General features: G+C 34.9%; 1 pseudogene; it reads right to left on the reverse strand.

Moving 5' to 3' along the window:
* Positions 1 to 46,837: 46,837 nt before the first annotated feature.
* On the reverse strand, positions 46,838 to 48,142 carry LOC123925188 (annotated as a pseudogene).
* Between the last annotated feature and the right edge of the window lie 96,037 nt (positions 48,143 to 144,179).

Below are 144,179 nucleotides of genomic sequence, written 5' to 3' on the forward strand. Positions count from 1 at the left end.
AGTTCCTCATTTTTGTCCAATAACTAACAGTTGTTCTGATAAGGACGTGACTATTTTCTTTCTGTTTAAATCACAACTTAAGGGTGCCTGGGTGGCTCAGTAGGTTAAAGCCTCTGCCTTCGGCTCAGGTCATGATCTCAATGCCCTGGGATTGAGCCCCACATCAGGCTCTCTGCTCAGCAGGGAGCCTGCTTCCTCCTCTCTCTCTGCCTGCTTCTCTGCCTACTTGTGATCTCTGTCTGTCAAATAAATAAATAAAATCTTTTTTAAAAAAAAATAAATAAATAAATCACAACTTAAGATTAATTTCTTTGCAACATTTTCTTAGAGTGAGACACTTTTCTCTGTCTAATTATCTGCCCTAAAATAAATCTTGATGGTAACAATGCTGTTGTAGTCAGCTTTTATCTCTTACCATGTGTCATATTCAACATAAGCAAACTGCAATGGTTGTTTAATAACTTAATGTTAAAAGTCAAGACTGGAGTTGAAGGAGAAACATAAAAAGTTCCAAAAATTTCGAGGATTTTAGGGGTTTTCCTCTTACCAGCTTTAAAATCCCTCAAAACTTTAGCAAAAATCTGTCTAGTGTATCTTTATATTTATGTGTAATAGAAAGGTCGGAGATGAGTTATTTGATTCCTAACAATAAATGTTCATCGAAAATTCTGATTTGCTTAGAAAGAGTTACCTACAAATTTGATGTAGTTTAATATGTTTTCTCTATTTTCTTTTCTAGTAATAACTGAAATAACTTTTTCACAAGAATAATTTATTCTTTTACATTAAACCTCTTACACTGGAAGGGAATAATTAATTTCAAAACTATTTTACTCTACTATGTGAACCACGCAACATTTATGAAAACTAAAAATTATCTGCCTTTATATTACCATAACATAAGTGAGTGAATTTTGTAACTCAAACTATCTTGGCAGTGCCGTAAACATAATTTAAGATATCCAGTATTCTAAGGAAGAGTCTATAAGATTTCAGATCAAATGGTTTATGACAAGAGAGCCACAGTTTGTAAGAGATCAAATAAATAATATTTTCTCATGATCATAATGTGGTAGCGCAATATTTCCTCAGTAGATATATCTACAGTGTGTATAGTTTGCCACATATATCATTAACATTTTAATGAGAAATATGAGAAACATCTCATATTTCTTATACTGATTAATTCATATTTTAATCTCATTTTGAAGGTTCACTTTAACGCTCACTATAATCTAAATCTTAAATTGACTCCCCCATTATAATCTCCCATTCAGTTCTTTATTTTCTTTTAGATTTTATATGATTTGAATTGTCCTCATATTTAAATAATTTTTAGCATGCTTCCCTACCAATATAGTATAAGTTTCATAAAGTTGAGACTATGTATATCTATCACCATGTGTTAGAATCTCAAAATTACTTGAAATATGAATGAATATCTAAATAACTTTATTTCTTCATTATTTCCTTTCTTTTTTTAAATTCACTATTCAGTTAGGATTTTCAGGGTTTAATTATTTTCTCTCAACATGATGAACGATGTTATGAGATAAATGAATTTTTACATTTGCATATTTGTTTTGTTTTGCTTGTTTTCTCATTTGTTAAGTGTTGCAGATGTGTTTTTGTGTGGCACCAAATTAATTTGCATGAAGTTGCTATATTAAATCACATCCATATGCTATAATAAAAAATTGCAGTTAATTTATCCTTTGTTGATAAATTTTAAAAAAAGACATTAGTTATAAACAAAGCAAATTTGCATTGCCTCATTAGTGCACAAGGAAAAAAATGTTTTGACCATTTGAGAATTTTTTTTAAAATTGTAAAAATTTACTTAATGAAGACATATCATTTTGTCATGTCTTTTTCTTGTCTATAATTATTTTTCCCAAAATTGTTCCATTTAAGATTTATGTTGGACCTATTCTAAAATCATAAAATCCAGATATATCATGGCCTATTGAATATAATTGTCACAGGAATGAAGGGAGAATCTTACCCTCTGTATACATTTGTATAAAGCAAATTTGATACAAACTAACTTACATAATACTTTAAGTGTCCCCACCACACACATTCCCATGTAAACACGCACACACGACAAATGAAAATAAAATCTGAAGGAGAAAATTAACTGTACAACAAAAGAAATCAGAACTATTTAGTCTTCATTTATCATTGTATCTGAAAATATCTAATACTATTTTAATCTTGTCTTTATGAAGTCCATTAAGGACAATGATAGAAGGAAGGAAAGATGGAGGGAGTAGAGAGGAATAAAAAAAAAGAGAGAAACATAGTCACAGAGAGAGGAAAAGTAGATAAAGCGGACAATCCAATATCTAAAGACATTGCTTATTGGTAACACAGATTTCCAGACATTTTGCAGAAACATTGACTACCTCTGTTCTAGACTGTTTTTAAAGTTGTTTGTCTAGTAATCAGCCTAGGAAGATAGAAACTGTCTCCCTTTGGAGCAGACATGCTTACTACTTTTTATTTTTTAAAAATTTGAGTTTCCTAAACTAAGGATGCTTTCATGTAATGCAAACTATTCCATTTTCCCACATCCATTGGAGCCCATCTGAATTACTCCCATAGACTTTATTGACAAAGGGGGCTGAAGAAGTACCCTGATGCTCATGCTCCTTGCACTGCCATGAGCAATAAAGTTCTTTGTCTCTGACTCATATCTCATGTTCTGCCAGCATCTTTAAAATTGGCTTGTAAGTAAAACAAAATTACACAACTTTCACGGTTCTTGACAACTTTAGCAGTGGTAATGGAATGCTGAGATCACACACACACACACACACATACATACATATGTATTTTCTGGAAAAGTAAAAATATAGGCTTTTATAGGTTGATTAATAGAATTTGAAGTAATTTCATGGAAACTCGTAGTGGATGTCTTGTCCAAAATGTTATGGTCTACTGAGTAATAAGTAGTCTTCTGCTTTATTTCCTGTAAGTGTAGACAAATTTGGAATGAGATCAGACTCTGTATACTGAACAGTAAGTTCAAAGACAGGTGATCAAACGGTGTCTTAATTATTGGTAATATTTCTCTGGGATTAGTTTTTTCTGATTGGACAGTCAGCCTCAGGTCCACCCTGTTGTAACAACTAATATTAATTAGCACCCTGAGTAGACCAAAGGATGCAACCCATTTCAGACAATAATTATAGGTTCATCTATAGCATGGAATCACTGGATAACTATGGGGTTGGGTGGGAAGCTATCTGGAGGTATTAACAACGTGTTTTCCATGAGAGATGCAGGAATTAGGGTTATCTCTTATGGTTTTTATTAGAATTAGCATTAAGGTTATGGAAAATGGCTATCAAAACATGATCTAAACTGTCTGATTGTTGAATGACATACTCTACTTTTAAATATAAGGCTCCTGAAAAACATCTGAGGAACTATGACATAGAATATTGTTTGAGAGGAAAATATAGGAGTGGCTCTATAAGACAAAGTATTAGCAATGGCTTCCCTCTCTAGTATCTGCTGGGGTCTAGAGGATTTGTTCATCAGATGCCAGTGTTGCTATCCCTCCACTGCCATGAAATTAGCAATTTGTTAAAAAAAAAAAGTAAAGGCATATTTTTTTTAAGAAAATAGATGATGCTTATACCGTAAGATTTAGTGGGGAAAAAATGACACATAACCATTTACGGAGAACATGTATTCCCTGAGCCCAATTGCATTTAAATGCATGTGACTAAAAAAAAAATGGGAAAAATATATTTTTATTTTTTGGTTTATCTTTGAGCTGTGGGATTATATGTGACTCATATTTTGTTCATTTAAAACTTTATTTTTATTTAATTCTTCATTTTCTTTTTTTCCATTTTATTTTATTTTATTTCTTTTCAGTGTTCCAAAATTCATTGTTTATGTACCACACCCAGTGCTCCATGCAATATGTGCCCTCCATAATACCCACCACCAGGATTACCTAACCCTCTCATCCCCCTCCCCTCCAAAACTCTCAGTTTGTTTTCCAGAGTCCACAGTCTCTCATGGTTTGTCTCCCCCTCCAATTTTCCCCAGTTCACTTTTCCTCTCCATCTGCCAGTGTCCTCTGTGTTATTCCTTACGCTCCACAAGTAAGTGAAACCATATGATAATTGACTCTTTCTGCTTAACTTATTTCACTCAGCATAATCTCTTCCAGTCTGTCTATGTTGATAAAAAAGTTGGGTATTCATCCTTTCTGATAGAGGCATAATACTCCATTGTATATATGGACCATATCTTCTTTATCCATTCATCTGTTGAAGGGCATCTTGGTTCTTCCCACAGTTTGGCGACTGTGGCCATTGCTACTATGAACATTGGGGTACTTTTCACCTTTTTACCTTCTTTTCACTACATCTGTATCTTTGGGGTAAATACCCCAGTAGTTTAATTTCAAGGTCATAGGGTAGCTCTATTTTTAATTACTTAAGGAGTCTCCACACTGTTTTCCAAAGTGGCTGCACCAACTTGCATTCCGACCAATAGTGTAAGAGGGTTCCCCTTTCCCCACAACCTCTCCACCACTTGTTGTTTTCTGTCTTGTTGATTTTGGCCATTCTAACTGGTGTAAAGTGGTATGTCAATGTGATTTTGATTTGAATCTCCCTGATTCGAATTAAAAATTTGATCATCAAATGATGATGAACATTTTTTCATGTGTCTGTTAGCCATTTGTATGTCTTCTTTGGAGAAGTGTCTGTTGTTGTCTTCTGCCCATTTTTTTGACATGATTATGTTTTGTGTGTGTTGAGTTTGAGGAGTTCTTTATAGATCTTGGATATCAGCCCTTTGTTTGTAGTGTCTTTTGCGAATATCTTCTCCCATTCCATGGGTTGCCTCTTTGTTTCATTGACTCTTTCCTTTGCTCTGCAGAAGCTTTTAATCTTGATGAAGTCAAGATCTCTTTGATCTTGATGAAGTCCCAAATGAATGATAAAGTCACTTTTGCTTTTGTTTCCTTTGCTTTTGGAGACATATCTTGAAAGAAGTTGCTTGCTGTGGCCAGTGTTGAAGAGGTTACTGCCTATGTTCTCCTCTAGGATTTTGATAGATTCCTGCCTCACATTGAGGTCTTGTATTCATTTCAAGTTTATCTTTGTGTATGGTGTAAGAGAATGGTTGAGTTTCATTCTTCTACACGTAGCTGTCCAATTTTCCCAGCACCATCTATTGAAGAGACTGTCTTTTTCCCACTGTATAGTTTTTCCTGCTTTGTCGAAGATTATTTGACCATAGAGTTCAGGGTCCATATCCAGCCTCTCTACTCTGTTCCACTGGTCTGCGTGTCTGTTTTTGTGTGAGTACCATGCTGTCTTGGTGATCACAGCTTTTCAGTAAAGCTTGAAATCAGGCAACATGATGCCCCCAGTTTTGTTTTTCTTTTTCAACATTTCCTTAGCAATTAGGAGTCTCTTCTGGTTCCATACAAATTTTAGGATTGTTTGTTCCAGCTGTTTGAAAAATGCTGGTGGAATTTTGATCAGGACGGCATTGAAAGTATAGATTGCTCTAGGCAGTATAGACATTTTAACAATGTTTATTCTTCGATTCATGAGCATGAATGCTCTTCCATCTTTTTGTGTCTTCTTCAGATTTTTTCATGAGTGTTCTGAGTTCCTCGAGTACAGATCCTTTACCTCTTTGACTAGGTTTATTCCCAGGTATCTTATAGTTCTTGGTGCTATAGTAAATGGAATCAGTTCTCTAACAATTGTAAATATTTATGCCCCCAATACGGGAGAAGCCAACTACAAAAGACAACTCTTAATCAAGATAAAGTGTCATATTGATATGAGTACATTAATAATAGGGAATCTTAACATGCCACTCTCAGTAATAACCAAACCATCCAAGCATAAAATCAATAAAGAAACAAGAGCATTGAATGACACATTGGACCAGATGGACCTCATAGATATATACAGAACATTCCACCCTAAAACAACAGAATACCCATTCTTCTCAAGCACACATGGAACTTTCTCCAGAATAGACCACATACTGGGTCACAAATCGGGGCTCAACTGATACCAAAAGATTGAGTTTATTCCATGCATATTCTCAGACCACAGTGCTTTGAAACTGGAACTCAACCACAAGAAAAAGTTTGGAAGGAATTCAAACACTTGGAAGCTAAAGACCACCCTGCTTAAGAATGTTTGGATCAACCAGGAAATCAAAGAAGAACTTAAACAATTCATGGAAACCAATGAGAATGAAGATACTTTGGTACAAACCTATGGGATACAGAAAAGGTGCTCCTAAAGAGGAAATACATAGCCATCCAAGCCTCCCTCAAAAAAATTGAAAAATCCAGAATACATCAGCTCTCTTTACACCTTCAAGAACTGGAGAATCAACAACAAATTAAGCCAACCCCACACACAAGAAGGGAAATAATCAAGTTTAGAGCAGAGATTAATGGATAGAAACTGGAGATAGAGTAGAACACATCAATGAAACTAGAAGCTGTTTTTTTTGTTTTTGTTTTTGTTTTTGGGAACTAATCAGTAAGTTCAGAAAACCACTGGCCGAACTACTCCAACAGAAAAGAGAGAGGACCCAAATTAATAAAATTATGAATGAAAAGGGAGGGATCATGACTAACACCAAGGAAATAGAAACAATCATCAGAAATTATTATCAACAATTATATGCCAATAAGTTAAGCAACCTAGAAGAAATGGATGCATTCCTGGAAACCTATAAACTTCCAAAACTGAATCTGGAAGAAATTGACAACCTGAATAGACCAATATCTAGTAACAAGATTGAAGCTGTGATCAAAAACTGCCCAAAAAACAAAAACCCAGGACCTGATGGATTCCCTGGAGAATTCTACCAAACATTCAAAGAAGAAATAATACTTACTCTTCTGAAGCTGTTTCAAAAAATAGAAACAAAAGGGGAACTTCCAGATACTTTTTATGAAGCCAGCATTATCCTGATCCCCTAACCAGGCAAAGACCCACCAAAAAGAAGAATTTCAGACCAAATGCCTGATGAATATGGATGCTAAGATTCTCAACAAGATCCTAGCTAATAGGATCCAATAGTACATCAAAAAGATTATTTGCCATGACCAGGTGGGATTTATCCATGGGATGCAAGTGTAGTTCAACATTTGCAAATCAATCAATGTGATAGAACAAATCAATAAGAGAGGAGAGAATAACCACATGGTCCTCTCAATTGATGCAGAAAAAGCATTTGACAGCATCCGTTCCTGATTACAATGATTCAAAGTACAGGGATAGAGGGAACATTCCTCAACTGCATAAAATCTAACAATGAAAAACCCACAGCAAATATCATCCTCAATGAGATCAGGAATACAACAAAGATGTCCACTCTCACCACTGTTGTTCAACATAGTACTAGAAGTCCTAGCAACAGCAATCAGACAACAAAAAGACAACAAAAAGAAATAAAAAGTTTTCAAATTGGCAATGAAGAAGTGAAACTCTCTCTCTTCATGGATGACATGATACTTTATATGGAAAATCCATGAGACTCCACCCCAAACTACTAGAACTCATATAGCAATTCAGTAATGTGGCAGGATACAAAATCAATGTACAGAAATCAGTTGCTTTCTTATACAATAATGGTGAAAATATAGAAATGAAAATTAGAGAATAGATTCCAATTCTTTATTTTCTTAATTTAAATTTTTTTCCCATTTTATTTATTTTTTCAGCGTAACAGTATTCATTGTTTTTGCACAACACCCAGTGCTCCATGCAAAACGTGCCCTCCCTATTACCCACCACCTGTTCCCCCAACCTCCCACCCCTGACTCTTCAAAACCCTCAGGTTGTTTTTCAGAGTCCATAGTCTCTTATGGTTCTCCTCCCCTTCCAAATTTTTTTTTTTAATAGACATATAATGTATTTTTATCCCCAGGGGTACAGGTCTGTGAATCGCCAGGTTTATACACTTCACAGCACTCATGATAGCACATACCCTCCCCAATGTCCATAACCCCCTCCCCCTCTCCCAATCCCACCTCCCCCCAGCAACCCCCAGTTTGTTTTGTGAGATTAAGAGTCATTTATGGTTTGTCTCCCTCCCAATCCCATCTTGTTTCATTTATTCTTCTCCTATCCCCCTAACCCCCCATGTTGCTTCTCCATGTCCTCATATCAGGGAGATCATATGATAGTTGTCTTTCTCTGATTGACTTATTTCACTAAGCATGATACGCTCTAGTTCCATCCACGTCATCGCAAATGGCAAGATTTCATTTCTTTTGATGGCTGCGTAGTATTCCATTGTGTATATATACCACCTCTTCTTTATCCATTCATCTGTTGATGGACATCTAGGTTCTTTCCATAGTTTGGCTATTGTAGACATTGCTGCTATAAACATTCGGGTACACATGCCCCTTCGGATCACTATGTTTGTATCTTTAGGGTAAATACCCAGTAGTGCAATTGCTGGGTCATAGGGTAGTTCTATTTTCAACATTTTGAGGAACCTCCATGCTGTTTTCCAGAGTGGTTGCACCAGCTTGCATTCCCACCAACAGTGGAGGAGGGTTCCCCTTTGTCCGCATCCTCGCCAGCATCTGTCATTTCCTGACTTGTTAATTTTAGCCATTCTGACTGCTGTGAGGTGATATCTCATTGTGGTTTTGATTTGTATTTCCCTGATGCCGAATGACGTGGAGCACTTTTTCATGTGTCTGTTGGCCATCTGGATGTCTTCTTTGCAGAAATGTCTGTTCATGTCCTCTGCCCATTTCTTGATTGGATTGTTTGTTCTTTGGGTGTTGAGTTTGCTAAGTTCCTTATAGATTTTGGATACTAGCCCTTTATCTGATATGTCGTTTGCAAATATCTTCTCCCATTCTGTCAGTTGTCTTTTGGTTTTGTTAACTGTTTCCTTTGCTGTGCAAAAGCTTTTGATTTTGATGAAATCCCAATAGTTCATTTTTGCCCTTGCTTCCCTTGCCTTTGCCGTTGTTCCTAGGAAGATGTTGCTATGGCTGAGGTCGAAGAGGTTGCTGCCTGCATTCTCCTCAAGGATTTTGATGGATTCCTTTCTCACATTGAGGTCCTTCATCCATTTGGATGTTTACCATTCCTTATATTAAAGCTATGTTATGCTATTTCCTACATTCAGGCAAAATGTTGTCTTAATATATCAGAGTTTAGCTTTTAAAATCTGCTAATTGTACTTATTACCAGACAATTTCAATCCATTCAAGTATACCTTATATAATACAATTTTCAGACCTATTAACTCCCTTGTGTCATTCCTGATATCAAAATACTCCATAGTTTATTTGAATTTCAGAACACTATTTTGCCTGTATGTTTTTCATGCTCTCAAAAATCAAAATGAAGTTGGATCATTCAAAAACTTCCATATATACATAATTACCAGCTCAATGTTTATCATCATTAAGGAGGCCACAAAATGGGACAATGGAAACAACCAGTGTGCTTGAATATGTAAGACCTGTAATTAAGTCTTACTTTGATGTGACATATTAATCAGTGTTTACAATCGTGTACCTATTTACACATTGTAAATGAGAATATTATAAAATTATATATATTTATATTATATATTAAAGTTTCATAATCCATATTTCTCCTGTATGGTCTCAACATGACCTTATTTTGGGATATTTAATAGCGGCAATTAGACTATCATCAATACTTAAGTGTTAATACAATTCTTTTTGTGATTCTGAAGACTGCATATACATATATGATTATATTTTATAGAGTCTAATTTGTCTATTTTTTGTAAGTATATTTGGTTTAATTATAAAATATACACTTAAGAAATTATTCAAATTGATATTTCCCTCACTCTCCTTCCTTTTCCCTTTCAGAGGACCATGGGGGGGGGGCAAAAAACTTATTCCTTCCTTTTCCCTTTTCACTCTGTATAGGATTTCAATTAGAATTATATTGCTTATGAATAAGTGGTTTTTCTCTTTTTGAAGGAGCATATTAGGAACAGTAGTTTTCTGTCAACAAAACATGTTTATCTAACCTTGTCAACAAAACATGTTTATCTAACCTTGGGGAATGTGTACTGCCCAGCCAAAGAAAGAAAAAAGAGGAACATGTTTAAAGTTTATGTTTCTATGTAGAGCAATAAGATATTTTCAACTTGAGTGGTAACTGCAGCCCAGATGTCACAGCGCTCACTGGCCCATAGTGATCATAAAACAAAGGACTTTTTTTTTTTTTACAGCTTTATTGAGATATAATTGAGATAGAAAAATTGAAAGTATTTAGTGTATATAATTTGATAATTTTGGACATAAGTGTATACCCATGATACCGTCATCATAATACCATAATACCATCATCCTAATCAATGTAATAATCATATCATTTACCTCTAAAACTTTCCTTGTCCCTTTGCTATTGCCTCTCTTCCTTCTCCTCTTCCACCTCTTCCTCTTAATTTTCCTCCTCCTCTCCCTCCCTCTCCATCTCTTCCTTCTTCTCCTCCTTCTCTTCCTCCTTCTTCACAATGTAGTCCATAATGGCAAATTAATTACTTCCCGTGGTGATCAGTCCCCCAAAAGTGGTCTATTTCAACAATGAATTAAAAACTGGCTCTTTTAAAATACTTTAAATGTGTTTTGAATGCTGTGTGTGTGTGTGTGTGTGTGTGTGTGTGTGTGTGTGTTCAAGGGAGATATAAAGAATAAATGATTTTTATTCTTACTGCTAACTTTGCATTTTATCATGTTACAGGCAACTCAAGTATATGTAAAATACAGATGATGGATAAACTTAGCTAAGAGGTTGGTGGGGCACCTGCGTGGCTCAGTGCGATAAGTGTCTGACTTCAACTCAGGTCATGATCTCAGGTCCTGCGATGGGGCTCCATGCTCAGTGAGGAGTCTGCTTGTCTTGTACCATTGTCCCTCCCCTCAATTCCTGCTGCTCATGCTCTTTCTGAAATAAATAAATAACATCTTAAGAAAAGAAGTCAAAACACTAATGTACTAAAAAATATAAAATATTGATGCAAGAAATTAAATAAGACACACACAAAATGGAAAATGTCCATGTTCATGTGCTGGAAGACTTAATATTATTTAAATGATCCTGCCTAAAGCAATCTAAAGATTAAATTCTGGGGGCCCTAAACTCCCTAATTTCAAGATATATTGTGAAGCTATAGTAATCAAAACAGCATAGTTATAGCTTAAGAACAGACATATAGAATAATAGAATAGAATAATAGAATAGAATAGAAAACCCTGAAATAAATCCATGTATATATGGTAACCTGAATTTCAACAAGGGTGTCAAGAATACATAATAGGGGAAGAATAGTCTCCTCAACAAATGATTTTTTCAAAGTGACTATTACTATCCAGAAGTATGAAACAGGACCCTTATCTTACACTACACAAAAAAATTCAGAATGGATTAAAGACTGAACATACAGACATGAAACTGTAAAACTAGGATAAGAAAAGAGAAGGATAATGTCATGACATTGGTATTGGCAATGATTTCATAGATATGACACCAATGCATGGACAATAAAAAGAAAAACAAACAAGTGGGACAGCAGCAAACTAAAAAGTTTTTGCAAAGCAAAGGAAATAATCAGCAGAATGAAAAGGCAAATTGTTCAGTAGGAGAAAATATTTGCAAACCGTATATCTGATAAGTGGTTAATCTTAGAAACAGATAAGAAAAACCAATAACTCAATAACAGTAACAATTTTAAAAACTTGATTTTGAATATGGGCTGAGGAATTATATAGACATTTCTCTAAAAAAGACAAATGGCCAATGGCCATGGGTATATAAAAATATGCTCAACTTTTCTGATCATCAGGAAAATGTAAATAAAAGCCACAATGATTCTAAATAATACACTGATCAAAGAGAAAACTTTAGAGAATTTTTAAAATTCAACTAAATGAAAAGAAAACATGACATTGTAACTCATGGAAAGCAGTAAAAAGAATACTGATAGACAATTTAATAATATTAAACACATACAGTATAAAAGAAGAGAGATTTAAAATCAGTAACCCACATCCCCCCCCGAAGAAACTAGAAAAAAAAAAAAAGAGCAAATTATATCTAAAGGAAGAAAGAGAAGGAGAGGAAGAGAATTAGAGCAGAAATTTTTTTAAAAATTGAAAATGGAAAATTAATAGAGAAGATCAATAAAGCCAAAAAATCACTTCTTTGAAAAGATCTTTGAAATTTGATAAGATACTCAGGCTACCTAAGAAATAAAGAGAAAGTACTCAAATTACTAATACCAGACAGGAAAGAGGGGGCATCACTATGATCCTCTGAACATTAAAATAATAATAATAATGGAATGGAATAGTATGAGTGATTCTATGCTCACAGATATGATAACTTACATGAACAATGGAGCAATTCCTTCACAATTTGCCAAAGCTCTCTCTCTCTCTCTCTCTCTCTCTCTCTCTCTCTGTCACACACACACACACACACACACACACACAATGAATAGGCTTATATCTAGTACATAAATTTACCCAATAATTAATAACCTTCCAATACAGAAAGCATCAGGCCTTCATGGGTTCACTGATGAACTCTATCAAACATTTAAGGGGAAAAAATCTACCAATTTTTACAATCTTTTTCAGAGGATAGTAGCAGAGAGAATGCTTTCTAACTCATTCTAAGAGGCCAAAATTACCCTAGTACCAAAAACATTACAAGGAAAGCACAAGACCAATAGCTTTCATGGACATTCATATGGAATTCCACAACAAAATATTAGCAAATCAAATCTAACAATGTATAAAAAACATTAGACATCAAGACAAGTGGTTTCTATCCCAGGTATGTGTGGCTGGTTCAGTATTCTTTAAAAATCCACTAATGCATCATACCAACATATTAGAAAAGAAAAATCACATGACTATATATCAATTGATACAGAAAAGACATTTGACAAAATCCAACACCCATTTGTGATTACATCTCTCAGTAAGATAGCAAAAGCAAAGAACTTTCTCAACTTGATAAAGAATATCTACAAGAAATCTATCTTGTACAGCTATCATCACACATAATGACAAAAATTTGAAGCTTTCCCACTAAGATGAGGTAAAAGGTAAAAATACCCTCTCTCACCATTCCTTTCAATGTCATACTGAAAATCCTTGTTAATGCAATAAAACAAGAGTATAAAAGGTATACGGGCTGGCAAGCAAGACATAAAACCATATTTGTTCACAGATGACATGACTGTCTATGTAAAATACCAAAAATAATTGACAAAAATTTCTCTAGAACTAATAAGCAATTGTACTGAGTTGCAGAATACCAGGTTAATATACAAGTCAATCACTTTTCTATATACCAACAAAGAATAAGAGGAATTTGAAAATAAAATACCCAGTACCATTTACATTAGCCCCTGAAAAAATAAAATAGGTATAAATCTAACAAAATATGTATAAGATGTATATGAGGAAAACTACAGAACTGTGATAAATCAAAGAACTAAATGAATGGAGACATACTCTATGTTTCATGGACAGTAAGGTCCATGTCAATATCAGGATGTTAGTTCTTCCCAACTTGACTTATAGATTCAATACAAGTCAAATCAAAATCCCACTAAGTTTCCTGTAGATAGAAGCAAATTGTTTCTAAAGTTTGAGTGGAGAGGCAAACAACAACAAACAGAATAATTAAGCAAACAACAACAACAACAAACAGAATAGGCAATACACTAAAGCAGATGAACAAAGTTGGAAGACTGACCCTAAATGACTTCATGACTTATAAAGCTATGGTAAACAGGACAGTGTGGTATTGGCAAAAAACAAAACAAAACAGATCAGTGGAACGGAACAGAATATCCAGAAATAGAGTCAAATATAGTCAAATGATCTTCAGCAGAAGGTCAACAGCAATACAATGGGGCAAAGATACTCTTTTCTACAAGTAGTGCTGAAACAAGTATATATCCATACACACTGTTGGTATGGACACAAAGTTTGATAGACTTTGGTAAAGACATTAGATGATTTCTCAAAATACTGAAAATATAATTACTATGTTATCCAGCAATCCCACTTTTGGGTATTTATCCAAGACGATTTAAACCAGGTTTTCAGAAAGATATTAGTACTCCTGTACTCATTGCTGTGCTATTCACAATAGCCAAGGTATGAAAGCAGCCTAAATGTCCATCAACCAATGAATAAAGAAAATATGATATATACATACAAGGAAGTATTATTCAGCTTTAAAAACAAGGAGAAATTCTGTAATACGCAACAAAATGGATGAATCTTGAGGACATTATGCTAAATGAAATATACGAGACACAGAAAAACAAATATTGCATGATTCCACCTAAGAGGTATCTCAAATAGTCAAATTCATAGAACAAAAGAGTTTATACTGGTTGCTAGGAGCTGGAGGGAGCAGGAAATGAGAAATTACTAATCAATAGGTATTAAGTTTCAGTTCCACACAATGAATAAAGATCTGCTGTACAACATTATACCTATAGTCAACAATACTATGTTGTACACTCAAAAATTTGGTAAATTTCATGTGAAATGTTCATGCTACAATTAAAAGAAAATGAGAGTGAAATTTTCTAACTCAGACACACGTCTTTCTCTCATGCTAGCCAGGGAAGTGCTACTTCAGATATACAGTGTTTGCTGAAACGCAGATTATGATTATTAGTGCTCATTTTTGTAATCAGCAGTCCAGATGAGTGCTTCTCACCATCTAATGTGCATGCAAATCACTCGGGGATCCTGGTAAAATGTACCTTCAGATTAAGTCTGGGAAGGTACAGATATTCTACAATTATAATTAGCTCCAGGGGGATTAATGTGGATTCTTCTCACTGTGAGAAGAAAGGGGATATATTATTTAAATCAACCTGTTTCATTTTATGTAAACATCGTAACATATATTTTGGGCCAACTCTACCACCTATCACTAAATTACAATAGCTTGTGTTTTTGTTTAAGTTTTGTGATTACTAATCATTTTTCTTATTTTTTATTTTTATTTATTTTTTGTGTTACTAATCATTTCTTAAACACATGAAGAACTGAATATTAGGGTGAGGCAGCTTGATGTGTATGGGCTGGCAATCATTAGAGTACACTGCCTATAATAAAAAGCCTCTAGATAATTTCTTTCTTTTCTTTTAAGATTTTTTTTTTATTTATTAATTTGACAGACAGATGACAAGTAGGCAGAGAAGCAGGCAGAGAAAGAGAGGGGGAAGCAGGCTCTCCGCTGAGCAAAGAGCCTGATGCAGGGCTTGATTCCATGACTCTTAGATCATGACCCAAGCTGAAGGCAGAGGCTTTAACCCACTGAGCCACCCAGGTGCCCCATAGTTAATTTCTATAAAGAAGATAAATAATGGCTGACAAAGAATATGCTGTAGTTATTACACATTAATTAATTCTCATGAGAATATACATAAGTACTGACTTGTATTACTAATTTCCAAAAGAGAAATGATAATACATTAAATCAATATTAAATATTTCCCAACAACTTATGAATGTTGAAAATATGGTACTGCCACCTCTTGGTAAGAGATATAGTAGCAAGATGAGTGCTGTTAATTGATTACATATCTTTTCATTGTTTTATATACTAATAGTTGATGACATCAGATTTAAGTAATTTCAGTAGACATACATCAAGTATTTGGATTCACTTGTGAAAAGCATTTCTTGTGTTGACCTTTTATGGTAAACAGTCTCTTAGTTTAAAATAGCTAACCTGTTTCTAACCTGTTTCTCTTTATTCTGATATCAGTAATGGGAAATTATTTATTTGGTAAAAAGTGGTATCGGTACTCATTTTCATTATGAGTGAACTGAGGCTATTTTTCCTTTTCCTTTCATGTAAAATTGAGCCATTTGGGCTCCAGCTGCTTAGCAGTGGAAGGAAGAAGCAAGTAACTACCTACATTATTTTTAAAAGCAGATGACGTTTTTACTACTTGGTAACATCCTGAGACTTAATACATCATTTAATGTGATATTCATATGACTTCATGGACTAATTCATCAATTTGGTTAGGCAAAACAAAGAAAAATCAAATTTATATTTATATGTATGTGTATATATATATACACATATATATTTCTGTGTGTGTGTATATATATATATATTATATATATGTGTATATATATACATAGTCCTTTTAGAAGATGAGCTGCAATTTCACTTGCCTACCAAAGATAAAAAGCCATGTCACTGAACAATATAGGAATGTTGAGTGTCTGATACTTGATACCAATTTCTTTAAATGATAGCAAAATGATAACCAAAATGGAAAGTTCAAATCATTGGTTCAAACTTATATATCATGTGCAAATTTATAGAGGAATTTCCAGCTCTTATTTTTTAGAGAAATATAGCCATTTGATTTTTCTGTAAAATCTTCTGTTTTGTAAACGATGAGTTCCTTTTATTCTTCTTAAAACCGTAGGCCACCGGTTTACTACCTATCATATAAAATATAGAATCTTAAAATAGGATGTGTTGTTAGTGATCATGTCTTTCTTCTAACAGTTCTACAAGTGAATATCCTAAAATCAAATTGATTTTGACTGTGATTTCAAAGTGCCTGGATTAGAAATTAGCTCTAATAATCTTTAGTCTGATGTTCATTGATAAAGTATACTGAAAAAGCATTTCAAGACGGCCCTTACTATACAAACATTGAAGTAAAATTTAACTAGTTATATCAGTGTTTTCCCCTATAGTATCTCACAATATTCTACCTGGTGTAGATTATAGAACACAGAGCATGCACATATCTAATCATGAATTCTTCAAAGGTTTTATAGACTGTTTTTCCTTTTTTCCTTAGGTGTTTTTCATTATTCATGCCGTATAATGAATGACAGAGTCTCTATTGAATATATTAAAATCTATAATATATTGATGGTGTTAAAATGTCAATTCCTTGTTTATTTCTTGCAAGGAACTCAATGTGTATTATGAAACTAGCACATTAATCTTACATTATCACTTTGAGATAGTGGAAAACAAGTATTATTTGACATATAACTTGACTTATGAATACAGAAGAGAATCTGAAATATATTTTTCAAATAAATAGGAAGTTAGTGATAAAAAAGTGATTACACTTGATGATGTTAATTTAATGCATCAACTTGACTGGATACGGGGACCCCAGATATTTGGTTAAACATTATTCTGAATATTTCTGTGGTGGTATTTTTGGATATGATTAGCATTTAAATAGGTAGACTCAGTAAAATATATTGTTCTCCCTAATGTTGATGGACCTCACCCAGTCACCTGAGGGTCTGAATAGAACAGTGGACTAGACTTCCTCCCAGTAAGAGAGAATTCCCAATGGCCTTATACTATTGGTTCTGTTTGTCTGGAAAACTCCAACTAATACAATTACTTCCACACTGTGCCTTTTAGCTGAATAAGTGAAATCTCAGTTAATTTTAGTTTTTTTTCCATAGATGATAATACCACTCCAACCATTTATTCTTCCATTAAAGCCATGCTAAGCAGTTATGAGCTCAGAAAGATTAACTGATTAACTCCTTCAACTTCCCTATAAAAATTAATTAATGCTCATTAAGGAGTATAAAATGCAAATCATTGAAAGGAGTTTGGAATATGACCAGAAACACTGAGGAATTTCAACCTTTCTTAGATCACAAGTTATCTGGTAAAATATTGGGATCATAGTGGGAAGGAGAATCAATTATCACCTGTGCACTACTTTGAGTTTCCCCATATTTCAGGTATTCTCTAAACTTTTTAGAGGAACTTAAGCAATTGTTTCTTCATAAATTCCCTAGACTCTCCACCCCTAACCTATTGATCTTATTAAAATGAACCCTCATAACCAGATACTTTAAAAAAGAATACCTTTTCTTTAAAATGAGACCTATTCCTCAGGTGTCATGGACTTAGAAGGCAAAAAAGCAAGTGCTTCAGTCATCAGCTGGCCACCTATCCTATAACACAATGTATTTACAGTCTGAGGTTTTCTCTCTAGATGGGGTTGGCTTCTGACAGATAAGGTGGAAATGACCAATGTGGTCTATACTTGTTGCTTGATCTCTGTATTCAGTTGTTTCTCTTAGGTGAGCAATTACTATAATTGAACTGGGCCACAAAAGACCATACATGCAGGAAATGTGTATTTTTTCCAAGATTTTCATCTCCTTGCCAGAGCTTAATCATTTTCATATTGACTGATCCAAATTATACAAATTATATAATTGGATAATGTATTTAATGTGTCAAACCAAAACATATTTAATATCTTTACTGTAGTTCACATTATTTTCTGAGAGGTATTAATTATAATTATATTAATGATATTCTCTTGGAAATTTTCCACATATATGTGATTGCTCTTTTCCTTTATCTCTAGGGGGAAGGTGGTTACAATCAGAAGTCACACATGGTAGACTGTATTTTAGAACTGTGTATCCTCTGAGATAGGTGGGGAGGGCTTCACCTTTTTACCACTGCACCTCCATCCATTTAGTTCTCAATTTCTTCCTAAAATAGAGTAATTTTACCCCCATCTTAATTCCATAGTTATTTTCTACTGCATGTTCGTTATAGACTGTTACTATCTGTGACACAATATGTTAAGAGATAGAAATAAAAGTCAGTGGGTCTCCATAACATAACTGAGTATGTCCATATATTACAAGAAAGTTACTAAACTCAGTATACTCTAAAGGTTATTGCATTTGCTCATTCTCAGGAGTGATAAAACTATAAATACCATTAGAAGATTTAAAATAAACTACATGCTACAATGTAAGAAGACCAAGCACTGGAATCAAAGATCCCTACACAGACCTGCACAGCTACAGATGTGTATTAGTAAATATTCAGGTTTATTATAAAGTTTGTGTGTATCAATCTGTCCTACAACTAAGGGTTTAAAAGAGGAATTAATATTCAAGAGTTAGAAAATATGGTGATGGAAGAACATTCTGTAGATGTTCGTGGGATAGAACACATTATCAACAGATAATAATAAACAACCTATGAAAATGTATTAAACTTCAAAGAATGGCAATGAACTTGTAAGGCACAGAGGACAAACATTCTTCAAAAATTGCCACCACAGACTATAATTCAAATAGCAAAATAAACTCACAAAGACAACACTTTACCCATTTTGAAAGACAATTTTAAATATTCAGTGTTATATAGCAAAAAAAAAGTTTAATAACATTCACATTGCAGGCATTTTCCATTCACATGCCTAGTAATTTGGAGAAAAATCTTTAAATATAAGGCAGGCAAGACAAACTAAGAATAAAAACAAGCTAATATTGGTGCCTGGGTGGCTCAGTCAGTTGAGCAACCAGTTTTGGCTCAGGTCATGATCTCAGGGTGCTGAGATCAGGCTCCACATCAGCCTCCAAGTTCAGCAGAGAGTTTGCCTGAAGAGTCTTTCCCTCTGTCCCCCCAATAAACAAATAAATCTTTTTTTTCCCTTTTTATTTATTTTTTCAGCGTAACAGTATTCATTCTTTTTGCACAACACCCAGTGCTCCATGCAAAACGTGCCCTCCCCATCACCCACCACCTGTTCCCCCAACCTCCCACCCCTGACCCTTCAAAACCCTCAGGTTGTTTTTCAGAGTCCATAGTCTCTTATGGTTCGCCTCCCCTCCCCAATGTCCATAAATCTTAAAAGAATTAATAAAATGGGGAAAGAGAAGACTAATAGAAGAAAAATGCTCAAAGGGTAATACATTAGAAGCACTAGAATCCTTCCCACACCACAGAGAAACATATATGGGGGAGAAGAAAAGACGGGTTGTTTGGCAGTTAATAACATATCTCAATTCTACTGTTGGTGCAATAGGGTTAATCAGTTATTGGCCATTGTATGCCTTGAGCTATGCTGTAGTAATAATCTCAAATCTAATGGCTTAGCATGGCAAAAGTTTATTTCTCACTCACACTGAGTCTCTCCATTTTATTTATTTTTTCAGTGTAACAGTATTCATTCTTTTTGCACAACACCCAGTGCTCCATGTAAAACGTGCCCTCCCCATTACCCACCACCTGTTCCCCCAACCTCCCACCCCTGACCCTTCAAAACCCTCAGGTTGCACACTGAGTCTCTCAAGTTGGCAGCATGTTTAGCTCATTATAGTTATTCTGGGATCCCAGCTGATTGTATCTTCATCTTAACATTTGCTTCCAAGATCACCTTGGCAGGAGAAAGAAAATGTGTTGAGTTATTCTCAGGCTTTGAAAAACCCCAGTGGAAATGATACATGCCATTTCCGCTCACATTTCATTGAACAGAATAAGTCATACTACTATGCTCAATGTAATATTCTATGCTATTTCATTTTCCTGTATTCTACCTTAATTTGCAGTTCTATTTTACAAAGAAACTTGTAGAGCAGACACTGTAGCAATCATCATAGTGTTTGTCCTGCCTGAGAACTGTCTCAGACTATTTTAAGGGATATTTTAGTCAATTTTAATATGTTTAAGTGTTGCCTAAAAACTGCATTTCTAAAAAGCTTGACGGGTGGTATTAATGCAAGTGGTCTGGATATAAAACTTTGAGCGAACAAAAACAAGACAAAACAAAACAAAACAAAAAACAATCTAATCTTTAATGCTAGCTGAAAGATTCCATCCTCTTTTTCTCTCTCCACTTGCTTCAGTGTCAGGGAGAATACCAGATATGAATCAAGACAGAAAATTTCGGGCGCCTGGGTGGCTCAGTGGGTTAAGCCGCTGCCTTTGGCTCAGATCATGATCTCAGGGTCCTGGGATCGAGTCCCGCATCGGGCTCTCTGCTCAGCAGGGAGCCTGCTTCCCTCTCTCTCTCTCTGCCTGCCTCTCTATCTACTTGTGATCTCTCTCTGTCAAATAAATAAATAAAAGCTTTAAAAAAATTTAAAAAAAAAGACAGAAAATTTCAACATGATAATATTATTCAAAACTTTTGGAAGAAGGGGCTCAGGGGTAAAAACTTTTTGTCATTGGAATTCCCAAAACCCCTCTGTGGGTTGCTAGATGACTTTTCCTCTTTACAAAATTCTTTTCTCTCTTTGCTCTGAAATACTTTCAAGGAAATGGAATCTTATGCATAAAAAGTAGCTTCCTTCTCCACTTACGAAGGCAAAATGTTAAGATAATGGAACACAGGATAACAAGCTACTAGAAAGGTTAAAGTGATTCTAGGATAGGTAAAAAATGTTGTTAAAACTTCTAGATTTTCTACTTTATTTGAACAAAGTAGGACATCTTTTAGGGGTTAGAATCAAATTGCAAGCTCAGCATAGTGCCCATTCACCGTTTTTTTTTTTTTTTTTTTCCTCTCAGAATGAATAATTCAAATATCCTCAACAGCCTTACATGCTGTGTTAGTCCTTTCATGCTGCTATAACAAAACACCATGGACTAGGTTGTTTACAAATAACAGAAATTTATTTCTCACAGGTTTTGTTTTGCATAAAATGTACTGTTGATTACATTATTTTGAAACATTTAACCATCACACAGGTAAAGAAATACCGTGTTGCAACACCTCAAAGTCCCTTTTCGTGTGTCCTTCCTTAATCATGCCCACTCCTTCTTCCCTAAAGTAAACCACTGTTCTACCTTAATAGTAATGATTTTCTCAAATTTCTTTATATATTTACTACTTAGGTATGCATTCCCAAACACTATAGTTTAGTTTGCCTCTTTGCCTTTACATAAGAAGAATCCTATTTTATGTCTTCTTTTGTGTCTTCTTTCTTTCAAGGTTTTAAGTTTCCTTTGTGTTATTGTCTGTAGTTATAGTTTGCTTATTTTCCTTGCTCTATGATACATTATGAGAATATTATGCCATCTATCCATTTGTTGACAGGCATTTGGGCTGTTTCCAGTTTTTGAACGTGATGAATATTCTCTCATGTTTAGTGTGGTACAGAGAAGCTCTCAAGGTAAAGCCTGAATCAGAATGCCCTGGAGGGCTTGGTAAACACAGATTGCTGGGCTTCATCATCCAAGTTCTGATTCAGTAGATCTGGGTTCACGTCCAATGATTTGTATTTCTAGTAAGTCCTCAGTTGATGCTGATGCTGTTGGTTTGGCAATCACACTTTGATAACCATTCTTTTGGGTATGTAATTGGGAATAGGTTTCTGGGCCAAAAGAGAAGAGAATCTTCCATTTTGCTAGGTAATGGTTTTCCAAATTGGTTGTGCCAGTTTGTGCTCTCCCTTGCCATGTATGGGTGTGCTTGTTGACCCACAGCTCTCCAACACTGTGTTTCTGTGGTGGGGATGTAGACCTAGCTCACTGTGTTTTTTATTCATATTTCCTGATTTCCGTTTCTGTTGAGTACCTGTTTTGGGACATATGGATTTCCTTTTTCTGAAGTGCATATTTGTCTTTTTTTTTTAAATTAACATCTAATATATTATTGCTTGCAGAGGTACAGGTCTGTAATTCATCAACCTTGTATAACACCCAGTGCTCATTATATCACATGCCCTCCTTAATGTCCATCCCCCAGTTACCTCATCCCCTCCCCTCTTCCCCTCAAGCAACCCCTCTGATCCTCTCTTCCCCTCTGATCCTCTGTTTCATTTCTTAAATTTCACATATGAGTGAGAGCATATGATAATTGCCTGTCTCTGATTGACTTATTTAAAAAGCACTTTATTTTTTATTTTTATTTATTTATTTTTAAAGGAGAGTGGGAGGGTGCAGAGAGAAAGGGAGAGAGAGAAATGTATACAGGTGTCACATTCTATACAGAGCCCAACATGGGGCTCGATCTCAGGGCCTTGCGATCGTGACCTGAATCAAAATCAAGAGTCTGAGGCTTAACCTACTGACCCATCCAGCCACCCCTCTCAGAGTTCTTAAGGCCAGAAGTCCAAGATCAAGGTAGATGTATTGTCTGGTGAAAATCTTCCTGGTTCATGGACAGTTGTCATTTTGCTATATCTTCACATTGAGGAAAGGGGAAGGACTCTCTGGGGTCTTTTTTAAAAGGACATTAATCCTATTCTTTGTTTTTAAAATATTTTGTTTATTTATTTGAGAGAGCGAGAGAGTGTGTGAGAGAAAAAGAGCATGTGTAAGAGAGAGGGAGAGCATGAATCAGGGGGAAGGGCAGAGGGAAGAGAGAAGCAGACTGTTCCGTCTTGAGCATGGAGCATTATGTGGGTTCGATCTCAGGACCCAGATATCATGGCCTGAGCTGAAATCAATAGTCAGACACTTAACCAACTGAGCCACCCAGGTATCCCTCAACATATGAATTTTAGGGGGACAGAAACATTTCATCTATAGCAACTGCCAAAACTGTGACCATGCCAGATTCATGAATGAGAATTTCAGGCTTTGAGATTCTAGTCCTATTTCATGCATCAAAAGATACCCTTTTATCTTCAATTTAAGAGGCCACCATACTTACTCTACTTGGGTTTCTCCTCTTCTAAAAAGCAAACAAACAAATAAACAAAAACACATCTATTTTAATTTATCTTTAAGAGAGTGCCTTTCTGTCCATTTCCCAGCTAGTTATTTAGCTTTCTGCTACATTATTAAGTTAACTGTTTTTACAGGTTTTCTTTCCATTTCTCCCTACAGCAAATTGTAATTCTACCTCTTTCAGACTTTATTAAGCTCTTGGTCATAGTTGGTAACTTTTTTCCTATGGAATTTTTTATTTTATCTTTTTCAAGGAATTTAAAGCATTCTCATTGCAGTTCTTTTTAATGGATGCTTTTGAATTTTTGCATAGACATATTTCACACGAAATTTACATGAATTTATATTTACATGAAGGTCATTTTCTATATCAAATAAATCCATGGTGCATATTTTACTTTGTAAAACTACAAGAAATTAATCATCTCTAAATATCAACGATGACTTTTTTTCATGCAGTTAAGTGAAAAAAAAAACTGTTGGTCTATTTACTCATTCATCCATTCTTCTCTAACCCACTTTATATCTGTATTTACTCATTTTTCTAACAAAAATTCATTGACCGCATATAATGCTGGGTGCTGAATAGATAGAATACAATTATGTGAGTTATGCAAACAGTTCAGAATGACTAAAATTTAACTTGAGACACTAGAGAAGAGTATTGTATAAGTAGGAACAGGGTTTAGAAGATGAAATGATAAGTGATTAAAATGTAGTTACAATTTAGTATAGAAATGTTCTTAATTTCTCAGTAATAAGCTTGACTAATCAATCCAAAAGTATTTTGGTATTGAACTATTTCAGATGAAGCAATACCATGATCATATCTAATTTTAATAAAAATCACTGTGGTAGCTCTATGAGAAATGGGTTCAAGAGGATGAAATCAGAGATAGGGAATAACTTGGGGAAATTTTTAATTAGTTATGATAGAATTTATTAGCTCCTGAACAAAGGAGGAGTAGGAATAATTCAAATAGGTATTAAATAACATGGGAGTAGAAATGACCAGGATTTGGTAACAAATTGGATGAGGGATGAAGAAAGACTAAGAAGTCTTAGTGTCTTGTCTCCCAACTCTCAAGCTTTTCAGATTGCGTAGCTTGTTAGGTACTTATTGCACACAAAGAAAAGAGAGAGAGAGAACTGAATACACATACTTCAGCCTGTATGAGATACTATATTAGTCCTTCTGTATGTATGAGTATGCTGGTGTATGTTGTTGTATATTACCCCAGAGCTGCAACAGCTACCTAAAGAGTACCTCTTCAACCCTGACCAAAAGCTGGGATCAGGGCAACATTGGTGGCTCACTATATGGTGGAAGATGTTTTGAGATGCTTCTGAAAATATACACTCTATGGTATTGGGAGAAGCCCAAACAGAGAAGATTGTCACTTTCAAACATACTGCAGAGTTCCCCAGAGAAAAACAGGAGGATCTATTTACTGGGAAGGGTCCCATTTATGGCATTCTATTGGGAAGACATTGGAGAGGGTCTTGGAAGCACTGAGGAAAACCAAGTGCTCTAGAACCAGGAACTGGAAAATCCACCCTCTGCAGGAGTTGGGACTGAAAGAAGTCACACCCACAAATAGCAGGCATCTAGCACAGGATTAACTACTCTGTAGAGGATTCTAGCACTGGAGAAAGCTTTGCGCTGAAGGAGACTGGAGAGGGCAGATGGAGACAGAATGGAGAGAAGAAAAGAAAAACTCTTACTCCCCCAATGTCCTTTCACCACGCTCTATTGAGTGCACGCTGTCATGAAAATACTGGCAAAGCAAACCTGCATTATCACAGAGCAGGCAGAGATGAGTATATCTGGATATGAGAGGTAATAAGTTGACAGCTTGAGAGTCTGCATCCTTATATTTTTACTTAAAAAGATACAGCTAACCTTCTTACAAGTGAAGAAGTTTTCACCTCTCAAAATTAGGGCATGTATAGTTGTAACACTCATTTTAGAAAGAGGAAGAGATTGATATATATATTCTGTTATTATGTTTTATTTCCTTCCTTCCTTCCTTCTTTCCTTTTCCCCTTATTTTCTCCTTCCTTCCTTCCTCCCTCTTTCCCTTCCTTTCTCTCTTTCTTTCTTTTCTTTCTTTCATTCTTCTCTTCCCTTTTTCTCTCCCTTTTGCTCTCTCTCTAGAAAAAGAGAATAAATAAAAATAACCAAAAAAGGAAAATATGTGATATGCAATGTAAGACTATTATGGTTACTATCTAAAATTGGTCACAGTGCATTAGTTGATAGCTGTTATTTCCTATTTCCACTATGCATTCTGTATTTTTCTGTGCTCAGTCAGAACATCAGCTGATAGGGGTTTTGAAATGGTGTAGTGATGTAAAATTGTGATGTAAAGATTAGATTGGAGGCCTGAGTCACTCTGTCTCTCTTTTTGCTATAGTTTTCCATCAACCTATACTACTGAGTTGGAAGTACTAAAAGGCAGTACAGAAAATCCCCTAGATTTCAGATATCTTTACCCTAGTATGCAGTAGCAGCACAATATCTCCATGGTAATCGACATCGATCACTTCAGCAAAGAGAGGAGACTCTTTTCCTGCCTATTGATTCAGTAGTGAAAAGGAACCCCAAACAGCTGATGGCAGTCTTATCTTACATTTGAATTGAAATTGTGTCGTGTCCCCTTGACATGTCTTGAAGTCTTGTCATGTCTTAGGGACTAAGCTTTCAAAATAGCAGAGCTCACAGTTTCAAGATGGAAAGCAAAAATTAGAATGGTTACTTAGAAAGAGGAGTGAAAAGAGTCGCTTCACTTCTGCTTTGTATTCTAGAGTCATGTGTTGCTACTTTTGGGAAGAGAGCAGGAGCTAATGTGCTCTGATCCAAATTGTACAAATCACATACTGCAACCTTTTAGGGTGTTGTCTCTCAACTGATGCCATAACTGAATCTTCGGCAAAACCATTAATTTTAAATTAACTCAATCATTCCTTGTGTATTTCAGTATGTATCAAAACAAGTTAATTCCATGAGCATGAATCCATTGCTACTCTTTCTTTGTTGAGAAATTGTGTTGTTGTTGTTGTTTTTTTAATCAGAAGTATTGTTATGTATATGGGTAAGCCATTCTGGCAGTCCATGAATGATGATGTTGGCAGGTGTATTACATGAAGAGAAGACATATCCATATACAGAAAATGTATATTCCAGTAAGAACAAATATCTGATCTCTCCATGATAGAAAAAGTCCAGTCTAATCAACAGCCACCAGGCTGACTTTCCTTTCCCACAGCTGTGCACACATCACAATGGTCCTCAGCATTGGCCTCCATATTAACAAAATAGACCCTCAGCCATATTTTTAGCCAAGTCAACCTTGGTAAAGGAAATTCCATATTGTTGAGCTCATGCATAGCTTCCATTTCTATCACCAGAATCATTTTGGCCACAGGCCTACTGAACCAGCACTGGATGGGTTAGGGAAAGATGTTTGTGGACATCCACAGAGCATATTATTTTATCACATAATTAATTTAGAACCTCCTCTCATTGTGAACACCTTTTTGTGGACATCCACACTGGCACAAATATAGTCACACAACCTATGCCAAATCTGAAAAGTCCATCCACATACTTCTTTCCCAGATTTCCTTGTTACCAGCCTTCCACTGCTTTTTCTTTCAAGGTCCTGACCATCAGGTTAAAACATGAGCATCTTGTCTTTCATAATTTAAATATGTGCTTCTGGCCATCTGTCACTAAATACATTACTAAGTCCATTACTTCCCACTGGAAGAACTTCTTTCCATTACTCTTTAGGGGTGACCCTAAGTGAGGCTACAGTACTGAACCTGTCCACTTTTGGATGCTACCAACATATTATGCAAGCACATGGGTAAACTAGACTTGAGAGGTTGATCTTTTTTATTTGTTTTTGTTTTTGATTTTTTAAACGTCTTTTTTTTTTCCATTTTATTTATTTTTTCAGCGTAACAGTACTCATTCTTTTTGCACAACACCCAGTGCTCCATGCAAAACGTGCCCTCCCCATTACCCACCACCTGTTCCCCCAACCTCCCACCCCTGACCCTTCAAAACCCTCAGGTTGTTTTTCAGAGTCCATAGTCTCTTATGGTTCGCCTCCCCTCCCCAATGTCCATAAACGTCTTTTTAAAGATTTTATTTATTTGAGAGAGAGAGAGTGGGGAAGGGCAGAGGGAGATGGAGAAGCAGACTCCCCACTGAGCAGGGAACCCAATACAGGGCTCCTTCCCAGGACCCTGGGATCATGACATGAGCTGAAGACAGTCGCTTAACCAACTGAGGTACCCAGGTGTCCCTTGATTTTGTTTATGTTTTTGTTTTAATCTTCGACCAACTAATTATAAGAAATAGCCCAGGAAGCCACAGGCATAGATTGTGGCAGAACAGACTGCAACAGCAATCAGTGTTGAAACGGTCTGAATTACCTGCTCAGGCAACTTACTGGTAACTCTTGGTTCTGCTCAAGCTTAGTTATAATTTCTTGGTTACAGTTTGCTTATTTTACGTTCATTTATTATATAGTCTAACCAAGTTGTATTAGCTGGCCCATGGAATGCTTGCAAGTGGGTTGTGCAGGTGCTCCAGAAGGAGACTTTACAGCAAGTTTCCATAGCATCCCCATAGGTACTTTCCCAGTGGGTTCTATCTCTCACCTCAACCATCTTCTCAGCAAGTGTTTTGATATCATGTGCATATTTGCTGCTTGTCAGCCTTGGTCTGCAGCATTATGGATAACTTTTCTACCAAGTAATAAGGGAAGTTCTCATATTTTCTTATAAGATATAAATTTTAGACTTGAAAGTGGAGGCCTTCCAATTTGTTCCTTCTTTTGTACTCTGCCTTAGCCACGCAGAGATTGTTTTTTCTCAATGTCTACTACACTTTTATATTTAAGGTTTCTTTATTAATATTTAATCTGTCATTAACTAGTTAATGAATCTTTAAGTTAAGCTTCAATGTTTGAATTATTATGTGGTTTTTATTTCATGATTAAATCCTGAGTGATATATCATCTTCTCCCTTGAGATCCTTTTCCCTCTCTAGAAATTCCAGGGACATACTCATTTGTCATTCAAAACCAACATGTGGCAGGAACTATGGCCAGTTTTGTTGGGAAATCAATAATAAACCAGAATGATGTAGCTTAACTCCTCATTTTGCTTGAAGTATAGTGGTGGTGGTGGAGAAGGAAGAGGAAGAGGAGAAGGGGAAAGAGGAGGAGGAAGGAGAAGAAGAGGAAAGACCCTGTGCAACAAGAGGAACTACTATGGATATATGACAAGGAGACAGTTTTCTAAAGTGTTAATATTAGCGAGACATATACACTAATATTACATAAATGTCTGGAAGAAAATCTATTATAATTCATTCAGTATCACCAACTCCCCACCAAAAAACCAAAAAACTTCTCAGTATACTGCTTTTCTAAATCTAAATTTAGAAGACATCTGCCTAAATGAATGAGCTATATAAGATTGATTCAAGGGTATTGTTTAATTTTATTGTTAGAATTGTGTCCCAATAGCTGCACATCCAGCTGTAAACCATTCTTAACCAACAGAACATTGCTGTTGATTCGCCATAATTTGGAGAAATTATGACCCTTTCTGCGCTCCCTGTAGATATTACGTATTTTACCTCTACAACTTTCTCAGATTTCAGAGTATGCTATAATCTCATAAACTTATTATCTGGAGAAGTTGGGTAAGATTAACAAATTCTAACGAATTAACTGTCTTTCATGTGGTAGAATAATATAAAGTACATGCTAACTGGGTCTAAGTGCTGGGAGGAGCTATCTGAGGGAAAGTCATTTGGCTCTTCTTCTAATGCATGTTCTTCAGTAAATCCAGAAAATTATCCTTTGTGACTTTGCATAGAAACTAGCAGTATGATTTGATAGTTCCCACTCCCCTGTACATGTGTAACTTTCTATACAATCTAGATATAGTATTCAAAATTCAAAATATGCAACCTCAACACTTCAATGAATTAAGGATAATTATGAATAATCTACTACCAGGGTGTAGGATTACATTCAAACTACCCAGAAGCAATGGAGTTCATCCAATTTGAATTTTGCAAAATATTTTTCCATGCATTCTTTTGATATGTTGTGTTCCAAATTACTGGCTATCCAATACACAGCTCTGGGCATTCAGCGTGGCATACTTTTTTTAATTGATTGATTCATGTAGTGTTTTTTTTTTTTCATGTAGAAGACACCACGAGTCTTATTTTCTATTCGTTATTAGAGAACAACAGTTGAATTCCCCTACAAAGCTCAACTATCTGGCGGCAAGAGACACAAATACTACTCATAGATAAATTAACTTTAAGGAAATAAGAGGGCATAGAAGAGAATAATGGAGTGGGCCTTGCTTTATATAAAGTAGGAGAGGTCCTCAGCCAAGTAAGAAGAGAACTTTGTATGCAGAGAAATATACAAGCAAATAGGACAAATTGGAAAGCACTGGGTTTGTGGTCATTGAACGAAAAGCTTCTGTTTTTCAATTATAGTGAGTCAAGAGCAGATGGCCAGATAATGGAGTTGCTGAGCTGATCAGGAGCAAAGGATAACAACTGAAGACACTTCACTTAGAGGTGAAGTGTTCTGGGCCATCTTCATTGACATAATTTGTTTAAACTAGATTACCCACTATAAATCTGCTTAATGAGAGATTCTACTAGTTTCATTGGTTTAGGCAAATTCTGCATATATAGCTACATTTATTCAGCTGAACTGTAAACATAGAGAATTTGGAGGTAAGTAATTTAACACAGAAAAGTTTTACAGCAGCAATCATTCAGAATTTGAGTTGCACCTTGGGTTTCTTTGAGTTCAACATCTATATTCTTTGTATTATATTTAGTTTATAAAACAAGATTTGTAAGTAAAATGGTGTGGATGGAATAAAAAAAATGCATGACTATCTTCACCTAAGAAGGGACAGAAAGGGGGAAGGGGAAGATACATATAAACTTGGAAGTAGAGAGATGTGTTTGGAGAGGTTCTATCATATATACTTATATAGCTGGTGTTGAAAGCACAAGATTGAGTCAGGCAGATTCAGAGTGAACAAGATTCTCTAGTGCGACCTGGAGAGTGTTCCTTAGCTTCTTTAAAGAGAATTATTAACTTTTTTCAGTCAAAATGTATTTAAAGTGAGGACAATAGTAACTGCTTAATAGGACCATTGTAAGAAATTTATCATTGGTCCTAACTTTCACATTGCTGTACACAGAGAACATGCTACATTTATGTCCCAAAGAATAAAATACATAAACCTACTCTGGTTGCTACAGGTTCCTACCAGTCACCTCAAAGGCTGAAAATAACAGTGACACAGAATACCTAGAATTTTCTGTGACACCCAAATTGGGAAGGCATGCTTTAGATAAAGAATGCATAAGGCACATTTCTTGATACCCAGTAGGTTATCAGTAAATAGTAGCTATTATGATAGAAGATTTTTCTCATGATTAAGTGGGTCAAAATTTTCTGTTTCATGTTACTCTTTGGGATACCGTAAAATATATACAGTAAAATGAAGAATTCCTCTCTCTTTAGAAGATCACATCAACTCCGTGTTTGCTGAATTTAAGTTAGGACAAATAACATTTCTCAAGTGCATTCATTTTCAGTGACAATCTAAGCCCCAACAATTCAGGCATTGGCATGACACCTGGATTCATCTTTGCGATATGTAGTTCTAAAACAAAAATTTTTTCTATAAAAATTATCTTATTTGTTCATTTTGCCTCCTGTAAAGATTTTTGATGATGAAACAAGGAGAGCAGCAATATCTGTCTTTTCTTTTTTTTCTCAACCTTTTCAATAGTTTTTTTCTTTATGTTCTTTTTTTTCTATAGGATTTCAGGATTTCTTCATGTTTTTAAAATTCCCATTTGCAGTAGAATTCTGACACTCCCCATGCATCTGACTGAACTGACTGAAGCTGTTTGTGTGTGTGTGTGTGTGTGTGTGTGTGTGTGCATGTATGTGTGTGTGTGTGTGTGTATTCTTTTCAGTTTCTTTTTCTTTATAAAATGCTGAGTGCATTAAGCCTAAGCCAACACCATAGCAACACAGTCTTCTGAAACTTCTTGTGCTGCCAATTTAAGAAGTTATAATATTTCCCTTAGTAAATACTATCATCTTCTTTATGTTCACCATTTATTCTAAAATAATATTAAATATGATTCTGTGATTCTCACATGCTCTACATGGGATGATTATGGTAAATAAAATGGATATGCCAGATAAGGAAACTGAGGGTCATTAAGGAATATGCTTTTCTTTAGATCACAAAGTGTTGATTGATACATAAGGATTAATCCTTGGGTGGATAAGCTCTGAATTTACACAGTACCTCAAATGAAATGTTCTGCCTAATTCAAGTTTGTCTCAATGGCATATTGCAAGAAATACAGCAATTCTCATGTAGATCACATAGTTACTTTATATGGTCTGGATTTATCTCGAATGTTACTTATCTATGTATCTGGCAACATAAATTTAATACTCTACTTCTTCCAAAAAAGACACTTACATAATGCCAGTCTAAAATAGCATCACACAATTTATTATAGCACTTATAATAAGTCACATATATTTTATCTTCAACTTTAATGGCAAACAAATTCATGAATATCTTCTTTCCTCAATAAGAAATTCTTAGTTTTTGAGATTAATATTCTTCCTTTCCCCAGTTGTGGCAGACTCTTTCTTGGGCATTTGAATAAAGTACTTTCACAAAATTAGAAATCCTTCATGGTATGAAAAAAAGGTATAGATGCTTTATATCATCAGGATTTTAAAAGCAATTCTATAATAATCAGTAGGTTTTCTTTAAAAAGGTAAAAAAATTGAAATACAGTGAATTAAGAGATTGAAGTGGAATAAGTAGTAGAAAAAATACTTATGTTATTTGCTTCTTAAAAAAAGAGAGGAAAATAAAAGGAAATTAAATGTTAGCATATGAGTATAAATTTTTACAAGAAGAAAAATGATTTTTTTTCTCATCTAATTTGTGTACCTTGGAAACATCAGAAAATAGAAAATTCTTCAGTTTTGAATTACTGACTACACAATCCTTCCTGCTTTCTTTCCCTGAAAATACCAAAGACAGACTTTTTTCCTCTGAGTGATGCTATAATATGTGAATAATTTCTATAAGGAAATCTTTCTACGAAATGATTATCTGAGTTTTTAAAATGTTCTTTTTTAACTTGAATGGTTACATGGTTTCTTCACAAATGTGCACTTGCCTTAGTAAAACCAAACAATGTAAATCTTGTAGAAGTCTAGAAGCACTGAATTTCTCCTCCTGATTGCAATTCAGTACTAAATAAAAATATCAAATCCTTTTCATTAATCAGGCTTTGCAGACTTTGGCTGTTGTGAAAGCTGAGGAGAATGGGCCTGATCCAGGGAGTATCTGGGGAAAGCTCTCTTTGCAGTTGATGTGCACATTTGGTTTAGCAGATGTTCTTTGTTGATTGAGCCACGAGTGACTATATCCTAGCACTGCCTAACCTCTTTCCTTCCTTCAGTCAATCTTTTCACAGCCTGGGTTAATTTACTGACAGATGCTTCAGAAGTCAATAAATGGAGGAAAACTTATCAATATTGAAAAATAGGAATGCCTGGGACCCTTATTATTTTATATAGAAAGATATTAGCAAATGTGTCTAAAATAAAGGGTATACCAAACCAGTGTAAGATTAAATTAATTCTAATCATTTTTTTCTCATTAAGATATTAAATAGTTTATAGAATTTTTTAAGACATACTCATAAGGAGGTGTTAAGCCATATTCACAGGATGCAGTTACAACTATTTTTTTAAATTTTCAAAATAACAAATGAGAAAACAGTAATGGTAAATGTAAACTATGTATAGAGGGAAAATATTCAATAAATAAATAAATAAAGGTCAGTACATTATAATTTCTGTAGTAACTACTCAATATGACTACTAGGGACTGAACTGTGTCCCCTGAAGTCTACAGGAACTATGCATGTAGACATCATGTTCCAGACTTACAGCCTCGATAACTGAGAGAAAAAAATTTCTGTTATTTAATCCGCTCAGTCTGTGGTATTTTGTTATGGCAATCTGAGCTGACTAAATAGAATGACCAATAAATTATTTAAATATTCTTCAAATATAGTATGTATTAAAATCTTAGGTAATATAAAGATTTTGTTACTGAGATTGATACTTGCCATGTGAAAAAGAAAACAAATATCAACTTTTTAAAAACAACTCCTAGAAATTATCTTCAAAATTTTATTTAAATAGTGGTTATTCTGAAACATGTATGAACATTGTTATTTATAGGTAGAAGAAAGTTGTTATTTAGAATGCCAGTGATTTTGTCATGAAATATGGGAAAGGAGGAAAAGATGTTGAATTTCTCTACATATGACAGGAGAAAATTTGAACCCTTAGGAAGGAAATTAAACAAAAGGATCTGTGATGTAACTTGAGAAGTAACTTGAGAAGGCAGGAGAGACCCAGGTATTAGCAAGATGAATGGGAGATGTCTATGTGTTCTATACAGCAGTCAAAGAACTGGCTGAACTTTTTGTTTGATTTTAAAGAGTAAGGATGGCAGTGGTAGGTGAAGAAGAAATAGCCACATAACTTGTCAATGAGAGGGGCACTGGGAAACATGAGAAATTAAGTTCCTGGGCATATTTTTTTAAATGTTAAAGACATTCTTGACTTCCATAATCCTTGGGATTTAGGGTTTGAAACAAAATTATATTTATCTCCAAAAAGTCAGCAAGACCAAGGATGCTAGGATACATGTAGGCTGTTTATTAAGCATTCAAATATGTTTATTTTTTGCAGCCTGTAAAATATTCTGTCCTCGTTGATTGGTATATAAAGCGTGTGCACTGATACACATGCATAGAATCCAAGGTTTTGACTATCAACAGAACCTATAGTGTCTCAACAGTGTGTCTTGAATAATTGACATAACCTAAGAAGATCAAAGAAATCACCCAGATAAATAAATAATATGGTTCTTTTCTATATTGGTGAAAAGTCTGGAACAAGATTAATGCAGTGGCTATGGTAGCTCATGCCTGTCAGTAAGCCAAAAATTCTCATCTTAATACCACCTCAATGACCTCTCAATTACTAAAGATCCAGAAACAAACACTGGAAAAAAATCATAAGAATGTGGACTGGGAGGCTTAGATTCTATTGAGTGATATTAAATATAGTAAGTAAATCATTAATATGATCTATAAATCATAAATTAATCAAAATTTGATAATCACAGTCCTTAAAACTAACACTATAATGAATTAACAAAAACCTACTGAATATCAATACTAAAAATATAGACTTGAAAATATATATATTGAGAATCAATCCCATTTTTAAAATGTATTAAATGGATGCTTGGGTGACTCAGTTGGTTAAGCAACTGACTTCAGCTCAGGTTATGAACCTGGAGTCCTGGAATTGAGTTCTGCATCAGGCTCCCTGCTCGGTGGGGAGTCTATTTCTCCCTTTGCCCCTCCCCCTTCATCTGCTCCCTTGTGTGTGCATGTGCTCTCTCTTACAAATGAACAAATGAAATCTTTTTAAAAAGTAATGAAATGTATTAAATTAAAGAAACATCTATCAAGCACTAGATACAATTGTTTTGATTCAAAAACTTGACACTTTAAAAATATATGCTTATTTTAGGGAGAGACAACATGAACGGTAGGGGCAGAGGAGAGGGAGAGAAAAAACTCCCAACCAGACTTCATGCGGAGTACTGAGTCTGATGCAATTTGATGACAGTCCTGAGCAGACTTCAAGAGCCAGATGCTTAATCAACTGTGCCACCCAGGTGTCCCAAACTTGACACTTAATAAGCCAAAAAAAAAGCAATGAGGTTATGATCTAAATAAACTGTATCACCTAAATAAGACAGAAAACTGTGGTAAAAATATCTACAAAATTATTCTGGCATAAAATTTAAACAGACATTAATAGTTAATTTATCATATCCCTCAAATTAGTTTATAGTGACTAGGTAAAAATAAGAAAAATATAAATGATAATATCAGCCATCATGATCTAATTGATATTTGTAGAACATCGTATTTAGCAACTGTAGGATAAACATTATTCCAAGCACATATGGAGTGTTCACAAAAGCAGGACCACTTATTAACCCATAAAACAAATTGCAATAGATATTAAAAAATGGATCTCTTTCAAACTATGTTCTTTGATCACAACATAATTAAGCCAGAAATTTAAAAAATGAACACACATAGAAAAGTCCCCAATATTATTATATATATAATACAGAATACACACAATATATATATACAATATATAATATATATATATATAAACATTTCTAAATAGCATATATGTCACCATATAAAACAAAGGGGAATTATAAAATATTTTGAGTCAAATGATAATTTAAAATCAGCATATCAAAATTCACATGAAGCTGCAAAAGAAATATATAAAGGGAAATTTTTAACATTAAATGCAAATATTAAGAAAGAAGAAATGTCTGAAATCAATCCTGTAAACCTACAACCACAGGAAAGTAGTAAAAGAACAGCAAACAAAGCATATAGTAAGCTGAAGGACAGATATAATAAAGATTAAGAGCAGAAATCACCAAAATGGAAAACCTGAAAATAGAGAACATAGAACTGCCTCACAAAATTCAGAACACTAAGTTAAATTCACATTTCAGATAGAACATGTTTTTTAGCATGTCACAATTTTTTTTGAAGATTTTCTTTATTTATTTGAGAGAGAGAGAGAGAGCATGAGCAGGGTGGAGGGCAGAGAGAGAGAGAAGCAGACTCCCTGTTGAGCAAGGAGCCCTATATGGGACTTGATCCCAGCAACCTGGGATCATGACCTGAGCCGAAGGTGAATGCTTAACTGACGGAGCCACCCAGGCACCAACTATGTCACAAATATTTTATGGAACATGATTATGCATGCAAAAATATCCAGTGTTGATATGAATTGAAATTTAATTGGGTTTTTGTATTTTTATTTGTTAAATCTGACAACCCTAAAAGTCAATAACATCAAAAGTTTGGAAAAGATCAATTAAGTTATGTATCTCACACTCTACTGACAAAGAAAAAAAGGAGATGAGTGACAAATTATCATTATTACCAATTAAAAAGGGGATATACTCAAGATCTTTCACATATTAAAATAATACAAAGGGAACATTATAAACAATTTAATGCCAATTATACGAAAATGAAGAAATTACTTGGAAGTCACAACTTATCTAAAACTGACAAGGGAAAATAGATAATCTTATAAGAAGGGGCCAGAGAACCTCCTCACTCTCTTTCTGCCATGTGAGGATACAGCAAGAAGATGGTCATCTATAAACCAGGAAAAGGACCCTCACCCAAAACCTGCTGGCACCTGGAGTTTGGGCTTCAAGCCTCCACAATTATGAGAAATAAATATTTCTTGTTTAAGCTACCTAATCTGTGATAATTTGTTACAGCAGCCTCAACTGACTCAAATACTTTTCCATTTCTGTCATGATTGTTTAAACTTGTGGCTTCAGAGCCTTGGGAGTGAGGAGAGTAATAAGATGCTCCATTGCTTTTTCCCCTGTCCTTCCCTTCTGTCTAAAATTAAATTCTGCCCAGGCATTCACTGACTTATGGGGGTGTGGGTGTGAGTCCTTCACAAGTCTCTTCTGAGGCTTTTCTGCTGCCAGGATCCAGGAAGTGAGAATTCACTTCTGGCTCAAATTTTTCCATAGCTGCTAAGGTTTCCTCCAAATGTAGACGTCCTCTCTGGTAGGGTAGCTACCGAATATTTAGGTCTAGGTAGCATTTTCTTCTTGACCCAAAATAAACTCACAGAAAATCCACCCCAGGCCTGAAAATAGTAGTAGAGTCTGCTCCATTTTTATCTCTCTCAAATCTCCTTCTTTCTCCACATATATCGGTTCATTCATTCATTCATTCATTCATTTGTTTGATCTTGAGATGGCCAGAGGATCAGCCTAGTCATTCACTACTTAAGCCATCATCCTACTATTAGAGCCTTGAATGTTCTTTCCCATCTTGCAGATACTTTCAAGCTTACTGTGATTTCTGTGAACCATTTCCCTTTACTTTACTGGGTTGGGGACAGCAAACTGGATATGGTATATCCTTCTCTCTCTCTCTCTCTCTCTCTTTAAGATTTTATTTATTTCTTTGAGAGAAGTGAGAGAGAGAGAGAGAGCACAAAAGGGGGGAGGGTCAGAGGGAGAAGCAGACTCCCCACTGAACAGGGAGTCCAGTGCAGGACTTACTTGATCCTGGGATGCCAGGATCATGACCTAAGCTGAAGGCAGTCAGTCAACCGACTGAGCCACCCAGGCACGCAGTATATCCTTCTCTATGGCATAAGGAAGAAATGGTTTGATGCCATGGCTACTGAACTTCTATCAGGTAGATAATTCTGATATATCTGTGTCCCACTTCCTGGGTTAAGAGTGGGCTCAATGGGTAATAATCCATTCTGTTATACCAATTCAGTGTTATCCTCAAATTTACACATATATGGACATACTTATGCATTTTATCTGATTATGGTAAATAGCACAACATATGCATCATGTGGAGTCTAAATTGTTTAACACATGAATGGTGAACTATGATGTTTTTGTTTAGAATTTTTCATACTTTTTTTTAAATAATGGCATCATTTTCTTTTTTTTTTTAGATTTTATTTATTTATTTGACAGAGAGAGATCACAAGTAGGCAGAGAGGCAGGCAGAGAGAGAGAGAGAAAGAGAGAGAAGCAGGCCCCCACCTGAGCAGAGAGCCTGATGTTGGACTCGATCCCAGGACCCCGAGATCATGACCTGAGCCAAAGGCAGAGGCATGACCCACTGAGCCGCCCAGAATTTTTTCATACTTTGTTTTTACTTTCTGTATTTTATAAGTTCTCTGTAATTATATAATATGCTTAGAATCAGAAAAGCAGTAAAGAAAATTTAAGCACAATTTCTCCATGTTAAATAAATTCTTAATATATTTCTTCCTAATTATAATTATAACTATATAATTATGTAGTATAATTATATAATTATAGTTATGTATAATCAATTCTAATAATATTTTATTTATTTTTACATTCCAACTGGATACAAATAACATATGGTAGTTTAAAATCATGTAATTAGGAAAAACATTAGTTTTACCAGAAAAACTTTCATAGTCTTGAGTGGTATAGCCTACTATATAGATGAAAATTTCAGTTTTAAAAAATAAAGTTCACAATTGATAGATTAAAACTTGCCAAAGCCTTTTTTTTTTTTTTAAAGATTTTATTTATTTATTTGACAGAGATCACAAGTAGGCAGAGAGGCAGGTAGAGAGAGAGAGGAGGAAGCAGGCTCCCTGCTGAGCAGAGAGCCCGACGTGGGGCTCGATCCCAGGACCCTGGGATCATGACCTGAGCTGAAGGCAGAGGCCCTAACCCACTGAGCCACCCAGGCGCCCCAAGAAGAAAGGCTTGCCAAAGCCTTTTGAATTCACATTGTATTAAACTATTTTCTACTCCATGACTAAAAAGTAGAATTATGCTAATGAGTAATGCTAATTGTTCAAGGGTTCAAAGTTTTCAAGAAAATTTTAATCAGCTTTAATTCAAATGAACAAATAATATGATGGAAATTTTAGTCCCAGTGAAATAATAAAGTAATATTCTTTTGATCTAATTTCAGAATATGTGGAATATGTGTCAAAATTATATATACCTACATAATTATAATTTTACTATTTTTAGAATGTCATGTACAATTAAAATTGCCAAGAAGTAGTATCCGGGCAATAAGAGCAATTGAATGCCCAGGAACACTGAAAAGATAGAAAAAAATCTAAAAATCTGGTAGAATATATCCTGTTTAGTTTCCCTAACAGTATAGTCTCTTTGCCAAACTTACACATACTGTTGGATCTATGAGAATAATTTCAACCTTGTTTTGCTAGTAATATCAATAGTAGTAAATGCTTTAAATAAAATAGTAAATTCTTTTTTTTTAAGATTTTATTTATTTATTTGGCAGACAGAGATCACAAGTAGGCAGAGAGGCAACCAGAGAGAGGAGGAAGCAGGCTCTCTGCTCAGCAGAGAGCCAGATGTAATATCAATAGTAGTAAATGCTTTAAATAAAATAGTAAATTCTTTTTTTTTAAGATTTTATTTATTTATTTGGCAGACAGAGATCACAAGTAGGCAGAGAGGCAACCAGAGAGAGGAGGAAGCAGGCTCCCTGCTGAGCAGAGAGCCAGATGCTGGACTCTATCCCAGGACCCTGGGTTCATGACCTGAGTCGAAAGCAGAGGCTTTAACCCACCGAGCCACCCAGGCACCCCAAAGTAGTAAATTCTTTAGATGTATAAAGTTTCCTTTTATTTATAATGGTGATTGTGTTTTCTTTTGGACAAAATAATGTTCACAAAAATCTACATGAAAATTAAACATAAATATTAACAAATAATAAAATATATGGGTATGATTCATAAGAAAATTTTGAGGAAAATAACACAAAATGTGAAAAATAGTGCCAAGGTGCTCTTTAATGCAAAAATCTAATGTCATTGATTTCCCCTTTCTCTAAAGTTGTGTAATTGTATCCAAGTATATAATTTGATTTTTTAGGAAAATATATTTTGATATCTCTTTTTGATAAAGCCAGGAAATGCTTGATAAGCCAGATTGCCATGACTGACTAAATGGAGGTGAATTTCTCCACATAACAATATCAAATGAAATTTGACTTACTGGGGCACCTGTGAACTCAGAGAGAAAATGAAGTACCTACAAATATGGGGAAGGGAAACGAGGAAATTTTGGTGATAGTCTGAAACGAAATAGATACAACTACAAACAACGTCTTAACGTTTTTGCTGAAAGTCTCATTATATCCCATTTCTCTTCTGCCTCCTCAAAGCTTTAAACAAATCTGATATATATGATTTCTGTTAATGGTTATTTAAGCAAACGGGGAAATTGAATATCTTATGGTTCTGTAAGATGAAATCAGTTATAAAAGACTTCAAGTTGAAATTGGTAATTTAATGAAAAGAGAAAATTAGAGCTGGAGGTGACAAATCAAATGTAAATATTATCAGAGATTTTCTGTTCAGGACGTGTATTTTTTTTCAACGAAAGTGAGATTTTAGGATGAAGTCAAGTTACTAAAACAGGGGCGCCTGGGTGGCTCAGTGGGTTAAGCCTCTGCCTTCGGCTCAGGTCATGATCTCAGGGTCCTGTGATCAAGCCCCATGTCAGGCTCTCTGCTCAGCAGGGAGCCTGCTTCCTCCTCTCTCTCTGCCTGCTTCTCTGCCTAATTGTGATCTCTGTCTGTCAAATAAATAAATAAAATCTTTTAAAAAAAAAGATACTAAAACATAAAAAGAAATGTTGAGGTTATCTGTGTTGCAGACTCAAATATTCAAAAACCATAAATTAGTAGTAAAACATAGAGGCAGTACAATGAAATGTTAATAATGATATTAGAGTTTGAATGCACATATTCAGAGTGAACAATTTTAGTACAGGCAAAAAAGTAAACAAACAAAAAAACTGACTCCACACACACACACATACACACACACACACACACACACACAGGAGAGTTTTTCACTCTCTTAGTACAGTGCAATATGCCAAAGATATTAACTTGATCGTGGTCTATTTCTTCTATGAAATTTACATTTGCTCACTACCCAGATTGCTTTTCTCAAAGACAACTGGTTTATGTACACTTAATTCGAAAGAGCACCATTTAGATTCATCACCAAATCCTGTCTTTCTGAAAGACTACTAAATATATTTTCAGTATTTCTAATCCGTACTAGCCAAGAGAGATCTGGACACCATTCATCACTTAGGAAATGCGACAGAACAATTTGGACTGTCCCTTAAATATTTGTTGTCCAGGTGATACAGCCAACAATGTTACTAAACTGAGGAATAATGGTTTTATTGGTTCAGAATTGCTTTTATTTCAAGTTTACTTATGCATTAAATTGAGAGAAGTTACATTAAAACACTGTCCTATTTCGGGTCATTTGTTCCCTTGTCATTTTCCATAAATGCCTAAGTTATGTCATATTGACTTCACCCAGTGTCTAAGAAAATTCTTTTTTAGAGATATCTTTCTTTATTTTTTAAAAAAGATTTTATTTATGCATTTGACAAAGAGAGAGACAGCAAGAGAGGGAACACAAGCAGAGGGAGTGGAAGAGGGAGAAGCAGGCTTCCCGCCAATCAGGGAGCCTGATGTGGGGCTGGATCCCAGGACCCTGGGATCATGACCTGAGCCAAAGGAAGATGCTCAATGACTGAGTCACACAGGTGCCCCTAATTACTATACTTCTTCCTTTTTTTTTTGGCTTGGTGTTGAGAGGAATTCTTTATTTTTTTTCATCTTTCAATAGTTTCTCTACCAGTAGTTTGAATATTTAGTATTACCAATTAGGTTTTAGAAAAATTTCCCCATTTAACAAATATCCTCTCCTTTCTTTTGTGGATAATACTTTATTCCCCATCCCACCCCCCAATCAGATATAAGTGAAGTAAAAAAATTGAGTGATTAACTTTCATCAGAAATTAAAGAATGTTGCAGCATTAAGTTGCATGTATTGACTGAAAAATATCTCCCGTGAGTTCTAACAATAGCCAAGCCCTGTACTCACAACCTGCCTTGATAATTTATTTCCTGAAGTAGCTCTGGAAATTTTATTTGTGTGCCTAAGCTTCTCTGGTTCTATTTTAAATGTCTTTTTTATTATTTATATTGGAAATACTTTTGATTTAGTTCATAATCTTCTTGCAAAAGATACATTGTACATTTGTGCTTCTTCATACATTATACATAACAATAAGCAAAATTTACAGCAGTGTAAGCAAAAGAATAGTTAGCTTTACTGCAGTATACAAAATTCAGCCAATTCAGCAAAAGCCTTAAAACTCTAGAAGAAACATTTCACAAGCTGCATATGTGTTATAGTAAGCCCTTCAAATATGTGTGCATATACATTTTTTTTTTAACTTCAAAGAAAATTGAATGGTTTAGTAAATTGAAAGTGACAAGTAGAAACACAACACTCTCTGTTTTGTAGTAACGGGGTTTGGTACGGCAGTTCCAAGTCAAAGATCCTCCACAGATGTTGTTAAAGGAAAACACTACTGATTTCAAGTTTCCATATAAGGACTAAAGCTATTTTGGTTGTATATATAGTTGTCATATACAGAAAGTATTGAAAAACAGAAGAGTCTGACCAATATTCCCTTCAGCTCGACTAAAAGTTAGATAGGTTTCTTCCTGACTCCAAGCCTCTGACCTTCCTTTTATTTACCATAGAAACTACAGTTGTGAGCTATTTTTCTACTTTTTTGAGATGTGAATCTTCTCCCAGCCTCTTGCCGGTTTTACAAACCCAGGAATATTTTTCATAGGTATCTGGGAGTCATCCCTTTGAAATATAGTCTCCAGGAAGAGTGTCTATCTCCCAGTCTCTGAGGGTGGGTAGGAGCCAAACTTAGATTACTACCAGGTAGCAGAGATGACCTAACCAAATAGACCAACCTCCCTCTCCCTTAACATCTTCCAGAATTTTTCCAGTAGTTCATCCCAGTGTTAAAAGTCCTCCTGCCTTTTGTGTTGGTGGAGTTGAGCTCAGTTTTTCTGTCCTGTTGCAATACTCCTGACCCCTACTGAAATAGTCTTGAACATAGTCCTCATTGCCTGTTAAATTCCATCCAGTGAATTTTTTTCTTTAACAAGTCTTTTTCTAAAATCACGATGTGCAGTAATCTCTAGGGAGTCCATTTCTATAAAACCTTAACTTCAGGAATGGCCTAATCAAACTGTATTTGAGTGTGATAAGTGATGCTTTCCTAAATGCCTATGCAATTACTAATAATTAGGAAAAGCATTTTTTGTTCATTTAAATATCTTACTTTTAATAGCTATAGCTAGTTATTCCTTGGTTTTTATTTTCTGGGCCTGAACAACAACACAAAGATATCTACAGAAGAAATTCAGCTCTTGTATTCTGAAACATCATTCTACATAAAACAAATTTCCTGGGCTTTCTCCTTGGTAAATATATGACAAGGGCTAGAGTTTGTTGATTTCAGCACATAAACCTCATTATGCCCTTGGTCCTCTTTACTCTTAAAGGGATATGGATTCTTTTTAAAAATATAGTTGAGTTCTAACAGGGTTTTACGTCTTAACAGTTTTTTGGGGTCATATATCCCAATGAGAATTTTATGTAAGGCATAAAAATTATTCTCCAAAAACTATGTCTTTACATAGACACTTGAAATTCTGTTTGAAAATCCAAGGGTTGGTGGAACTCTTCAACTGGGAGATACATATTACCTAACATAACTCTGCTTCCAACAGCAAGTCCTCTCCAAACTGAATTAGTGGAATTGTATACCTGTTCTCTGCCCTAACATTGACTCCTGTCCCCCCTGATATTACTGCTGCATATTCCTCAACTCCTTCTGTAACTGAAGATGTTTCTATGTTAATCTAGTTCTATTACTTAAAAATCCTCCCATAAATTCAGAGATCCTTTACCTATAATATTCTATTTCCTAAGTCAATGAGATTTTCAACCAAAAGTAAGTTAAATTACACTTGAAATTTATCTTCCTCACTGTTGGTTCAGTTCAGTTAGATTTCCTGTTGGAACTACTGCTCTATAAAATCTTTAGCAGATTTTTATCTCTGCTTCAGCCGAATTCATTTTTAAATGGTCTCTAAATATTCTCTAATATCTTTTCTATGATTGTTTTCTCCATTGTGTCATTTTTGTTCATACTTACTACCTATTAAAGAATCTTCCTAGAGTTGTTTTATCCATATATCTAATTATTCCATCAATAATTACTATTTTGACCTTACTTTTTGTACTTAGTAAATTACTACCAACATTCCCAAAAGATCCCCACCAAAGTCCCACAGATTGAATGGCCCATGACAAAGTGTCTTTTCCCTTATTAAACCTGCCTGGGAGTTTGCAAAATTCTTGCCCAACTGTTATAGCTCAGCCTGGTTAATCTTGAGCCAAGTGATCATCTTTTATCTATGTTCCTTTAGTAGGGATTTGAGACAGATTGCTAGAGAATTGACTGACAGAACTGATTATCAGCATTGAGATGATGATTTATCTTATCCCTGGACTAGAGAAGGGAACATATGGTCAATGACTCCACTGGTACAGAACTGATATTCATCCTTGCTTCCTTGCTCTTGTTTTATGCTAGCGCATAACTTTGCACCTTAAAAATATCTCTCATTCTTCTGGAATCCCAATTATTCTAATGTTGTTTCGTCTTATGGTGTCACTTATCTCTCGAATTCTCTCCTCATGGTCCAGTAGCTGTTTGTCCCTCTTTTGCTCGGCTTCCTTATTCTCTGTCATTTGGTCTTCTATATCACTAATTCTTTCTTCTGCCTCATTGATCCTAGCAGTGAGAGCCTCCATTTTTGATTGCACCTCATTAATAGCTTTTTTGATTTCAACTTGGTTAGATTTTAGTTCTTTAATTTCTCCAGAAAGGGCTTTAATATCTCCAGAGAGGGTTTCTCTAATATCTTCCATGCCTTTTTCGAGCCCGGCTAGAATGTTCAGAATCGTCATTCTGAACTCTTGATCTGACATAGTACCAATGTCTGTGTTGATTAGGTCCCTAGCCTTCGGTACTGTCTCTTGTTCTTTTGTTTGTGGTGATTTTTTCCGCCTTGTCATTTTGTCCAGATAAGAGGATATGAAGGATCAAATAAACTACTAAAAGGGTGGCAAAGACCCCGGAAAAATGCGCTGTAACCAAATCAGAAGAGACCCCAAATTGTGGGGGGGGGGGGGGGGGAAGGGGATAAAAAACAGGTTCTGAAAAAAAAGAAAAAAAAAAAAAAAAAAAAAGAAAAAAAATTAAAAAATAAAACAAATAAAAAAATATAAAAAAGAAAGAAAAAATATATATATTTAGATGAACTAGTCAAAAAACGTTATAAAAGAAAAGGGTAAAAGTTTTTAAAAAAATTTAGCAGAAGAAGAAAAAAGAAAAAAGAAAAAAAAATTGAAAAAAGAAAAAAAAATAAAAAATTGAAAAAAGAAAAAAAATTGAAGTAGCCGCAAGACTAAAGAATCATGGGGAGAAAGCACTACTGGGTATTTACCCTAAAGATACAAACATAGTGATCCGAAGGGGCACGTGTACCCGAATGTTTATAGCAGCAATGTCTACAATAGCCAGACTATGGAAAGAACCTAGATGTCCATCAACAGATGAATGGATCAAGAAGATGTGGTATATATACACAATGGAATACTATGCAGCCATCAAAAGAAATGAAATCTTGCCATTTGCGACGACGTGGATGGAACTAGAGCGTATCATGCTTAGTGAAATAAGTCAATCGGAGAAAGACAACTATCATATGATCTCCCTGATATGAGGACATGGAGAAGCAACATGGGGGGGTAGGGGGATAGGAGAAGAATAAATGAAACAAGATGGGATTGGGAGGGAGACAAACCATAAATGACTCTTAATCTCACAAAACAAACTGGGGGTTGCTGGGGGGAGGTGGGATTGGGAGAGGGGGAGGGGGCTATGGACATTGGGGAGGGGAGGCGAACCATAAGAGACTATGGACTCTGAAAAACAACCTGAGGGTTTTGAAGGGTCAGGGGTGGGAGGTTGGGGGAACAGGTGGTGGGTGATGGGGAGGGCACGTTTTGCATGGAGCACTGGGTGTTGTGCAAAAAGAATGAATACTGTTACACTGAAAAAAAAATAAATAAATAGAAAACATAAACTAAAAAAAAAAAAAAAAAAAAAAAAAATATCTCTCATTATGTTTCCTGCAAATTATTCTTAAAACTTCATAGCCCAATTGATCTAGGTGGGCAAATTTATTCCTTTCCTTGCCTGCATCATGCTAAAAAAAAATCACTTTATGTTATTCTAAAATAAAGAAATTGACATTAAGTTATTATCTTTTACATCCCAGTAATGGAAAGTGTGAGCCATTATCAGCATGCTGTTCAAATATTAAATATTTGTAGTCTTAAGTAATCAGAAATCATTTTGTATGTTCTGCTATCTTCTTTTCTTAATGTAACAGTAAATTTTATTCAAATTTCTCAAAATTTATATTCAGTGTATTAAGTGCTTCTAAAACGTGTCACTCTTTATATAATGGTTTTATTATTTCATCTTTAGTTTATAGTTTTTTCATCTTGTCTTTGCACAGTTCTTCAGTAGAAGTCGGAGTCCTGAGTTGCCCAGTTAGAAGCCTCTGACCCAGTTTTCTGATGAAGTTTCCTCTTTCATGGCCAACATCTGGTGTTTAAATGAAAGGCTTTCGGTCTTTTCAATCACTTGCTGATAGGGTGAGACTGCATTGTTACCCATAACCACATAGCCTAACTTAGAATCAGTCTTCGTATGCAGTCTTGCATTCTAATCAAATTGACAATCCACTTTTCAGCTTCTTCCAGAGTCGTGTTCGGTCTGTCTGCCCATGTGTTAATGCTGATACACAGGTGGGTGTGACAAAAAGTCTTATATATGAAAAGATAAGCATTTGCAATGAAATTCTCAGGACAAGCCACCAGGAAGTCATTCACAAGAACTGATTCACATTCCTTCAGCTTTTTTCCAAGACACGAAGTCAAAGTTAACACATAAGCATTCACCACATTTTGTAATTGAGTCTTTACCTGTGTAAGACTCTGTTGAATGACTTTAACCAGATCTTTTAGTACCTGCTGGTGTTTTCGAACATCTTTATTTGAAATGATGGATGTATAAAATCAACGCAGAATATGTGGACACATTGTCGGAATTGCATTATGATGGTAGTAAAGGAAGCGATCGGTAATGTTATTATGCCCTTTGAGGTGAGTGAAGAAAACACACAGAGGCCGTGGATAGGCCACGTTTGCTGCTGAAGAGATTGAAGCTGAGAACTCACAGATTTATTCTCTGTTTAACCATAATAGCTCTTCCATAGCTGCATCCCAGTTCTATGCTAAGATTTCAGAGGCCAGTTTTCCCCAGTGAAATCAAAGTGTTTCTGTCTGTTGTTGGAATCAACACAATCAAGAAATAAAGATTCTGCTACTCCAGAGTGATTCCCACATTCATATTGGAATTCTGTGTACCTTTAGAGTGTATCTAAATATTCCTGCCTAAAACCACACCTGTCCAGCAGGTAGGTAGTCAAACAGTATCTGGCCATCTCTGGTTGACTGCATCTGCCTCGTAGTTTCTGGATCTTCAGATGTCTTCACAGTTGGTTCCATTTGCCTGAAGCTGTTTCAGTTTTGCAACAACTGTGGTACTTTTTTCATTCAAAATGTGGAGTATCATCAATATCAAGGTTTTTTATACATCCATAGCAAAGTTGACTCTGTTGGTATCACTAAGAAGATCCAGTTTCCTTTGTAATAATTCTTTTTCATTATATATCCTTTTATGGAGAAAAACTCAAGCAGTGGAAAGAGTAGATGCCAATCCAAAAAGTGTATGATGGAAATAGTCAAGTTGTACTCCACCATCTTACCAAGGCCAAAGTCTCTACTACCTTCTTGACATAGGCACAGGAAAGATTTATAAATTCAACAAATCTAAAATAACTTTTATTTACAGTGGAGGACAGACTTTAAGGTGACCTCCATGATCTCTGTTTCCTGGTGTTCACACTCTTGTATTAATCCTTCCTCTTCAGAGCAGGAAGACACGTGACTTGATGTAACAATAAAATATTGCAAAGGTGATAAGATGTCTGTGGTTGTATTTACAAAAGATTGCCAAGACTGTAGTACCCATCTGGCTAGTATCTCTCTCTCTTGCTCTCACTCTTTCTCTTGCTTCCCATCTCCCTCTCCCTGTCTCTTTCCATTACTGGTTTTGAAGTGTCCAGCTACCACGTGTCTTATAGCTACAGGAAAATAAATTATTCCAACAACCTGAGAAAGCTCAGAAGTGAATTTCTCACCATTTGAGCATCCAAAAAAGAAGGCAGTCTGGCTAATGACTTGATTGCAGCCTTATGAGCCCTGAAGAAGCTAACTGGTTAAGCCTTGCTTGGACTCCTGAGCTTCAAAAACTGTGAAATAATAAATGTGTGTTTTAAACTGTTACATTTATGGTAATTTATTACATAGCCATAAAATGAATACACTGATAAATGTTACTTTTTGTTGTTTTTCTATTTCACTTATTAACATCATCATACATTCATTTATGTAGGCTCAAAACATGTCACCATATTTTTTTCTTTTCCACCATTACCAACAATACCCAGTCATATGGTAAACCCTATCTGTTCCATCTTAGTGATATTATTCCCCTGACCATCTAATCAAGTAAGAGAATATTTCCATAAACAAATATATGCATATATCTATTCATTTATTCTCACCCCCAATCCTAGAAAAACAGTTATATGATTTCAATCATCATAGATTAACTTTACTTTTAAAACTTAAACTTTTGTGTCTGACTTTTTCACTCAGTATGTTTTTGAGATTCACCCCTATGTGTATACGCAGATCATTTTCTTTATTCATTCACTCATTGATAGATTTTGTGTTATTTACAGGTTGAGACTAATATAGATAAAACTTCCTTAGTTGACATGTGTTTTCATTACCCCTGGCACTTTATCTAGGAATAAAATGGATGAATCACAGGCCAAGTGTATGGTTAACATTATAAAAAACTAACAAAGCAGGGCATCTGGATGGCTGAGTTGGTTAAGTTACCAACTCTTGATTTGGGCTAAGGTCATTATCTCAGGGCTATGAGATCAAGACCCAAGTCAGGCTCTGTGGTCAGCAGAGAGAGTCTGCTTCTTTCCCTCTTCCTCTGCTCCTCCCCTCATGTGCGCTCATGCATGCACTCTCTCTCTCTAAAGATTAAAAAAACAAAATATTAAAACAAACAACCCCCTGACAAATCATTTTATAAAAATAATATAATATTTTGCACAACCAGAAATAAATAAAAGTTCCAAGTACAATCAATCATGTCATAAATTGATACTGTCTAATTATAGCTATTCTGATGGGGTAAACTGTCTTATTACAGACAGGATTTTATTTTGCTTGTCAAAGATAAACTTTCAGTAAATCTGCATTGTATATCTCTCCTTTCTAGTAGTCAAATACATCTATGCATAGTCCAACTACACCTTCTACACATGATGCCAATATTCTATTTTATGTCTTTATTTCCTTTCCATATATTGCTTAATTTTTTATCCTCATATCAAATTTAAATGAATTATCAAACAGCATGTTCATGTCTCCTGAGAATTCTTCCTTTGTTGAACAATTAAAGTAAAAATAAATAATTTTGTCTATCATAGTCTTAAAGCAGTGATTTTAGAAGTATCATTTCAAAAGCAACAGTGTAAGTATAATTTGGGACCATGTGAGAAATGCAAATTATCCGGGTCCTACTGAATCAGAAACTCTATGGGTGGGCCAATCAATCTATGTTTTAATAATTCCTCCAGGTAATTCTGATGCCGCTAACGGTTGAGCGCTTTGCTCCTTTTTTTGAAATTTTATTTATTTTTTTTGACAGAGAGAGATTACAAGTAGGCAGAGAGGCAGGCAGAGAGAGAGGTGGAAGCAGGCTCCCTGCTGAGCAGAGAGCCCGATGGGGACTCGATCCCAGGACCCTGGGATCATGACCTAAGCCGAAGGCAGAGGCTTTAACCCACTAAGTCACCCAGGTGCCCCAGCTTTGCTCCTTTTTAATAAAATTACTATTTGGTATTTTGTGTGGCAGCTTATGAATCTGTTTTATTCAATAGACTATGAGCTCATTGAAGCTAGGGACTACAAGTTATTCATTTTTGTACCTCTGGTAACACCAAGGGCCAAGATTTACACAGCACAGAAAATCAATGATTGCTTGCTGAATTAAATCATGTTGAAAGGTGAAACAAATTATTATTTTTTCTTTATCAACTGAGTACTGAATAATGATATTTGTTTTAAAATACATGCCCCCTGCTTTAATTTTACTCTTAATTAGTCCCTCAAAATAGACAAAAATTAGGAATTTCAAAAGACATGTGTTGACTTGTAATATTTAACTGAAACATTTTAAATACAGAGAAACTAGAAATTTTCTTTCTCCTCATTACTCATTAAGTCTGACTCTCTTGCAAGAGGAGACATCTATATTCAAAGACAGTAGGGATTATCAAGAAATAATTTACTTTCTTTCTGAAAAAGAATTATATGTGCTTTTCTTTTGGAGGCAGTAGTTACTGCTTTCCTCCTTGGAATTAATTCTTATGGTTAATCAGGGTTTTGCTGTAGTTATAGTCATCCTCCTCATTGTTGATTAGTTGGTTTGCAAAAGGAATCTCAATTTATCTGATTATTTATGTAGGAGGAATAATTGGCATGCCCTAACTCAGCTGAATGCTCAAGTGTACACTTTTTAACAACTCTCTTCTTTTCCCATTACTATGTGAAGACCATCTTTAAAGGAGCATGATCTGGCCAGAGTTCTAAATTATTTTAGTCATAATTCTATTGTCATCTTCCACTACAGGAAAATATCACTCATAGAATGACCAGAAGGGTTTCTATTTTTCAGGTATAAACGCAGACAAGTGGTTGTCAAGATAGCTTTTAAATTAATTTTATTTTCACCACACTTTATTTTAGTTCAGGTTCTTCTAGTGCTACATTAGTAGGCATGCAGTTCTTTTATTTCTATTTGATAAAAAAGATTTATTTATTTACTTACTTATTTTGCATGCTGTTCCTTTTAGATGTAAGTTTGCACACAAACTCATACAATATAAACTTATTGACTCTTCCTATGGATTCTTCCAGGCTTATTCTTTGAAATAAAAATTAGGAAAGTGTTTAGTAACAGACCATTTCTATGTTCGGGTATCCTTCAAAAATCTAACTTCTATGGAATTCTTTTATCATTGGTGATGTCATATGTGACTCATTTTTCTCAAGTTCTTACTTTGGGGAGGGGGGAAAAAAAAAAAAAGGAAAATCTGAGCCTAAACTTTGCATCTCACTGGAGGAACCATCCATGAGTAATGATGGTATAACTGACCAGCACTAAAAGGTGGTGTGCATCAGAGATACAGGTATATAAGGTCATCAGAGACCCACTGGCTTGAAATCTACTCAGATAATTCTGCTACAAACAAAATTTTGATAATGAAATCAGTATGTTCTTTATTTAACAAAAAATACTTGGACCCAAATCAATTAATCAATCGTTTGCATTGCACTTAGTGCTATTGCAATCAAAATATTTATAATATGTTAGAATTACTATGATGAACTAAATTTTTAAAGTTTGACATTGTCTACATTTCCACTACAGATAAATCTATTTCTTTCTCTAAATATGTGTATATAGATAGATATACATAGATAGATACACATAGATACACTCTGACTTAGTCCTAATGTTAATAAGCCACAAGGGAAATAAATCTGAAATAAGTTTCTTTGTGAACAGTACCCACCAAATATGATAATGTTTATAAACAGGTTCATAAGTCAATCATTTGATAGTTTGTAAATCAGTCAAAATATTTGGTCATTTTATTTTTTTATTTTTGAAGTACTGGTCCATAACCACCTGCTGTAGGTGCTCTGGGTGGCTCTAGGGAAACTTTATTTGTTGTCCTAGATCTCAAGTATTTATACCCTGACTTGGAGTTTCTAACTAACAGAAACAAAGTGATAGAAATTAATATATTTTCAATTGCTAAGATAATTGAGTCAGAACTGAAAATATGATGAGATAAATAGATTTAGTTTCTAGTCCTCAATAAAACCTTAAACATGTTTTAAATATTTTAATAATTTCCCTTTCTATATTTTCATTGTTAGTGTGTAAGAAAGCAACTGATTTCTGTGCATTGATTTTGTATCCTGCCACATTACTGAATATTTTAATGAAATAAGGATCTTACTTTGATTATTTCATAATCAGTTTAATGTTAAATATGCAAGCTTCCATGTTTTAGAAAGAACTTGGAAATTTTACTTTTTTAAAAAATATACTGTTTAACCTTCTGTTTGTTTCAAGCTACCTCTTTGACAATAAAGAATGTAACAAGGTCGGTGAGCCTTTTGCATGTCCCTAGTTAATACAGTGTAGCATTGTGTTTAGAACTTATACAGTGATAATTTTAGACACATAGTGTCCTACCAACATTGACTTGATCAGAGTTAGTAAGATAAGCAATAATTCTCAAACTTGTAAGCTTCACATAATTTAGTTATCAATAAGTGAACTCATAGAGATATAAATAAAAATCACTTTCCTTTGTTCACACCCTTAGCTTTACCCAGATTAGCATACAATGACTCCTCAAATCTTCTGCTTTGGATCTCTTCAATATCAGACCATTCAAATGTGGAAACTATGATCTTTTTTATTATATTTTAGTGAAGAAAGTTTCTGTTTGGCATTGCTTCTTCTTTTTACTGTCAACAACCATTGGTTGTTTCTGTCGTTTTTATTTTTTGTTGTTGTCATTTGTTTTTAAAAGGAGCCCGTTAAAAAAATAAACATAATTATTTCAAAAACCTTAGTACAATTTTCATATTATACATTATTCTGTCTCATATGTAATTATCAAATATTCAAAGAGCTGTCAGGAAAGATAGCTATCTGAACCTGTGTTATAAAGCGATTAAAATTTAAAAAGGGAGTGCAGACGCTGATGCTTGATCTCACAACCCTGAGATCATGACCTGAAACGAAATAGTAGTAATCAGAAAGGGCATGAAAGGAGGTGTTTGAGATGCTGTCCTATTGTTAGCCTAGGCAATATTTAAATAGGTTTGCTAACTTTTTGATAATTTAAAGAGCTATATACATATATGCCTTTCCTCTTTTCTGGATGTGTGTTGTACTTCAATATAAAAAATTAACTGAAGATATTCATCCTACCCCATGGAAAATAATTAAGCATTTAACACTTTAAAAGACAGTTCAATGAAGATAGGGTTTTAAATTTGCACATATTTATCCAAAAGTAAAAAGAGATGTTGAAGAATGCTTCATTAAAATGGTATTTTTAGAGATTCATTTATTTATTTTTAGATAGAGAAAACAAGCATGGAGGGGGAGAACAGAAGGAGAGTGAGAGAGAAACTCAAGCAGATTCCTCATTGAGTGTGGAGCCCAACACTCACCAATCTCAGGACTCCGATCCTGAGCTGAAACTAAGAGTCCCAGGCTTACTAGACTATGCCACCCAGGTGAACCTAAAATGGTATTTATTATTATTATTATTATTAAAGATTTTATTTACTTATTTGTCAGAGACACAGAGAGAGAGAGAGCACAAACAGGGGGAGCTGCAGGCAGAGTGAGAAGCAGGCTCCTCACTGAGCAAGGAACCTGAAATGGGACTTGATCCCAGGACCCTGGTACCATGGCCTGAGCCAAAGGCAGATGCTTAACCAACTAAGCCACCCAGACTTCCCTAAAATGGTATATTTTTAAAAGGTTTTATTTTTTTATTTGACAGGGAGAGAGAGCACAAGAAGACAGAGCAGCACGCAGAGGGAGAAAGAGAGAGACAGGCTCCATGCTGAGCAGGAAGCCCGCAGTGGGGCTTGATTCCAGAACCCTGGGATCATGACCTGAGCCAAAGGCACAGGCTTAACGGACTGGGCCACCTAGGCGCCCCCAACATGGTATTTTTAAAAAAGAATATTGAGCAATGATATTTTGCTTATCTGTAAGGCTGCATCACACCATAGATACCATTGCCTTCTTTACCACCAGAAATAGAGTGATGAACATCTTTAAAATCTAATCAGGTTTGAGAACCAATTCCAAAAACTCTGGACTCAATTCAGAAAACTCATCCTTAAGATCATGTTCTCCAGCTCCACTTTTAGTATCAAATAACCTGGCAGATTTCTCCAGAAAAAGAACGAGTATGATGTGTATGCATACATATAATACAGATATACTTAATATGTACACTTTATGTTATATGCATGTAATATATACTTTAACATACATATATGTTACTAAGAAATATCTTCATGGAGACCTGCACAAGCTGGTGGAGGAGGGGAGGAGCCAGACAGTGGGGCCCCGCAGCTGCAGCTGTGCTAAATCAGCTGGCGCAGACGCAGAAGCTCTGCTACGTGGCAGCCACTGCAGGTCTAAGCCACCCCCAGCCGCCCGCGAGCTCTGGTGGGTGTGAGCGGTGAAAGCAACTGGAGCCCCAGTGGGGACAGTCAAGGCAGGCACCTGGCTCTCTACCCACCACGGGCTCTCTTGGAGCCACCTTCGCCCTGCTCGGCCATGCCTGTGCCAGATTCTGAGAGTGAAAAGCCCCAGGAGCCCAGGTAGGCAGCGCCAACCCAGGCGGCAGCCGGGCTTGTCTAACGCAAGAGTGGGAAGTGGAAAGTGAGTGGGTCTTGGGAGCCACCGATGCCTTGTGTCCAGTTCACGGGCTCTGTAACCACCTTCTGAGTATTTATTTATTTATTTTTAGTTCATGGTTGGAAACATACGTAAGCAAATATTTTAAAATGGGGCAAAAATGAAAAAAAAATGTATATATACAGACACATATATATGTTTGTATGGTTGTATATGAATGCCTTCTTCTTATATTTTCATTTTTGATAAAATATATATTGAGCCTTTTTATTATAGACACTGTACACCAGGCACAGAGAATATGTTAGGCAGTGACTCTGTCCTTGAAGTGTTTGCTTAGGAGTCTAAAAAAGTCACCAAGCAGGTGATTATTACATAAAGTGTATCAGTTTATAGGATAGAGGGACAGTATACTGTAAAAACTCAGAGGAGAGTCATATAAAATAGACCAAAAATGTCAGGACATTGAGATATAAAAAAACTGATATCTGTTCTTCCTAAATCATACAACCTACTTTTACCTAAGGGCATCCTTATTCTGGCTGTTCTATCATCTTGGAAACTGCTCCCCGTAAATAATTGTATAGTTCACTCCCTTAGTTCATGCAGGTCTCTGCTCCGATATACATTTCATCAGAGTAGTTTCCCTGGCCGCTCTATTCTCTCCATGATGTTTTATTCACCAACCCTAATTTATTTTCCTCCATAACCCCTCATGTCACTCCTTCCCATGCTTTTGTTTGAGACCCAGCAGAGCTTGAACTCCATCTGTATTATTCATTGATGTACTTATTCTTAGTGTCCACAATAAATCTTGACACCATGTTGACATTCAAAACAGTTTTACTGAACAGATGAATAAATATATATATAATGTAGAATTTGAAATATGAAAATAAATTAGCCTGTGATGGCGAAATGGGAAAGTGGGTTTTAGGCAGACAAAAATCTTGAGCCAATAGTCAATAGACTGGCGATGATAGCTTACACTCAGCGAGACGTGATAAGGTGGAAATTGTCGAGGTAGCAGTGCTTAGGAGATAGGATTACGTACCTTTAAGTTAGTTGGATATGGAGGTAAAGAAGAGGACCAAAGCAATAATAAAATTTAAGTTTCTTGTTTGGAAAACTTGATGTCATACACGGGAGAAAAAAACAGGACCAGTGGTGTGAACTGTAATGACTGGAGTGTTGGAGTTTGAGATGCCTGTGGAATATCTGACTGGAAATGTTCAGTTAGGAATTTACTCTGTGGATCCGAATATTGGGCGAGATTTAGGAACTGGAGATAGATACCTGAAAGCCTGTAAGTGATAACTGATGCCATAGAAAGAAATCAGAGAGAACGCCGTGGAATAAAAGTGGACTTGGAGGCTCTAGAGATGAGAAGGGAAAATAGGCTCCCTAGCATGGGTGAAGATTAAACTTACACAGAGGGGAAAATGCCACATTGTTCATGGGAACTGAAGATATTTTTATCTGATGGTTTCTATTTTATAGTATCAGTGCTATTCTACATGGTTATGTGACATGCACTAGTCCCATTCATCAAACTTTCCCCTTTTATCATAATACATTCATATACAACCCATAGATGCTTAATATAGATTCTGTATTATTGAAAGTTAAGTGACTAAGAAGAAGCATATTTGTATCTGGATTTGGCTTCGCCCAGAACCAGGTCTGGAGCAAAGAAAATGAATGAAAGTAGTTTATTTGGGAGGCGCAGGGAACATCAACATGGCAGCGGGGCAGTTAAGGAGAAGTTAACAATGGGAACACCATCTACCTTGTGAGTGTCTGGACCTTATTTCAAGGGGGAAATTCTGGAAATGGTGTAAAACACATGCCTCAAAATTATCTTAAGGGAGCTGATGTATGTACATAAAAACTCCTATCAGTCATTAGTTGAGAGATGCTCTTGAAGGCGTTAATTTTTTTTTTTTTTTTAAGATTTTGTTTGTCAGAGAGAGAGAGAGAGAGCTCACAAGCAGGCAGAGTGGCAGGCAGAGGCAGAGAGAGAAGCAGGCTCCCTGTGGAGCAAGGAGCCTGATGCAGGACTTGATCCCAGGACCCCAAAATCATGACCTGAGCCGAAGGCAGCCGTTTAACTGAGCCACACAGGTGTCCCTTTATTTTATTTATTTATTTTTTAAAAAGATTTTATTTAAGGCGTTAATTTCTTAACACTACTACCAATCTGCAGTGTATGTGGGCAGAGGACTTAGGGCTTTGGAGAATGCCCATAGGGAAAGAGATGGAGATGTTGGCAAGCCTAAGAAAGTGACAAGGCTTGAAGTTTCTGGGTGGGGCACTGAAGGGCTAAAGAATGTTTCAAACTGTTTCAGTATTTTTTTTTTTTAATTCCTAAGTAAAACCATTCTACGATCCTTTCACAAATATTTTTGCAGAAAATTGATTCAATTTCTTCAAACTTAAATTTAGATCTAGTGTTTATTAAAGGCCAATTTAATGTTTTCTTAGCCTCAAACATCCAAGAGTAACTACATATTTTAAACCAAAATGTTCTTCATAATGCATTACCCTTAAAATATAGTTCAAATAATAGTAAAATAATTTTAATGGCAAATCTTAGATTATTTTAAAGAATAATCATTATATAGCAATAACCATACTGAGTGACTTTTGTCCGAGTTGATCCATATCTATCTTCCCTTATTTCCTGGAATTATTTTGATGATTTTAAAATAACTAAAATGAAATGGAGCTTAATACAAAATTATTGCTTCCTGATTGCTGCTTTATTGAGAGTATGCTCCATTAGCCTATTTTTCTATCCTTTTCATATTTTCTATGGATTTGACTACTCACAAATATAGTTATCCAATACATTTTTAGTGAATTAAATGAAAGATCTATATAATATCTTTGTATTTTTAAAAAATTTGGATTATGCTACTGTATTGGCTTATTAGTTTTTGAACATTAAAATTTCTATTATTTTTCACATTTACTTTGTGTTTCTCAAAGAAGTCATCTTGTCACATTTTTTATCATATCTAATTTGATAAGCCCCATCTTATTTTTGAAATACAATACTGAGTAAAATAAGATATTAAATCTTTAAAACAGCAATGTCATTATCACCAGTTTTTTTCATTTATAGTCTATATGGAACTAATCGTTTTACATTTTATGCTCTTTAAAGTGTATTTCTCTTTAGGAAGTATACAGGTAACCATAGCTTTGAAAAAGATTCATTTCCTAAAATATGGAGTTATTTTTATGTTTATTTTGTACCTGATATATACGATTTCATAAAAATGTTTATTTAAATGACAGAAATTTTGGGCACCTGGGTGGCTCAGTTGGTTAAATGGCCAACTCTTGATTTCAGCTCAGGTCATGATCTCATAGTCCTGGGCCTCTGGCTCTGCCCTCAGCAGGGCGTCTGCTTCTCTTCTCCCTCTCCCTTTGCCCCTCCCTTGCTTGCACATGTAAGGGGGCTCTCAAATTAATAAATAGATCTTTAAAAAAATGACAAATTTTAATGAGTAATGATTGTTTTTAAATTGTCATTGGTATCTTTAGAGCTACATGAATTTAGAGTAGTATTTTAAATTTATAAATTTTTCTGTATACCATCAAACTTTGCTGAGATCATTACTTGAAAAAAGTTTTGTTGCAGTATAGTTGATATACCAGAAACTATATGTATTTAATGTGTACAATTTAATGAGCCTGAACACACACATACATCCTTGAGACAATCATTGTAATAAAGGTTATAAATGTATCCATTACTTCCCAGTGGTTTTTTATTCTCTTTATGAGTGTGTACTGAAAACACTGTGAAATCTATCCTTTTAATAAAATTTTTTAAGTGCACAATGCAATATTTTTAGCTATATATATAGGCATTATGTTTTACAGCAGATTTTCAGAACTTATCCATTTACCTAACTGAAACTTCTTTTATTTAGAGAGGGCAGGCAAGTGGGGGAGGGGCAGAGGGAAAAGGAGAAAGAGTCTCAAGCAGACTTGGGCACCTTGCACAGAGCCCAACCAGGGGCTTGACCTCAGGACACTGAAATCTGAATCCCAGCGGAAACCAAGAGTCAGATGCTTGTCTGACTGAGCCAAGCAGGCACCCCATAACTGAAACTTTGTATCCATTCAACAGCAACTTCATTTCCTTCTCCTCTCACCCCTGACTTTTATGAGTTTGATGATGATGATTTGATGATTTAGATAACTCATTTGTGGTATCATGCTGCATTTGTCCTTCCTTCTTCAACTGGCTTATTTCACTTAGCATAATGTCCTCTAGATTCATCTGTGTTGGCAAAAATGGCAGAATTCCTTCTCTTTCAAGAGTGAATACTATTCCATTGTATGTATATACCACAGTCTTGAAATCCATTCATTTATCAGTGGGTATTAAGATTGTTTCCTTATTTTGGTATTGTGATTAATGCTGCCATTAAGTGGGAGTGCAGATATCTCTTCAAAACCCTGATTTCGTTTCCTTTAGATACATACTCAGAAGTGAGATTGCTGGATCTCATGGTAGTTATACTTTTAATTTTTTGAGAAACACTATACTGCTTTCCATAGCAGCTGCCCCAGTTTACTTTCCTGCCAATAGTACATAAGATTTCCAATTTCTGTACCTCTTTGCCAACACTTGCTATCTTTTGTCTTTTTAAAAAAATTTTTTTTTATTTATTTCTTTTCAGCATAACAGAATTCATTGTTTATGCACCACACCCAGTGCTCCATGCAATACATGCCCTCTGTAATACCCACCACCTGGTTCCCCCAACCTCCCACGCCCTGCCCCTTCAAAACCCTCAGGTTGTTTTTCAGAGTCCATAGTATCTCATGGTTCATCTCCCCTTCAATTTCCCTCAAGTCCCTTCTCCTCTCCATCTCCCCATGTCCTCCATGTTCTTTGTTATGCTCCACAAATAAGTGAAACCATATGATACTTGACTCTGCTTGACTTATTTCACTCAGCATAATCTCTTTCAGTCCCGTCCATGTTGCTACAAAAGTTGGGTATTCATCCTTTCTGATGGAGGCATAATACTCCATTGTGTATATGGACCACATCTTCCTTATCCATTCATCCGTTGAAGGGCATCTTGGTTCTTTCCACAGTTTGGCGACCGTGGCCATTGCTGCTATAAACATTGGGGTACAGATGGCCCTTCTTTTCACTACATCTGTATCTTTGGGGTAAATACGCAGTAGTGCATTTGCAGGGTCATAGGGAAGCTCTATTTTTAATTTCTTAAGGAATCTCCACACTGTTCTCCAAAGTGGCTGCACCAACTTGCATTCCCACCAACAGTGTAAGAGGGTTACCCTTTCTCCACATCCTCTCCAACACGTTGTTTGCTGTCTTGCTAATTTTGGCCATTCTAACTGATGTAAGATGGTATCTCAATGTGGTTTTAATTTGAATTTCCCTGATGGCTAGTGATGACGAACATTTTGTCTTTTTGATAATAGCCTTCCTGAAAGACATGAGGCCATATCTCATTGTGGTTTTGATTTACATTTCCTGACGATGGGTGAGCACCTTTTCATATACCCATTGGCCACTTGTTTGCCTTTTTTGGTGAAATATCTGTTGAGGTCTTTGCCCATTTTCAATAAGGGTTTTATTTTGTTCATTTGTTGTTTTTAATATTGAGTTATTTAAATTACATATAAATTTTGGATATTAGCACCCAGTCAGATGTATGGTTTACAAATATTGTTTCCCATTCCATGAGATGCTTTTTCATTCTGTTAATTGTTTCCTTCGGGGTGCAGAAGCTTTTTAGTTCTATGTCGTTTTTCTTGTCTATTTTTGCTTTCGTTGCCTGTGCTTTAGTCAGAAACGAGGGCATGTCTGTGTTGTGAATGGAGGTCCTTCCTTGGATTCCCCCTGAGAAGATTTACATGGGGATCTGCACTCAGAACAGAAGGAAAGTAGCAGACACAAAGCAGTTTATTAAAGTGAAAGGACACTCAGGGTGGGAGAGGGGACAGGTTCTGCAAGGTGGAATGTGCCCTTACCATAGTTTTGGAATGATTATAATTAGGTCTCTCTGGACTAGGAGGAGTTGTGTCATGGGGTGGTCACTAATGGAGGCTTCTTCTAATCATTTGAGAAGCTCTTTTTACAGGTTGGGAGGAGGATGTACTGGAACCATCATGACAGCCTTTCCCATGGGGGTGGGTGTGCCCACAGTGCAATTGTATTATAATGAATTTAGCGATTACTGTGGGGTCCAGGTAGAAGAGGAGAGTGCAAGTTCTGTACTGGCTCTTAATCTGTTAGGCCCAAGGTCTTGGAAGCCACAAGGTCAGGATGTTGAGCTCCTGGGCTTCTAATGTGTAGCCTTTATTTAAAAAAAAATACCATCCTTGTCTCCAGCTCATATCTCATTACCCTTCAAGGACTTGGGTATCTGCCTTAGGTGTTCCTTCCACTGTTCATATCCAGCTTCTATCAGACACTTTGGTGTTATACCCAAGATATCATTGACAAGACCAACATCAAGAAGAGTTTCCCTTATGTTTCCTTCTAGGAGTTTTACAGTTTCAGATCTTGCATGTCTATCTTTATATTGAGTTAGTTTTTGTTTATGGTGTAAATAAGGGCCTGATTTCATTTGTGTGTGTGTGAATGTCCAGTTTTTCCATGAATATTTGTTGAAGAAACTATCTTGTTAACTGTTGTGTATTTTTGGCCGTCTTGTTACAGATCAGGTGACTTTCTTTATATGTGTCAGTTATTACTGGGCTCTGAGTTCTGTTCCATTGATGTGTATGTTTATCTAAGCCAATACCACACTTTAAAAAATTACTCTAGTTTTGTAATATATTTTGAAATCAGGGAGTGTTGTGCCTCCAGCTCTGTTTTCCTCAAGTTTTTTTGGGGGGGGGGGTGATCCTTGGGGTCTTTTGTGATTCCATATCAATTTTAGATTGCCTTCCTATTTCTGTAAAAAAAAAGTGCCACTGGGATTTTGATAGGCATAGAATTGAATCTATATGTTGCCTTGGATAATATGGACATAATAACAATATTATATCTGCCAATCCATTAATATGGGATGTCTTTCCATTTATAGTGTTTTTTTAAGGTTTTTTTTGTTTTGTTTTGTTTTATTTTTAAATCAGTGCTTTGTGGTTTTAAATTTACACTTTTTTCATCTCTTTGATTCCTCCTTGATAATGTTTACTCCTAAGTATTATATTGTTTTGGTGTCTTTTTGTTTCTTTTGTCTCCAACATTTTATTAGTTAGCCTTTATTAGAGGTGCCTTGGTTTGGGATGGACAAAAAGTGCCCATCTCAGGGGAATTTCCTGGACAGCAGGCATTCCTCCATGCACATTGCAAGGAAGCACCAACATGGATGAAATTCACAGAGGACAGTACTGTGACAGCTAAGCAGCAGGGATGGGAGGGATGCCCTAGGCAGAGGTGGGCCCTTGGGACATCAAGGCTTTATTTATTTATTTATTTATTTTTTAAATCTTTATTTGACAGAGAGAGATCACAAGTAGGTAGAGAGAGGCAGGTAGAGAGAGAGGAAAGCAGGCTGGTTGCTGATCAGAGACCCGATGCGGGGCTTGATCCCAGGACCCTGGGATCATGACCTGAGCCGAAGACAGAGGCTTTAACCCACTGAGCCACCCAGGTGCCCGACATCAAGGCTTTAATGTCAGGCTCAATGGCAATGATTGGAAAGTGTGGCTCTACCTGCACACAGGCAAATCATCTGGGCCACCAGAAACTTCTTGAAGTTCCAGGCGATGTCATTGCATCACATTGGAGACCAGGTGATGTACTTGGTGTTGGTCATGAGTGCAGTGGCATCATCACTGGGGGCAAGCAGAGCTTCATGTAGGAAGGCAAAGGTGGGTACACCATTCACCTAGCACTTCTCAAAGGCTTCACCAGTGATTTCTACCAAACATTTAAAGAAATAATAACAGTACTTCTCAAACTATTCCAAAAAACTGCAGAGATAAACTACTCCCAAACTTAATTTTATGATGCCAGCATTACCCTGAAACCAAAGCCAAACAAAGACACTACAAGAAAACTACAGGCCAGTGCCCCTAATGAACAGAGATGCAAAAATCCTTAATAAAATATTTGCAAATCATACTTAGCAGCATATAAGAAAGATCATATACCATGACTAAGTGGGACTTATTCCTGGGAGGCAGGGATGGTTCAATATATGCAAATAAGTTAATATGATACACCACATGAACAGAAATAATAAAAATCACATGGTCATTTCAGTGGATGCTGAAAAGGACATTTGAGAAAATTCAACATCCTTTTATGGTAAAAAAACTATCAACAAATCACTTGGAGAAGGAATGTACCTTCACATAACAAATAAAAATTATCCTCCATATATGATAAGCCCATAGCTAACAGGATATTCTGCCACAAAAATCTAAAATTTTTCCCTGTCGGGGCACCTGGGTGGCTCAGTGGGTTAAGCCTCTGCCTTCGGCTAGGGTCATGATCCCAGAGTCCTAGGATCGAGCCCCGCATCGGGCTCTCTGCTCAGTGGGGAGCCTGTTTCCCTTCCCCTCTCTCTCTGCCTGCCTCTCTGCCTCCTTGTGATCTCTGTCTGTCAAGTAAATAAATAAAAAAAAATCTTTAAAAATAAAATAAAAATTTTCCCTATGAGATCCAGAGCTACTCATGGATACACACTCTTAACATTCTATTCAATGTAGTAATGGATGCACTAGCTAGAACAGTTAGGCAAGAAAAAGAAATAAATGCATCAAAATTGGAAAGGAAGAAGTAACCTTTTCTCTATTTGCATATGACATGACTTTATATGTAGAAAACTGAAAAGCTTCCACAAAACAACTGTTAGTAGTCATAAATGAAAAAGTAAAGTTACAGGATGCCAAAATCAACATACAAAAATCTTTTGTTTTTCTATAACAATTGAGTATCTGGAAAAAGAAATTAAGAGATCATTTCAAAATACGATAACATTAATACTGAGAAGTCAATCAGCAATTAAATTGAATTGTTTTAAGTGTACTTAAAAATAGATTTGTTAACATTTGTTAATTAATGTTGCTCTAGGCAGTTTTTGCTATGATTTCATGACATTATAGCAGAATGCTACTGCTTTCAGGCCACAAAATCATGAACAAGGAATGAATCATAAGACTGAGTGAATCACACAAATCATCTTATATAATTAGACATACTTCTTGCAGTTAAGTGTTATTTTTTCCACTTCAATCTGTGTTCTTGGTGTGTGGTTCCCTTGTAGGTTTCTTAAACATGGTGGCAGTCACCTGGCAATGCCTTGTGATTTAGATCTCATTGGATTTAATTCATCAGTATTAGCTATACAAGTTTGGGATAGAATAAAAATGTAAGAGAATATAAAGAAAGAGCCTTCAGAATATTATAACTCTACATGCTAATAACTCAAAAAATCAAAATATCAAATTGTGTTCAAAATATTTAGGTGGAGGAGAGATAGAAAATGCGTGGCTTAATAGTAGTCATCAGAAATAGAACTTCTTGGGGTGCCTGGGTGGCTCAGTGGGTTAAGCCTCTGCCTTTGGCTCGGGCTGTGATCTCAGGGTCATGGGATCGAGCCCTGCATCGGGCTCTTTGCTCCGCAGGGAGCCTGCTTCCCCCTCTCTCTGCCTGCCTCTCTGCCTGCTTGTGATCTCTGTCTGTCAAATGAATAAATAAAACCCTAAAAAAATAGAACTTTTTGTTGTTAGTTGTAGAGTGGTATTTCTCATTTTGGATATAAATTGAATGGGTATAAATTGTATTTTTCATAAAGCTGTTAATAAATACATGTTTGCTGAACATTAATCAGTAAAATGAGGTCTGAATAAAGGACACAGAATCTTCAGTTTAAGTTATAGGTAAAAACATTGGCAGTTTCCATATATCTGGGATAACTTAAGTGATATATGAAATTAAAATAATGCTGCTATAGTCCTCAAATGTTACTTTAGTTTTGTACCAGTTAATTTTAAAATTATAACCTTAAATATGTTTTTCAAGACTGCCGTGAATCTTCTGTTGTTCCTTCTCACTCCTTGGGGCTGTGGCAGGCAGCTTCTGACATCATTCCCAATGACCACGCCTCTTACTATTCATACTATTTTTTTAAATATTTTATTTTTTATTAACATATAATGTATTATTAGCCCCAGCGGTACAGGTCTGTGAATCACCAGGTTTACACACTTCACAGCACTCACCACAGCACATACCTATTCATACTATTGTATAAGCTCCTCCTACTATGAGCTGGACTTAGTGACTTGGTTTTAATGAACATAATATATAAATTAATGGGTTATCACTTCTAGTATGAGTTTATAAATAACAGTGACTCTCATTTTGCTTGCATTCTTTCTGTCTTGCTGGTATCTCTCTCGCCATCTAATTTGACAATTCTGATGAAGCAAGCTGCCTTGTTGTGAGATTCAGCACATAGAGGAAATTCTGTCAAAAACTGAGAGACATTGGGGGCACCTAGGTGGCTCAGTTAGTTAAGCATCTGCCTTCAGCTGAGGTCATGATCTCCAGGTCCTGGGATCGAGCTCCGCGTCGGGCTCCTTGCTCAAAGGGGAGTCTTCTTCCTCTCTCTCTACCCCTCCCCCCAACCTGTACCCTCTCTCTCTCTCTGTCTCCAATAAATAAATAAAATATTAAAGAAAAAAAAAACTGAGAGACACAGTGAATATCCCTTAAAGAAGTCAGGATTCGTTTCAACAGCATATAAGTAACTGGATCCTGCCAACACCCACATAAGTGAGTTAGGAAGTCAATCCTTCCCAGTCAGACTTGAGAAAAATGTGTGTTTGTGAGAGAACCAGAGCCAAATGCATCAGCTAAACCATTTCTCATTCCTAATCCACAAAACTTGTGAAATAGTAAATGTTTTAAGCCAATAAACTTTGAGGTAAGTTGTTATAGAGCAAGCAATATGTCATATTTAGGCTATGGGCTAACTTACTCATCCCCATGGATTCATTTCTCATCAATTTAGTGATAAACTAAAATTCAAATTATACATCACTGATGCCTACTGAAATTCATATCCATATTTCAAAATTTTCATTTTATATCCACATTTGACACCTTTCAGGTATACAATACCAATATAAACAAAATTGAACTCATTATTTCCCCCCATAATTCAGTCTGTCTCTTAAACCTTGGTTCATGAGATGATGCCTTAATCAAACCAGTTTCCCATGGTAATGTTTTAGGTTAAGTCATTCTGAACATCTTCTACTCTCTCATGAATCTACCATCTGATTTTTAAAAATTAAATTTATTTTCCACTTTTAAATATGTCTGGAATCTGTTTTATAACTGCTGTTTATACTTGAGTTTAAAGTGCTGTCACTTTTCAAATGAATTGCTATACCAGCTGCATGAAGAATATCCATTTTTGACATAGCAGTGAAAATATTTTAAAAATAAACATCTGCTTACTTTTTTTTATCCTCTGTCTGCTCTCAGGTGAAAGTCAGACTTATAACATGGATTGAAAGGATTTGATAGAAATACCCTATTTAACTCTCACATTTCACATTTGTATTTGTTTTAGGCTTAAGCCTCAGACTGCTTGAGAGCAGTCGCATTTTTCTGTATTTCACATTTTATGTATTTCTTCATCCTCAGGCCCAGTTTAGTTTCTTTTCAATAAATTCATGAAAGAATGAATAAATGAATGACAACAGTCTTTCAAATTTCAATTACATTTTTTTTAAATGTTAGAATTATGTTAAGAGACTCTAACCTGTTAAACATACAGAGTTGTAAAGATGAAAATGTGTGGGTTTTAGGCCCAACTTTCCCATTAATTTCTTGGCTTTGACCTTTAGCGAAATATTCCACAGAAAATCATACTGGTTCACCACCAGAACAGTCAGCATTTGGAGCATTAATAAATCACAGGGGTGCAAGAGAGTAAAAAGACACATACATGAAAATAACAAAAGGGAGTTAGAAATAATAGAGGACAGATTAAGTATCGTCTAACATGTTCACATTGAGGCTGCAGTGGTGTCTGACCATGCATCTCAGGCTACTGCCCACACGGTCAGGAAGGGATATTCTTAACAGTCTCTCCAAGTAACCACTGTATCAGAGAGAAACATTTGTTTTACCAGTGGCATGTGATGTATCCACCATGATTAAGAGTAAATCCTGTGCATCAGTATTCCTTAGTGTTTGCAAATGCTTTTTCTTGAAAGAGGAGGAAAAAAAAATCAGTAACTCATTCACTGGATTAGCTTTCATCACCATTGTGCCTGGTTAAGGAGTGGAATAGGGTTCTGCCACACTCTCCTCCATTTACTTTTATGATGCATTGCACAAAGAGTTTTCCTCTTCCTTCAGAATCTTCCTGTGTGAATCTAATTAGAAGAAGCTTCAAAGCCTTGGAATATGGAGAGGAGAAAATATTTCTACCACCGATGTATCTCCCATTTTTGTGAAAATAGTAGTAAATGGTATATAAGTAGAGATTAATTTGTCCCCTGTAGTCTGCTTAGATTTCCACTTTGAAAATCTGTACCTGTAAGTATTATGGCTATACTGTAATGTATACTTGTAATAATATACTTGTAGGTATTACCAATGTATTCTGGCAAATGTAGAAGATAATTTGAAAATCATTACTATAAAGATAATTTATTTGGAAAACACCTACATTCAAAATATAAAAAAGGAATACATCAATTATGTAATATCAACTCAGTTTAAATTTGTCAGGGTTTTCTTTAATTGAACGAATTATTAACTTCATTATTTTTCCACCATTTCTAATTAAATTTCTTTATAATGTAACAGTCATAAAATAGGTAACTTTTCATGCTAGTTGGAGTTTTATATATACAGAAAACTGAAATAGAGGAAATGCACAGTTAGAAGCTACAGGTGTAGCCATTCTCTAGGCTTTGTGATCATGATGGGATTGATGGTAAAACAGAATAATGTCAAGAATTGTGAAGGAGGTGCACCTGGGTGGCTCACTTATTAAAGCATACAACTCTTGTTTTCAGCTCAGGTCCTGTCTCATGGGTCATGAGATCGAGCTCCACATTGGGCTCCATGCTCCATAGAGAGTCTGCTTGGATATTCTCTCTCTCTGCCTCTACCCCTACTCGTGTTCTCTATCTCTGTCTCTCTCCAAAATAAATGAATGAATAGAATAAAATAGAATAGTGAAGTATCTGAGATGTGCCCTAGTTGTAGGGCACAAGTTAGCCTACCACGGTTTTATGTCTGAGACAACCGTATCAGAGAAAAACAACTCTTATTTGGATACAGCAGGAAGCACGGACTTCACAATCATATCAGTTTCTCTCCACATTTCCCAACCCACATTCCCAGCCCTTCATGCAGGTGAGTTAAGATGGATGCAGTACACATGGTGGGTTTGTGTCCCAGAGAGGAGAGTTCAACAAGAGTATGAAACGTCAGTCTTTTATAATGAACTGCAAGCATACCTGGCCAGTCTGTTCCCCAGAGGGAAATCTTATCTTTATTAAACTCAACAGCAAACAATTCTGCCTTCAGCTGTGGAAGATGTCTTCCAGGGCTATTCACTACTCAACACTTTTGAAAAGTAATCCAGGAAAAAAGGAATTAAAAAGCTGTCAGTGTTTCTATTTGTCAGGGTCTCTACTTGCAGGTGTTCCTGAAATGTGAGAGACACCATGAACAGAAATAACCAAAAAAGGCAGTTGATTGTATTGTGTGAATTACTGATGCAAGATGGCTTTGGAGGTGGGGCTTGGTTGAAGATTCATCTGTGTTTGTAACTGCCAATCCTTGAAATTCTCTCATAAATGAATCAATTACTAAAAATTTATTGACTGCACCATATGTAGAATTGCCTGAAATTATTAATCCTTTAAAGATTGCATATTTTGTTAAAAATTAATATTAATATAGTACAACAAAGTGGTGCCTGCCATTAAGACACTAATGTTCCTTAGTATCATTTTATCTTTTAATGTGGCTCTGAACTGAGAGCAAATTTTAAAAATGAGGATAGTAAAAAGAGAGGAAGTTTCTCAGAGTCTAGTTATGTGCAGAGAGTGGTGAGTATTGAAGAAAAAACAAATAAACAATTATGGCACCTGGGAGATTGTGTTGTATGAAGTCAGGGGAAGAGCACTGGAACGAAGGTAGGAAAATGTTCTAGTCAAGCCTTCTTAATTTGTAATTGCCCTTTGGTCTGCTCTCATCATTTACCTTGTTGTTTTCTTAACAAAATCACTTCAGAGGGCTAATAAGTCACTTTAATTGTATTTTGGTTGAACACGCATTACTGAAACTTCATAAATTTAATTGACTACATCATCTAAGAGAGTGTTGTCAGTATAAAAATCATAAGAACAATTTCTCTAACAGTTGCTAATGTACTCCTGTACATTATTATGTACATAATTCAGATCTTAGTCACTGAAATAATATTTTGTTGGATTTCACCCACTACAACTTACTAGCTCTATAGTCTTAGACAAATTGTTTCATTTTCCTGAGTCTCATTTTGTTCCTTTGTAAAATAAGAATTTGTACTTAATAAAAACATTTCTTGTGATTTTCAACAAGTTTATGAATGCAAAGAACATAGTGTTATACTGGAGAGATTCTATCCACTTCTTAAATAGGAGGTGCTGTCATAGTTAGCATTATTAGTATTTTAAAAATCAGAGAAGTGGGGCACCTGGGTGGCTCAGTGGGTTAAGCCTCTGCCTTCGGCTCAGGTCATGATCTCAGGGTCCTGGGATCGAGCCCCGCATCGGGCTTTCTGCTTGGCAGGGAGCCTGCTTCCTTCTCTCTCTCTGCCTGCCTCTCTGCCTACTTATGATTTCTCTCTGTCAAATAAATGAATAAAATCTTTAAAAAAAATGAGAGAAGTAACCTTGGATAAACAACCTCTCAGAAAAATAGGACAAATACTATAAAATATAAGTAATATGGAAGCTAGAGAAAAACCTGAAAGGATGAGATATATACTACACAGATATCTCTATAAATTTGAAGAGGAGGATAGTAAAATTTTTGAGAATAGAAAAGATAAGATTTTGTTTCAGCTACCTAATTGAAATTAGTTTCATCAAAAAGCCTCCATGAGAATGTATAACAGGAAACTAGAAATGAATTATTCAGGGCAACAAAGCTTGTGAAACATGTGCCTTGCTTAGGATTCTAAAAAAGTGAAATATAAAAAGTAAAAAAGATGGAGATGTGTCTCCTAAAATAAAAATGTCATTTCCTTTACAGTTACTCATGAGGTCATATCTGACCTTCACATAGTTCTAGTGTCCACACAGTTTCAGTACTAATGAACGTCCATGGGGTTTGGGGTAGAAGACGAAGCTGCATAATACTCTGTTCTTCTCTCAGCTGTCTAAATTTTAGGCGTAATATTAGGAATAGGGTAGTTAGGATTGAATAGCCAATGATTGTTACATGGCTTAGTATGTAATACCCACATCCGGAAAACTTTGGATTAGTTGCTGTGTGTGATCGTAAAGGTAAGTAGTATTCTTCATTATTCACATTAAGAAAATCCATTTTAGAAATCATAAACCTTACATGTGGGAGTCCTAGCTACTAAAAGGACTCTCCTATTGGGTAGTCCCTCCATCGCTCCATAGTGACCCCTCAGAGGTGTATATGAACTGCCACAGTCAAGTATACCCATGATGGAGGAGGTTCTGGGAGAACCAGCATGCAGTAAAAAAGAGCCGCACTGAGAAGCACTCTCCATGCAATCAGAGAACCCCCTCACCGCCACCTTGACAAGCACCTGGGTGTGCACTCTCTTTACCTTTGTACCTCCACACGTACTGTCTCAGGGCTTTGCCTATCCAGGTGTTCAATAAAATGCTCACTGAATTGATTTGCTCTGTTTGAAATTCCAATTAAGTTGTCAACACTGCTTTTACTTCTTTATCCCAGAACCTCTAGAGATTCCTTAGAATGAAATATCGATGAGGTTGATACTGCTAGAAAGGAAGGTTATTTGCCTTGCTTTAAGTTCTTTGTCCTATTATCGGTTCATCCATGTCACATGAAATCAAACAGAAGAGCTGTGTGTTCCCTGTTACTGGTATTCAACATTAGTGCTCTCACAAGAGTAGAATTGAGTGAAAATACAGTTTTTAAATAATGATGGCTTTAATGAGTGGGCACTGGAGGAACTGTATATATTTTCCATTTTGTAAAATTATTTTTATTTCATTTGTAATCTCACTTGTACCTCCCACTAGTTTGCTATTAATTAATTGATTGATTGACTCATTTACTCTACAAGCACTATTGAATTTTATTCATTGCTAGGTAGTTAGCTTGAGTGCTGGGGATTAAATGATTAACAGGAGAGACTTAGTCCTGGCTTCGAGAAGCTGGGCATCTTTTAAAAAAAGCAAACAATGGGGCGCCTGGGTGGCTCAGTGGGTTAAGCCTCTGCCTTCGGCTCAGGTCATGATCCCAGTGTCCTGGGATTGAGCCCCGCATCGGGCTTTCTGCTCAGCGGGGAGCTTGTTCCTCCTCTATCTCTGCCTGCCTCTCTGCCTACTTGTGATCTCTGTCTGTCAAATAAATAAATAAATTTAAAAAAAACTTATAAAAAAAGCAAACAAGTATTTATGTCTGAAGTCGTTTCATTAGATTTCAGCTATGACAAGATGATACTTTAGTGTGGGGTTAATGGAAAACTTTCTGGGAAAGTAATTTTAAGGAGTGAAATGTAGGAAGGATTAGCCCATGAAAAGAAAAGGAGAAAGGATACCTGACAGATATTCAAAATCCTGCGTACATGAAGGAGACTGTATTTGTTAGGAAATGAAAGTAACTGGCTGTGGGAACAGTGAAATAAGTTTGGAGATGAAGTCCATAAGCCAGTTCATGCAAGGTTTTGTGGTCCAAGAGGAAATCCATTATAAAGTTTTAGACAGGAAATTGTCATTATCCAAATAGTATTTTAAGAAACATATCTGGTATTTAGCAATGAATGAAAGGTTTCAAAAGAGGACAGAGCAGATGAGTTAACAGGATATTGCAGAAGTGTTTTTTTTTTAATATAATCGATATACAACATGTACAAGTTTATTTTTTATTTTTTTAAAGACTTATTTTAAAGAGAGAGCATGAATGGGAGGGACAGAGGGAGAGAGAATCTCAAGTAGACTTCACGCTGTTCATGGAGTCTGACACCAGGCTTGATCTCACAACCCTGAGATCATGACCTGAGCTGAAACCAAGAGTCAGATGCTTACGCAGCTGTGCCAGCCAGCTGCCCCCATTGCACAAGTTGAAGGTATGCAGCATGTTGATTTGATACAGTTATATTGTAGTATGATTGCTGTTATAGTATTAGATAGCACCCCTTTCAGGTCACATAATTATTCTGTTTTGTGGTGGGAAAAATTAAGATTGAGTCCCTTAGTAAGTTGATGTTTATAAGTTGTTATCTGTAATCACTATACTATGCATTAGATCTGCAGGACTTACTCACCTACTATTAGCAAGTAATATACCCTTCAACAGCATCTCTTCTGTTCCCCCAACCCCAGCCTCTGGTAGCTACCACTTTATTCTGTTTTTATGAATTTGTCTTTTTTTTTAAAACAATTCTCATATAAGTGATATCATAAGGTATTTGCCTTTTTCTGTCTAAATTATCTCACTGAACCTAATGTCCTCAAGGTCCATCCATGTTGTCACAAAAGGCAGAATGTCCTTTGTCATGGCTGAATAATATTGTATGTATGTAATATATATGCGTGTGTGTATATCCCACAGCTTTTAAATCCATTCTTCCATTGATGGACACTTAGGTTGTTTCCGCATTTTGGTTACTGTGAATAATGCTGAAATAAACATGGGAATGCAGATATCTCTCAGAAACGCTGTTTTCTTTGGGTATGTACTTAGAAGTGGAATTGCTGGATCTTATGGTAGTTCTAATTTTTTGAGAACCCTCCAGACTGTTTTCCATAGTGGCTGAGGTTTAGTGTGAGAGAAGAGTGACTCCTACTAGTGTCATGACCCTTAGATGAACAGCAGATTTGAAAAATATTTCAAGAATGGGATCAAACACTTGGTGATTAATTATGAGGAGGAGAGGAAGAGAATGTCATTCTTAAATTCTTGATCGGAGTGCCCGAGTGGAGAGTATGCTTGCTGAGATTGGACTATTTTCCAGGTATATGTGTGTGTCTGTGTTTGTGTGTGTCAGAGGATGGGCAAGAGACAATCAGGGGAGTCTCATGAATTAGTTGAAGCATTTGTATTTCTGCTGATAACCAATGGAATTGAGAAGGGGATTAAGAAGATAGATCTAGGGCCTCCTGGGTGGCTCAGTGGGTTGAGCCTCTGCCTTTGGCTCAGGTCATGATCTCAAGGTCCTGGGATGGAGCTCCACATTGGGCTCTCTGCTCAGCAGGGAACCTGCTTCCCCCTCTCTCTCTGCCTGCTGCTCTGCCTATTTGTGATCTCTGTCTGTCAAATAAATAAATAAAATCTTTAAAAAAAAGGATAGATCTAAAAGTGAGCATTGTTGAAGAAAATAAGTCAGTGCTAGCTCCTGATAATCTGAAAATTTAAAGCACTTTTCTTTCTTCTTCAGTTATTAATTTTTGGTCCAAATGCAAGCATGTTAAATTGCTCACATTTCCAAATTTCCCTTGACAAATTAATCAGTATTTATTTAAGCCACACGATATATGTTATATGTAAAAGGAACCAGAGAGGAGTGAGAGTCAAAGGTAAAATATTCTCTCTGGTCTCCTAAATTTGGCACCACCCTTTTGTGTATATCTGTGTGTATTGGGTGTTGGTGTGGGATATCTATATCTGTATTTAAAAAGATAGTGATGAATCTAGTGTATAGAAAATATGATAAACCCAAGGCTTTTATATTTCATGTGTGGAATTCAAATGAAGAAAATCAAATGGGCTGATTTCAACTGCAAAGTCTTAATGTGTTCTGCAGTGTGGCTTATTGCTGCGGAATTGGTTATAATAAAAAAAAAACCTACTCAAGTTGTTTTTAAAAAACCATTTTTACTCTATGCGCTTTTGACAAAAAAAAGCAATTTAAAACCCTTTAAATGATGCATCTACTGCCGTATAGTATGTGGCATCGTACTGTTAAGAGTAGCATCAAATCCCATATCAGGTCGGCTATTACCTTTTCATTTAATTCAAAATGACCTTATGGAATGGGCTATCATACTGTGCAAAGTCACATACAGTAGTTTAGCTTTTAAAATGGTGTTTATATATTGTATTTTATTTTTCTTTGATGAAATGTCAATTGTATACCATTGAGTGGACAAATAAATGTTATTGCTGATAAAAATGCTCACCAGAATGTTACCTTTACATTTTAATGAGAAAAAGAATATATTATAATTTGTTCTTGGGATTAATAAACTTCTCATTGCCATGAGAAATATATTTCTCATGTCCTCATCACTTACCTGAAACACAATGCATTTGTAAATATCATGACATTTTTGGTTTCTAAAAAGGACTCTTTTAAGAAAACATTCAAAATTTCTTTAAATCTTAACCTTTTGGGGGCACTATATAGTTCAATGATGTATCTTCTCAGCGAAGAAATATAGTACAAAGTCAGAGGGGGAAACTGTTTTATAGAAGTGTCCTTCACTATAGTGATTTTCCTTTTATTTTGAATATAATATATTTTCTTATCTTAGGCAAAGTTCCAGGTCTGATTCTTTTGTATGTGTGTTCTTTAATATCAGTAACTATGGCAACAAGATTTTAAATGCTGTATGTAGTATAAGGGAAAATGGAGAGCATAAAACCTTAGAAGAAGATGCTGTCAGTCCTCTTACTGCCATTGTGAGTCACAAAAATAATTTTCCAAATTATGTTGTCACTTAGGCAGGAAATGTATTTTGTATGCCACAAAGAAGTTTTAGTTTATTTATTTACTTGTTTATTTTATAATGAGTTTGCTTAGAATTATCTGCGTTTCTTTATTGGTCTTTGTTTTATGTTATGCTTTTATGTGATGGCTAGCATTAGTTATATGCAAATTACATTCCATTTCCTGAATAGTTCTATGAGGAGGTCTGTGGAATCACATCTCCATAGAACAAACACAACTGAAGAAATTTATATTAAAAAATTAAAATCTCTGGAAATTATTCTAAGGGCATAAAGCAAATGAATAAACATTTATTCAAGAAAATTTACTAAATGTCATGAAGAAAAAGGAACACCACAGGACTTGAGCCATGGTCTGTTCCTTTCCTTCATGCTGAACTTGCATTAAAGGTTGTATAATCTTCCCTGAGGTAGTGTATCATCAGCATTTCCCATCCTTGTTGCTTCAGCCAAATCTCAGGAACAGTGAAGAGGGCTCCTTCTTCAACTTGCCTCAATGCAAAAACCTTCTGCTCTACACCAAGAGAGGAAGGATGACAATACTTCTCCAGTTGCCCTCACCCACCTCATTCATAGGGTGGAGATGCCGCAACCAGGGGGGCAAGTGGAGGGGCTATCAACACAGAGAACATTGGGTATGTTCAGTCCTGTGTCCCCTGAGAAGCAGCCTCAGAGACTTTACAAGACAGAGGAAACAATCACCACAAAACTAGTTCAGCCAGTTCACTAAACAAACGAGCAAGCAAACAGCCAAATTACTTTAAGGCGCCAGAGGTGTTTTACAGTAAATAGTAAAGGAAACTTTTCATGCTGAAAACAATAAACACAGAGAGAAATTCAAATCCATACCAAACAGTGAACTCCAGTAAAAGTAGTTGTGTAATTCAAAATAAAATGTAATACGTAATGTTTGTTTTTTTTCTTAGCTAACTTAGAAAGCAATTGTAAGCAGTAATTTGTATATAGTTAAATTGTTGGACCTATAATATACTGGAATATAATATATTTGACAACAGTAGCAGAGAGTACATAGGTAGAAGGAAACCTATATTGGAATGAGGACATAATATCAGACGGTGTCTCAAATCCACAGAAACAAATGAAAAGAATAAAAAATTTTATATAAGTGGGTTAATATGACAAAGTATAAATATGTACCTGCTCTTAAATGCCATATGAGCTTTTGTAACTAACCTACAATTATATAAAATAATAGCTATTATACTATATAACAGACAAACACAACTGTATCAATTATAATTAAATTTTGAATGGATGAAAAAAATCTAATTAAAGGCAGATTTTCAGACTGAATAGAAAACAAACCAGATCTGACTATAGGCTGTGTACAAGAGACAAATTTTAAATTCAAATATACAGGGGTGCCTGGGTGGCTCAGTGGGTTAAGCCTCTGCCTTCGGCTCAGGTCATGATCCCAGGGTCCTGGGATCGAGCCCCCGCATCGGGCTCTCTGCTCAGCTGGGAGCCTGCTTCCCTTCCTCTCTTTCTCTGCCTGCCTCTCTGCTTACTTGTGATCTCTGTCAAATAGATAAATAAAATCTTTAAAAAAATAAAATAAGTTCAAATATACAATTAGGTTTAAAGTGAAAATATATGAATATGTATCAAGTGTGAAAATGAATGAAAGGAAACCTCACTTAGAATGGAGTAGAGGGGCCAGCAGGGAAAGCTCTCACTCTCTACCACTTGTCATTTGCAGAGCCAACAGGAAGAGATGCACCTTACAAGTCCATACTACCTAGCTACTACTTTCCCATCTCAGCAGTAGGAAGAAAGCTTTCCTCCTCCCCCAGGGATGCCCAACCGACAAGGACTGTCGTAATTCAACTGGTGAAAATCCACAGTACTTTAAACTCCCAGTTTACTCCAATGGAGTCTGTTTATAACCGCCTTTCCAACTTCTTTTTCTCTGTAAGAGTGTCCATCCTCTTTATTTTTCAGACTTCTCTATAGTTTTGTGGTAGCTTATTTGTCTAGACTCTCAATTCTCTGCTATTCCTAAATAAGCCCATTTTTTATGGTAGAATAACTGGCAATTTTATTTTTAAGGTTGATACCTACAAACAGAAACCATAAGAAAGCCAGAGTAGGGGCCCCTGGGTGGCTCAGTGGGTTAAAGCCTCTGCCTTTCGTTCGGGTCATGATCCCAGGGTCCTGGGATCTAGCCCCGCATCGGGCTATCTGCTTAGCAGGGAGCCTGCTTCCTCCTCTCGCTCTCTCTCTGCCTGCCTCTCTCCCTACTTGTGATCTCTATCTGTCAAAAAAAAAAAAAAAAAAAAAGCCAGAGTGGCTACACTGATATCAGATAATATAGAGCTTAAAATAAATATTTAATCTCTTTGCAAAGCACATAATTTTCAAAAATTAAGTATGAGAGAATATATTGCATTGGAAAGAATATTGTGGCAAAAGTCTCAGTGTGGGAATAATTTAAAATTTAACCCCAAACATCAGATGTCTGGAGTATTTTTCTGATTCACTGTAAGTCATCATTTAGTCTTTTTTCTTCCTTTTTCTCTCTGCCTTAAGTTTTCATACATTTTATACCATATCTATCTGTCGGAAATTCAAAATTCTGAATCACAGTTTCGCAAAATATATGCACTTTATTATTGTATATAAAGCCATTATAATAATGTTCATGTCTTCATGAACTTTATCAATTTGAATACCAAATATATATTCAAACACGTCTTAAATAAAAGTATAGTCTATCCAGAGAGTATAATGCTAAGGGAAATATGTCAGTGAGAGAAAGAAGTATATGATTTCACTCATATGTGGAATTTAAGAAACAAATGAGCAAATGAGCAAAGGTAAAAAGAGAAAGAGAGGGAAACCAAGAAACAGACTTTTTTTTTTTTTAATTAACATATAATGCATTATTTGTTTCAAGAAACAGACTCTTAACAGAGAACAAACTCAGGGCTGCTGGAGGGGAGGTGGGTATGGGGATGGGTTAAATGGGTGATGGGGATTAAGGAGGGCGCTTGTGATGAACACTGGGTGTTGTACCAAATTGTTGCATCGCTCTATTGTACACCTAAAACTAATATAACACCATACGCTAGCTAACTGAAATTAAACTACAAACTTAAAGTATAATCTAGCATTTTCCACAGATGAATAGAAGATCAATTAATCAATAAAAAAGATTTCTACTGTTTATCATTCAAAAACTATGCATATAGGGCACCTGGGTGGCTCAGTCGTTAAGCGTCTGCCTTAGGCTCAGGTCATGATCCTAGGGTCGTGGGATCGAGTCCCGCAATGGGCTCCCTGCTCAGCAGGAAGCCTGCTTCTCCCTCTCCCACTCCCCTTGCTTGTGTTTTTTCTCTCTCTCTCTCTCTCTCTCTGTTAAATAAATAAATAATAAACAAATCTTAAAAAACAAAACAATCAAACTATGCATATATGTTAATTTGAAAAGAAAAGACTAATACTCCTAATACTTTGTTTCAAACATTGTCACAATGATTTAACACTAAAGCACTTCATCTTTACCACATTCTTCTGTATTAGTTTACTTTTGTTTTATAAATGAAGAACCCGAGTTATAGTGAGGTTAAGTTATACACTTATGATCACAAATTAGCAGCTATAGAACTAAAATTTGATCTTAGAAGGTTTAGTTTCAAAATCTGACAACTAATTAAGAACTCCTAATTTTCTCAATAAGTAGTCACATTATTTTAAGATAGTCATTACATTTCCCTAGGCCTTCTTGGTCTACTAGAGGAAAGGTTGTGTCATATGTTCTAGTTTTTTGTCCAGATGGCTTCTTTTTCACCACGTCAAACTAATCGAAGTGGTTTTTCTTTTACAAGTATTATGCTGCATCGTTTCATGTAATTCTGCAGTTTAATTTTGACTTTGACTGGACATACTGTCCTAGAGGATTAATTAAAGAATTAACAGTAGTAAATGTGTATTGAATACCTACTATCCCCTAGGCACCAATATGTTATTGAACCAAAAGACACTAGATTTCACTGTGAAATTGAACTCATTGTATTCTAATATCCCATGTGTGCATTTAGAAATAAAATAGTATTGCATGTCTATATCAAGAAGGTTATTTTAAAATTAGTTATCAAAGAAAATATGAATTTAAATTTTCATTTTTTTTTACTAGTTAGAAATAAATACCCAGTTCCACAAAATCAGTGTTCCAGGCTCTACAAAAAGACTAATGAGAAAGGCGTGCGTTATCATTTTTGTATGAGACTGAGGTATACATCAAGTATTGCACAAAAGCACTCAGTCATGAAATAGAATTGTTACTTCTTATTCTAGCATTAAATAACTTCTTTTGATAGATGCCGGAATCAAGTTAGAAAAAAATATTACACTTCATTTAGAAGATGAGATCGAATTAAACAAAATCATTTCAGTGATTTTTCGGTATGTAATTTCTTCTTAATGTTCTTTATAATTATATACATGCAAGAAATATAAAATATTTAAAACAAAGTGCTGAATTTCAGACTAGCAAAAAATAATAATTTTCAAATTTGCCAACCTCATATTTAAATTTTAAATGAAATATTCTAAACTTATGTGTTTGACTAATTCATCAGAGGACTTATTTTAAAAGTGATGCTTTAACTTTTGGATTATGCTGTTGAATAATTTTATAGGATAAATTTACTTTATCAGGGCATTTAATTTTACCAAGAAATTGCCTGGCTAATTTTTGTTTTTGCTAATTAGAATTTTCTAAGTATTCCTTGACAAGGATTCAAAAATTAATTATAGCCATACCATTTTTACACTATTACTTTTCACTGAGCTTTATTATTTAGAGTTCTCCTACCTATACAAGTACTTATCTATCTATGTTTGATTTATTTATTTTTATATGCAAATATAAACAAACTGATAACATTACTGGGGAAGTATAGGGAGCTTGTCATCAGCAGATCAGAATAGTTAGGACTTTCTGAAAAATATAAGGCAAATGGTAGCAAATATCATTGGCTTAAAAGCTAACTAACAGGGCACCTGGGTGGCTCAGTGGGTTAAGCCTCTGCCTTCCGCTCAGGTCATGATCCCAGGGTCCTGGGATTGAGTCCTGCATCGGGCTCTTTGCTCAGCGGAGAGCCTTCTTCCCCCCTTCTCTCTGCCTACTTGTGATTTCTCCCTCTGTGTGACACATAAATAGATAAAGTTAAAAAAAAAAAAAAGCTAACTAACAATACAAAATGGAGAAAGGAACAAAGAAAATACGAATTTCCCCAGCAAAACCCTAGAGGGACACCAAGATCAGGAAGCAAGGAAGGAATGAGGTTTAACTGAATGAAGAGCCCTGAAATCACTGTGCCATCCAAAGGCCGACACAGCATTATTTCCCATTTGAGTAGGGCTGAAGGAATGGCTCCCTGAATAGGGTGAATGATCTATGATGGCCTCCACAGTGGGCACTGGGGTTCAAAAAGATGCTGCGCTGTGCTTTCAAGTAACTTAGATTATCATGGTGGGCCACTAATGGGCAAATCTCCATACCTCCTTAGAAACAAGCTCCCAATAACTAGTTTCCCTTCCCCCCCACTAGTGGAACTAGGGCTTCTGGCATCAGAATCTGTACCTATTGCTGGAAAAACAGGGATTTTTGCATGTGATGGAAATGCCAAACTCAGGATATCAATTCTGTTCCTCTAGGTCCTGATTTGAAATGTGGATAATATTAATCACTAATATTAAATGAAAACTAATAGTCTGAAAGTGATTCATAGGATAAATAAACAGACAAATTCCCCGGGAAAATGAGTTAATACAGAAAATAGAAAAAGAAATTAAAGCAAGTAAAATTAGTGTCTTCAGAAATAATTGTGAGTTTCCTTGCAGTTAAAAAAAAAGATGAATCAGAATTCTTGAAAATTAAAAATATCATTGTATAAATAAAATGTATGCAGATTTCTGAGATCTGGAAAAGTAAGATAAAGAATTCTGTCAGAAAACAAAATAAACAGCCAAAGAAATGAACTTCATATAGAAAGTAAAAAGACTTCTGTGATAGGCAGAGTAATGGCCCTTTCGAAGATACCCATATCTAAACCCTAAAACCTGTATAAATGTTACCTTATGTGACAAAAGGGATTTTGTAGATGTGATTTTTCCCCTGAATTATCTTTTATTTTTTTGAATTGAAGTACAGCTGACACACAATGTTATATTGATTTCAGGTGTACAACATAGTGATTCCACAATTCTGTAGGTGATGCTCCGCTCACAAGTGCAGCTACCATCTCTCACCACACAACAATACCCTGCAATACCACTGACTACAATCCCCATGCTGTGCCTTTTATCCCCATGACTTATTCACTCCACAGCTGGAAGCCTGTACCACCCACTCCCCTTCATCTCTTTCACCCATCCCCCCATCTCCTCCCCGCCTGGCAACCACTAGTTTGTTCTCTGTATTTACAGGTCCCTTTCTGCCTTTTTTTTTTTTTTTTAAACTTCACTTTGAGTTTATTGGCAGCACCTGCACTGAAATTTCCAAATATGAATTCAACTTAGAGAAAAATTTGTTTTTTCTTTTTGACCCCAAGAGCACTGATTTTACTGAGTTAAGTTCTCACAATCAGTGGTGATTCTCAATGAAGACAAGTTAAGTTAGATCAGCCATGTGAAAATAAGAGGAAGAATATAAGAAAGAGTCATTGTTCTTCTAAACTTCATAATATGTTGATAATATTTAAGCTATTTTGTGTTTCTGCTTTTTTTGTTTTGTCTTTTGTTTTTTAGACTCCACATGTAAGTGAAAACATAGGGTATTTGTCTTTCTCTGACTTGACTTATTTTGCTTAGCATAATATACTTCAGGTCCATCCATGTGGTCACAAATGGCCAGATCTCATCTTTCTTATGGCTGAGTAATATTCATGTGTGTGTTTGTGTGTGTGTGCACACGTACATGTGTGTGTGTCTGTGTGTCTGTGTGCGTGTATCTCACATTTTCTTTGTCCTTTCATCTATCAGTGGGCACTTGAACCTCTTCCATATGTTGGCTTTTGCAAATAATGCTGCAATAAATATAGAGGCACACGTATCTCTTCAAATTAGTGTTTTTGTTTTCTTTGGGCAAATATTTAATAGTGGAATTATGGGATTATATGGTATTTCTACTTCTAATTTTTTGAGGAAGTCCGTACTGTTTTCCATAGTGGCTGTATCAGTTTACATTCCCACTAACAGTATGTGAAGGTTCCTTTTTCTCCACATCCTTGCCAACAATTGTTAATGTCTTTTTGATGCTAGCCATTCTGACAGGTGTAAGGTGGCTTTGCTTTGCATTTCTCTAGTGACTAATAATGTTAAGCATCTTCTCATGTATCTCTTGGCCATCTATATGTCTTTATCTGGAAGGATGTCTATTTAGGGCCTCTGCCCATTTTTTTAGCTAGATTATTTTTGTTTTTCTTATCAAGTTGTATAAGTTCTTATTTTAGATATTAACTCCTTATTGGACATACCACTTGCAAATATCTTCTCCCATTCAGTATGATACTTCTGTGTTGTGTTATATGTTATATGTTGCTATTTTTAAGTAAATGTTTAGTAATAATTTTAGGACTTCTCATAAAAAAGTTTTAGGAAAAATTTTCATCTACTGTATAGCAAATTCTTCCAAAAGATAATTTTGATGTCTTCAGAAATTCATATTACATGCCAATTTAAAACATAGTGGAATATTGAACAAATTAATGTAGACAAGTGGAGAGAGTCAAACCCTTAAGGGTAAGAAACTTATTTTGTCTAGGTGTGACTGATGAAATTAGCCAAAGAAGAGTTTTATGAAATAGTATATAATTACTGGTTGACATTACTCAAATTTATTTATTAATTAACTTGCTACTCAGCGTTAACTCTAAAGATTTGGAGAAGATAGCTCAAATATACTTCAGCCGTAGAGTACATACTCTTTACCTTGTAACAATTTAAGAGGAAAATAATGCCTTTAAGGTCAAAGAAATTGGGAAAAATAAAGACCTAGATGTGTATTTGACTTCTTCGATGACTTTTTTTTAGTTGATATGAACTAAGTTTTTTTTTTAATTTTTATATTTTTTATTAACATATAATGTATTATTAGCCCCAGGGGTACAGGTCTGTGAATCGCCAAGTTTACACTTCACAGTACTCACCATAGCACATACCTACCCCCAATGTCCATAACCCCACCACCCTCTCCCTACCCTCCCCTGCACTCCTCCTCCAACCCTCAATTTGTTTTGTGAGATTAAGAGTCTCTTATGGTTTGTCTCCCTCCTGATCCCATCTTGTTTCATTTTGAATTAAGTTTTTAATACCTGCATTTACCAGTTCCTAACAGAGACTGATAAATGTTTGGACTGTGAGGGGAAAGAATAAAATTTTACTAGTAATAATAATAACAGAAACATTACAAAAAATGATAAAACTATATTTTTCAATGGCTGAGGAAGTATAATCATTAACATTCCTTAGAACATTTATTTAAATTAAGTGGTCCTTGAGGAATCACAGATGTTGAGAGGTGGAAAATGCTGGTGTGCAATGATGGAACTCTTGCATTAATTGTAAGGGGAATAATATTATTTAAAAGCAGACTGAGTTAAAGATTCATGTTGTAAATTCTAAGCATTCACTCCCATACATACTTGCACATGAGCGCGTACAAAAGGAGCAAAGAATAAACTGTATAAGTAAAAAACCCAGTAAGATAAAATGTTTAAACTGAAATATATAAATAATTCCGTTAAAACAAATTGTCTAAACATAACAATTAAAAGGCATGTATTGTTTACTATATGCTACCTCTAAGAAATACATTTTAAATATAAAGTTACAAAGAGCTTAAAAGGATGGGAAAAAGATTTGTCATTCAGATGCTAATCAAGAAAATTCCAGATTGATTATATTCACAAAAATAAAAAATAACTTTAGGAAAGTAAATATAATCATAAATAAAGGTCTGTCATAATTACAAAAAGGTCACATCCTCAAAAACTAACGATGTACTATATGTTGGCTACCTGAACATACTAAAGAAAAAGTGTCACTTCTTTAAGAATATATAAAAAGTCATAAAGCTATATGCATCTAATAAAGCTTTAAGATATATATGAAACAACAGACAGAAATAAAGTAAAATGGATTTCCATAGGAATCTCCCAGTAATTCTTAGTATAAGAAAACAAAACATCTTTAAAAATATAAAATACATAAAATAACATAATTATAATAATATAACTACTTCAAACAGTAGAAAATCAGATTTTCTTCAATATCATGTAGGACATTCAAATATGACTCAATAATACTGATGGGATGAAATCCTATAAATGATGTTCTTTGACTCAATTGAATTGGATTCAATGGAACCCTATTAAATATCCCCAATTTAAAAAAATAATAAAATGAGAAATTTTAAAAATTTAAATGAAACATGTTGTCTTAGACCTCACCTTGGCAAAGAGCTTGTAAACAACTGCCACCTTTTAGCATTGCTACCAAATTTGCCTTTTCACAATCAAGTAGGCTATGCTTTGGCAGAATGTAAAAAGAATAAAAAGTACAAGTAAATAAACAAACCATATCTTATCCAGATTTGGAGGATTTAGTAAAACAACACTTAGAATATAGTGTGCAGTTGTAAATGTTTATGTTAAAAAATAGCTAAGCCTAAAATTTATTATCTACATTTTCATCAAAAGATGCCAGCAGAGAAGTGCAAATTAAACTCAAAACATAGGGAGAAGGATATAATAAAGATTAAAATAATAAACAATAAGATAGTAAATAGGCAGACAAAAGATAAAATTAATGAATCAAAAAATATTATTTTATGAAAAGTTTCATCAATTGATGAACATCTACCTAGATTGATTATGCAATAAGAAAGAGGTTATGCAAATGGCCCATGTCTTGGATAAAGGTGGGCACGTTACTGTAGATCCATCAGCCATTTTGGGAAAGAAAGAAAATATGAACAATCTTATGCAATACAGTCATCTCAGAGATGAAACACATTTTCTTTAGGAGATTACAAATTATTGAAACTGACTTAAGAAAATATCTGAAAAGACTATATCTATTAAAGAAAGTAAATTTGTGCTTAAAACCCTCCCAACCAGAAAACTCCTAATTCAAATGATTTCTCTGGCAAATCCTTCCAAAAATTTAGGGAAAATGTAATATCAATCCTACACAAACTTTTTAAAATTATTTTTAGGTTTTTAAAAATTTTTATTTTTTGGCTGTAATTTATTATTAAGTTATAATATAGGTAAATAATTCTTTATAATTGACAATAGCCTGCCTCTGCTGACTCCTTATCATGTTCCAAGTTGCTTGCCTGCTTGCTTTTTTCTTCCGTTCTTTCTTTTTCTTTCATTCATTAGTTCATTCAGTTTTTAAAAAAATTTTAATTCCAGTAAAGTTAACATACAGTGTTGTATTAGTTTCAGATATACACTATAATGATGCAACAGTACGTTGCTCATTGTTCCTCATGATAAGTGCACTCTTTAATCCCTTTCGTCTATTTCAACCATCCCTCCACTCAGCTCCCCTCTGCTAACCATCAGTTTGTTCTCTCTAGTTAAGAGTCTGTTTCTTGGTTTGCCTCTATTTCTTGCTTTCCTGTGTTCATTAATTTTGTTTCTTTTTTTTAATTAATTTTGTTTCTTAAATTCCACATATGAGTGAGATCATATGGTATTTGTTTTTCTCTGACTGACTTATTTCACTTAGTGTTATACTCTTCAGATCCACCCTTGTTTTTGCAAATGGCAAGATTTTGTTCTTTTTAATGGCTGAATAATATTCTTTTTTACACACACACACACACACACACGCACGCGCTTGCTTCTTCATCTGTTCTTCTGTTGTTCGACACTTGGACTGCTTGCATAATTTGGCAATTGTAAATATTGCTGCAACAAAAAGAGGTGCCTATATCCTTTCAAATTAGTGTTTTTGTATTTTTTGGGTAAATACCCAGTAGTGTGACTACTGGATCATACTTTAGTTCTATTTTTATTTTTTTGAGAGAACTGGAAAAACTGGGTACAAGGCAAGAATGCACCTCTTCTCAACATAGATTTTTCCTAGAGCAACAAGAAAATCAAATAAGTATAATACACATGGGACAAAAAATAAGAAGTAAACATCTCTTTATCTGCCTATGACATTATTGTACATAAGGAAAATCCTGGGTAACCTAGAAAAATTAATAGAACAGAAAAGTAAGATTTTAAAAGGTCATTTATAAATTATTTGTATTTCTGTATACTAGAAAATAATGATTAGAGACATTTGACAAGTGGAATCAAAATTTAAAATGTCATTAAAACAGGCATCCCCAAATACGAAGTGCCTAGAGATGAATTTTTAACAAAATGCATATATGATCTTGGCACTAATAACTATACAAAACATGGCTATAAGGCATTTAAAAATCCCCAAAATAATATTTGGAAAATTGTAAGATATTCATGAGTTGGCCATCTTGATATTGTTAAGATGACAATTCACACTGAATTGCTAAGTGAATTCAACATTGTTCTGATTAAAACCCAAACAGATTATCTTTTTGTAGAAGTATGTAATCTGATTCTTTAAAAAAAAAAAAAAAATGGAATTGCAAAGGACTTGGGATAGCCAAAACAATGTAGGAAAAAAAGAAAACAGTTGGAAGATTTACATTTACATGATTAAAACTTATAATAAAGCTACTAATTAAGATGCTGTGTTATGGCTTGAGGATATACATGTAGATAGATAGGATAGATTAGAGAGTCCACAGATGGACTCATCATGTATGAATGATATGTTGCCATGGTAATTCAGTGGAGGGAATGGCCAATTTTTTCAACCATGTTCATGGAGCAACTTAATATCCATATGGGAGAAGAAAAACTTTTGTTACCTCACAGTAGAACAAAAATTGTATTGAAATGGCTTATAAACTTGGAAAATAAAAGCTAAATCTATGATATTTCTAGATTAAAAGAAGAAAATCTTTGTGATCTGGGGATAGGCAAAACATATGGCCAATTGGGAAAAGTAAAATGATTAAGTTTGGCTTTCACAAAACTAAAAACCATTTTTTTTTTGTAAATGCTGTTCAAAATGAAAAGAAAAGCACAGACTGGGAGAGAATATTTGCAATACTGATATTTGATAAGTGGCTTGTATCTGAAATATGTAAAGAACTCTTATAGCTCTAGAATAAGAAGACAAACTACCCAATTTAAAATGGGCAAAGAATTTGTACTCCAAAGAACATATGTTAATGGCAACTAAGTACTGGAACGCTGCCTACCATAATTAGTCATTAGGGAAATGCAAATTAAATCCACAATTAGATATTGCTATATGCACTGGTAGAATAGCTAAAATTTAAAAAGGCAGAAAACCAAGTGTTGGTAAGCATGTACAGTAACTAAAACTCTCATACATTGCTGTTGGAGATCTAAAACAGTGTTACCACTTTGAAAAATGTTTTGGCAATTCCTTATAAAGCTAAACATATACTTACCATAAGTCTGGCAATTCTACTCTTGAATATTTAGCTAAGATAAATGGAAATATATATTCTTTCAAATATCTGTACAACCATTTTTTGCAGCTTTTTTCATAATAGCTAAAAATTAAAACTGCAAAAATGTCTATCAAGAGGTGAATGGTCAAATTTTGATCTATCCATTATAGCATAATGATGCCAATAAAAAGAATGATCAACTGATGTACTAAATAACAAGTATGATTCTCAAAATTCTGATGCTAAGTGACAAACACCAAATACAGTATCTTTTCCATTTATAGAGCACACTTAAAAAGGCAAGTCTTGTTTACAGTAACACAAAGCTAGTTCTGCCATGTGTGGTGCAAGAGAATCACCAAGAGTAACAGATGGCTACATTCTGTATCTTGATTGTGATGATAGTTACCTGGATGTATAAATACACTAAAATTTATTGAGGTCTACTTTTAGAATGGATGGGTTTGCTTATGTTGTAATTTGTAGTGATGTTTATTTTAATAAAGAATGGTTAGACAAATGAGGAAAAACCCTACTATTTATAGCGACTTTTTTTTTTTTAACAGTAGTAGTGGGCTCTCCAAATAATCACTAAGGTCTTTTTAGACCATTTTAAGGTTGTAGCCAAAGTAGGCAAAGGCACTGTATGTTGCCTTACTTATCTTCCATATCTTTCTCCTGAGGCCAGCCAGCTTCTCTAGGAACCAGAAGATAAACAAGCAAATAAAACAGTTGATAAAACATATTTAAGAAAAAAGAAAGAATTTAAGGCACCACGGTTTAGTATGATGGGTTTGTTAAAGGGATTCTATTGACACATGAAAAATACAATTTTGCTTTAAAGTCTCTCTGATCCTGTTTTTTCCTTGCCACTAGATGGAGTTATGTAATCTTTCCCACACTCTCTCTTAAGTTACAGAGTTAACTTTCAAGCATTTGAGCTCCAATCACATGCTCCTTTAAGCAATTACAGTTATCATTCCAATGTCATAATCATACCCAATGAAAAGCTTTCCCTTCATGGCTCAAACGGAAAGCCTGTGCTAAAACTAGAGGAGAATGAATGAAACTGGCCTTGGATAGAGGATTTCACTCCATTTTCTTCAACTTCATGTATTTTTTTCTCTCCCTTCATGAGGCTATCCCCGTCTTTCCAGATACTGAACAAAAAGGAGAACAGAGATTTAAGTGTAGAAAATTACTTTGTGCAGAGACACATGTGATGGTTTCTTTTGAAATGCATCTCAGTTATTCTTAGTTCCTGAGGACATTTTTATGATCTCATGGGTCATGAGATCAGTTGAGCGCCACGCGGGTCTCCAGGCTCAGCTGGTACCTGCATGAGACTCTCTACTTCTAACCCTTCCCCCATTGGCACATGCACACTCTCTAAAATGAATTAATAAATCTTTAAAAAAAAAAAGATGTAAGGAAACCTCACTTGTATTGTTTTATGGGGTCTTTAGTTTTGCCCAGCCAGAGGTAAAGGTACAGTTTGGGTCTTACCTACTCAGTAAGCCTTCATGGGTCATTCAGTCTACCTTTTGCCTATAGATTTTCAAGGCAGTATCCACTAGAACTGTGGGGCTCACATAAATTTTCTGGTGGTCCCCTGAAAGTGTTCTCATTTGGTCGTCAGAAGAAAGCACTTATGTTAAGGTTCTCTGGAGAAATAGAACCAATCATGTGTGCCTATATATATATATATATATATATATATATATATGTGTGTGTGTGTGTATAGAGAGATGTATATATAGATATATAGAGATATGTAGAAAGAGATTTATTATGAGTGATTAGATCACACAATTATAGACTCTGAGCCATCCCATGATCTTCTGTCTGGATCTGGTGGCTCATGAAAACCAGTGGTATAAATCCAGTGCAAACTTGAAGGCCTGAGAAGCAGGGTAGCCAATAATGTAAATCCTCACCTGTGTTTGAAGGCTCAGGAGCAATGAAATCTGAGGGCAGCAAGTGACGGATGTCTTAGCCCAAGCAGAGAGCAAATTTGCCAGTCCTCTGCCTTTAGGTTCTGTTGATTTGGTGGATTTGATGATGATCACCTACATTGATGAGAGCAGTCTTCTTTATTCAGTCTACCTGTCCAAATGTTAATCTCTTCCAGAAACACCCTCACCCATACACCCAGAAATAATTCTTTATCAGCTATCTGGTCATCCTTGGCCCCATCAAGTTTACATATAAAATTAACAATTACAGCACCCCCATACCTTCTCCATCAAGGTGGAATAAGGAGATGTAGAGGATAGTGACAATCTTACTTGAAAAGAATGGACCCCAAAATAAAATCACACATGTGTGGTCAATTTACTTATGACAAAGGAGCTAAGAATACTCAGTGGGGGAAAGGACAGTTTCTTCAATAAATGTAAGAGAATATACAAGAATGAAACTGGACATCTGTCTTAACACCACACATAAAAATCAGTTCTAAATGGATTACAGCCTTGAATGTAAGGCTTCAAAACATAAAACCCCAGAAGAAAACATAGGGGGTAGTCTCCTTTACATTAACCTTGGCAATGCTTTTTGTATTTGACACCAAAAACAGAGGCAACAAAAGTAAAAATAGCAAACGAAACTACATAACCTAAAAAGTCTCTGTATAGGAAAAGAAACTATCAACAGAATGAAAAGACAACCTAGGGAATGGGAGAAAATATTTGCAAATCATTTATCTGATAAGAGATTAGTATTCAAAATAAAGAACTCCTAGAACACATTAACAACAACAGCAAAAACCAAATACTCTGATTTAAAAATGGACAGAGGAACTGAACAGTTTCTTCTTCATTTTCCCATAGAAGACACACAGATGGCCAGTAGGTACATGAAAATGTACTCAACATCACTAATCACGAGGGAAATGCAAATCAAAACCACAATGAGATATCTCCTCTCATCTTTTTGATGATAGAATGGCTGGTATCAAAAAGACAAGAGATAACAAATGTTGGTGAGGCTGTGGGCAAAAGTGAACCCTTGTGCACTGTTGGTGGGAATGAAAATTGGTGCAACCACTATGGGAAACAGTATGGAGATTCCTCTAAAAGTTAGAAATAGAATATTATGTGATCCTGCATTTCCATGTCAGAGTGTATACTTAAAGCAAGCAAAATCACTATGTTGAAGAGATACTTGCATTCCCGTGTTCACTGCAGAATTATTTACAACAGGCAAGACATGGACACAACCTAAATGTCAATTGGTGGATGAATGGCTAAAGATGATATGGCGTATATATACAATGGAATATTATTCAGCCACAAAAAATAAGGAAACCCTACCATTTGTGAGAACATGGATCAACCTAGAAGGGCTTTATGCTGAGTGAAATAAGTGAAATAAATCAGAGAAAGAGCAATACTGTATGTGGAATGCAAAACAACAAGCTCATAGAAACAGAACAGATTGGTGTTGGCCAAAGACAGGATGCTGGAGGAGAAGGAGGGAGACATGGGTCTGAAGGTGGTCAAAAAGTACAAACTTGCAATTACAGGATAAGTAAGTTCTGGGGATGTAATGTACAGCATGGCAACTACAGTTAACAATACTATATTGTATATTGGAAAGTTGTTGAGAGCAGATCTAAACAGTCCTCATTACAATAAGAAGCGGTGTAACTGTGAGGTGATGGTGTTAAGTAAATGTACTATGGTAATCATTTCTTGATATATACATATATCAAATAATTGTGTTGTACACCTCAAACTAATATAATATTATATCTTAATTATATCTCAATAAAGCTGGAGGGGCAAAAACCTCACAGGATTGAAAAAAAAGCATGTTGTAAAAAGAAAAAAAGACAAGAGAAGATGATTTGCCTATTGAACAATGAATATGCAGTCTATTCAGTTTCACACTTCTGAAGCCTCACTAAGGATCGCAAGACTGGTTTTTCATAGTCTTCTCTGTAGGTCTTCACATGGTCATCTAGCACCTTACTAGGCATTATGGGTTGTCTATTTGCTTTTTTCTTTTTTTTTTTTTTTATCTTTGTGACTTTTGCTATCTCACATGAGACAGAATGAGAAGCTTTTTTTAGTAGCGTAGTTTTTTGAGAGAGCGCCTCATGAAGAGTTGATACTACAGCCACTCGAGTTATCCTGAATAAAAACCTTACAACTTTGGGACTAGCTGTAGATGCATGTAATGATCTGCTTGTCTTTTTAACATGGTGACTATGTTTTGAATAGCTAAACTGTTTTAACATGGAGCATATCAGGCAAGGAAATAATTTATTATTTTGAAACATTTAAGAATACAATAAAAGTGATACAGAAATCTGTCTCAAATCAACAGAAGCATAATATGCTGATTGTTCCTTTTATTTTAAATAATTCAGAAATATTTTAATCACTCTAAAATAACTTGTATTTGAATATTAGATTTTATCAACCCCTGTCTAGTACATCTGGTGCAATCAAGTGTTCTCTGGAGACAGGATACATTACAGAATAAATGACCTCAAAGATGTTAAATGACTTGCTGTAACCTACAAAGGTAATAAATCTAACAGGTGGGCCTAGGTACCAGTTCTAATAGCTGTTAGTCCAGTTTCCTATTCGCAAGGTCACAGACCATGTGTTTCATAAACACAACTTCTTTAAACATAAAAATCTGAAATAGAAAAAAATCTTACACACATTAATACAGATTTTTAAGAGGCCATCAAAATGTCCAATTACTCATAAGCAGATAGGACTGACACTTCCAGTATGAAATTTTAACAGACATTATATGGTATGGAGATGATTGGCAGTTTATTTAGTAAGGAAGAAAAAGGTATTTGATCCCTAAGAGGATATGAATTTTAGTAAGATAGGCAGTATTTCGAACTGTGAAAGCCCTTTGAGTTTTGCGTTTTGAGTTTAAAAATTACACTTAGCCATTGCTAGTATATTTTTTGGCTAATATTTTGAGATATTATCCTCTAAGTTCAAAGTGGTACATGCTTCAATTTTTCTTTGAAAAGTGCTCTTATTTTGTAATCTCTCAAACCCAAATTCAAGTGAGTTTATTTTTTCTCCACTTAGCAATTCCATAAAAGAAATGTTATATTAATTTCTTCACAACACAGCATAATCTTAAGTAATAAGAGATTTTTGCATTAATTAGTTTTAATATGGAATTAGAAAATGTTTGTCATGCCATTTTAAAATAACATAAAGTGATAGTAATTAAACAGTGTAGACTTTGTTATATTTTCATTAAAGAAATGGTAATTTTTCCCATTCACAAAAGCCAGACTGCATAGAAGATACTGTATTTTGATAGTTGTGTTTGTTTGTTGGTGTTCCCATAATAAAATACCATCGCCTGAGTGACTTAAACAGCAGAAATTTATTTTCTCATAGTTTTGGAGGCTGGAAATCCAGGATAAAGGTGTTGGCAGGTTTAGTTTCTCCTAGATCCTCCTCCTTGGCTTATAGAGAATAGTCTTCTTGCTATGCCTGTGTGTAACCCTTTCCCTGTTCACCTGCATCCCTGGTATCTCTTGCCCTTACAGAGACACCAGTCCCATTGATTAGGGCTCCATCCTGTAGAACTTTTTAACCTAATTACTTCCATTTTCAAATACAATCACATTTAAGGTACTAGACATTAGGATTTTAATATATGTATTTTGGAGGTGGGGGGGCACAATTCATTCCATAACAATAGTAAACTTTACTTTTTACTGCCTTTACTTTAGATGATAGTCTCAAATTAAGTGATTATTTTATTTTTATTATAATCCCAACATGAGTCTTAAAAGGTGCTCATTGTCAAATTAATTGATAAACTATTTTTTAAAAATATCATTTATCAAACCTCTTACTAAGCATGAATTTGGCACCTAACTCAGTGCTATTAATTAGTATGACAACATAAAGCACAGCTCACCTCCAGTCAAAAAATGTCCTACATGATGACATAAAATATACATATTGTTAAGGCTTTTGAGGGCAAGGTATGATGTTGATGGTATTGTTTTACTATCTATAAAATTCAGAGAAGATAAAGATTAGTAGTCTCAAGGGTCAGGAAAAATAAGTTACGGGAGATATAATCACTGAACTATACTTCAAATCTAGTAATACTGTTTGGCTTGATGAAGACTGGAATTCTGTAATAAAAGTGAGGTTTACTATCTTCTGCTGTCTAATGCTGCTAAAAAGTTCATGTAACAATAGACAGTATTTTTCCCACTGAAGAAATGCAGATTTCAATTACTGAGAAATTGCTGGGAAGAAAAAGACCAGGGAAAGTTGAATTGCACATATTTAATTACCTGAAATACAATAAGGTTCAAATCTAGGACTCATCATAGTAGTATGAAAAGCCAAGAGAGAGGTATCTATACTGATTTTTTTTTCTTCTAGCGAGAGAATGAGGGTGGGGAGGGGCAGAGGGAAAGGGAGTGTGGGCTCCCTTTGCAGAGCTTGATCTCACAATCTTGAGATCATGACCTGAGCTGAAACCAAGAGTCAGATGCTTAACCCATTGAGCCACCCGCATGCCCCTATACTGATTCTTGAGGAAAGCTTTGGGTTTGGCTGGAGTAAAAAATGAGATTTTCAGGGGCGCCTGGGTGGCTCAGTGGATTAGGCCGCTGCCTTCGGCTCAGGTCATGATCTCAGGGTCCTGGGATCGAGCCCCACATCGGGCTCTCTGCTCCGCGGGGAGCCTGCTTCCTCCTCTCTCTCTGCCTGCCTGTCTGTCTCCTTGTGATCTCTCTCTGTGTCAAATAAATAAATAAAATCTTTAAAAAAAAAAAAAAGTGAGATTTTCAGAAGAGAGGACCAGAATGAATATCTTAAGTAGACGTATGTAGTTGTATTTTTTTCTTCTAACAAGCTTTTACTATAATATAGTATTACTCTAACAGATTTAAATTCATGTGTTTCTCCAAAAATTGTAAGAAAATTCCTTCTTACAACTATAGTAGATTATTTTCATACACAAGTGAGATCTGCAGTGCTCATAGGTAACTAGATATTTAAGGTGAAAATATTTAAAATTAAAACAACCATTTTTCCTTCAGAATTTTGAAAACGTAGAATTCTGGAAACTTAGTAATCAGGATCTTATCCTTGAAATATTTAAGTAAAAAATATTTACATCTAAGTGAGTAATTAAAAGTGCCTGTGGTATCATTGTGCACTAAAATGTATACAGTAAATACCTCCTGAGTAAAGGGATGATGAATGCAAAGTGAAAGTGAAATTAATTCAAAATGATATTTTATCAGTAATCCCAGTAAATCCAATTTCTTCAGTATATATCTTTAAAGGCTACTTTTCAACAATTTGTTATTACAATATTAAATAATAATTTTAAAAGTGATAAATAGGTAATACTTAGCTAATCCATTCATCGGGATTTTGTCAGTTTTGGCACAACAGCATATGAAAAATAGACCTCACAACTATTATTTAATCTAGAAGAACAATATGATATAAACTAATATAAAATTGTGTTAGAATTACTCTAAAAAGCATATACTGATTTAATGAAATTTTAATACCTGTTTCCTTTGGTAACACAGACTGCCCTCCCCAACCCCATCCTCCATTTTTATGTTTCTGTTATGAATTCAGGGTTATGTTTGAGGAGAGGCAGTATAAGAACTGAAAGACACTTTTTAATCTTCAAAATAGTGTAGGTGAGCATACTTAGGTCGCATATGCTGTGGATGTTCCTAATCATTCACCTTAGACTTGTGACAATTCTCCTGGAACCTCTTTTAGACTTCTTATTATATGTAAAAGTATTCATATACATGATAGGAAAGGTGCAAAAGACATAGCAGAAGCAAAATAGACCACAGTTTTTGTAGCATTTACAGGTATACTATGTGTTATTTTGAATATTAACATTGGAAAGAACCAAATGTTGGTATGTTGTAGGGGAAAAAGGTATTTTACTAAACATATCAGAAAATTTAGTTATTTTCCATAATTTCTCTTATGACGTTAAAATGGTTTGATAAATACATCTTAAAATTTTTATCTGACTGTACGTATATATGTATACATATATATGTATATCATAAAAATCCAGTAGAAATTAAACTACACTGAAAAGCAAAATCCATTCTTCAGTGTCACATGTTGTCAAATAAATTGATGAGAATATGAATGATTTTCTATTAAAAGAAATAAAATCTAAAATCTTTCAAAAGAACCCAGTGACACTTGCAGAATAAGGAGTTAAATCCTTAGTAGGTTAAAGAAGACAATATGAGTAAATTAAATTATAGACAATTGCATTGTAGCAGTAAGAAAATGTTTTTAAAAAGCAAACAACACTGAAAAAGCCCATAGAAAAAATGCTGGTCTTAGATAAACTTTTGCACCAGCAGATACGGGGCACCATGCCATAGCAAAATAAAATCAATAAAAAAATTCAAAAGTGACTCATATCCAAAACATTGAAAACTTAATGTCACAGCTGACAGTAAGGGAATAAAAAAATAGGTTTTAATTTATTCTATGGAACTTGATGATTTTTGAAGGTTATTTTTGTCAGTGTACCTTTAAATAATTGTAGTAATTAGATGTCATTTAAAAATAGTTAATGAGATACCTGGGTGGCTCAGTCGGTTAATTGTCTGCTGTAGGCCCAGGTTGTGATTTTGGGGTCCTGGGATTGAGCCCTGCACAGGGCTCCCTGCTCAGTGGAGAGCCTGCAACTCCCTTTCCTCTACTGCTCCCCCTGCTTGTGGTGTCTCTCTCTCTCTGTCAAGTATATAAATAACATCTTCTAAATAAATAAATAAAATAGGTTAATAATCTTTTTAACAAAACAAACATTTCCTCCTTGTTTGTAACTAAATTGATCTTTCAATAGCAGAATATTGCCTGGTGTCTGTTGAATTTAATATTTTATATTCATGCCTATAAAAATTCTGTTTTTATTGGCTCAGTTTATCCACATTTTAGAGTCAAAATACACCATAGGACATGATATTATATATTAAAAAAATTAGTATACATTTCCAGTCTGACATTGTATTAATTACTGTATGGTACTATAAAAATAATTAAATGATACACTATTTAATAGAAGTAATAAATAAAGCAGAACTCTGTTAAGACATACAAATAACTGAACTGGTGTTAAAGATTTGTAGGTAGATTAGGTATTTGTAAATACTATTATCAGAGAGTGAACTTATTTAATAATTAATGTCATTTTAGATAATAATAATAATAATAATAAGATACCATGTAGTAGTCAAAAGAAGCTTTACTAGGATTTTAAAATTATTATTTAGTTCATTTACAAATGGAGAAAATGAGTCACATGGATGTTCACAACTTACCTAGCCTGTTGTGTAACCAGTTTTAATACCCACGTTCTTATTCTTTGAATTCTGTGCTATCCCTAGACTATAATGACTCATAGAAGTACGTGGTAATTGATGACAAATAGCAATCAGTATTGCCATTTTAGAAAACTGTAGATGGGAAGAAAATTACAGATGGTAAGAAAATATATGGCATCCTAAAAGTGTTCTTGCTGGAGTTAAGATTATTCTCAACCTGTGGAGGAATGAAAGCAGTAGAGCTCAGTAAACTAACGGGTATAAGATTTTAAGTGTAGATCATTTCTTGAAGGAAAACCTTAAAATAAGAAGTCTATCAAAAGAAAAGAGAAGGAGTTCCCCAGACCAAGTAGAGGCTATGGGTAAGATGAAGGTAATAAGGAGACAAGCCATAGAAATGTCTTTGGGATAGAGTGTGAGAATTAGTTCTGTTCTATGAAAATTTGAATGGTGAGCCACTTCCCCCATGAGTCATGTGTTCTCATATAAACCATGATGGTCAAGTTCAGGGGATCTGAATAACAGAGGCTTGATACCAAGTTAAGGCTACTCCCAAAATCATGAGTAGGGTGATTATTTAAAAAAAAATACCAGTTTAATTAAACTAAGGGAAAATCATCCTTAAGTGTCAAAAAAAAATCCTTATTCTCATTATGAATTAAAACTCAGAGAACTTACATGACTATGTAGGAAAAAATATATGTCTTAATGTCAATGGAAAGGGGACTGTATAATTGCTGAGATAGAATTTTGATTGCCAAATAATACATATGAATTCAGATTTTGTTTCAAATGCAGTAAATAATAAATATTAATACAATGTCCTTAGTCCATATATGATTTTTTTTTATTCATCCTGGCAATATTATTTACCTACATGTATATATGAGTAAATATATATATGTGCATTTATGCATGTGTTTGAATATGTAATATATATGTGTGAATAAATGTATTTACATATTCAATAATAAAATATATATTCAAACATTAATATATAATTTCCTAGAAATATCATGGTCAAATATGTATATTAATTATTAAAATGTCTAAATATGGGGCGCCTGGATGGCTCAGTGGGTTGAGCCTCTGCCTTTGGCTTAGGTCATGATCTTCGGGTTCTGGGATCGAGCCCCGCATCCAGCGCTCTGCTCAACAGGAAGCCTTCTTCCCCCTCTCTGTGCGTCTGTCTCTCTGCCTACTTGTGATCTCTCTCTCTGTCAAATAAATAAATAAAATAAAAAATAAAATGTCTAAATACAGACAAATACAGTATAACAAATGCATTACCACGTGTATACTTCTGATTTTAAATTAATATTTTTTCTGTTATACTCTTAGAAATTAATTTTCAAGTTAAGTTGATTTTTCTCATCTTTTTATTACTCAGGAGTAATAGCAAGTCGCTGATCTGGAATTTAACAATAAAATAATATAGACAAAATTTTGGCATGTGGATGAAATAGTTTCAGACAAATAATTGCTCCAGTGTGTACAAAATTATATGTTGAAGATTTTGCTAACACATATATGTTTGTTTCTTTTATGGTGAGACATATGTTCATACAGAATTATTTGAGTTATAACAGAGGTCTACACAGTAAATTTCATACTGAAGAATTAGATTTAGAAAGCCAGAAATTATTTGAATTTAGATTTGAACCTCAAGGGAAGCCCAGTTTCAAATAAAGTGTTCTCAAGTCCATTTGTCTGTTTTTGTTTTGTTTTGTTTTGTTTCATTTTATGTTTGCATTTTAAGTTTGTATTTCTGAACTGGGTAGAAAAAAATAAATGAATGAATGGATGGATGCGTAGATAGATAGGTATTTTATTGCAGTAGCCAAGAGAACACCCAGTGTTTTTCAGGTTACTATTAATTTATTAGTTAAATACCAAAATATTAAAACAGTAAAAATTATATTGTGTTCAGTTATGATATATGAGAAAGTTTTAGTTTGAGAATTTTTCCAAAAAAATTTTTTTTTCTTTAAAGATTTTATTTCTTTATTTGACAGACAGAGATCACAAGTAGGCAGGGAGGCAGGCTGAGAGAGAGGGGGAAGCAGGCTCTCTGTTGAGCAGAGAGCCCGATGTGGGGCTCGATCCCAGGACCCCGAGATCATGACCTGAGCCGAAGGCAGAGGCTTTAACCCACTGAGCCACCCAGGAGCCCCTCCAAAAAAATTTTTTTGATGAAACAGCATGTTTATTTTGATCAAAATGAAATCTTTGGGAAGTAGTATATATTTGATGAACCATTTAAGATTTTGTGGTTTGGGGGCGCTTGGGTGGCTCAGTGGGTTAAGCCTCTGCCTTCGGCTCGGGTCATGATCCCAGCGTCCTGGGATAGAGCCCCGAATCGGGCTCTCTGCTCAGTGGGGAGCCTGCTTCCTCCCTTTCTCTCTACCTGCCTCTCTGCCTACTTGTGATCTCTGTCTGTCAAATAAATAAATAAAATCTTTAAAGAAAAAAAAAAGATTTTGTGGTTTGCCTTCAATTGTTTCTTCCTTCTTTTATTTATTTACGTCTTTTTCTTTATTATTTCTTATCTTGAGGGGTATAGTCTTAATATTTTGGAGTTAAATCTTTCTGGAGTTAGTCTTTTAGAGTTAAAGACAGATCATAGTTTTCAAACTTTATTTCAGAAAAATGTCTTCTAAGTTAAAATTTTCCCTTTAGCTGATTCCTACATATCCTATTACAGTAATTCAGTTCTAAGTAACCTATAATCTTTTTAATCTTTTTCTATTGCCAGTGGGGTATTTATTACTGGGGTATTTATTACTGTTTTCAGCAATAAGATATTTTTAATGCAACTCTTTGTAACTTGCAATTTCATTATATTCTAGATAGGCATCCATTGTTTGACAATTAATTGCAGGATTTTTATGGCCCAGTGTACGTTCATTTTATTATGGCTATTCCATATCAAAAATAATAAATTATTTACCTTGAAAACAAGATAAATATTAATCCATTGATTTCATTTCTACATGTCTTCAGAAGTGTTTCTTGATGCTTTAAAAATTTACTATGCCAGGTCTCTATTTGGATTTACTTTTTCTATATTCCATTTGACACTCTAGGTTCCCTTCCAGCTGATGTTTTATATGTATTTAAAACAAATTTTTGTAGAATCTAACTTCTCATGTTTTCAAATATTTCTTCCAGAATATCAGTCAAGTATGAGGATGATACAGATATCTATTTTTAATTTGTAGAGATATTTCATGAGTATCATCTTCTGGTTTCTCTTGGAGAACTCCTTAAGGCTTCAGCATTGAAAGTGAATGAATGAATGAATGAATGAATGAATGAATGAATGAATGCAAAATGGTAGAATACCAGGCTTTTAGAAAGTAGATGACCAAACCCAGGAAGGCAAGGAAATGAAATTTCAGAATGAAAGCTCAGCAGCAGGCCTGAAAAGCAAAGGAACAAATCAGAACAGAAATCCAAAGAATATAGCAGAGTAATGTGTTTGAGAACAACAATGCCTTCCATGTAACTACTAGTTTGATAAAGAATTTGGGTTAAATTGGTTCAAGTATTAATTTCATTACTACTTTATTTTTCATTACTATTTGTATTCTATTTTATTCTGTTGTTTTCCCGTGCAATACTTCCTCCTTTTCCAGCCTTCTTAAAGCTTTCTGTTCCTCCTGGTAGACTTAGAAAAGAAAACTAACACAGAACCTACCAAACTGAATCCTGCCTCTCCCTTTGAGCTGCAAAAATTCATTTTTTCACAGGTGAATAAAAAATATTTCAAAATTATTAGAATATAATACACATGAAGTACTCAATAAATATTTTTAATGGTTCATTCAGGAAATGATTTATCTCTGTGATTGTCAATAACTTCAGTGTAGAGTTGACACCCAATAATATGTATGTTTTAGGTAATAAATGTACATACTCATATGCAAAATAATCAAAGTTTTTGTACACCGCAGGCTTCCAGATCTTATATTGCCTCACCAGTTGTTTCATAATGAATAAGTATATGTAGATATGTGGATAAGCATTGCATGCCCATAATTGGGATATACTTAACAATATCTCAGATAAATATTGGGCTTTTATTTCACAGAATTATAAACTCTATAGCCTCAACTTTTGATAGGTCAAGAAAAAGTTATGATTGTAGAATATTGATTTTTTAGAAGATAATGCTTTCTCTAATATATAAAATTGAGTGCGAGTCTCTTGTAAATTGGCCAGATTCTTTTTATTTTCAGTTTTGTGCTCTTTGAAGTTTTTTACACTTTATTCTTAAGGCCATAATTGGGGTGAAAAGTTAAGATCTGAAAAAATTTCTGGTGATGTCCTTTTCATTTTTGACATTTTGTAGTTAACTGAAATAAATGATGTAAAATTCAGGGGAAGATGTCTTTGTCATGGTTCCAAAGCTTTGGAACTCTCTGTTCCTGCAGTTCTAAGGCTTGATATAAGAGCATTTAGGAAGAAATTCAAAAGATAGTTCTTCATCAGTATTCTGTATCTACCAAGCCAAGATTATTCTTATTTTGGCTTAGACTTTGCCTATATAAAGACACAGGATCTAAAAATCTAATTTATGTGGAAATAAAATATATATCCATTTACAATGGTATATGTATATACACATGTATAAGTATGTATCAAATGTACATATTTTTATATAATAAAGTATGATATGCTTAAATATTTATACACTTCTAGTATAACATGCAAATTTACAAAACATGCTCATTTAACTGGGGTTGATAAAGTCTAGACTTTTAAAATTGAAGGCGTATATTCTTCTCTTAGATGTTTTTACTGATATGAACTGATTCATTTATGGATCATGCTGATTAACAAGCAAACCACACAGTTGGGAAGACTATCATTAAAATTATTTTCACTTCTCTGCTGAATTTGAATAAACCATTATAATTTTTATATTTCCTTTTAGTTTGGCCAGAAGACAGGAGGAAAAAATGTACTCTAATGTTTAAAAATTCAAAGAGTATACTCATTTTGCTTAAATTAATAATGATGTCAATAACCACAAACAAAACATACTTCTCATCCTGTGTTGAGAGGCAATATAGGACAATGGAATGGGCTTGGGTTCTGGAGACCGACGTCCAAGTAAAATTCCCAGCTTCATTACATACTAAGTGGGAGTTTCAACTCACTTATCACTACAAATAAGTAACTAAGTTATCTGTAGTGCGGTACCCTTCACAGTAAAGCACAGGTAATATCTATCTCACAGGGATGGTTAGGAGTGAATAAATTCATTTCCACAGAGTATGTTGTAAAGTGCTTCACACAAAATAAGCACTTAATGAATGTTTTTTACAATGTTCATCTTTAAGGAGGAAACTTATTCATTCATTTATACAGTCAACAAATATAAATTAAGCTTCAATGATGTAAGCGTATTATTTGGTGCTGAGTATATGAAGCATTTCAGTCAAGGTTCTTTTTTTTTCCCCCTAGGTAAAGTTCAGCTAAGTTAACTAGCAGAACTTAGGAATGTGTATAAAATAGACCAAAACTGTTGAAGGAACATGGAATACCAAATATTATAAGAGGTAACTGAAAAAACATTTTAGGTTTGAGGAACGTGGAATGGAATACACTGTCCAGAGGTTCCCATGAGGAGGTTCACAAGAAACCACTGCAGCTTCTGCTCAAGTAAGCCTAGGCTACTACAGTATTGCTACCACTGCTGAGAGACTATAGCAAAAAAGCCCCTGGATAATTTCCTTAATTATTAATTTTTTTTATGCCACCCAATTTTATAGTTTCAGAATGGAGTATCTGATTTGTTGAGGCAATGAGCTTAATATTTAATAGTGAGGGTATTGGGAAAGAAACTGTTTTCTCTTTAATTGGAAGGGAGAGAAATAAACTATTATTCCTAAGAAAGTGCTCAAAGTTTAAATATAGAAGTATGGGTTCATTTTGAGGCAGTAAGAATAAAGGAGATAATTCTAACTGGGACACAGGACAATTTCATATGAAGCAAGTCCTGAGTTGATTACATTTATAGGTACTTAGAGGAAGCGCTTTAAAAAAAGTATTCTTTCTATGCAAGGGGGAGAGGGTGATGAAAGCAAGTGGTAGTTGCAGACTATTCTGTGCATGAATAAAATTTAATATAACTATGGTTGGCCCTTGAGCAATGTGGGGGTCGGGGCACTGACTTCCCCACATAATGGGAAATCTGCATACAACTTTTGACTCCCCCAAAGCTTAACTACTAATAGTCTTCGGTCAACCAAAGACTTATTGATAGCATAAACAGTCCATGAACACATATTTTGTATGCTATATATATTATATACTGTATTCTTAAAGCAAACCAGAGAAAAGATAATGTTATTAGGAAAATCATAAAATATATTTACAGTAATGTATTGTATCGGAAAAAATAAATCAGTGTATAAGTGGACCCATGCAGTTCAAACCCGTGCTGTTCAAGTGTCCACTATATTTCCACTGGGTTTCAATGTGGAATGTGTGTGGGCATGTGCTCATGCTAAGGATGGGCATGTGTGTATGATCGCAGTTGGTTAGGAAGTATTAGTTAGCAAGACCTGAAAATAATGAGTTTTATGTGTAAATGAAAGATAGTTAGACTTTATCCTGAGTACTGAGAACTGTTGAAGATATTACAGATGATACACATCAAAATATTTGAATTTTAGTAGTACCATTCAGTTAATAAGTTGGAGAATAGGTATAGGCACCAAGAGCTAAAGGAATATTCCAGGAAAGAAATGACATGTGTCTTTGCAAATCCAGTAAGTATGACAATTAAAAATATTAGTAAAAATATTTTGGAGTTTTGTCAGTATAACTTTTATAACTATCATGTGTTGGTAGAGAATCAAATGCATTCAGAGGTTTAAGATTCAGGAATTTACAGAATGATAGAATGATTCATTAGGAGAAATAGGGAGGAAAGCATCTTTCCAAGGAAAGTTCAGGTTAGAACATTGTGAGTTTAGGTATTTATTTTGATGTTTGCATATATAGGCCTGGAAAGAAGAATGATGGGTTTTTTTTTCCCCCTAGAAATGCATATGTATAAATCAACAGCATTTAGGAGATCACTAAAGCCCTTCCACTTACTGAACCCAATGAGATGTACCCTAGCAAGTGAGCCCAGAGGAGACTTTTCTTATGGGTCAGCTTTTCTCAGTCAGCTAATGCTGGTTCAGTGCAAGGAAAAGAAGGGTTGAGAATGGCTGCAGTCAAGGGCAGGAGCGAATGGGCTTTGACATTTGACATCCAGATGAATTACTATCTGTAAAATCACCAGTTACCTATTATGTAAAAATACAGTTTCAGGGCAATCCAACATTTTCCTTTCATTCATTATCTCCCATATCTGTTTGCCAAATGTTTTACTTTATTATCAGAACATATCCATTAGAAATGGGTAGAAGACATGAATAGACATTTTTCCAAAGAAGACATACAGATGACTAACAGATGCATGAAAAGATGCTCAACATCACTCATCATCAGGGAAATACAAATCAAAACTACAATGAGTTATCACCTGACACCTGTCAGAATGGCTAAAATTAACAAAACAAGAAACAACAGGTATTGACAAGGATGTGGAGAAAGGGGAAACCTCTTACACTGTTAGTGGGAATGCAAACTGGAGCAGCCACTATGGAAAACAGTATGGAGGTTCCTCAAAAAGTTAAAAATAGAACTACTGTACAATCCAGCAATTTTACTATTAGGTATTTACACAAAGGTACAAAAATACTAATTCAGAAGGACACATGCACCCCAATATTTATAGCAGCATTATCAGTAATGGCCAAACTATAAAGAGAGCCCAAATGTCCATCAATTGATGAATGGATAAAGAAGGTGTAGTATATTTATATACAATGGAATATTACTCAGCCATCAAAAACAATGAAATCTTGCCATTTACAATGTGGATGGAGCTAGAGTGTATAATGATAAGCAAAATAAGTCAGAGAAAGACAAATACCATATGATTTCACTCACATGGAATTTAAGAACTGAAACAAATGAACATGGGAAAAGATGCAAACCAAGAGACAGACTTAACTATAAAGAACAAACTGATCTTAAAGATTAAGTTGACACATCTTCTTTTACTTTCTGGTAAATACCATTATAGTAAAGAGTCATCCATTTCCTTTAGCTCGCTCGCTCTCGTACAAATGGCACCCTGTATCCTCAGAGTCTTGTGACACTGAAACACAACTGAGGTTGTGTTTTATTGGCTGATTTACTATTAGGAAAGCTATCTTGCTGCTGCTTGCAGTTCATCTTGATTATTTTTATATTCATTTTCTCTTTATTTTAGCTACTTGCTCTTGTGCTAATTTATACAAATATTTTCTGAGATTCAAGGACAAGGAGATAAGAAACAATATTTGGGTTTTTTAGATGAGATATTTGTTAATGATATAAATAGATTTGATATATCTTCATAGACTTTTTCCTTCTCTCAATCTGTAGATTCATTGTCAACAAGATCTAGACTCAGGATACAGAGCTACTATAATCTAGCTTTGGCCAAGGAAAGTTGTAATGAGATCATGGAAACCACCTTGACTTGATATCATGGAAACTACCTTGAGTAGTTACTGACTGATATTTGTTTTGTGTTTTCTTTGCTCAGAGGACCTCTAAATTAATGAGGAATTTGTGGGGCTATGATATTCTGATGTACTTCTCAAATTAAACAACCATTCAGTTTTTATTAGACTTACTCTACTTTTGAGAGATTACAGAATATGGCATCCCAGCTACTCTGGCATGTTGACAGTTTTGAGTTAAAGGCACTTGAAAAAGAGTAATATAAGATAAGAAAAACGCTCTTAACTTTCCTTCTGTTTCTCAAAAGCAGGAGATGAAATTTCCCTGTGAAAGATGGCCTCCCTGTACCGGAAGGAAAGTAGCTTTCTTATAAAGGACAAGAAGTTGAGACCAAGAAAATCCTGTGCAAACAGGACTTCATAATTTTCCTTTAGTTTCCCCCAACTAATTCAGTTATATTTCTGCAATTGCCTTGTAAGGGCCTATTTAGCCAGAGCGATTCCATCCGGTTAAACAGTGATTTTGTTGTTTATGCAGTAAAACTTAAACTGTCCCTGCCCTCCCCCCTCCAGGGGACTTACTTAAAAACAAGTCCCAGAAACCAATCCCAGGTAACAAAGCCCAAATACAAGGGCAGGTCAGGCCAGGTGGAGACATCCAATCAGTGGGGGCGCATACTGTCTCCCTAGCTACCAAGGAGTATGGGCCTTGCCCTTTGGGCACCTTTTGGGTGGCAATTCTGACCAAGGTGATAGACTAGTTCAAATATCTACTATAGGGTAAATTGTAACTCAGTTGATTCAATTGGTCACTTATGTGTGACCTAGCATGACTGTGTAGCTTTCTCTGTGTGTTACAATCTCATTGGCCACCTGTGCGTGGCCAGCCCCAACCACATGGCCTTTGCCCTTCAAAGCTAGTCTGAAAGGCAGAGAGAGGTCACCTCTTTGTAAGATACGGCCCTGGCCGGTCAGTTTGATTCTTGATGCTTGGTGTGAAATAAAGCTTTGCTTGACCTTCGCTTTGTATCAGTCTCGTTCCTTTGACCATGGACCCAACAGCCTCTTTTTGTTCAACATAGTGTAAAAGCTTGTAGAAATCACCTTGGGTCTTCATTCCTTTCAAAGACTCCCTTGTCACATAAAATTTACATAAATTTCCATGCTTTTTTCCTGTTAATCTGTTTTATTTCAATTTAATTCTGAGGTCCAGCAAAAAAAAACCTAAGAGGGTAGAGGGAAAAGTTCACCTCCCCTACAATGATGAGACACTACTCTTCTCAGTGAATGATACAGAGAGGTATAAGACTTAACACATTTCATTAAGATTTTTATATGATACTTGAGGGAGACAAGGCAAAATGAGATATGGAACAAAACATAAGGCATACCTGTGTATCACTAAATATAAAGGGCTATTGAATATAAGACATATCAACTATGGTGAGAAAGAAAGTATGATTTGTTTTTATACATGAAAGCTATATCATACTAGAATTACTGAAAACAGGAACAATGAGTAGTTCCAGAAGAGGGGATCTGGGTGTGAAAATGTCGTAAGCATGAGTTGAAAACTCTTGTGAAGGAAGCAGTTCTTTACTCTCCAATAAACACCAGTGTTGATTGTATCTCCTTATGAACAGCTGAATGAGGAGATCTATATTCAGGAGAAGGTAGTTGTTTTGGGGGGTGCCTGGGTGGCTCAGTTGGGTAAGCATTTGACTTTGGCTCAGGTCATGATCTCAGGGTTCTGGGATTGAGCCCCACAGTGTCATCAGGCTCCCCATTCAGCAGGGAATCTGCTTGTTCCTCTCCTTCTCCTTCTCCCCCCTCCTCCTGCTCATGCTCTCTCTCTCAAAAAGATGGTTTGCTTTTTTTTTTTTAAGGTAAGGTGGTATCATAGTTTAAGAAAATGTGTGTGAGGATTCCAGTAATGGAATGAATAAGTCAAAGGAATAAAAGGCACAGCATAAGGAATATAGTCAACGGTATTGCAACAGCAATGTAACAGGACAGATGGTAGCTACACCTGTGGTGAGCATAGTATAATGTATAAACTTGTCAAATCACTAAATTGTACACCTGAAACTAACACAATATTGTGTGTCAACTATACTCGGGAAAGGAAAAAAAAAAGAAAGAAAGAAAATGTGCTTCTTGGTAAAAGTGGGAAAGTTTGTGAGCTTTAGGAAGAGAGTTCATATGAGATTTTATTGAATGTTTTCTGTAACTAATGTTTATGATGTGGGCCAGGTATTGTACTAAAGCCATATTTGGTCACAGTTTGTCATTACACACACCATGTGGGATTCATATTACTATTTAAATATTAATAGGAGGGGTACCCACGTGGTTCAGTCCCTTAAGCATCTGCCTTCATTCAGCTCAGGTCATGATCTTAGGGACCTGGGATGAAGCCTCTGCTGGGCTCAATGCTCAACGGGGAGTCTGCTTGTCCCTGTGCCCCTCCCCCGGCTAGTGCTCCCATGAGCATGCGCTCTCTCTCATGGTCTCAAATAAGGAAAATCTTAAAAAAAATATTAATACTAGAACACTTAGTCTTTGAGACAATAGTTAAATTTTCAATTCAGATAGTAAATAACTAGACCTGGGATTCAGTTTCACATCTTTGTGACTCAAATACTAGTAACTATTTCTATTAAGATATCGTAATAATGAACCATTAAGGTATCTTAATAATGTACACTTAATGATAAACTGTTTATCATTTAGTAGTTTATGTTTTTCTTTGTAGCTTATGTTATATCCCTAGCAAGGATATAAGAATATTAAAGCAAGTATTTTAACATACTAATCATACAGCTAGTCTGATCTTAGCAAGGAAGTATCTAAATCCCTAAAACGTTAGGTCATAGGAACCTTGTGAGCAACTGCACATTTAATGCATCTCATTTGTCTTAAATTGTGGTTAGTCAGCATCCTGACCTTCTATTCACAGGGTGGGTAATTGACTAAGTGAGTTGAGAAAACCATTTGTTTGACCTCTGTGGGAGGGAGTTCCATCAGTCTCTGGCAGCAGAAGGAACAAAGTTGTGATTAAATAACCACAACCTCCAACAGCTCTAAACACATTCCTCTCACTTCACATGCTGCTGTTTTGTTCCAGTGTCTGCTCCCGGCCAGGCACATTCTGTTCTCCCTTCCAGCCATAACTCAATCCTGTAACAGTCGCCACCACCCTCACAGCCTGATCTGGCCCAGGACCCAATATCTGCTTTCCTTCTGGCACAAAAACCTCCTTCTCATTCCAGCCTCATTGCCTTTCTATGCGTAGCCTTTACTTTTATCTTGATACCTTTCCAGATGTCCATTCCAATTTTCTTTCCTTTTCTGATTTAAATTGTCCTCATTTCTCTTCTGATTTCAAGGCCGTAATGCTTTCTTTCTCTTTTTTCCTCTCAGTTTTTTCTCTTTCCTCTAATTACTATTGTTTAGTTTTGTGTTTGTGTATAGAATTTGCCTAGATCTAAATATTTAATTGTTACTGAAGAATAAAACACAGTACAGTACTTATCGATAACATATTTGTAGGGCATAAAAGAGAATCACTTTTTTTTTTGGTATTTCCATAGGCTATATATTAGCAGATTATAGGTCATCAGTATGGAACCTAAAGAAGAAATGAAATACGTTAGATTATATGAAAATTGCTGTATAAGTTTAGTATATGCAGGGCATCTTGTAATCTGTTTTGTCTTGAATTAGAGTTTTTAAAATATATAGAAATTTAAAATAACCTTAAAGTTTCATAGTTACCTCCAATTAATGCAGATTAATTAGAAGTATACATGAATTTAATGAAAATATTTTATAAAAGACTGGGTTAATGCTGAAATTTCTGATATGTACTTCCCAATTACAATTATATACTCTAACACTAAACTCGAATTACATTATTATACACACACATATAACCTAAAAGCTGATAATTCTGATTCGTTTATTCCTATGACTCTTTATCACCTGTTCACATGGGATGGAACAAAGTCCTAACTGACTTAACAGACCTGATTCTCTAATCTCTTACATTTCTGCATCAGGCTTCATTCCTGGGAAATTATAACCATTTTAATTCTTCCATTCCTAAAAATCTATTCCTTGAGAGGCACTGAGTGTCATTTTTTCCTCTGTTCAATATATTCTTGCTATCAGAAATAGAGGCTGTTTTTTGGGTGTTTCATTTTTCAGTATGAATATACGTAAAGGATTGAAAGTTGTATTTTTTCATTTATTTTCTTACTTGTAAAGTAACATATAACATTGTGTGAATATAAGTGGGTTGACATAGTCACGTGGTGGAAGAAACTACAGTGATAAAACAGTGGACAGTAAATGGAAAGAAGTAAGTGGAAATGGAGATTACAAGAAACATGAAGTTCTTTTAATGGTGGAGGAACATGGTGGCATATGGTGATTTTAGATTTCAAGATGGTGAATGGAAGGGGATATGGAGACATGATGTGTTTGAGATGGAGGCACAACGAAATTTAGGATAATGCTATAATCTGGGTTTTTGATTACTGGTGTTTAACTCAGTTTTATTGTAATACTCTGAATTGCATTATACCTTCAAACTACTCATGTAATTAAACCTGTAATGTTTCTCTGGTTTAACCTCAGCCATCTTTGTGGTTCCATTACCCTTGATGTGCTTTACTCTAAGTCAAGCACTCTCTGAAAGCTCTTATCTTCAAAGGAGTAATTAAAGCAAAGTGGAAAATATGTCAAATACAGAAATATTTTCATGCTACAAATATTTTACTAGGCAGAGGATAAGCCCATGTAATTGATAATCTGTCAAGAATTTAATATTTGATTATTTTGGATATCAGAGTCTAAAATATATCAAAATGGACTATAATTCTCAGATATCTCAAAAGCTGTTATGTTTGGGCAGTGATAAAACATGGATTAAAATAACTTTTTTCTTAGTACATATATTTGCATAATACATAGTTAAATGACAAAATAATAGATGAAGAGAATTAAAGAGAATAAATACATTTGCTTCTCTTCTATATACAATCTGATACCAAATATACAGTTAGTTATACACAGAAGCTAAAGAGTTTATTACTCTCATTCCATGGTATATAAATAAATACTGTGTGAACTAGTTTTGCAAGTGCCAGATCTGACTGTTAAGTTATCTTATGGCAAGTATTCTGCTATTTTTGTAGACAGTGGTTTCCAAACATGAATAAAATATGAGAAAACTTTATTTTTGTCAATTTGATTCCTCCTGATTAAGCCCAACTTATAGAATATATAAAATCAGAACCACTTTACTTGGTCAGTGGGATTAAGGAGATGAGAGAGGCCTAATGAACATTGAAGTATTTTTTACAAAAACACATTTCATTAAAGACTCCTCTAAAAATTCAGGTTGTACCTCAGACTTTTTGTTTTTTCCCCTTCCTTTCTCTCCTTAAAAAGAGAGTTAACTTTTTCCCTGTCATAAAAGCCCCTCAATCATTTACCCAGTAAATATACATAAATAGAATGAAGTGAAATGGATTACAGAACCAGAATTCATATATCTCATTAATAAACTATAGGAAAGGGGCGCCTGGGTGGCTCAGTGGGTTAAAGCCTCTGCCTCCGGCTCAGGTCATGATCCCAGGGTCCTGGGATCGAGCCCCACATCAGGCTCTCTGCTCAGCGGTGAGCCTGCTCTCCACCCCCCACCCTCTGCCTGCCTTTCTGCCTACTTGTGATCTGTCAAATAAATAAATAAAATCTTTAAAAACAAAAAAAGAAAAGATACAGGGACATGTGGGGACATATATCGTAAGGGTGTGGGATCATGCTTCTCTTCCTCTCTCTCTGCCTGCCTCTCTGCCTACTTGTGATCTCTGTCTGTCAAATAAATAAATAAATCTAAAAAATAAATACATAAAAATAAACTATAGGAAAATAAGCAAATGCCTGCTCATTTGCCTATCAAGGTAGATGAGTAATATCTTCCTTTTTTTTTTTTAAAGATTTTATTTGATTTGACAGAGAGAGACACAGCAAGAGAGGGAACACAATTACGAGCAGTGGGAGAGGGAGAAGCAGGCTTCCCACTGAGCAGGGAGCCTAACACAGGACTCCATCCCAGGACTCTGGGATCATGACCTCAGCCGAAGGCAGATGCTTAACTGAGCCACCCAGGCGCCCCATATCTGCCTTTTCTTAATGATTTCAGAGTGTATGAATATCCAGAAAGATTGTTGAAGGAGGGTTAACGCTGACAAGCTAGATAATACTATTGAGCTAAATATCTAAACTTTAAGTATAAAATGCTGAATTGTAAATATTGTATGACAAGTCAAGAAACAAAATAAGGATGAAGGACATTTGGACAGTCTTACTGCCTTGGCCAAAAGTCAAAGAACATGCTAAGAATCACTATTATCCTGTCTTCATCAAAGTTATTATGCAGCTATACCTGTATACTAATGGGTAGTTGCTAGGAATGTGTTACCTTATGACTGATGACTACACACTTCAGTATTTTGTGCTCAGGAAAGACAGATACAGTTAAAGGACTTAATGCAAATGAAGACTCTCATGAATGATACAAATAAGGGAAATATTTGCTTAGTCCCATTTCAGTTTGCTAGAGGAGATATACTTGAGACTTCAATATGGTATATTTAAGACAAGTTAAAATAAATGTACATGGGGCGCCTGGGTGGCTCAGTGGGTTAAGCCTCTGCCTTCAGCTGGGATCATGATCTCAGGATCCTGGGATCAAGCCCCACATCAGGCTCTCTGCTCAGTGGGGGGCCTGCTTCCTCCTCTCTCTGCCTACCTCTCTGCTTACTTGTGTTCTCTGTCTGTCAAATAAATAAGTAATCTTAAAAAAAAATAAAAAAATAAAATGTACATGATTGTAGTGAATTGATAAGAATTTTTAAGATCAAATGTTATTTCAGAGAGAAAATATGAATAAACTTAAAATGAATTAGAATGATAGTGTATATAACATAGCCACTGATGGTTTGGGATGTCTTGAGATATAACTAGCTGTTGAAATTAATTCAGGAATGAAAACATATTGTGTCTCCTATTATAATTGATGGGTATGCTTTTAGAGACAAGTTCAAAAGCTGAGCTGATTGGCATCTTTGAAATGTCCTCATTCTTCAGATATTTTATTGAAATATATATACACATAAATAGGAATAAATCTAATTTCTATTTTCTTGCCAGAATAACTCAATATTCTTTCAAAACATAGAAGAAAGTTCTTCCTTCTATATCATTCTTGTTTTTCTTTTACAAATGCCCAATGATATATACAGTCTCTTTGCCTAAGAACCCCTTAAGCATTCCTTAATTGTTTCTAAACAAATAATAGAGCTACTTAAGTCTTACTACCTTGAAGTAATATGTATATTCATTATTGTTGCAGAACTTAAAATATTTTTTTACAGTGTAATAATCCCCAAATCTATTGATTACTATTAATCAGTATCGCAACATTCTTTTAAACTTAGAATGTGTTATTAAAGGACTGATCTAGCAAATTCTTAATTCTTTTCTATTCCCTTCTTCTGCAACTCCTATGTTCAGTCATTTTAATGTATTCTCCATATCTCTTCTTCTCCTTCATATTTTCTGTATCTTTCTTTCTCTGAACTATTCTCTCACTTGTATTTATGTTTTTTATATATATATGTAATTTAAAATATATACTCCAGTAAACAAATTATGTAAGTGGCTGTGCTAATTTGTTTTATACCCACACTGAACTTATATTTTAATTATATTGACATTCCTTCTAATTGGTATTTCTAACTGGATCTTTCTCAATATGTCTAGACTGCCTTGGTAGTACTTTTGTTTATTTGACACCCTACCTTCTTAATAATGGTAAACATGCTTACATTCCTTTATACTGTATCTTTAATAATTAACTTTCCTATAAATTTACTCTTGATACTTATTCTTTCTGCTTGTTCTCATGATAAACTATTTCCTTTTGTGCACTGTAATTTAGAATCAGCAGTTCATATTCAGTGGAGCTTTGTCTGTGGAAATCATTGTTGGAGGTGTGTGTCTTCAAAGAGATTTTACTTTCAGATTCTGTTGGAACATTTAAGTGTTATCAACAAATACTGACATTAATGTGTATTTTGTTACTTGTGGTTATTTGAAACATACGTCTTTTAAAATTCAAATGTCAAACCACATAAGTTAAAGTAGAACATATTAATAGTCACGTAGAATTGTTTTTTAACCCAAGTAAGCTTTCTTGTTTCCCTGATTGAAAGTAAGTGGATTTATATAATTCTCACTTTCATTAATGACATAATTTTGTGTCCTTCGACATGTGTTTAAGTAACAGGGTCTTGGATTACACATATTGGAAAGGATAAGACAAATGCTTATCTTTTTGGTTTTCAGTTATTTTTTTTCAATTTTGGAGCATGGCATTTTCTCTGAAATTCTTATGACTTCAGCTTTGTACTAAAATATATTTATCTATAATTATAATTTTTTTTTGAGGGAGACTTTTCAGAAAAGTTAGTCTATAAAATTCTTGGCAAGAAAGTAGTTTAACTTCAGTAACCTTAATAACCATTCAGTTATTCACAAAAATGCATTCATCTCTTTGGTAGATAGCACTGTGAACAATTCCAGAAATATGAAGAGTGGTTAAATGATGGGTAAAATGATGGGTAACTAGATGAATATACCATATAATGACACAAGATCTGACTCAATGGTTGATACAAATATCTTTTTTCTCTGTGTGTATATACTTAGATTCATATAAATGTGTATGAATATATCTTGAATGTATACAATTATATATTTGAATATTGTTTTATATACATAAACATACACAGACACACAGAAGGAAGAGATATTGATAACTGGATAGCATTTTCTATGGCTGAGGTTTAATTGAGATGGAGCCCACTATACATTGTCAGTATTTTTTAGTTATTGTTGCTTTTTAAAAAATACTACTGTTGTTTAACATTAATTTTGTTTTAACATCATCAAAACATCATTATATTTAACTTAAAGTAGGTATTAAATTCAGGCTAATCTATAGTTTAAGTTTTGAGAGTAGAAAATATATATATTATGAGTAATAGTGACAAAACTTCAGGCTGAATTTAACTGTAATTATATTAAAGAAACAATACATTACTAGGATAATGTCAGCTTCTAATGAAGGGAAGCTCTTATAATATTCAGGAAATATGTTACGTTAGCTTGTGATTACTTGGTAACCAAATTTGTTTGTCATATTAAAACTGTCCAGCATCAGAAGTCACCCCTGGGTGAAGGATTAGCTAAAGTTAATCAGAGTGGCCTGGCTGTTTGTGGATTTCAGCCCACTGGTGAGCACATAATCATGTCTTTCCCATTCTAAGGAATAAATGCTTTTATGCTGTCAAGAAGCTGCAGTTCATTCTGATTTCCTGTTGCCATATCAGAACATATTCCACCGATTTAGTCCTTTTGCTCATGGGTTGGATTGTACTTCCAACTGTGAGATTTTAAAAATGAATTTTACTTATACAATAAGATGAATAGCATTAGAAAGTGGTATTTTAGTAAGAAGAATCTGGCCTGACTACTGTTAACTTGTTTGTTGTTTTCACAAAATGTACAACTGTGCTTATAATATATACTTCTATGTACTTTTCTTTGTAATATATTCAGTAAGTAAGAGAAACACAGTTTGATAGAGAAAGAAACAAGATGTTAAACTCAAGAGAAAGAGACTGCAGGACACTTACTGAAAGACTAGTGGAAGGAAAAGATGATTGTGGGCACCACAGTAACTCTCTAACAAAGTAATAATAAAAAAGAATCTACACAGAGTGATGGTAGTCTTCAGCAAAAATATTTTTTTTTCCTTCAACCTGAGCAAAGAACTTGAGAGTTTCAAGCATGTTGAACCACTAAACTGATGAATCAAACATCATCTTGTGTGGGAATGGTGAAACCCAGAATGTTGGAAGGAACTTCGCATAAACTTTAGGACTGTGTGGCACTGAAGATTCCCTGTGAAAAGATTATGAAAACATTGTTAGGTAAATGATGCATACTCATAAATCTAGGAATATTGCCTTAGTAAATGGAAGGTTTGCCAGTTTTAATTAGATAGATGATAGAAAAATAGACAAATAATATAGAAAAATAGTTTCCGATAAAGCAAAGGGAATAATATACACATTTCTGTGCCATAAATGAGATAATCTCAGCAAGATTATAAAAGGCAAATTGGTTTACATAATCATGTACCAAATGTCAAATTGCATAATGAAATTAATCTAAATATTAAATGGCAGGGTACCTGAGTGGCTCAGTCAGTTTAAACCTCTGACTCTTGATTTCACTTAGGGTCATGATCTTGGGGTTCGAGCCCCACATATGGCTTCACGCTCAGCATGGAGGCTGCTTGGGATTTTCTCTTCCCCTCTGCCCTCCCCCGCCATACAAACACTGATTGTGCACTCTCTCACTCTCTCTAAATAAATAAAATTTTTAAAAAATACATAAATAAATGGTGTCGGTGTTGTCTTTTTGTTGTTGACATGTAAACTTTTAGGTATATAAACTTTAATCATAGGCCATGCTATTCATTTTACCATCTCATAAAAATATAAACTGAATTGCATACACTTAAAACTATATAGTTTACTTGAAAAATAACCTGAAACAAAACATAGAATGTTTTATTCCAATTCACTAAATGCTATTACTTAGATAGTGATTTGTGGGGCTCTCAACTGTGTTTACCTGTGAGATCAGAAAAGGAGCCATAATAACTAAATGCAATGTGGTATTTTGGAGGGAATCCTATAATAGTAAAAAGAATATTAGGGGAAAACACGTGTGAAATCCAAATAAAGTGTGGTGCTTAGATAATACTATTGTTTCAAGGTTGATTTCTTAGTTGTGGCAAATGTGCAATAGTAGTTACATGGTAAAAGGGGGAATTTGATGAGTGGTGTGTAGGAATTCTCTGTACTACATTTGCAACTAAAGTAAATCTAAAACTTTCCTAGAAGTAAAAGTTTATTGGAAAGAAAAGAGGGATTAGAAATAGATGGTTTCTATTTGGACTCATGATTCAGTGATGTCATCAAAGATCAAGGCTTTCCACTGTACCATCTTTAGGGAGTTGGGTCTTCACCTTTTAATTTGTTTCCTCATTGACTCAAAATAGTTGCTCTATTTCCAGCACCACATTTCCAAAAAACTGCATTCAAGGTAGGAAGAAAATGGGCAAATGAGGGAGGAAAATAATATATACTATCACTTTCTAGGTTGTAACAAAAAATGATTAAAGAAAACAATTTAGGTGGTGCAAAGAAACTTTATTTAACACTTAATCAGGTGTACAGTCTCCATTGGGAGAACTGCAGAATGGGGTAGAGGTTAAGAAACTTTTGATTGGGTAAAGAATAAAGAACAAGGAAGAAAAAAATAGAAAATATATGATAGGCTAAGGTCACTCAGTCAACTTTGTTTGAAGTGAGAAAAACCAAGGAAATAAGTAGAGAGCTCAGAACTGGCTTCGCATTTGGTGACTGGCTTTGGATATACTACCTTTCTGGTCAAGTGGAACATTTACAGGGATAAGAAAGTTATCTAAGTTTTAGTTTGCCGATGTTACGTCCTAAGTAGGAGTGGCTCCTTCCTGGGCCTAGAAAGTTATTCCAACAATGGGAATTGACAAAGATTCTCACCTTGACCAAACTACAGCCACACTCTCCTGATCATTTGTCTCCACTAGGCCTCAGCCTTGGCCTATAAAACTTACCGACTGGGCAAAAATGATTTCGTCTACACCCCTGCCAAATTAGAACACTTTAACATAACTTCTAACAGCTCAAGGGAGCCTCCCTAGAATGACCCTAGTCCCCTTAATGTTCTTAAGGCTATCAAAAGCATTTACTGTTTGTTGTAGCTAATGTCTGAGGATATAGACCCTTTGCCACCCTTTCTTAGACCTACAATTTGTGAATCCTTCCTCTGTCAACATGAGATCTGTAAATTACAACTCTGTATTATATATGTGTGTGTGTGTGTGTGTACATACATACATATATATGTATATATACACATATAAAATATATGAACAACTCTATATTATATCTCTACAACTTAGGTGTCTCTTTCTCAAGGACCTGAGTCATAACTCTGAAATGTCATCATCAGGGATTGTAGGGTCTCTGTCTCCTAGTCCCTGTGTAGCCCACACAACTGGCCTAAGTGATACTTACATTGACCCACCCTTTGTAATTTTTCACTTCCCTGACTCTACCCAAGCCCCTCTGTTCCCCCTCCCTACTCCTTTTTCCCCCTTTAAAAGATCCAGTCACCTCTGTGCAAACTGAAGTTGAGTTGATCTCAAGCTGGACCCACTTCCCTATTACAGTAGTATTTTACGGATTAAAATCTGGCCTTACCACTAATTCATATCTGGCTTTGTTTCTCTTTGCAGAATTAAATCAATAGTGTGGGGTTTCATATTTACAAAGCAGCTCAACCGCAAATTGATCGCAGGACTCAAAGTCCATGCTCTGCTCCTTTAGGTAGGCTTATTGAGCATCCTAAACAAGCATAAAGTAAAAGAAAAAAGTCATGGTCAGGTAGAGTTATGTGAGGGTAAATAATCATGGGCAAAGGAAGACCTTAAAGTTTAATAACTTGAGATTTAGCAATACTGTTTTCCAACATCTTTTATTTTAATGGACATAATGGGTTGTATACTTTAAGACAAATAAAATTAACTGCTTTGAACCAAAACTAGCAAAAGTTATATGAGGTCTAGGATCTAATGTATAACGTGGTGACTGTAGTTGATTACATTGTATTGTATAATTGAAATTTGCTGAGAGAATAAGACTTAAATACTCTCACGCATGCACACACACTCACACACACACACACACACACAGATGTGGGGTGATGGATGGATGTGTTAATTAGAAGGGAAGAATCCTTTCATATTGTATATGTATATCATCATGAGGTTCACTTTAAATGTCTTAAAGTGTTGTTAGTAATTATACCTCAGTAAAGCTGAAAAAAAATATTACTAGTCAGCTGTTATTAAGCCTCTGCAAATCCAGTTGCCAATCACAATTACTGGCCATCATAAGATGAATATTAAACAGGGAGTATGTGCACTGAAGTCTACAAACTAAAGAGAAGCAGAACAATTGTGTCTGTACCATGAAGGAGTTTTAATCCATTAATAGAACTGAAATTCATTCCAATTAAGTTACTAGAGAAGACTTTTTTTTTTAAAATATGGAATTTATGTTTAAATTGAGTACTGGAAACATGCTGAGTGGATGTTAGGGTAATCCAAGGAGTAAACTATCATGACCCCTCTGAGACATAAATGTCCAGTGCGTGTTAAAGCAGGGAGGGATCTCAGTAATTAGGTGGAGGAAGAAAAATGTTTCAGTTAGTGGGAATGCTGTATGTGAAGACCTGGAATAAAATATACGACAATTTCATAAAATGGTTTAAAAACAAAGGAGCTTCCTAATTTGACTGAAGGGGAAAATAACATATACAGTTTCGACCTTTTAAAATTAAGCTTATGAGTTTCTGTTCATACTTGTTTATCATAAATCTTAGTCTATGCAAATATAAACATAAATTTTTAAATATTAACGAGGACTTATCCTTATCTGACTTTGAGCTTTTTAAGCTCAAATCTTGATTTTAATACTCATATATTATCTAATCTGTTCATTAACTCTGAGTCTTTTGTAATCTTTTTATTTATTTAAGATTTTATTTATTTATTTGACAGAGAGAGAGAGAGAGACAGCAAGAGAGGGAACACAAGGAGGGGGGAGTGGGAGAGGGAGAGGCAGACTCCCCGTTGAGCAGGGAGCGAAATGTGGGACTCCATCCTAGGACCCTGGGATCAGGACCTGAGTGGAAGGCAGACACTTAATGACTGAGCCACCCAGGTGCCCTATTTTTTTTTTTAAACTGAAAAGTCTATAAAAACAAAAGACCTGGTTGAGAATTGTATTTTTGTATTCTTTTTCTATTGAAAAAGAATAATTTTAAATGTCTCGACCCTACATTGTTTTCATTCATTTGATATAAAATATTTATTGAGAAATTGTTATTTATCAAAACCTGTCGTGGACACTTCAGGATCCATTAGTTAACAAAATTAGAGAAAATCTCCTTGACTTTATGGAGGTTGTGTCCTAGGGGGAAGAGATAGCCAATAAACTTTATATCTAATAATAGTGAGTAAATGATGGTGCTAAGTGCTATGTAAAAAAAGTGGAAGATCAGGAAGGAGTCCTGGAGGTTTTCATTTAGAACTGAGGTTTTCAGGGTAGGCCTTGTTTCTGCAGCTTCTGAGGGGATGTTGCATTTGCTCTACTAGCATTGAAAGTAAGTTATGTTTATATTAGTTGCTTCGGAATGCTTTATTTCTCCCCAGTTTACTTTATAAAATATTGGCATCTTAAGTAGATCTGAAAGTAGTGTGTGATACTAAAGTTATTTAGCCAATTGTTCTTTTCTTTGTGCTCAATAAACAGTTTGTTTATAAATTACCTAATTTTTCTAAAGGATATATTTTCAAAACTCTGATTAGCCATTTATTCTTAACTATCTATGGTGTTTATCCTTCTAATGTCTGAACAACAAAACATTCTGGTATCTTTAGTTCCATAATTTGTTTTATTCATTAGTTGAATGTATTCCTCAAGGCATGCTTGTTTTCGTAGAAAGAGGAAGGAAATAGCACAATTCAGTTCCCTGTACTGAGCCTATACAAACCTCAGTGTCTTAAGGACAACAGTGACTCTTTTTACATCATCTGGTATTCAGAGTGCTTTTTGTCTTTTTGTGGTTTTGTTTTGTTGTTATTTTTTTTTTTTTAACATGGAACCTGAGGCTATGTATGGTCTGAAAATTTCCTCAAATGGTGTTTACTGCTACTAAAAAGTTATGCTGTAATTATTTGTTTTTTAATTTGTTTTGTTTGGTTGTTGTTTGGTTTTGTTTATATGTTTTTGCTTTTTAGATAAGTTTCCCATCAAGGTCAGTATATCCGGTTCTTTGCCCTGAGTGCTAGAAAAAAACATTACCTATACAGGTATCAATGCTTTAAATAAATATAACATAAACTGAAGATGTTTCAGGAAAATGATCCTTGTCTCTAATTATAGCATACACATCTCAGTATTCATCATTACAACTTGATCTTACTTGATTAAAAACATCAGGGTGAGTACTATGTCTTATTATAACTGTGGACTTGCTTAGTTTAAAAATTGTTATAAATTGTTAGAATGTTAGGAAAAATATTAGACTTGTTTTAGTTTTCTATCATGGCTGGGACAGATATCACAAATTCAGTGGCTCCAAACAACAGAAATGTATTATCTTACCATTCTTTAGGCTTTTGACAATTAAATACCGATTTTACTGCACTAAAATCAAGGGGTTGGCCAGGTTGCAGACCATCTGGATGCTCTAGGGCAGAATCCATTTTCTTGCATTTTCTGCCTTCTTTGGGTCCCCTGCAATCCCTGTTGCTAGCCCCCTCCTCCATAGCCAAAACCATCAGTGAAGCAGTTTCCTCTCCTTGCTGACCTTGCTCTTTCTCCTCCCTCACTGCAACCTTATGAACTCCGTTTTACTAGGCCCCTTGTGATTAGATTGGACCTGCTGGATAATCTAAGATATCCTCTTTTAAGGTCAGCTTATTAGCAAACTTAATTTCATCTGTAACCTTAATCTCCTCTAAGTAGAATCCCTTTTGTGCCTTTTAAGGATCTAGAGGCTGCCCATGTATGTTTGTGGCCCCTTTCCTCAAACCAGCGATGGGTCAAGTTCTCTTATCCCCTCAGTCTTACTCAGCTTCCCGCATCACATCACTTTCACTGATGCTTTCCTTCTGCCTCCCTCTTCTACTTTTAGGGACCTTTTTGGTTATATTGGGCCCACCTGGCATATCCAGGATAATCTCCCCACTTTCAGGTCAGCTGATTATGAGTGTTAACCATGTGCAACTATAATTCCTCTTTGCCATTTTACCCAACATATTCACAGGTCCTGAGGATTGGGATGTGAACATTTGGGTTTTGTTTGTTTGTTGATGGGGGCGGGGGTGGGGGCATTATTCTGCCTATCATATTGTTGTTACCTGAACCTAAAAATGGTGGTTTGGCGCAGTAATGTACAGAATTACAAAGACAAAAATTGATCTTTTCTTCCATATGATTTTCTTCCTGATGCATGCATCCCTCTACAGTTTTCTTGACTTTTGGTTATTCTGAGGTAAACATTTTGCAAATATGCATCATGTTAACACTATTTTGATAAAATTTAAATTCATATACTGAATTTTACAAAATCTTTCTCCTATCTTGACTCTGACTTTGTGTCTCCCTGCTTTAATCCCTCTGGCACCGTTTCTTGTTCTTGTCAAATTATTTTAATAGAAATATTTATTTATTTGAGTAAATTTATAACATCATTAATGCATAAAAAGTTCCAATGCAATTTTCCTTTATCATAAAATTATCATATACATATATATGAGATACATCTATGTATAACATATATTCCAAACTATTTTTCTAGAAGTATGAAAGTTGTCAATGTGTAAAGATACCTGATCAGCAAGCAACCAGGAGTGGTTGGGCCCAGATAGATCTCTGCTTCCTTACTGTGATTCTGAACTTGATCCAAGTTGATTAAATTAGAATTGGTGCCCTCCCAAAGTCATCCATCTTTAGTCTGCTTAGAGTCACTTATGAGGGAAAACACTTTGCTTGAAGGATTTGTCTGTGTACAGTAGCGATTACTCAGTTTAAAAAAAAAAAATCCTGCTTCTTTTGGAATCTGCAACTGAGAAACAGATGGCAACAGAGACAAGGTTGATAAAAGAGGTGGTGCAGATAGGAGGTGGTGACATGGAACTGTATTGGAAAGGGGGGCAGAATCCATAGGATACCCCTAAATCGGTAACCACAGAGTGGGGGCAGGAATTCTACAATCAGAAATTTGGATTTATAACTTTAAATTTTTTCACAACTAAAGAAGAGCTTAATTTACTAAATTTTAGTGAATATTTACAAAGTGCAAATCCATCTTCTAGAAGTATTCAATAGACCTCAAACTTAATTCCTATAAAAAATAAATGAGATAGGCTGATAAATACATATTTTGCGGTTCCTCACTTTTATATAATCTCTCCAATATTATATAGTTTAGAGCTATATAGAGCCATAATTTGAATGGGATCTGTTTATTTCTAGTTCAATATTCTTATATTTTTTTAAATATTACACTTATTTCTTCCCCTTCTTCCCCAAAGGAGAGAAAAAATGAGAACAATAAAATTCTAGGAAAAAAAGTAAGGGAAGAAGCTTCCTCACTTTGTGGTATACTCCCCCAAATAACCATACACACAAGAAAAGAGAAGGTTATAGAGGAAAGGACCTGTAAGTACTTTAATAGTGAGTCTCTCTTTATTCAGTATCAGGAAATACATGAATCATGAGGTTGGTTTGTTTTAAGAGGACTATGTTGGAAATATCCTAGTATATGAGAAACCCAAGGGAATATCCAAGAAAACAACACTCTCTTCAATTGAAAGCATTTTAATTCCAGCACCACTAGAAAGAGACTAAAATGTTTGTATCTTATTCAGGGAATAAAGCAGAAATTCTCTCATTTGTCCATGATTGGAAAAACTCTGTCTTGCTGGTTGAACTTCAAAAACCAAGGTACGCAGTTAGTTATAGCTTACTGGACAAAGTAAATAAATTTACAGCATTTAATCTCTTAACTAATGTCTCAAATGCAACATTTTCAATGGATGTCATTATATAGTCCTGTGGGTTTGTTTTTTTTTTTCCTGATCTGCCTATTTAGGTAGCCATATTCACCATCGACTCAAGCTAGAAATCTCACTACAAGTCTGTATTATGGTCTCTGTGCCCAAATCAGTTTCATTAATACTTGTAAATATGTCCCTTTTATTTCATCTCTGCTAGCTCAAGTCTTTACCATTTCTTCCCTAGTTTAATGCAATAATCTCCTTAGTCGTTTTCAGTCTCCTGTTCCCACCCTGTGCAAATCACCACTTATAATATTATCAGAGTGATCAAACTAAAAATCTAACCTATACATTTGATAGCTAAGCTTAAAAACATCCAATGAATTCCCTAATTCATAGGATAAAATTCAGTATCATTGTATGACATTCATAACCCTCTGCTTATCATTTCTGTTCTCCTCTCCAGATGTTTCCTACCTTATCGTGAATTCTTTAACAAGTTTTTTTTAATATAATTCAATGAGTCATTCATCCCCATAGTTTCTTCTGTTATCTCCATTTAAATATACTATCTATTTTAAATCCTTTGTTTTCATGTATATTTTTCTCCATAGACTTTTCAAGTCATCCCAAAGTATAACCCACGTTTTATTTATTTATTTGTTTTTTGGCTGCCCTCACACAATATCTGGCATGCAGTAGATGGACAAAGTTTACCTGAATGATTCATGTTTTCCCTTGTAAAATGTTTTCAAAATGAATACTTACAATTTAGGAAGTTTTAGTCAGGGTTTTGAAGAAAACCAGTGTGAGAAAGGGAGGTAGGAAGTGGGAAGATTTTCTGATTGACTGATTTTGAGGAATTGGCTTGTGTGATTGCGGAAGCTAGCAAGCCCGAAATCTGCAGGGTAGGCTGACAGTGTGGAGACCAAGGAAACTCTTGAGGTTTCTGCTTGAGCCCACAGGCAGTTCGCTGGCAGAATTCCTTCCTGCTAGGGGAAGTTCAGGCTTTCTCTTAATGCCTTTAACTGTTTGAATGAGCCCCACCTACAGTGTGGAGGTAATCTGCTTTACCCAAGGCCTATTGATTTAAATGTTAATCTCATCTAAAGAGACACTTTCATGGCAACTTCCAGACATTGTTGACAAGATTTCCATGTTTTATGGCTTCACCAAGATGACATAAAATTAACCATCTCAGTTAGCTAACACAGGATACTACCAAAAACAAAGCATAGACCAAATCATACTACAAATTCTTTGTTCCACTTCCACAGATTAATTCCCTACCATAACCCACGGAGGCAAGAATGAGTAATTCAAATAGATGAATACATATGATTATGGATATGATTAGACACATTGTTCAGAGAAAATAAACTACTGCTATAGAACTACAAGGAAATATGCATGATTTGTACAAGATGAATCTGCAAGTTGTCTTGATATAAAAACAAGTAGTTATAAAGAATTTTATGTCTAAATCATTTGTTGCAGATAGTGTTATATTTAAGGTCATTAAAAAACTCAGGATGCCAGGATTTGTGAAAACCCTTATGAAGAAGAATTAAATATCATCAGATAATAAATAAAGCAACAAAGTTTCACAAAACAAGTTTACTGAAGTTTATCTGACTCCAAAACTCATGTAAATAACATTCGGTTATGAAATTAATGGACTTTACAGTTATTCCTATTCTAATGAGAGATAAGTCAGCATTTTTATTTTTTATTTTTTTTAAAAGACTCTATTTATTTATTTGACAGAGAGAGAGATTGAGCACAAGCAGGGGTAGTGGCAGGCAAAGGGAGAAGGAGAAGCAGGCTCCCTGCAGAGCAGGGGGAGCCCAATGTGGGAACTTGAACCCAGGACCCTGGGATCATGACCTGAGCTGAAGATAGTTGCTTAACCAACTGAGCCACCCAGGCTCCCAATAAGTCAACATTTTTAGAAGTGTTGAATAAACTATCACTAAATTTTTGTTAAAAATTTATCAGAATTTATTTAACATGCTACTAAATATTTAATAAACACTTGACATATTTTGAGTAGTTTTAGGGAATTTAGATATTTGTCACTTTGAGAAAATGTTTTCACATCAGTTTCACTTGATAAACCACAAATAGAGTAAGCATTTGTTATCACAAAATAGTGTCTCCTTTTTTTCCTGAGAAAGCCTTTAAGCTTTTGGTTGCTGTGCCATTATTGCTATCCTATAATTTTGTCACAGAATGACAAAACAGAAAAACTGAAACAAACAAAAAATATTTTGGCAGACAATGAATATGGTGTTTTATGTAATCTAGATGTTCTTCCATTATAACAAAATGGTTTAACTGCCTGGTCTCTCTATGTACATTTACCATGTGCTCAGTTACATATAAATACCATTACAATTGCTTATATCCATGTGCATTCATCTTTTTATAGTAAATAGTCTTGCAGAAATATTCTTCTAAACTAAGTGCACATGGCTGCTTATGTATACACCATTTGTGTGAATTCAAATAATCTTTAATGAATGCTGGCTAATTATAGGTTCTAGCTAATTAAGACTTTATAGTAATAGTTATTTTTCTGCTGCAAATTGTTGTGGTAGCCTCAATTCATTTCAAGGTTCTATGATTTAGGAGATTCTCTGTACAAATGTATTGCCTGGGAATAAAAGAACCATGATGTTATTTATTTTTATATTATTATATTTCAACTGGATTTAAAATGGCTTCTAAAAATGCACATCATGGCAAAAATAAACAAAAATGAAATTTCCTAGGTTAATAAATGAGGGAAAAGCAAAATAAAGGTGTAAAAATAGCTAAAGTCAGCAAAGAATTTAACACTCCAAATGCACCCTCTGTGCTTTTTGTACAGGTGGTGAGTAATTTTGGCTTTTTCAGAAGCTTCATGTAGGAGGAGCATGATTCACACAGAGCTCAACATGTGGCAAGTATTTAGTAAATGGAATTAACATGAAGTAATTGTTTTTCATGTTTCCTATGGTTTACACACATATTAATATAGGTTGAACTTTATACAGGAGAAGGACAATGACAAGGATGAAATTAAACTATTTTAAGGTAGGAGGAATAAATAATTATCACATAGTTATAACAACTTTCCCTAAACAGGATTAGCCACTCTTGTTTCTAGTACTATTTTATGATGAACCAAAAAATATTTCCTAGAAAACAATTAGCCATTTAAGGTGATGCAAATTTAATCTATTCTTGGCCTGTTAGTGATAAAAGAAAATGATTTCAATCCTTCTTTCAGTTTTATTTACCACAAACTATATATCCTTCCCAGAGTCATTGAAAAAGTGGGTAGTGATCAATTGATTTTGCAGAATTTAAATTAATGTGTTTTACTCATTAACCTTGAGGAGTTTCCTGTAGGAAAATAAATGAGCAAAAGCAGTAAAGTGTGAAAAGAGATTGAGCAATCGCAAACAGAATACTTTGGGAAGAATCCAAGGCAGGAGGACTGGGTGGTGGAGGTAGGATTCCCTGTGGAGACTGTGGGTAAGACATAACTACTCTGATACTGAATCAGGATAAAACCAGTACAAGAACAAAAAGGTCTGCTTTGTCTGATGTTAAGTATTGGTAGTCCAGTTTTCTTTGACATCCATGTGTGTGATAAATGTTTCTTCACCCTGCCACTTTCTTTTTTTTTTTTTTTTTAGATTTTATTTATTTATTTGACAGAGAGAGATCACAAGTAGATAGAAAGGCAGACAGAGAGAGAGAGAGAGAGGGAAGCAGGCTCCCCGCCGAGCAGAGAGCCCAATGCTGGACTCAATCCCAGGACCCTGAGATCATGACCCGAGTGGAAGGCAGCAGCTTAACCCACTGAGCCACCCAGGCGCCCCACCCTGCCACTTTCAATCTGCAGATATCTTTAGGTCTAAAATGACTTTTGTAGGATGCATGGGAGCTCAGTCAGTTAAGGGGGCCAACTCTTGATTACAGCTCAGGTCATGATTTCAGGGTTGTGAGACGGAGCCCTGCTTAGGGCTCTGTTCTCAGCAGGGAGTCTGCTTGGGATCCTCTCTCTCCCTCTTCCTTGCCCTTTCCCCCACCTGCTGCATGCACTGTCACTCTCTCTTTCTCAAATAAATAAATAAAATCTTTAAAATGACTCTTATAGGCAGCATTAGGTGGGTCTTGTTTTTGCTTTTTTTAAGCCATTCTGGCACCCTGTGTCTTTTAATTGAGCATTTACATTCAAAATAACTATTGATAGATATTGTATTTATTGCCATTTTATTATTTGTTTTGTGTGTGTTTCTGGAGATTTACTCTGATCCTTTCTTGTCTTTGACACTTTTGGTCTCTCCATCGCACTCAGGGGTGTTTGCTGGTCTTCTGTGGGAGGGGCCTGCTGGGCTTGGACTTCTGTCCTACTTTTTCACTATACTACAGGAGTCATAGAATGATTGTGAATGTGTTCCCTTTATTCCATTATCGGTAAGATTTTGATAAAGATTGTCTTTATTATTATTATTATTTAATATTTGGTAGAATTCACCAATGAAACCACGTAGTCTTGGGCTTTTCTCTGTTGGGGTGTTTTTGATTCCTAATTCAACTTTCATTCTTCTTTATTGGTGTAAGAAGATTTTCTATTTCTTGGATTCAAGATTCATGTTTCAGTCTTGGTTATTTGTGCGTTTTTAGGAGTTATCCAGAGTTTTTTTCCTGTTTTCTGATTTGTTAGTATATAATTGTTTATAATATTAGCTATTACTATAGTACTATTAGATACAGAACTATTAGTACCAATAGATTGTTATTACTATAGTACTATCTATTACTGTATATTTCTGTGGCATCTGTTGGTTTCTCTTCCATTTCTCATTTTGGCTTTTGAGTCTTCTCTCTCTCCCTCCCTCTCTCTCTCTCTCTTGCTCTCTTTTTTTTTCCCTTAGTCAAGAGAAAAAGCATTGCCAATTTTATTTATTTTTTAGGGGAAAACTGGTCATTACTTTCAATGTTGTTATTGTTTATTCTGCTATTTTATATATTTCTGATTTTTCTTTGTTATTTCCTTCCTCCGCTAAATTTTAGATGTTTCTTCTTTTTCTAGTTCTTGTCGTATAGAGTTGTTTATTTGAAGCTTTTTCTTAATAAAAGTATTTATAGCATAAGAAATTAAAATTAAAAATAGAATTACCATAGTATCTGGGTATTTACCCAAAGAAAACAAAACTAATTCAAAAAGATATGTACACTTCTGTGTTTATTATAGTATTATTTATAATAGCCAAGACATGGAAGCAACCCAAGTGTTCATCAATAGATGAACAGGTAATGAAGATGTGGTTTTGTGTATGTGTATATATATATATATACACACAAGCACACACACATATACATACAATGGAATATTACTCAACCATAAAGAAGAGTGAAATATTGCCATTTGCAAAAATACGGAAGGATCTAGAAGGTATAATGCTAAGTGCAATAAGTCAGTCAGGGAAAGAAAAACCATATAGTTTCACTCATACGTGGAATTTAGAAACAAAGCAAATGAACAAAGAAAAAAAGAGACAAACAAAACAAGACATAGAGAAAAAGTGGTGTTTATCAGAGGGGAGATGGGTGGGCAGGATGGATGAAATAGGTGAAGGGCATTAAGAATACACCTATCATGATGAGCACTGAGTCATATAAAGAATTATTGAATCACTATATTGTACATCTGAAACTAATATAACACTGTTTGCTAATTGTACTGGAATTAAGAAATAAATAAATAAACAAACAAGAGACATAGATACTCTCTTACAGAGCCTAATTGTAAAGCCTCATTCAAATGGTAAACTAGAAGGGGCATATCTCACCTGTAGTTTTTTTTCTCAACAGAAATTGGCAAACTTAAGGGTGACCCTAGAGGAGACCTGCTAGTAAAAGTGTGGAAATAAAGCAAGATTATATATATGTACTTACTGATCTCAGATATTTCCTTTGCTTTGTTGAATTTCATTTTGAATTTCGATTCTGGGTTATGACTCTATCATTGACTGTATGGATGGGGATTCAAGGTGAGTGAAAGACACAGAACTGGCTTTAGATATATAAAATATTTTTAGAGTCCCATTTATTACTTTATGAAAAGTCAGATTACAGCTGGGGCAATTGATAAAAACAACTAAAAGTGGCTAAATCGATTGATTTTTCCTTACCACTTATGAAGTTGGACATTTAAGTTGAGCATAAATTAAAAAATAATGAAACAGGGCACTTGGATGCCTCAGTCAGTTCAGTGTCTGTCTTTGGCTTAGACCATGATCCCAGAGTCCTGGGATCAAGTCCCTTATCAGGCTCCCTGCTCAGCGGGGAGCCTGCTTCTTTGCCACTCCCCTGGCTCATTCCCTCTCCCTCTCTCTCAAATGAAATCTTTAAAAAAAAATGAAAGTTTTGTAAATAAAGTAGCAAATAGATCAATAAAAATGTGATTTATTTTCAAATAGAAAGTATGCATTTAGATTGACTTATCTGTGTTATGATAATATGCATCTATTTTTAAAATTTTATTTCATATGTTATTTCATATGATAGGCATCTAATTATATATTTTAAAAATTTTAAAAGTTTTTAAAGGTAAGATAACATTCTTTTTACTTAGTTTAGTCATGCTTTATAGGCAGTAACACTTTAAATTATTTTATTTTTTTAAAAGATTTTATTTATTTATTTGACAGAGATCACAAGTAGGCAGAGATGCAAGCAGAGAGAGAGCGGGAAGCAGGCTCCCAGCTGAGCAGAGAGCCCGATGCGGGGCTTGATCCCAGGACCCTGAGATCATGACCTGAGCCAAAGGCAGAGGCTTTAACCTATTGAGCCACCCAGACATCCCTAAATTAATTTATTTTTCATTTAGAAGGCTCATATTCATAGAAAATATTGGTATAAATAGAACATAATCAGATTTTCAAAGCCATGACATATTTTGTTTTAGATATTTAGGAAAATAAGATTATTTTATTTTTTAACCAAGACATCATTGCTAAGACAAAGTGCCTACTGTGATTTACTGAGGAGTAATTCGGAATAAATTAATCACAGTATGATGGCTATGAGTAATAAATAAATAAATAAATAAGTGATAATCACATATTAATTAGAGGAGAGGAAACAAATTAGAATTTGGGGTAAGAAAATTAAATATTAAAAAAGGAAAATGAATTAAAGTTCAACTTTATTTACTTTTTATTTTTTATTTTTTTTTAAGATTTTATTTATTTATTTGACAGACAGAGATCACAAGTAGGCAGAGAGGCAGGCAGAGAGAGGTGGGGGGTGGGAGCAGGCTCCCTGCTGAGAAGAGAGCCTGATGTGAGGCCCAATCCCAGGACCCTGGAATCATGACCTGAGCCGAAGGCAGAAGCTGTAACCCACTGAGCCACACAGGAGCCCCCTTAAAGTTCAGATTTTAAAAATCAAGCAGTAATCACCCATTTTATAAATATTCCAGGACATTTATGAGATTAATGCTGTGCAGCATATATACTTCTGTGTAGAGCATTGGGACTATTAATGACTAAATATTTCTTTTTTCTTATTTTAAAGATTTTTGTTTATCTATTTGAGAGAGAGAGAGCAAGCCAGAGAAAGAGAGAGCAGGAGGAAGGGGAAGAGGAGGAAGCAGACTCTGCACTGAGCAGAAAGCCTTACATGGGCCTTGATCCCAGGGATCTGGGATCATGACCTGAGCCAAAGGCAGATGTTTAACAGATTAAGCCACCCAGGCGCCTCATGACTAAATATTTCTTAAGTGGGAAATTCTCAAATGCTTTTAGTTATTTCTTTTTAAGAGAGTACCTGTAATTAATTTTGTCAGTATATGCTTTTCTTTCATACATTATTAGTACCTGAAAACATGGTTAAAGAAAAAGTTTGGTATTCACCTTTTTTTTTTCCTCTTAAGAATAAATCGAGCATGAGCATATAAAATAGTTTGTGTAAAAAGGAACAAGCAAAATTGTTATTTTTAACCTCCCTCTTTAGGTTAAAAAATGACTTTTTCTTTTTTCTTGCAACTGAAAGAAATATGAGGTAATGAAGGAAAAAATTAACTGTATTTTGAATCCTTGATAACTATCTTGCAGTGCCTACCTGTATCATAATTATAAGGTAGCATTAAAAGAAAGAAGGAAGAAGAGGAGAAGGGAGGATAAGGAGAAGAAGAAAAAAATATGTAGAGATGACAAATAATATATTCTTTTTAGCTAGTACTGTAATCCCAACCTCAATAAGATCTTCTAAAAGCTAGATAGATGGTCTGAGGGAAAGGCTTTCTTTTCTTTTCTTTCTTTCTTTCTTTCTTTTTTTTTTTTAAATGTCAGTAGAACATCGTAAGGTATGGAGCTAGAGTGACTGAAAGGTATTTTCATTTTTCCTCTCCAAAAACCGTAATAGCCCATTTTTCCCCCCTTCAGTTGATATAGTGAGAAACTAGCAAAATAGCCCATCAGCTAACAGTGAACTCGCCTTAGGCACTGGAAAGAACAAGCCCAATACCATTTCCCAAATGAAAGCAGTGACAAATTAACTTAAGAGAGGGAGTCTTGACCAGGCTTTCTGTTAAACAGGAGCAACTTGGGAGGCTTTGCTAGTTTCTCCAGGCGGGTTATATGTCCCAGCATCTAAAACACGTCAGTGCCCCAGACCCAGGTTCATTTATGCCTCTTGGCTGACTCTTCAGTCTCAACTGCTTCAACAGTGCTTTGAAATTCACTTACCAGAGCAGTCTTCTTTAGCCCAGGAGCCTTGAAAAGATGTGATGGAAACATTTAGCAACATGAAGATTGCTTTCTCTAGAACTCTTTGCAGTAAGGAAGTCAGGGTTATATTATGACAATATGAGCTCATTAGATGTAACAAATGTGTCATTCTGGTGAGGATGTTGTTAGTGGAAAAGCTATGCATGTGTGAGAGCAAGGGAGACACAAAAACTTTCTGTACCTTCTTTTCAATTTTGTTGTGAACTTAAAATTTAAGTGTTCTAAATAATTTAAATCTTAAAAAGAAAATTAATTAACCAGAGACTGCCTATTGCCAAACAGAAAACAAGATACAGCAATTTATTTGTTCTTAAGATATAATAGTTAGTACTATTAAGGAATAATAAAAAAGAAGGAAACATACAATATAATTTGTGCCTACTCATATCTATGAATCCATGTTTTTCTTCAGTGTTAACAAAAGCAGTAATGGTTAATCTAGACCATGGCTGATATCAGACGATAACTTAGTTTCAGATATGAGATTAGTTGAAGCAACTTCAATTTCTCTTTCGTCAGCCTCTTAAGAAATGTCTATTTAAAATTTGCATATAAAATAAGTGTTTCCAATGAGATAGTTTTCAGCAAGTTTAGGTATTGACATATTGCATATGATCTAATCTTAAAAGTGAGACTCTCCTGTTTTAGAAAGACAAAAACAAAAACAGCAAATTAAAATGAATAACAGTGTTCAAAGGGTAAGAAAGAAAAAAAGAGGGCCACTATTAAACTGGGTGGCCCAGTCAGTTAAGCATCTGACTTCAGCTCATGTTAGGGTCTCAGAATCCTGGAATTGAGCCCTCCGTTGGGATTGGGTTCCATGCTTGGCCAGGAGTCTTCTTGTTCCTCTCCCTCTCCCTGTGCCCATCTGTCACCCTGCTCATGCTCTCTGTCTCTCAAAATAAATAAATAAATAAATAAATAAATAAATAAATAAAATCTTTAAAAAAAGAAAGATAAAAGAGGCATAAAGAAAGGAAATGATTAGTTCATTATGCAATGACTTAAAAATGAAAAGTAAGAAATGCAAGGTAGAGAGAACATAGAAGACTAAGAAAAAATCTTAATTATACCACACTGGAATTCTGTGTGGTATTAAATCCTTTGGTAATTCTTTTTATCCAGGAGTTTTAGGTTTCAACTATATCCATGGCTTGGTTTTTCTGTTCTTTTTCTCTAAGCTTTGTAAATAACATTTATTGTTAGTAATAATTTAATAAGAATCTAGGAGTATCCTGTTTTATTTCTATGTATATAAACATGCTCTCTATTAAAGCAGTATTTTTCCAATAATATATATAATCCATAATTTAAGTTTAGTTAAGGGCAAAATAAACTTGAATTTCTAAAGTGAAGTTTTAGAAGATTTTATATATATAAGAGGATACAAATATTCTTTTTCATAAAATTTAACCCTTTTTATAATTTATGAGTTTTCAGATACAAATATAAGTCATAAAATATGTATTTTATGTTGCAATGACTTAGGGTGGTACTGGATAATTAGTTCAAGGTTTTGAAAATGTTTATATTCATACATTGTATCTAATAATATATACAAGGCTAAGTATAACTGTTCTCCCAGTTGAGCCAAACTATAAAGTTAACTCATTTCCTAACTTTATTTAGGCTTTAATCTCTTTTATAGTGGTGATTAAGTAAGAATAATACGCCATGAAAGTGAAGGACAAACACAAAATGTATTTTCTTTTAAATTTGTTAACACTCTATATTTCTGGAAGATGAATTCTTTTTTTTTTTTTTAATTTTATCTATTTATTTGAGAGAAAGAGCATAAAGAGGGGAGGAGAGGGAGGAAGAAGCAGACTCTGCACTGAGCAGGGAGCCCAACAGGGTGCTGATCCCAGGAATCTGGGATCATAACCTGACCTGAATGTATACACTTAACCAACTAGCCATCTAGGGACCCCTGGAAGATGAAATCTTACAAGAAAAAGTATTTATTGTCAAACCACTGTGTTCAAAGTATCTAAAGTGTTCTTGTTACTTATTAGGCATTACATCAATGGTTTTGCAAATTTTTGTAGAGAAGAGGCATGCTGTGTTTTTTTTAAAATACAGTTTGAAAACCATTTAGTCAGATGTACAAACAGCTAATAAAATCTTGGATTTTAAAAAAACTGTGTTCATTTTCTTTTTTAGAATTTTGTGTTAAATTCATTTAATATAAAGTATGTATTCCCACCTTCTATGAGGAGAAAAAGTACATAAATAGAGATCTGGAAAATTTAATATAATTTTAGCTGTGTTGTAACTATTAATGTGCTATTTATTAAATCAACTCAGCTGTCTGTCTCAGTAAATGTTTTTGTAAAATGAAGGTGAAAAACCAGATGATTAACACATTCTCAGTAATAAATGTTCTAATTTTAATGTGCTGAATGCCTGAATACTTATCTTGATCATAGAATAGAGTCAGGACTTCTTGTAAACTTGGAAAGAAATTCATTATAATTCATTTTATCTTGCATTTCTTGGTGTCATAATATAAAGAAATACATTCTATTGACTTGCATACTTTTTTGATTGAGTAGAAATGGACTAGGGAATAAAGTGAGATACCAAAGTAATTCTTACGTTATACCTGATTCCAGAGATTAATTATTAGCATTATTTGTTAACTATTTTCCATAAGAAAACCTATTTTTTGCAGGCTTTATAATTTTACTGAATCAGAATATGTATTTTTGATAATATCCTCTTAGAAATTTTGGATACATTAAATTTTGGTATTGGTTATTGTAAATAAAAGTCATCCTTTTATGTGATATAAAAATTACTATATGTAATAATAATTTATGAGTGGTTTTGGTTGACCCAATTATCATAATTATTCTCAATAAAATAATTATTTTATATATCTCTGAATTTAAAACCCTTACTACAAAGACCTGAGACTAATTTAAGACACATTTTTTAATCAGAATTCCATGAAATATTATAGGTAGGAAGGAAGAAAAAAAAAAAAGAAAGTAGTAAAGATAAGATAAGTCTAAATTATTCTTCCTTTTTCTTACATATTATTGGGGATATTAGAGTTCAGCAGATTTCAGATTATCTTGTAAGCAAAACAAACAAACAAGCAATTGTTATTTGATACTATGTCTTGATTCATTTCCCGAAAGATAGCCATCATTTTGTGAAGCTTACGTGGTAATATTAAGTAAACAGCAAGTAAAAGTTGCTTTAAAGCAATATCACTTATCAATCTGAATTAGATGATTAATGGCTATTCTTCAGGAAAACCATCTTGGTTATATGTGATATACATATAATTAATTTAACTTAGATGCATTTGTTGTTCCTGAACTAACATAAGATGTTTTTCCACATACTGCATTGCACTTGAAAAAGACTGCAAATGATTCCTTAACATGCAGGTATATTTTAGGGATTCTGCATTGATTTTATCCTCTATTTATATTTTTCTCTCTGATGTCCCCATGGCAGAATCTCTCACTTCCTTTCAGTATTCTGACATATTCATCTAACTTTGAGGCCTGCCCTAACTAGACCACTTAAAATCGAATATGCCACCAGTCTCTTTTTCCCTGTCCTGCTACTTTGTATCTTTCTTAACCTATTCTATACACATTACCGTCTACCATACTGTATGATTGACTTATTTCTGCTGTTGTACCTGTATGTCTCCTTCAAGAACTTTTTTTTTTTTTAAGACTTTCTTTATTTGAAACAGAGAGACAGTGAGAAAGGGAACACAAGTGACGGGATTGGGAGAGGGAGAATCAAGTTTCCCTCAGAGCAGGTAGAGCCCCATGCAGGGCTCGATGTGGGGCTCAATCCTAGGATCCTGGGATCATGACCTGAGTGCAAGGCAGACGCTTAATCACTGAGCCACCCAGGCACCGCTTCCTGTAGGAACTCTTAGCTGATATGCAACCTAATCCATTCCATACACATGAAAGATGGCCCAACACGTAATGACCTCTCAATAAATACATGTTAAATGAATGAAACAATAAAGATCCTTGTTATTTATTAAAAACATGATGAATACTAGAACTTGTGCTATGTTGTTAAACACATTATTTCTTTCATGACCTGTGTATATTGTTTGAGGTCTAATTAAAATAATGAACACAATATTACAGCAGTTTCACAGTTTCTACATGTCAAACACTGTGCTAAGGGATTTGTATGTATTTTCTTTTAGTCCTCACTACAACTTTTAAGGCTAATGTTATATCACCCCTGTATTACAGATGAGGAAAATGTGTGATTTATATAGTTTTCTTACCTTTAAGCAACTGAATTTGACTCTAGGAGACTGTAATAGAAAACTACCAAAAACAATATTAGATATCTCATAAAATCAGTTAACAATCTCCCATTAGCTGTGAAGCTGGAGATCCTTTTTCTCCGCAAATGGTAAAGAATCAGAGAAATTCAGATCATAGAAAACAGTGCCAAAATGATGCCACAGAAATATTCTGTTGAAACATTCCTTTGCATCTGTTCCTACAGTCCTAATCTCTGCTCATGGCATTGCCATATTGTGGTTACTGTGCTGACATCCACCTGCCATCCTTTGTCATTACTACCTCTGACCATCTTTAGCCATGGAGGAAGTCACCAGAAAGGAATGCAGGAATGCAGATTTAGAATCTAGAAAGTGCAAAGAAAAATTTTTCCTTAAAGCATCTGGAAAGAATTCAACTCTGCTGACACCTAGATTTTAGCCATAAGGCCTATTGTATACTTCTGACCTCTGAAACTTTAAGATAACTCATTTATGTTTTTTAAGCCATTAAGTTTGTTGTAATTTGAGATAGTGGCAATAGGAAAATAATATACCCAGTGTTTTTGGTTCTTAAACTTGTTAATGTCAGTTTATTTTATAGCTTTAATTATGTTATTTCATTAAACATTGTATAATCCAGTAAAATGTATGTGGAAAGAGAGTTGCAGTTTTTATGCTTTTGATGACCTTGATAAATGTAAGAGAAGGAAAATATATTGAATTAGGAATGGACATAGCAACTATAAAACTAGGCAAAACTAATAATCTGGAAAAACCCTGTTCAGAATGTATTAAAAATAACTCAAGTGGAAAATTATTGGCAAAAATTATGTAACTAAAAGAATGGAATAGGCAATTGAAGAAAGTGACTCAGAAAATGTTAAAAAAACAACATATGGGGCATTTGGGTGGCTTAGTGGGTTAAGCATCTGACTCTTGGTTTTGGCTCAGGTCATGATCTCAGAGTCCTGGGATTGAGCCCCACGTTGGTTCTGGGCTCAGCACTGTCCACTGGAGATTATCTCCCTCTCCCTCTGCCTTTATTCCTCCCCCTGCTCATATGCTCTCTCTCTTTCTCTCTCTCTCTCTCTCTACAATAAATGAAATCTTTAAATAAATACATAAAAATAAATGAAAACAAATAAAAAATGCTTTTCTAGGCAGAAAAAACACTGCAAAATGATGCAAGAGACAGATGTCTGACTCCTATTTAAGGCAACTGGAAGGAGAATTCATTGATCACACATCTTGGATACAGTTAGAAAGTACATATAGGAATCCACTTAGTGAAATCATGTTAACAAAATCTTGGCTCTACATCCTATGATTCATAAATTTAAATAAATGATGAAGAAAGACCATCAATACCTAATTAATTATTAATCAGTAATAATTTGTTTTAACCAGCTATTGACAGTCATAAATGATTAATTAACAATTTCAATGCATAATAAATAAATAATAAAGTAAATTGATGAGTATTTAAATTAGATTACATTTCCAGTTAGGGGATGATTAATAATAAAACTTGAGAATCCAGAACATAAGTGAGGTCTTAAAGTGCAGGTACAGAAGTTACTTATGTAAATGGTTACTTCAACAAATATTTATTGTGGGTCTACTCTGAGCTGGGCACTACTCTGGGCAGTAGGGAGATGGAGTAGATGGGGACAAACCAGAAACAACACAAATACGTGGATTCACTTATGATGGAAAATGAAAATGCTGTGAGGAAGGAAAAAAAAAAGGGTAAAGTGATGAAAGTACCGTGAATGAGGATGTTGAAGTCGAATAAAAATATTGGTGACCTGGTGAGACATGGGTGGTGGTTTGAGATTTTGAAAACTATCTTTTGATTGATTTGTCTCAGTGAGGCAGAGATGAGTGTCATCAGGTGAGAGTGAAATTTGGGAAGAGAACAGAAAACAGAAATCATCCACAGTGATGAGATACCAAAATTGAAAGAACAGGGTTAGGAGACTGAGAAACACTAGTGGATAAGGGTAGTATACACTTAAGGGCAAGGCATGACTGGTTATTGGAAAACATTAATTTTTTAAGGTAATTTCAACTTATTGGTAAGATTTAGGTAGATTTTGTTATAATTGCAGCTTTATGTTAAGTGCTAAGCTTTATTATTATTATTATTATTTTTTGAAAATGGAGAGGAGCCTGCGTTGTTTATTTTTGTATTACTACAAAATCAATCATCAGAGGCTTCCAAGAATGTTAGGAAGCGTGACTAAAAATTGGCATTCTAAGACAAAGGGGGCATGTCAAGATTGTAAAAATATTAATTAGATTGATGTATATGGTTCATAGAAAAAAATGATGATGTGTCAGTACTATTTTTACCCCCTTTATTTGTGAGTGGATTAATTTTTTAAGTAACTGAAGTTGCCAAAATACTAACATGTTTATTATTTTCTGAGTTTTATATTAAGCACTGTGTAGACATACCTGGCACATGTCACAGTTTTGGTTTCAGGCACCACAATAAAGCATACATTGTAATTAAGTTAGTCAAAGGAATCTTTTTGTTTCACAGTGCATTTTATAAAAGTAATGGGTAAACTGTACCATAGTCTTAAGTGTGTAGCAGCATTAAAGCTGCCACAAAGCCAGAATACATACTTTGTTGATTAAAAAATACTTTGTTGTGGGGCACCTGGGTGGTGTCTCAGTCATTAAGTGTCTGCCTTAGGCTCAGGTCATGATGCCAGAGTCCTGGGATCAAGCCCCTTCTCTGGCTCCTGGTCAGTGGGGAGCCTGCTTCTCCTTCTCCTACTCCCCCCTGCTTGTGTTCTCTCTCTAGCTGTCTCTCTCTCAGTCAAATAAATAAATAACATCTTCTAAAAAATACTTTGTTGCTAACAAATGCTAACCATTATCTGAGTGAAGTTTGCTTCATTGATTAATTCTTCCTTTCACCAACAATGTCTTTTGGCATGTGATCTTGCTTGATAGCATTTTACTCACAGTAGAACTTCTTACAAAATTGGAGTCATTCATCTCAAACCCTGCCACTGCTTTATTAACTTTATGTAGTATTACAAATCCTTTGTTACTATTTCAACTTCCTTCATAGCAGCTTCACGAGTAGATTGCATCTCAAGAAACCACTTTATTTGCTCATCCATAAGATGCCACTCCTCATCCTTTAAAGTTTTATTATGAAATTATAGCAATTCAGTCCCATCACCAGGCTTCACTTCTAGTTCTTTTGCTAATTCCACCACATCTGCTGTGATTTCCTCCACTGAAGTCTTGACCCCTCAAAGTCATCCATGAGGGTTGGAATCAACATCTTCCATACTCTTGTTAATTGTTGATATTTTGACCTCTACCCATGAATCACAGGTTTTTTTTTTTTTAATTTAAATTCGATTTACTTGACCTATAGTGTATTATTAGTTTCAGAGGTAGAATTTAGTGATTCATCAGTTGCATATAACACAGTGTGCATTCCATCAAGTGCCCTCCTTAATGCCTGTGACCCAATGGACCCTATTTCCCTACTTCCTCTCCACAATCCTGTTTCCTATAGTTAAAGAGTTTCTCATGGTTTTTCTTCCTGCTTTCATCTATTTTCCTTTCCTTCCCTATGTTCATCTGTTTTATTGCTTAAATTCCACATAGGAGTGAAATCACATATTTTTCTTTCTCTGATGGGCTTATTTCACTTAACATAATACCCTCTAGTTACATCCACAGCAAATGGCAAGATTTCATCCTTTTTGATGGCTGAGTAATATTCCATTGTGGGGATATATGCACGGATTCCTTTTTATCCATTCATCTGTTGATGGACATCTGGGCTTGATTCTGTGAATAGCGGGCTAGAAGAAGCAGAGGAATGTATTAATGACCTAGAAGACAAAGTAATGGAAAGCCAAAAAACTGAACAAAAGAGAGAAAGAAGAAGAGCAAGAGAAAGAAGAATTATGCAACATGAAAATAGACTTGGGGAACTCCTTGATTCCAACCAATGTAGTAATATTCATATTACAGGAGTCCCAGAAGAAGAGAGAAAAGGGGATAGAAAGTTTATTTCAAGAAATAAGAGCAGAAAACTTCCCTATTCTGGGGAAGGAAACAGATATCCAGATACAGGAGGCACAGAGAAATCTCATAAGAATCAACAAAGGCAGACCAACATTAAGACCTATTGTCATTAAGTTTGCAAAATACAGTGTTAAAGAAAGAATCTTAAAAGCAGCAAGACAAAAGAATTTCTTAATTTACTAGGAAAAACCCATAAGGTTAGCTGGAGATTTTTCAACAGAAACTTGAAAAGTCAAAAGGGAGGGGCATAATATATTCAAAGTACTGAATGGGAAGAATCTGCAGCCAAGAATACTCTATCAAGCAAGGCTATCATTCAGAATAGAAGAAGAGATAAAGTATTTCTGAGACATACAGAAACTAAAGGAGTTTGTGACCACTAAATCAGACCTACAGGAAATATTAAAGGGGCTCTGAGTGGGAAGGTTCACCAAAAGTGATAGTATAAAGTCAGGAGACACAAAAGCAGGAAAATTTAATATTTCTGTAAAAATTAGTCAAGAAACTCACACATACAAAAAGGACATATGAGGGCACCTGGGTGGCTTAGTGGGTTACAGGGTTGCCTTTGGCTTAGGTCATGATCTCAGGATCCTGGAATCAAGCCCTGCATGGAGTTCCCTGCTGAGCAGCGAGTCTGCTTCTTCTTCTTACTCTGTGTGTTCTCTCTCTCCCACTCTCGCTTTCTTTCAGATAAAGAAATAAAATCTTACAAAAAAAGAAAAAATATACAATGACATATACCAAAAAGAGGGGAGGAAAGAAGAAAAGAATGAATTCAAACTTGAACAACCATCAACTTAATATAGACTGCTATTTGTGGAAAAGGTTATATACAAAACAATGGTTTTGAATGACCTACTGGATTAGATGTATTTAACAGATATATCAGAATGTTTCATCCTGAAACAGCAGAATACACATTCTTTTCATGTGCACATGAAATATTCTCCTGAATAGATTACATATTAGGTCATAAATACAAAATACAAATACAAAAATATTGCAGTCATTCCATGCCCCTTTTGTGACCACAAAACTATGAAACTAGAAGTCCACAACAAGAAAAAAAAACCTGGAAAGACCACAGATACACGTAGGTTAAACAAGATGCCACTAAACGATGACTGGGAAAACCAGGAAATCAAAGAAGAAAAAAAAAAAAAAAGCATGGATACAGGTAAAATGAAAACACAATGGTCTGAAGTCTTTGGAATGCAGCAAAAGCAGTCATAAGAGGGCTATGTATAGCAATACATGCCTACCTCAAGAAGCAAGAAAAATCTCAAACGATCTAAACTTAAAATTACAGAAACTAGAGCAAGAACAACAAATGGAGCCTAAAGCCAACAGAAGGAAGGAAATAATAAAAATTAGAGAAGAAATAAATGATATAGAAACTAAAAAAGCAATAGGACAGATGAATGAAACCAGGAACTGATTATTTGAAAAAATTCATAAAACTGATAACGCCCAACCAGACTTTGAGAAAGGAAAAGAGGAAGGACCCAAATAATAAAATTGCAATGAGAGAGGAGCAATAACAACCAACACTACAGGAATAAACACTGTTGTGAGAATATTATGAAAAACAATATGCCAACCAATTACACAACCTGGAAGAAATGGGTAAATTCCTAGAAAACATATAAATTATCAAAGCTGAACAGGAATAGAAAACTTGAGCAGTCTTAAAACCAGCAAACAAATTGAATCAGTAATTAAAAAACTCCCAACAATCAAAAGTTCAGGATCAGGTGTCTTCATAGGTAAATTCTACCAAACATGTAAAGAAGAGTTAATACCTATTCTTCTCAACCTATTCCAAAAAATAGAAAAGGAAGGAAAACTTCCAAATTCATTCTATGACACCAGCATTATCCTGGTACACAAACCAGATAAAGACACCACTAATAAAAGAGAACTACAGGCTAATATCCCTGATGCAAAAATTCTCAATAAAATACTAGCAAATCAACCCATGAGATACATCCCAATAACAACAGAGAGGATAAGTATCATAGTATCCTTTCAATAGATGCAGAAAAAGCACTTGACAAGGTACAACATCCATGCATGATAAAAACCCTCAACAAAGTCAGGTAGGGGGAGCATACCTCAACATAATAAAGGCCACATAAAAAAGCCCAGGGCTAATATCATCTTCAGTGGGGAAAAACAGAGCTTTTCCTCTATAGTCAGGAACAAGAGAGGGATGTCCATTCTCAGGACTGTTATTTAGCATAGTACTGGAAGTGCTAGCCACAGCAACCAGACAAGAAAAAGACATTAAAAAAAATCCAAATGATCAAGGAAGAACTAAAACTTTCACTATTTGCAGATGACATGACATGATACTCTACATAGAAAAGCCAAAAAAGAAAAAAAAAAAAAAAAGCTAGAACTGATAAATCCATTAATGTTGCAGGATACAAATCAACATAGAGAAATCTGTTGCATTTCTATACACCAGTAATAAAGCAGCAGAAAGAGAAATTAAGAATTAAGGAATTAATCCCATTTATAATTGCACCAAAATACCTAGGAATAAACCTAATCAAAGAGGTGAGAGGCCTGTACTCTGAAAACTATAAAACACTGATGAAAAAAGCTGAAGATGACACAAAGAAATAGAAAGACATTTCATGATCTGGATTGGAAAAACAAATATTGTTAAAATATCTATACTACCTAATGCAATCTGCACATTTAATACAATCCTTATCAAAATACCATTGGCATTTTTTACAGAGCTAGAACAAATAATCCTAAAATTTGTATAGATCCACAAGAGACTCCAAAGAGCCAAAGCAATCTTGAAAAAAAGAAAAAACAAACCTGGAGGCATCACCATTGCAGACTTCAAGTCATATTACAAAGCTGTAATAATCAAACCAGTAAGGTACTAACGTAAAAATAGACCCAAAGATCAATGGAAGAGAATAGAGAGCCTAGAATGGAACCCACAACTCTATGGCCAATTAATATCTTTGACAAAGCAGGAAAGTAGACAGTGGGGAAAAAGATAGTTTCTTCAACAAATGATCCTGGGAAAACGGGACAGCAAAATAAAAATAATGAATCTGGACCACCACACACAAAAAATTTCAAAATGGATTAAAGATCTAAATCTGAGACCTGAAACGATATAAGTCCTTGAAGAGAACGCAGGCATGTTTTTGTTTCTGGTTATGTCTTCTGAGGCATAGGAAACAAAATAAAAAATAAACTATCGGGATTACATCAAAATGAAAAGCCTTTGCACAGTGAAGGAAATAAAACTAAAAGGCAATGGAAAGGGAGATAATATTTGCAAATGACATATATGATAAGGGGTTTGTGTTCAAGATATATAAAGAACTTAGATATTCACCCAGAGTGAATGATAGAATAAAAAATGGGCTGAAGAGATGAATAAACATTTTTCCAAAGAAAACTTGCAGATGACTAACAGACACATGAAAAGATGTTCAACATAACTTATCATCAGGGAAATGCAAACCAAAACAACAATGAGATATCACCTCATACCTGTCAGAATGGCTAAGATCAACAACACAAGAAACAACAGGCGTCAGCAAACATGTGAAGAAAGGGAAACTCTGGCACTGTTGGTGGGAATGCAAATTGGTGCAGCCACTCTGGAAAACAGTATGGAAGTCCTTCAAAAAGTTAAAAATAGAACTACCCAACGATCCAGCAAAGACACCACTAGGTATTTACTCAAAGTATACAAAAATACTAATTCAGAGGGATACACGCACCCCAGTGTTTATAGCAACATTATCTACAGTAGCCAAATTATGG

The sequence above is a fragment of the Meles meles genome, chromosome 14 (genome assembly GCF_922984935.1).
Source record: "Meles meles chromosome 14, mMelMel3.1 paternal haplotype, whole genome shotgun sequence".
In the NCBI taxonomy this organism is placed as follows: Eukaryota; Metazoa; Chordata; class Mammalia; order Carnivora; family Mustelidae; genus Meles; species Meles meles.